Source organism: Diospyros lotus, chromosome 3, assembly GCF_014633365.1.
Source record: "Diospyros lotus cultivar Yz01 chromosome 3, ASM1463336v1, whole genome shotgun sequence".
NCBI classification, from domain to species: domain Eukaryota; kingdom Viridiplantae; phylum Streptophyta; class Magnoliopsida; order Ericales; family Ebenaceae; genus Diospyros; species Diospyros lotus.
This window is the reverse complement of record NC_068340.1, coordinates 30,701,996-30,820,131: the sequence shown is the minus strand read 5'-3', so window position 1 is coordinate 30,820,131 and position 118,136 is coordinate 30,701,996. Positions and strand designations below refer to the sequence as shown.

General features: G+C 35.1%; 8 protein-coding genes and 1 pseudogene across 13 annotated transcripts; 2 read left to right on the top strand and 7 right to left on the bottom strand.

The window, feature by feature from the left end:
• Positions 1–11,013: 11,013 nt before the first annotated feature.
• LOC127796932 (uncharacterized) lies at positions 11,014–11,664 on the bottom strand. Its single transcript, XM_052329332.1, has one exon. The coding sequence runs from the start codon at positions 11,662–11,664 to the stop codon at positions 11,014–11,016; it is 651 nt and encodes a 216-aa protein (XP_052185292.1).
• Positions 11,665–16,805: 5,141 nt separating this feature from the next.
• LOC127796931 (uncharacterized) lies at positions 16,806–17,441 on the bottom strand. Its single transcript, XM_052329331.1, has one exon. It carries the CDS (start codon positions 17,439–17,441, stop codon positions 16,806–16,808), a length of 636 nt encoding a protein of 211 aa, XP_052185291.1.
• A 5,928-nt stretch (positions 17,442–23,369) lies between these two features.
• LOC127798306 (inositol 3-kinase) lies at positions 23,370–27,152 on the bottom strand. 4 transcript variants are annotated; one of them, XM_052331777.1, is made up of 3 exons: positions 26,091–27,152; positions 25,453–25,524; positions 23,845–23,992 (listed from the first exon to the last, which is right to left on the bottom strand). In XM_052331777.1, exons 1-2 carry the CDS (start codon positions 26,946–26,948, stop codon positions 25,456–25,458), a joined length of 927 nt encoding a protein of 308 aa, XP_052187737.1. In that variant the 5' UTR covers positions 26,949–27,152; the 3' UTR covers positions 23,845–23,992; positions 25,453–25,455. The 4 variants fall into 4 exon arrangements, with proteins under 4 accessions (XP_052187736.1, XP_052187735.1, XP_052187737.1 ...); XM_052331778.1 differs by having other exon boundaries at positions 23,866–23,989; XM_052331776.1 differs by lacking the exon at positions 25,453–25,524 and having other exon boundaries at positions 23,370–23,989; positions 26,091–27,148.
• A 970-nt stretch (positions 27,153–28,122) lies between these two features.
• Positions 28,123–34,662, bottom strand: LOC127798355 (protein DAMAGED DNA-BINDING 2). The gene is made up of 11 exons (XM_052331871.1): positions 34,350–34,662; positions 34,149–34,239; positions 33,690–33,817; positions 33,038–33,160; positions 32,849–32,937; positions 32,600–32,720; positions 31,867–31,958; positions 31,170–31,299; positions 30,725–30,973; positions 30,431–30,627; positions 28,123–28,714 (listed from the first exon to the last, which is right to left on the bottom strand). Exons 1-11 carry the CDS (start codon positions 34,599–34,601, stop codon positions 28,492–28,494), a joined length of 1,695 nt encoding a protein of 564 aa, XP_052187831.1. The 5' UTR covers positions 34,602–34,662; the 3' UTR covers positions 28,123–28,491.
• Positions 34,663–37,389: 2,727 nt separating this feature from the next.
• On the bottom strand, positions 37,390–68,626 carry LOC127796179 (probable NAD(P)H dehydrogenase (quinone) FQR1-like 3). Of its 3 annotated transcripts, none has more exons than XM_052328192.1 (2): positions 68,304–68,600; positions 37,390–37,555 (listed from the first exon to the last, which is right to left on the bottom strand). In XM_052328192.1, the coding sequence occupies exons 1-2, from the start codon at positions 68,531–68,533 to the stop codon at positions 37,552–37,554; spliced, it is 234 nt and encodes a 77-aa protein (XP_052184152.1). In that variant the 5' UTR covers positions 68,534–68,600; the 3' UTR covers positions 37,390–37,551. The 3 variants fall into 3 exon arrangements, 1 of the variants encoding a protein (XP_052184152.1); XR_008021965.1 differs by lacking the exon at positions 37,390–37,555 and adding an exon at positions 49,596–49,932 and having other exon boundaries at positions 68,304–68,626; XR_008021964.1 differs by lacking the exon at positions 37,390–37,555 and adding an exon at positions 54,435–56,343 and having other exon boundaries at positions 68,304–68,626.
• Positions 51,307–54,412, top strand: LOC127796178 (E3 ubiquitin-protein ligase AIRP2-like). The gene is made up of 4 exons (XM_052328191.1): positions 51,307–51,435; positions 51,779–51,845; positions 51,967–52,171; positions 53,947–54,412. The coding sequence occupies exons 1-4, from the start codon at positions 51,322–51,324 to the stop codon at positions 54,221–54,223; spliced, it is 663 nt and encodes a 220-aa protein (XP_052184151.1). The 5' UTR covers positions 51,307–51,321; the 3' UTR covers positions 54,224–54,412.
• Positions 68,627–82,502: 13,876 nt separating the features above from the next.
• LOC127798219 (probable NAD(P)H dehydrogenase (quinone) FQR1-like 3) lies at positions 82,503–91,769 on the bottom strand. The gene is made up of 4 exons (XM_052331623.1): positions 91,521–91,769; positions 91,311–91,404; positions 90,902–91,167; positions 82,503–82,899 (listed from the first exon to the last, which is right to left on the bottom strand). Exons 1-4 carry the CDS (start codon positions 91,544–91,546, stop codon positions 82,605–82,607), a joined length of 681 nt encoding a protein of 226 aa, XP_052187583.1. The 5' UTR covers positions 91,547–91,769; the 3' UTR covers positions 82,503–82,604.
• Positions 91,770–93,706: 1,937 nt separating this feature from the next.
• Positions 93,707–97,249, top strand: LOC127798026 (60S acidic ribosomal protein P0-like). The gene is made up of 5 exons (XM_052331303.1): positions 93,707–94,054; positions 94,665–94,733; positions 96,312–96,410; positions 96,502–96,894; positions 96,983–97,249. Exons 1-5 carry the CDS (start codon positions 93,797–93,799, stop codon positions 97,124–97,126), a joined length of 963 nt encoding a protein of 320 aa, XP_052187263.1. The 5' UTR covers positions 93,707–93,796; the 3' UTR covers positions 97,127–97,249.
• A 1,523-nt stretch (positions 97,250–98,772) lies between these two features.
• LOC127796929 (exosome complex component RRP45A-like) lies at positions 98,773–101,069 on the bottom strand (annotated as a pseudogene).
• Between the last annotated feature and the right edge of the window lie 17,067 nt (positions 101,070–118,136).

Below are 118,136 nucleotides of genomic sequence, written 5' to 3'. Positions count from 1 at the left end.
ATTTAGCTACTCATTTTTATTTGAAAGTTAATTGACATAAATTTAAATGACGTAATTTAAATAACAGAATTTAAATGACAAGAAATTTAAAGGCATAAACTAACCGGCCATTTAGGCGGTGAATAATTAAATGACAAGAATTAAAATTGCAGAAATTTAAAAGCACAAATTAACCGGCCATTTAGGCGGTGAATAATTAAATGACAAGAATTAAAATTGCAGAAATTTAAAGGCACAAATTAACCGGCCATTTAGGCGGTGAATAATAAAGTAATAATAAATGACATAAGAATTTAAAAGAAGAAAGAAAAAAGTAAGATTATAAGAGAAAGTACTAAAGAAAATGAGAAAGAACAAGAACAATTCTCAAAGAGAGAATTATAAGGAAACAACTAAACTTTTATTCAAGAATAATAATCACACTTACAAATGCAATCAAGTGAGCTATTTATAGGCCACAAGATGCAATACAAACCACACAATTTCAATTATTCAATTAGACATAATTATATCTAATGGGCACTCACACACTTAAAGTTAAATGGATTTTAGCTATAATACACACCTAATATTAAATGGATTTTAGCTAAAATACATACCTAATAAAGCACTCATAAAGTTAAATGGATTTTAGCTATAACATCCACCTAATAGTTAAATGGATTTTAGCTAAAAAAACACACCTAATAAAGCTCTCACATAAAAAATAAAAATAGATTTCTATAAATTGGTTTTTAATCTTCATTAGGATTAAAAATAATCCTTGGGCCTTCTCAAAATAATATTTTCTATGGGTTGTTCAAATTGGGCCTTAATTCTTCATGGGCTTGAATTCTTCATGGACTTGATTTCTTCATGGATTTGAATTCTTCATGGACTTTAAGTCTTCATGGGCTTGAATTCTTCATGCCTAAAAAAATAATAATAATAATAATAATAATAATAATTTAATGTTATTAATAAATTATATATTATATATATGTATTACACATGGCACATATATATATTAGATTATATTATATATATATATTACATGCATGCATATAATGATGTATATGTATTATATATAATTTTATATATTATTATTATTATTATTAAATTTTACTTTAAAATTTCATTTCATTCATTTTTCAATTTAAACTTGCATATAACCATAAAATATATATTAATATCTAATTTAAACCATTTTTAAGATCAAAAGAAAGGTATAATTATAACAAAATTTTTACAAAATTAACCACTAATCATACCCCCCAACTTAAACATTGCTAGTCCCTTAGCAATCAGATTATACACATGCCAAGCTTTAATAACTGTATGAATGTAAAAATTTTAAATTCGAAACCGAAATGCATAAAATTGAATAAATAATTTAGCATTCTAAATCAGATTTTTTTGGTTAAAGGTCATATAATCTCAGGAATGGAAATTAGGATAACCAACACACAGACTTACTCCCTCGAAGTTTTGATTTCAAATCTTACTATGGATTTTCTCTCCAATAAAAAGGATTCCTCAGGTGTACACACAAGGGGGTGCACCGTTATAAGAGTAAATGCAGAACAAGTTCAAAACTCGGTGCCATCCCAAATACAAGGAACGTATTTTCATGAAAGAACAGGGAAATTGACATAGCTTCATGATTGGAATAATGCTCTAGACGAGTAACTTCTGAATTTAAACATGATTCCCTACTCCAAACTCGAATTCTGAGATCACATGATTTATAGCATCAACAGGGACCAGACTGGTTGTAATGGGGCTATAAGGTTAATACGAGTTGTCAAAGAAAATGTAGAGTGTGCAAAGGGTGTGTCGGGATTTTTTTTTTTTTTTTTTTTTTTTTTTAGCATTTATTTTGAAACAGTTATGCTGAATAGCTAAGAGAATTTGCCCTTTTTTTTTTTTTTTTTTTTTCTTCTTTTTTTTTTCTCTTTTTTTTTTTTTCTTTTTCTCTTTAAATATGAAAATAGAAAGACAGATTAATTCCCAAAATCACACCAGGTTAGATAAAATTCATATGGTTATGGGTTAACCGAGAGTAACGAAAGAAATTGTACTACAAATGGCTCAAATGGGATAGCAAGGGAGGTTAATTTAAAGAAAGAAAAAGGTTTAATAGGCTCAAACTGAAAGAAATTGATCCCCCTATCATGGTTCTCAGTCATCTAAGTCAAAGTTTGAAACCAGTCAAATTCATCCGCTATCATACTAGACATTCAAAGCGAATTGATATTTTGAAGCCATTGAAAAGATAAGATAAACAAGAGAGCATATTTAGAGTAAGTGTTATTTCACTCAGAATTAATGGTTATTAGGCTCAAACACTTACTTGGGTAATAGTCTCCACTTCTGTTGAGGGATCATACAATGTACTAATCAGCTAATTACTGTTACCTTTGACTTTATGACCGATAACCAATTTTTAAATTTTGAATCCCCGATGAATGCAAATTACTTATTCTCATGCATAAACGTTTTCAAATAAGAAATCAATGCATCCATGTTTCGTATTGCAAACTTAACCGGCTATCAGTGCATAACTTTAAAGCTTTAGGAATAGCATTATTTAAAACACAATTTTTTTTTTTTTTTTTATAAGAGCAGATAAAGATAATCAATTCCCACAAGACAACAAACTAGCAATAGCAAACTCACAGTTAAATATGAACCAAATAATTCATGACTAGACCTTACACCCCCCAACTTGAATTGCAGTAATAAATCAGGGTTGTTAGGAATACCTGTAACTCCACAAGTCCATAGATTTGCTGTGAACTGCTAAAACTTAAACAACAAATGAACACACCATATATATATATATATTTATATTTTCACACCAAAATAAAAATTTCATGCAAGTCATAAGATAAGCAAAATGCGTCTCAAGAGTACAAAATGTACTCCTTACTCAGCCACCTTATCATAGACTTTGCTAACAACATTCCACAGTTTTGTTTTTTTATTTATTTTTTTTTTTTTTTGTTTTTTTTTTTTTTTAAAGAACACAACCAAGAAAAATCCTGCAAGGTGTACAATAACTAGATGCGTCTCAAGAGTACAAAAAGTACTCCTTACTCAGCCATCTTAATAAAGAGCATTTCTCACAGTGATAAATCTAAATTAATCGGACCCCTTTGGCGCTTGTTACTAATTGCCTTAGACCAGTCTATCCGAGGCTCATGAGGATCGTACTGTGGAACATAAGCATGTAATTTCTCTAGCAGCTTATCAATGGTGGATGCAGAAATGAGAATCTTTCTTGCTGAACGAGAAATGAACTGTTGGTCCACAGCCTGATCAAGAAAAGAGAGTAACCCATCGAAAAAATGGTTAACATTTAAAAGTCCAATGGGTTTGGTATGGAGATTACTCTTGGCCCAGGAGATTATACAAAAGATTTCTTCAAGTGTTCCAAAACCTCCTGGTAAAGCAATGAAGGCATCTGACTGATAAATCTTACAAGCCATGCGCTCAGACATAGAAGTCGTTTCTATAAGTTGACCGCGTGTAATCCCGGAAATATGTGGTTCAGCTAAAGGGATTGGCATTACACCTACCACAGATGAATTTCCAAGATGTACAGCTTGTGAAACATAACCATTCAATCCACGACTCCCCCCCCCATATACCAAATTAATTTTTTTCTCTCCTAATTTTTTACCAAGTTCGCTCGCTGCAAGTGCGTAACAAATATCGCTCCCAAGTTGAGAGCCACAAAGTACACATATGGTATTGATTCGACGAACTAACTGGCCTTCCATGTTTGTTCCTTTTGTATGTCCTGAAAAGAAGTTTGGCTATCAAAAGTAGCTATACAACAATTCAACAAGAAATAAATACAAACAAAAATCATGCGTATGTATAAGTAGTTGTGATTGTGGCTCACATCTTCCTCTGGTTTTACGTCCAGAAACGGCTTAAACACTTTCTATGAAGCGGGGATAAGCTTCCCATCCAATTTTCTTATAGATTGGCAAACAGGGTCGTTTTTAGTCAGATTCCCAAGACTATAGCGTTGGTGGTCACTTCTGAACTGGGTCCATAAAGCAAGAAGTTCTCTTTGCACTATTCCACATGGATGCGTCTCAAGAGTCAATCGGATATCATCCAGAGACTCCTTACTCAGTCCATCCTTTATGAAACTAATTTTATCTTCTCGATTTATGGACGTAAACCCCACAGATTTGCATCGTGTGTTACAGGTCCATCGAGCACATTTGTAACAACCATTCACTCTTTTCGCTCTTCTTTTCTTCGCAAAACTACTCTTCCCTAAGCCTGGAAAATGCTTAAAACTAGGTGAAGTTTCACCAGCTAATCGAACTTTTGCTTCGATCAGCCAACGAATATCTTCAGGGATGTTATTAAGCATCAACAACCTAAGTCTTTCACACCTAGTAACATAAATTTTTTTCAAATCATTCTGCGGGAGAGATGGATAGTACTTGTGAATTTTTGAGAGATAAAGATCCATTTTTTTTTTTTTTAAAAAAAAAATTATACTAAGAAGAAAGTAAAGAACTATAAACTTTACAAAAGGGATGAGAGTACCTGATCGGAGAATAACACAAAGGAGAGAAGATTGAGCTCAAGAGGGGTGACTTGCCTCATACAGATATGGAGTCTCTTATAGAGCAATGGGCATCACTATTCTACACTTGACTCGAGGCATGCCATAATTGCACCGTCAGACTTGACGTCGTTTAGCGTCTCATTTTTCAACATTTGGCAGTGTGCCTTTTTTTTTTTTTCAACGCTCGGCGCCTCTGTTTTCAACATTTGGCAGTGTGCCTTCTTTCTTTATAGGGCAGTGTGATTGCACTGCCCAAGAAAAGATGGCTACCACCAGCGTCAATTCTGTCTCTCTCAATTCAATTTTTTTTTTTAATTAATTTTGTTTTATTTTTTTTTTTTTTTAGGTAAAATTTTGTAGACACCTTACCCCCCAACTTAAATTGCGTATTGTCCTCAATTGGCAATAAAAGGATAGAAGATAGGCATACCTGGCGGTCTTCAATACATAAACTCGTATGGAGAAATTTTATTTAGACTGCACATAGAGAAACACTAGTTAAGTAATGAAAAAAAAGAACAACTTATATGTATATATATATATATAAAATTATTTTATTATATTTTTATTTTTTTTTTTAGAATTTTTTTTTTTTCTTTTCTTCCAATTAAGGATCAAATGAGTGGTTGCCCACCTAATCGTATAATATCTCCCATTCACTACACCACTTTTAAAGTTATTTTCAAAATTATATAAATTGATTTTTCTCATGAATGCACATATATATTTTGAAAATATATCGTCCGGAGGTGTTGGTTTTATTATATCCGCGTATGGCACATTAATTTGCACAAACATCTCACACGTGTTTGGTTTAATTTGATCCTCAATAATATCGACTAACCTAAAAGATAGAAATTGAGGGGTAAATGTGGATAAACTTATGATTTTTTCACATTTTGACTCTCGAATTTTATCCTCTTCTTCCTCCCAGGTTTCTTCTTTTCTTACATCATTTTGGTCTTTTTCTTCCTCCAAGGTTTCATTGACATCTACCTCACTGTGATCAACCACTCTCTCTTCTTGCACCAAAGGGTGTACTGTCCTAGGGGCATCAAGTTTCTCAATTATTTCTCCATTCCTTAAGACAGTCACTCCTATGTCCTGCTCCTGACTTTCACTTTTGATGATGGGTTTTATTAATGGGATTTGGAGTGAGTTGGGATGGACAGGCTCTGACATGCTCAAAGTTTGTGTTAGCTGTGTCAATTGGTTCCTAATGTCCTCTGTAACTCTAATGGTATGTTCTTGACATTTGGACATTTGTGTAAAAATTTCCATTTGGCCTTGCATAAATAGATTGAAGGTATCTTCTAATGAACTCCCATGAGGGGGTTGATATGCATCGAATGTAGACCCTTCATTCGTTTGAAATGATTGAGGCTGGGAAAGGAAGTGCTCATGTGGTTGGGCTACAAAATCATTTTCCCATGAGAAATTTGGATGAAAGTGTGAATTAAGGTGATATGCATCAAAGTCCGAATGGTAGTTTTCCTCATGGTTCTGGTAATACATTCTCTCATAGTTGTGTGTGTGTGTGTAATTGGATTGACCATACAATACCTCCTTAAAAGCAGGTATTATAGGGCAGTCATCCGTTAAATGAGCTGAAGTCTCACACACAGCACACCAAACCTCAATTTCATGGTAAGTGGGTAACAAATGGGGAGTGTCTGATTGCAAATCAAAAGTGGTTTGCCTAAGAGGGTATAAATAATCCTTAAGAGGTCTAGACAAATCAGATTCAAAATGATAATTTTCATCATGATAAGTATCTTGTGCAGACAGATTGTAGTAATTTTGAGACATGAGTGTAAAGTTGACAATCCAATTGCAGGTAAAGACTCAGAATGATATGAAAATACTGTTTCAAAATTCTACCTGATCTCAGTCTCATATACAATGCACAAACAAAAATAAAGTAAAAGAGAAATAGAGTTACCGATTTTATCAAGAGATGCTTATTCTTTCTTTTTTTTTTTTATTTATTTTTTTCTTTTTGTTTTTGCCTTAATCTCCCCGGCAACGGCGCCAAAATGTGGCTGCACTCTCACCCTGCAATTAAAACACAATAAAAACAAATCATAATAAAACTTTTATATTTTTTTATTTTAGTGAGAGGTTTATACTCGCCAGTGTACGAGTGCAGTTGTAGTCCAAATTTATATTTATATTTTCTGGATGAATCCAGGTCGTCCACTGAGAGATTTATTTATGGCAAAAGAAAAAGAATGTCACACACACGCACACGCATTTGGACAAATTGACAACAAGATTTTTTATGGTTTTGTTTTTAGACAACAGATACTAGAAAATAAAGTAAGGCAAAAATTAAAATAAACATTAAACGTAAAAATATGAATTTGGATAGTGCTTGAGTTAAGACAATTTCAGTACCAACCCGTTGATTCCCAAATTTTAGCATAAAAGATTAGCAACATTAATTTAATTTCAGATATGAGGGTTTGTTATTAAATGCAATTAGAGATGATGATAGTTCTAGGTTAAGCAATCCCCATACATGATATGCGGGATTCTAATTTAAGCAACCACCATAAATCCAATTGCAATTAATACACAAAACAACTAAATTAATCATCTAGATTTGGGTATGATAGCGTTTCCAGTTCTAGTAACTCTCATACATGGCATAAAAGCTCTAAGTTAGGCTTACGCTCCAATCCAAACCTAGTGATTTTTTAATAATTAATACACACTCATACTGAAATTAATGTTACTTATTTAAAGCGCAGCTTTCTTTGGGAATCATTGGCGTTGGACACTGTCCTTGCCTTAACCCAAGATTAGATTTAGCTACTCATTTTTATTTGAAAGTTAATTGACATAAATTTAAATGACGTAATTTAAATAACAGAATTTAAATGACAAGAAATTTAAAGGCATAAACTAACCGGCCATTTAGGCGGTGAATAATTAAATGACAAGAATTAAAATTGCAGAAATTTAAAAGCACAAATTAACCGGCCATTTAGGCGGTGAATAATTAAATGACAAGAATTAAAATTGCAGAAATTTAAAGGCACAAATTAACCGGCCATTTAGGCGGTGAATAATAAAGTAATAATAAATGACATAAGAATTTAAAAGAAGAAAGAAAAAAGTAAGATTATAAGAGAAAGTACTAAAGAAAATGAGAAAGAACAAGAACAATTCTCAAAGAGAGAATTATAAGGAAACAACTAAACTTTTATTCAAGAATAATAATCACACTTACAAATGCAATCAAGTGAGCTATTTATAGGCCACAAGATGCAATACAAACCACACAATTTCAATTATTCAATTAGACATAATTATATCTAATGGGCACTCACACACTTAAAGTTAAATGGATTTTAGCTATAATACACACCTAATATTAAATGGATTTTAGCTAAAATACATACCTAATAAAGCACTCATAAAGTTAAATGGATTTTAGCTATAACATCCACCTAATAGTTAAATGGATTTTAGCTAAAAAAACACACCTAATAAAGCTCTCACATAAAAAATAAAAATAGATTTCTATAAATTGGTTTTTAATCTTCATTAGGATTAAAAATAATCCTTGGGCCTTCTCAAAATAATATTTTCTATGGGTTGTTCAAATTGGGCCTTAATTCTTCATGGGCTTGAATTCTTCATGGACTTGATTTCTTCATGGATTTGAATTCTTCATGGACTTTAAGTCTTCATGGGCTTGAATTCTTCATGCCTAAAAAAAAAAAAATAATAATAATAATAATAATAATTTAATGTTATTAATAAATTATATATTATATATATGTATTACACATGGCACATATATATATTAGATTATATTATATATATATATTACATGCATGCATATAATGATGTATATGTATTATATATAATTTTATATATTATTATTATTATTATTAAATTTTACTTTAAAATTTCATTTCATTCATTTTTCAATTTAAACTTGCATATAACCATAAAATATATATTAATATCTAATTTAAACCATTTTTAAGATCAAAAGAAAGGTATAATTATAACAAAATTTTTACAAAATTAACCACTAATCAAATGCATAATTTAATAATTGTACATGGCATTTAATACAAGTTAATACATAAAGCGTTTGATGATGGAACAATATACATAAATCTTAAACTAATCATATTATAACATGGTATATTTACTCGCATCTTGATGTCTGTGTCACTACACATCACCAATCTCTGAACCATCTCTGCAAGTCCCGGCTGGAACGTTGAATGTTCCAGGAGCGAACCCATGTTAGAATATCAAATGTAATGCTATGAGTGTATGCAATGTCTTTCATCGTAGATGTCAACTACACCCCTCATGCTGCCTATCATTTTAGCGGCCACCTCCTTCGAGGCCGGGGTGTATGGGTGCACCCTTGATAGGTCAGCAGTGCCAGTTCGTACTCCTTACGGCCTCATATGCGTGTGATCAACAATATCGTTATGCATGTGTGCATTTCATAGTCATGCCATTGATGCAGTCTACGTGATGATTTCATATCATAGCATGCCAATATGATAAGAGCAATTACATTTATAACTGTATTAAATTCGGGCAGCATACTTACAACTAATTTGTCTCGAACTACGTGCCAAGCGGCTATCCCTTAATCTCCTTGCTCACAAGGACCCCTACAGCATAGATTTATGTTTAGAATACCATTTGCTAATTTTTCATAATTTCTTCCTTTTTTTTTTTAAGCTTTATCTCTTCAAAATACATAATAATTATCTAAGATTCATAAAAATTTAATCTCTCTTTACCAATATTCCTTAAATAATATTCCTAGTATTCTGGGATTTTCTTAGAATTTTCTAACTTAAATTCCTACTCTTTCCCTTATTTCATAATAGCTAAATATGTAATTATTACATAATAATTACTAATCTTTCAATTTATTAAATTTCTCTTCACTAATATTTCTTAAATAATACTTATAACATTCTGAAATTTTCTTGGGATTTTCAGAATTAAAATCCTATTTTTCTTTATTTCTATAATAGAAAAATCTACTTAAATTACATAATAATTACCTAATATTTCATTTTATTCAATTTCTTTTCACTAATATTTCTTAAATAACACTTATAACATTCTGAAATTTTTCTTGGAATTTTCAAAATTAAAATCCTATTTTTCTTTATTTTCATAATAGAAAAATCTACTTAAATAATTAGTAATTTTGGCATTTTCAGAAAATTACTTTACCAATATACCATAAACAACATTTCAAATTTAATAAAAAAATTTCAAAATTTTACTCTTTTTTTTTTTGTTTTTTAAATTTCCTGACGGGCGCGTGAGCCGCACGCGCCTTCTTCCCACTCGCGGGCGCGTGCAGCTCACGCGCCCGACTGGTTCTTCTTCTCCGGCGAGAGTTTCGCCGTCGGCCGGCCATTTGACCTCTAAACTCGATTTTTCTACTCCTAATCTCTAGATCTCGACATTACGAACACATTGATACAAAAATTACAAAAAAATAGGATCGAACTTACCTCGAATCGGTCGAATATCCCTCGGCTCCGGCGAGTCGCGCGTTTTCCGGCGAAGCTTCGATTCGCCTTCTCCTTTGCTCCGTTGGCCTCCAAATTCTCCAGAAACGAAGCCCACGACTTGAAGATCAGAACCCCACTCTCCAATCTCACAAAATCACTCCCAATCGACTGATCTAGGCCTCGAAATTTTCGGATGGGTTGGACAGCACGAACTTGGCTATTTATAGCCCATTTTCGACGTGCTTTGCTTCCCCATCGACGGCCACGCGTCCCAGAGGCCATTCCCCGGTCATATCAGCATTTAAATCCCCTCATTTGCCCTCAAGAAACAATTTGCAGGCGCGGCCATGCTCTGGCCGCGCACTGCTCTGCAAAATTCAATTTTCGGATTTTTTTTAATATATATATATATGTATATATATTTACATATATTGTAATACCCCGAGAGCCCAGAGAAGTTAGTATATATCGAGGATAGTGTAAGGAAGGAAACAACACCCGCTGGATACCTTTTGGACTGAATGTTGGCAAAGAACTCCCAAGTTAAGCGTGCTTAACCTGGGTAATCCAGGGATGGGTGACCCCCCTAGGAAGTTCGTGTAGGCCCATCAGGGTAAGTTGTTCTGGATCTTCCTATCGCTCGAACGGGATGTTACATATATACACGACATACATACGAAAGAAAAATTATGATTTTCTTTAATTTTAAATCATATTATGATTTCATTTAATCCTTTTAATCTTAAATCATATTTATATATTTATTTATATTTTTCATAAGCACACTTTAGGTAAATTTAATTAACTAAATTAATTACATACACCTAATAAATCATTTAACATAACTTAATTAAATTTATTTATAAAACTTAGGGTATTACATTCTTCCCTCCTTACAAAAATTTCGTCCTCGAAATTTGATCATTCCTCACTCATACTAACTATAGGGTCTTCAAACAGGTATGGATAGTTGAGTTTCATATCTTCTTCTTGTTCCCAAGTTATTTCTTCGCTTATGGGGTTTCTCCACAAAACTTGTACCAGAGGAATTGATTTGTTCCTTAGGACTTGATCCCTGCGATCCAAAATACTGACCGGTTTTTCTACATACGAGAGATTTTCTTGAATCTCGATAGCTTCAGCTGGCATTATCTGGGAAGAATCTGGCTCATGCTTTCGCAGTTGCGATACGTGAAACACGTCATGGATGTTTGATAGAGCCAAGGGTAGAGTGAGTCGATAAGCGACTGGTCCAATTCTTTCCACTATATCATATGGCCCTGTATATCGAGGGTTTAACTTCTCCTTTTTCTTATTGCTTCTAGTCACCATCCTTAGTGGAGATATCTTCAGGTATACTTTGTCGCCTACTTGAAACTCTAATTTCCTTCTTCTTGTATCTGCGTAGGACTTCTGGCGATTCTGAGCTTCCTTAATTCTTTCTTGCATGATTTTTATCTTTTCTGTCGTTTTCTGAACTATCTCGGGTCCCAAGATTTGTCGTTCACCTACTTCAGTCCAGCATACCGGGGATCTACATTTTCGGCCATACAAGGCTTCATAGGGAGCCATTCCAATGCTGCTGTGGTAGCTGTTATTGTAAGCGAATTCTACTAATGGTAAATGCTCTTCCCAGCTACCTGGATAATCAATCGCACAAGCTCGCAGCATATCTTTTAGGGTTTGAATGGTCCTTTCTAACTGACCATTTGTCTGGGGATGATAAGTTGTACTTAGCCTAAGTTGAGTACCCAAACTCTCTTGTAGACTTCCCCAAAACCTAGAAGTGAATCTTGGGTCACGGTCTGATACAATGCTTACTGGCACTCCGTGTAATCTAACAATCTCATTCACATACTGTTGAGCTAATTTGCTGATTGGTTGACTTACCCTTATGGCCAAGAAATGAGCAGACTTAGATAGTCTGTTGACTATCACCCAAATAGCATTGTTTCCCTTAGGACTCCTTGGCAGTCCAGTCACGAAATCCATCGTGATGTGCTCTCATTTCCACTCTGGAACTTCCAATGGTTGCAAGCTCCCACCAGGCTTTTGGTGCTCAATCTTAATTCTCTGGCAGGTGTCACATTGACTAACGTACCTTGCCACGCTTTTCTTCATTCCTGGCCACCAATACACAGCCTTCAAGTCTTGGTACATCTTGGTGGCTCCGGGGTGGATCGAGTATCTGGATCAATGGGCTTCTCCCAAAATTGTTTGTCGCAATTTGATTAGTGGTTAATTTTGTAAAAATTTTGTTATAATTATACCCTTCTTTCGATCTTAAATATGGTTTAAATTAGATATTAATATATATTTTATGGTTATATGTAAATTTAAATTGAAAGATGAATAAAATGAAGTTCTAAAGTAAATAATAATAATATATAAAATTATATATAGTACATATATATCATTATATGCATGCATGTAATATATATATAATATAATCTAATATATATATGTGCCATGTGTAATACATATATATAATATATAATTTATTAATAACATTAAATTATTTTTATTTTTTTTTAGGCATGAAGAATTCAAGCCCATGAAGACTTAAAGTCCATGAAGAATTCAAGTCCATGAAGAAATCAAAGCCATGGAGAAATCAAGTCCATGAAGAAATCAAACCCATGAAAAATTAAAGTCCATGAAGAATTCAAGCCCATGAAGAATTAAGGCCCAATTTGAGCAACCCATGGAAAATATTATTTGGAGAAGGCCCAAGGATTATTTTTAATCCTAATGAAGATTAAAAACCAATTTATAGAAATCTATTTTTATTTTTTATGAGAGCTTTATTAGGTGTGTTTTTTAGCTAAAATCCATTTAACTATTAGGTGGATATTATAGCTAAAATCCATTTAACTTTATGAGTGCTTTATTAGGTATGTATTTTAGCTAAAATCCATTTAATATTAGGTGTGTATTATAGCTAAAATCCATTTAACTTTAAGTGTGTGAGTGCCCATTAGATATAATTATGTCTAATTGAATAATTGAAATTGTGTGGTTTGTATTGCATCTTGTGGCCTATAAATAGGTCACTTGATTGCATTTGTAAGTGTGATTATTATTCTTGAATCAAAGTTTAGTTATTTCCTTAGAATTCTCTCTTTGAGAATTGCTTTTGTTCTCTCTCATTTTCTTTAGTATTTTCTCTTGTGATCTTACTTTCTTCCTTTCTTCCTTTCTTCTTTTAAATTCTTATGTTATTTATTATTACTTTATTATTCACCGCCTAAATGGACGGTTAGTTTATGCCTTTAAATTCTTGCAATTTTAATTCTTGTCATTTAATTGTTCACCGCCTAAATGGACGGTTAGTTTATGCCTTTAAATTCTTGCAATTTTAATTCTTGTATCTACCGCCTAAATGGCCGGTTAGTTTCTTCTATTTTAATTCCTGTCATTTAAATTCTGTTATTTAAATTATGTCATTTAAATTGTTGTCAATTAATTTAATAGAGATGAGTAGCTAAATCTAATCTTGGGTTAAGGCAAGGACAGTGTCTAACGCCAATGATTCCCAAAGAAAGCTACGCTTTAAATGAGTAACATTGGTTTAAACTTCAATATGAGTGTGTTTTGATTATTGAAAAAATCACTAGGTTTGGATTGGAGCGTAAGCCTAACTTAGAGCTTTCATGTCACGCATGAGAGTTACTAGAACTGGAAACGCTATCATACCCAAACCCGGATGATTAATTTAGTTGTTTTGTGTATTAATTGTAATTGAATTTATGGTAGTTTCTTAAATTAGAATCCCGCATATCATGTATGGGGATTGCTTAAACTAGAGCTATCATTATCTTTAATTGCATTTAATAACAAATCCTCATATCTGAAATTAAATTAATGTTGCTAATCTTTTATGCTAATATTTGGGAATCAACGGGTTGGCACTGAAATTGTCTTAACTCAAGTACTTTCCAATTTCATATTCTCACGTTTAGTATTTATTTCAACTTCTGTCTTGCTTTATTTTCTAGTATTTGTTATCTAAAAAAATTATAAAAAAATCATGTTATCAATCCATCTAAATGCGTGTGCGTGTGTGTGACATTCTTTTTTTTCTTTTGCCATAAATAAATCTCTCAGTGGACGACCTGGACTTATCCAGAAAGTATAAATTTAAATTTGAACTACAACTGCACTCGTACACTGACGAGTATAAACCTCTCGCCTAAATAAATAAATAAAATATAAAATTTTTATTGTGTTTTGTTTTGTGTTTTAATTACAGGGTGAGAGTGCAGTCACAATTCCCTCACACGAGGCACATATATTCTTCCTTGAAACCGAAGGATGTTTTCTCTTACCTCAAATTCTGGTTTCTTTGCTTGCCCATACTCGTCAACCCACATTTTTATTCGGGAGTCTTCGGGGTAGGCTTGTCGTATTTGATCCATTAACTCTGGCTGTACTGTAAGACTAGCTACGTAGGCCGAGTTTCCTCGGGAAACTACTTCTACTGTCATCAGGCTAAATGCTTCCACTAGCTTCCATTCTGCCACCATCATTTCAGCCACACAAGCAGTTTCTTTCCTGCTTAGGGCATCTGCCACAACATTAGCTTTACCGGGATGGTATTGAATAGTACAATCGTAATCTTTTAACAGCTCCATCCACCTCTGTTGCCTTATGTTTAATTCTTTCTATGAGAAGACGTACTGTAGGCTCTTATGATCAGTAAAAATTTTGAACTTCTCATTGTACAAATAATGTCTCCAAATCTTTAGAGCAAATACCACTGCAGCCAATTCCAAATCATGGGTCGGGTAGTTTCTTTCATGGTTCTTTAGCTGTCGAGATCCATAAGCAATGACTCTCCCGTGCTGCATCAGCACACATCCTAACCCGTTTCTCGAGGCATCGGTGTAGACCATAAAACCTCCTGATCCGTTTGGCATAGCCAGGACTGGAGCGGTTGTCAGCTTAGCCTTAAGTTTCTGAAAACTTTCTTCGCACTGTTCGTTCTAGTCGAACTTTACCCCCTTCTAAGTTAACTTGGTAAGGGGTGTCGCAATTTTTGAAAACCCTTCCACAAACTTTCTACAGTACCCTGCCAATCCCAAGAAACTCTTAACCTCAGTAACTGACTGGGGTTGCTTCCAATTTGTCACAGCTGCTATCTTGACCGGGTCAACCGATATCCCTTCGGCCGATATAACATGTCCTAAAAATGACACCTGGTACAACCAAAATTCACATTTTGAGAACTTGACATACAACTTATGTTCTTGCAATGTTTGCAATATTATCCTTAAATGTGATTCGTGCTCTTCTTCCGAGGACGAATATATTAGTATGTCATTTATAAACACGATCACAAATTTGTCCAAAAACGGCCTGAAGATTCGATTCATGGTGTCCATAAAAGCTGCTGGGGCGTTGGTTAGTCCGAATGGCATCACCAAAAATTCATAGTGCCCATATCGAGAACGAAACGTTGTCTTAGGCACGTATTCGGCCTTGATTCCTAATTGATAATATCCTGATCTTAGGTCAATCTTCGAGAAAACCTTGGCCCCTTGCAATTGATCGAACAACTCCTCGATTCTGGGGAGTGGGTATTTATTCTTGACCGTTATCTTGTTGAGCTGTCGATAATCGATACACATCCTCAGACTCCCATCTTTTCTCTTGACAAAAAGTACTGGTGCTCCCCATGGCGACATACTAGGTCTGATAAATCCCTTGTCTAGCAATTCTTGAAGTTGGGTTTTTAATTCTCTCAATTCTGCAAGAGCCATTTTATACGGGGGTATCGAAACCGGACCTGCTCCTGGTACGATCTCTATCGAGAACTCGATCTCTCGCTGGGGTGGCAGTCCAGGCAATTCTTCGGGAAACACATCCCCGAATTCTTTAACGAGTCGCACTTCTTCGATCTTTAAGGGCTCCTTGCTTTTCTCTTGAACACAAGCCAAGTATCCCTGTGCCCCTTGACGCAACAGTCTTTCAGCCTTCAGAGCCGAGATCCACTTCTGTTCACTTACCCTCCTTTGCCCTCGAAACTTGACGTTCAAGTCGCTGCTCTTGAGGCAGACTGTCTTAACTTTACAGTCCAATGTGGCATTGTACTTAGTTAGGAAGTCCATTCCAAGAATCACATCAAAATCTTGAAATTCCAGAAGAATTAGATCCACTGGGAACTCAACTTCTCCTATTTGAATCTTTCTATCTTTGTACCCTGATGAAGTTTCTAGAGACTTCCCTATTGGGGTTGCGACAATCATTCGACAATTCAAAATTTCTGGTTTGTCCCCTACTATTTTAGCAAATGCATGCGAAATGAATGAGTGACTTGCACCTGAATCTATTAATGCATGCATGGGGGTACCAGATAGAAACATAGTACCTTCAATTACTGTTGGATCCTCTGCCGCATCCTGTCGTGTTAGATGAAACACTCTTCCTTGATGTGCTCTGGCATTCCCGGACGTCCCCTGGGGTTGACTTATCAGTCGCGGCTTGGGACAGTCCTTTGCGAAATGGCCCGTCTACTGGCAGTTGAAACAAGTAATTCCTTTCTTTGGGCAGTTTTGGTTGAGATACCCTATTTCTCCACAATTGTAACACCCCTTTGTCCCGAGCTGGTACGGCCTTCCTGGGTGCTGCTTCTGGCATTTTGCGCATGGGGTACCAGGCTTGAATTTCGGCTTCTGGGGTTCCAGCTTCTTGCCGGCTCTATGACTGCTCCCCTACTGAATTTCTCCTTGGATAGCGTCAATCCAGCTCAGGTTAGCCTTGGTGGTATAGGCTTGCAGCACCGCTTCTGCATAGGTCTGGGTACTTGCACTACTCAATGCCCTCTGAAGTTTTAGATTTAACCCTCCCAAAAACTTCTGAGCCTTGATCCTTTCGTCTCCTTCGTAAATCGCCATGTATCGGATCAATCGATTGAAAGCGTCCTCGTACTGGGCGACAGACATGTCTCCGGTCTGTCTTAACTCCATGAACTCTCTTTCTTTTTTCATCCTTAAATTTAGAGGGAAGTACTTCTCGTTGAAGAGTTCCTTGAATCTTTCCCAAGTGACGTAAGGTGCCCTGGCTCGAGGGGTCATTGTTCTCTTGACTCCTCTCCACCATCTGTCTACCTCTCCTTGCAACATAAAGGTGGCACAATTAACTTTCTCTTCTTCGCTGCAGTGAAGGTGATCCAGCAACTTCTCTGTTTGCTCGATCCAAAATTCCCCTTCACTGGGGTCGGCACCAATTTTCCCTTGAAAGACGGGAGGGTTCTGCCGTCGGTACAAGTCAAGCATGTTGGCCACGTGACCATCCCTGGAGTGAGTCTCGTGTATGAGAGCCACCACACCTCCCAAAATTCGCTCCATCTGATCCAGTCTACTACTCCCGGTTTCTTAGCTAGAGTTGCCTTCTGGGTGTCCACTTGTGTTTCCTTCGGTGTTGCCAACTTGTGGGTTGGACGTCCTAGGCCCAACTGCTAACCGTCTTTGAGTGTTCACCATCTGAAAGAAAAGTAGCATCCTAGATTAGAGAACATGATCTTGCCATCCGATTACCTCTATTGATATTATACATTCAGCTGCAAAATGTTATATGTACATGCTACATAGTCCCATAGATTACAGACAACACTGTATGTAAATAGTTAGGGGGGTTTCTGAGATGGGTCTATTTTAGTCCTGATGACCTCCAGACCCAAATGTTCTTTTCATCATCAGATTCATATGGGGGTGCCTCGGGGTCGTTCATCATCACTTTTGTCTCTTCCTCGTCTTCAGAGTCGGTGTCCTTGAACTCAAGAAGGTCATCCTCGGCCCAGAATATGGGTATGTTGTCTTCTTCTTCTTCTGCTTCTATTGGATCTGCCATTTCTTCTACTTCATCTGGCTCAATTGGGTTTTCCATACCTTCTCCTTCTTCCTCTAGCGGTTCCTCCATGTCTTCATCGTGTTCCTCCATTGGTACTGGCTCGTACATTTCTATGAGTAGCTTGCAAACACGTGCGCAATAAAGGCAGAATTCGGGGAACTGTTCGCCTTGATGCCGGACCCAATCTGCAAATTCCTGCAGCTCATCTTCCAGTACACCGACCATCATATTTATCTGAAACTGAGCGAGTTCAGGCTAAAGTCGGTAGCTTGGGGGCACATCGTCGATAATTTCTTCTATTTGAACGAGATACTCCATGATCCCCTTGTTTGGTAGCGGAACTCGATGTTCCAAACGGTGTGCCCAATGGTCGACTAAGATTTGCTCTGAAAAATTTCCATCCATCCTGTCACCACAACTTTCGTTAGTACCCCTAGTCGTTCTCATATTGGTACTCTCGTCCTGCTAGGCTTAATCCAAGTTTTCCCTTCCTAGGTATTCTGTTTGGGCTCTGATACCAACTGTAACAGCCCGCCTTCTTGGGCATGTTATGCCTTAGGAAATTTGGTTAAATTTTTTTTTTTTTAACATTATTTTAAAATTCCCTAAGACCGTATCTAATGCCAGATGAGATGTCTAGATTAGAAAAAAATATAAAGCGGAAGCTGAATCGAACATGCTCATGGTAATGCATAATTTAATAATTGTACATGGCATTTAATACAAGTTAATACATAAAGCGTTTGATGATGGAACAATATACATAAATCTTAAACTAATCATATTATAACATGATACATTTACTCGCATCTTGATGTCTCGTGTCACTACACATCACCAATCTCTGAACCATCTCTGTAAGTCCCGGCTGGAACGTTGAATGTTCCAGGGGCGAGCCCATGTTAGATGATGAACCATCTAAGTAAGAATACCAAATGCAATGCTATGAGTGTATGCAATGTCTTTCATTGTAGGTGTCAACTACACCTCTCATGCTGCTTATCATTTTAGCGGCCACCTCCTTCGAGGCCGGGGTGTATGGGTGCACCCTTGATAGGTCAGCGGTGCCAGTTCGTACTCCATACGGCCTCATATGCGTGTGATCAACAATATCGTTATGCATGTGTGCATTTCATAGTCATGCCATTGATGCAGTCTACGTGATGATTTCATATCATAGCATGCCAATATAATAAGAGCAATTACATTTATAACTGTATTAAATTCGGGCAGCATACTTACAACTAATTTGTCTCGAACTACGTGCCAAGTGGTTATCCCTTAATCTCCTTGCTCACAAAGACCCCTACAGCATAGATTTATGTTTAGAATACCATTTGCTAATTTTTCATAATTTCTTCTTCTTTTTTTTTTTAAGCTTTATCTCTTCAAAATACATAATAATTATCTAAGCTTCATAAAAATTTAATCTCTCTTTACCAATATTCCTTAAATAATATTCCTAGTATTCTGGGATTTTCTTAGAATTTTCTAACTTAAATTCCTATTCTTTCCCTTATTTCATAATAGCTAAATATGTAATTATTACATAATAATTACTAATCTTTCAATTTATTAAATTTCTCTTCACTAATATTTCTTAAATAATACTTATAACATTCTGAAATTTTCTTGGGATTTCCAGAATTAAAATCCTATTTTTCTTTATTTCTATAATAGAAAAATCTACTTAAATTACATAATAATTACCTAATATTTCATTTTATTCAATTTATTTTCACTAATATTTCTTAAATAACACTTATAACATTCTGAAATTTTTCTTGGAATTTTCAGAATTAAAATCCTATTTTTCTTTATTTTCATAATAGAAAAATCTACTTAAATAATTAGTAATTTTGGCATTTTCAGAAAATTACTTTACCAATATACCATAAACAACATTTCAAATTTAATAAAAAAATTTCAAAATTTTACTCTTTTTTTTTTGTTTTTTAAATTTCCTGACGGGCGCGTGAGCCGCACGCGCCTTCTTCCCACTCGCGGGCGCGTGCAGCTCACGCGCCCGACTGGTTCTTCTTCTCCGGCGAGAGCTTCGCCGCCGGCCGGCCATTTGACCTCTAAACTCGATTTTACTACTCATAATCTCTAGATCTCGACATTACGAACACATTGATACAAAAATTACAAAAAAATAGGATCGAACTTACCTCGAATCGGTCGAATATCCCTCGGCTCCGACGAGTCACCCGTTTTCCGGCGAAGCTTCGATTCGCCTTCTCCTTTACTACGTTGGCCTCCAAATTCTCCAGAAACGAAGCCCACGACTTGAAGATCAGAACCCCACTCTCCAATCTCACAAAATCACTCCCAATCGACTGATCTAGACCTCGAAATTTTCGGATGGGTTGGGCAGCGCGAACTTGGCTATTTATAGCCCATTTTCGACGTGCTTTGCTTCCCCATCAACGGACACGCGTCCTAGAGGCCATTCCCCGGTCATATCAGCATTTAAATCCCCTCCTTTGCCCTCAAGAAACAATCTGCAGGCGCAGCCATGCTCTGGCCGCGCACTGCTCTGCAAAATCTGATTTTCGGATTTTTTTTTAAATATATATATATATATGTATATATATTTACATATATACACGAAAAGAAAAATTATGATTTTCTTTAATTTTAAATCATATTATGATTTCATTTAATCCTTTTAATCTTAAATCATATTTATATATTTATTTATATTTTTCATAAGCACACTTTAGGTAAATTTAATTAACTAAATTAATTACATACACCTAATAAATCATTTAACATAACTTAATTAAATTTATTTATAAAACTTAGGGTATTACAAGTGGTGTATGGAGATAAATGTTCCTTGCTGGGATCCACTATCCTTCATTGGATTAGGGATGAACATCCAATGCATTCTAAGTCGATTAATGATTATGGGAGTCCTTGGCCAATGCACGTATGATCGAAAATGAGTTTTTTGATGTTAGAAACAGTTTTGATACGTTATCTTGATCATCTTAGACTAGATTTGACATAATTACCGAGTCCTATGAGTTTAATCAGTCACATTACGTGGACAAAATTCTTGAGAAATTCACCAAGAATGATTTTGATGTGGGTAGAATACCATTAGACATTAGTCTTCATCTATCCAATAATAGAGGTGAGAGTATTTCTCAAACTATAATACTCTAGTGTAATTGAAAGTCTAATGTATTTAATAAGCTGTACTAGACTAGATATTGCTTATTCTGTTAATAGACTGAGTCGATATACAAGTAATCCCAATGTTGATCATTGGAAAGCAATAATAAGAGTACTCAGGTACTTACAGTATATTCGTAACTATGAGTTGCACTACACCAGATACCCAGCTATCATAGAAGGATATAGTGATGTGAACTGGATATCTGATATAAAATATTTGAAATCTACATGTGGATATGTATTCATACTTGCAGGTGCATCCGTGGTTTGGAAATCCTCTAAACAAACTGTTACAGCCAGATCCACTATGGAATCTAATTTTATTGCCTTAGACAAATGTGACGAAGAGACAGAATGGCTACGCCATTTCCTATAGGATATTTCAATATGGTAGAACCCTATGCCTACAATATGTATAGTCAATCTACAATTGGAAGAGAACAAAATAACATATATAATGGTAAGTCTATACATATACGTTGTGGACATAATACCATTAGACAACTACTTTCAATTAGAATTATCTCCATTGACTATGTGAAGTCAAAAGATAATATAGCGGATTCGCTAACCAAAGGATTGAATAGAGAGTTCGTTGAAAAATTGTCAAGGGGAATGGGATTAAAGCCTTTGAAAGAATAAGTTTATATAATGGAAACCCAACTTAGTTGACTGGAGATCTCAAGATCTAGGTTCAAAGGGACAACTTAATTGTAAAAACTTTATTAGGTCACTGTGGAGGGTTTTATCCTCTAATCCATTCATATAACGAAACAGTGAAACCCATGGAAAAAAGAATAACAATGTTTGCTTTAATAATTCTTAAACTCAGAAGTTCTGAGTGGAGTAAGCGGGTTACTCTAAATTAAGAAATCACCTATGTGAGAGAAATGGGGCCGCTTCAAAGGAGAATTGTGTAGGGCTCAATTCTTTAAAAATCTCTCATAGAACCATGCTGATGTTCATGGACAAAACGAACATAATTATGAGAAGTGAACAATGATAGAAAGATTCCTATATGAGATATGTTATTATTTACATCGATAACAGGACAATTCAAGAACACCATGTCTACTGGACAGTTAATAAAGTAAATATATTTTTACAAGAGAAAGTTCAAGGGGTAACACCTACCTATCCTATGCAGATTTCGACCGATTAACACTATTTCTGAGTTAAAATATTTTTTCTATTAATTTTCATTCATGTGGAGGATTGTTGAAAATTTTGAATTATTTGTATGTCCAAATTAATATTTGAGTGAATGAAAATTGATTAAAAAATAGTTTTGAGGCATGCGTATTGTTTTAAATAATTTCTACTATTGTAAAAGTAGGATAAAGAAGAAAAATACAAAAAATATAATATGCGTTAAATTATGAGGATGCATTATGCGTGTACTGTGCAATGTGACTAATTGAAAGTAATAATGTTTGGGCACTATACAAATTACTATTACAATCTTTAATATATATATATATATATATATCTTTATATAATATTTTTCCTCCCACGACACTTAGCCACCTTCCTCCTTATTTTTCTTTTTCCTTTTCCCTTCTTATTTCTTATTTCTTTCTTCTTTCATTCCTACGTCTCTCTAAATAGAGGGCTCTTCCTTTGAAGAAAAATAGAATTTCCAGAAAATTCTAAAAGGAATTCTCATAGAGAATTTCCAAAGAAGAGAATTCTCAGATGGAGTCAGAAGAATTTTTCAAAGAAATAGAAATCTCAGGAAAAAATTTACCAAAGGAGAAAATTCTCAAAAGAATTTTTCAGAAGAATTATTCTACAAAATTATCAAGTTTTTTAATTATTTTAATTATGTTCAATTCGTGTTTAAATTCGTTATAAGACTTTGAAGTTTGTGTTAATTTCTCAGTCTATAAATTGTTGTATCTTAGAAAATAGATGCCAATAAACCTCTGGCACTTTCGGTGTGAGGCATCAAATCTATTTTAAGAAAAATGTGTACTACACAAGTCTCAATTTTATCATCTCTTTATATATATTGTAATGCTTTTAATTTCCTTACGCAATAATATATTATTTTAATATTTCAATTCTGCTAATTTAAATACAATATTACAGTAATTAAATTTTCAAGCTTTAAATACAGTATTTCAATAATTATATTTCTGAGCAATAATTTCAGTTCTAAAAATATAATTATTATTTAATATAATTATTTTTATTATAATTGGCTAACAATCTTGAATCAGGAAATGAAGGGCAGAGGGTGCGGGTAAGAGCACTATAAAGAAAAATGTTATTATATTTTTCTATCACAATTCATACAGGCAATGACAATTGGGTAGTAAGCCATTTGTCTATTTGGTCCTAATTCATTCAGACTGCTAACAAAAACACACAACCTGGTGATTGCAAGAGCAGAGATAGCATTAGTTAGAAAATTATGCGGCATATATAAAACACGCGCTGCTTTCATATGCCTCAGTAAAGGTTTCAGACTCTTGGGATTAACAGAAGCCTTCGTGCTTGGAAATACTTATTCATTGAATATAAACATACGTGGAAGGAGAGTCGTTAGGGATGGGAAAGTGGGAGGGTTCCCCATGTCTCAAGGTTTACCACAAACTGACTTAATCGGTTCTTCATAGACAGAATCAAGTAACGATTTCTGCTGACCGGTGAGCTGATGGTACATATCCTGCTCAACTGCTAGGGGAGAACTGGACAACTCATGTCCATGTTCCTGGATCCTGCAGGTTAATTTGGCTGCTCCAAGTGATGCATGGAACTGATCGTGACCTAATTGCTTCATGAACTTCAATCCTTCATCCCATCTCTCAGGGTAGGTGCTGCATTGCATCTTCCTCCTATAGATTTCATCCTTGACCTTCTAGAAAAAAATAAAAAAAATAAAGGCAATGAGAAAAAACTATGAACGTATTATACAGTTCCGAACTGTACCAGACAGTTTAAATATAGCAATATGGAAAAAAATACAGACAAATTATAATACAATCAGAGGAATGGTCACATAATCAGCGAATCTATTAAAAGCCCTCCCCCAGGGGACACCTCTTCCTTTTTGCCCCCTTTTTATTGGCCCCATAGTTGTTGAAGGCGCAAGGCATACCAAAGCGCAAATTAGTGCTTGGGGGCTCAGGCACAAGGCGCAAGCCTTAGGCACATGAGGCGCACATTTATTCTAAATGGTTATACACAATTCTTCAATATGTACCGATAAGGAGGAAGATGCAAACTCATAAAATCATAAATGACAACTAACCAACCCCATAATAACAACTAATATTATTGTAGAAAAACAATTAATTTCTTCTAACTACAAAAGAGATTAGGGGAAAGAACAAATTATAGTACAACACAATGCAAAAAAAAATTAGTTTCTTTTAAATTGCAAGAGAGATCAGAAGAGAGAAAAAAATCAGTAGATCACATAATGAAAACATTTGTTTCTTAGAAGTTAGTTTCTTCTAAATTGCAACAGAAATTAGAAAAAAGAAAAAAAAAATTAGAGTAGAACACACACTTAAAAAAATTACAGTATAGAATTAGTTTCTTTTATATTGCAAAAGAAATTAGAAGAAAGAAACAAAAATGAAGCAAAATGCAGACAAGTGGTTATCTAGTGAGTAAACAACACTGGCAGAGGATCCCAGCGAGTGGGAGATCTGCAGACCTTCGACTTACATTGTTAGGCTTGCCTCAAAAAATGCAATTAAATCAACAATAAATAAGTTATAAGATGACAAATGGACAAGAAATAGGTCTGCCTCATGGGCCTTGCGCCTTGCATAAGGTGCGCACCTAGGCAGCGCCTCAAGCATGGCACTGCACCTCAGTGGTGATGAGGTGCACAATGGTGCACCTCAAATGCACCTCAACTATGATTGGCCCTACATTTCTGTTTGCCTTTTTATTTCAGTAAATTGATAAAATTGCAGTGAAGTTAATGCTAGAACAGCATAATTTGCAATTGCTTGTTGACTGAAGCCATTGATAACCAAAAACTGCAGCTCTGCCACAGTCCAGAATAGTCAGGAACTCATTGTACATGCTAGAGTGCTATCACAGCCAAGTCAATCATGCCCGTCATAATGCAAAAGAACATTCATTTAGCATCAAAAGTATCTGAAGAAATGCTTGGTCAACATAATTCTTCCCAAGTTTTGCAGTTCTTTCCTTGGCATGTTACTACTTATCTTTTTCTTTTCCAAAGCATTGAATCTCAACCTCCAAAATAATTATGAATAAAGAAAAAATAGATAAAACAAAATTTTAATTGTAACGGACAAACACAAATGAACAAAAAAATTCCATGAGAAGAAGTTTCACCTATCAATCCAGCTGGGCCATCAAGGATCTTCTTAGTGGGCAAAACACAGACACAAGTTTATCGGCTGATGCCTGATTGTAAGTGGAAAATCAATCAAATTGGCAACAAGTTCCAGAAAGTGGGATGAAATTGGCACTACAAGAATGAGTGGGATGAAATTGTTCAGAAAATGTCTTTTTAAACTAAGTCAGGTGCAGAACCATATCCTTATTCAAAGCTTGAAAATTTTCCGTGATAGATTATGGTATAGACAGCCCCACTATGCACCAACTGAATTTTCAACGAGATAACATTTTATTTTTTCCGAACACCCTATCCAACAATGCTGAACCTACATGCAATAGAGCTATAACACCTCTCTCATGCACTCGCAAAAATCTCCAAGTAGGCTGAAGAACTTAGGTTCCTTCCATTGCGTGAATTTCACCCGTATTTAAAGGCGAACAAATCAAACATTCTCACAAAAATCTCCAAGCTGGTTAATAGAATTCAGTGTCTTGCATTTTCTGATTCTCAGCAATACTTAAAGCAGAACAAATCAACCATAAACCTGAAGATAAACAGCTTCCATTTAATTCTAAATTGGCATAAAACAACAAAACTAATTTAACAAAGAAATTGCATTTGCACAACAAACCTGCATCAACTTAGAGTCGAAGTTCGGAAGCCCAATACGGCCTACAGTCAGAGACCCAAAGAAGTTCCCCAACAAAGCAGCGTCCGGGACAGCCAATCCCTGAATAAGCCCCACCGCAAAGCCGCCGAGAAAACTGTCGCCGGCACCGGTCGGATCGACCTGGACAGCCGGAAAAGGCGCTATCTGAGCTTCGCCGTCTTTCCAATACACAGTACAACCATCTTTCCCGCTGGTCACAACCACGCAGCACCACTTCCTGGCCTCATCCAAGTCAATGAACGGGGCTTCCTCTGCCGACGCCTTGAGAAACCCTATCCGAGGCAACAAATGGAAGAAGCCGCTATCCTTCAATCCCACAAGCCTCACGGTCCCGTCGTCCGAATCGAAAACCCGAATGAGCGCCTGAATGTCGACGAACACCAGGTCGCACGAATCGAGCATTCTCTCTAGGGTTTCCGGAAGAATTTCGCCGGCAACGCCCACCGCCATGCCGAAATCGAATCGCGACCCAGGCAGATCCGAGGGCAATATCGGGTTGCAAGCTCGGACCCGCTTCAGGACCCGGTCCTGGCGCCTCGGCTGGGACGAGAAATGCGCGTGGAAGAGAGTGGTCTCCGATAAGGGGGAGACGATCGGGCTGTGGTCGACGGAGTAGGCGAAGTCGGGGCCGACCTTGGCGACGTACGTGGAGGGGATGGAGAGGGCGTCGAGGATGGCGGAGACAAAGGAGGCGGCGCCTCCGAGGGTCTCGGCGACTACGGTGCCATCCTTGATGAGGACGTCGTGACAGTAGTTGCCGGCGATTAGGCCACGGCGAGATTGCTGCGGCGGCAGAGGGTGTTGGTTTTGACTCACCATTGGCGGTGAGTTTTGGTGGGAATTGAGGGGGTTTTGGCGTTCGATATATATCTGTATTCAGAGGCGAGGAAGGTGCGCGCTGGATTCGGAAAAAGACGCCACCATGAGAGAGAGAGAGAGAGATGATGATGTTTGAAATGGGAATGACGAAGAGGACAATCCAAATCTCGTCTCCTTATGTAAGAAGAAGTATGAATTCGTGTCAAGAAGAGAGGGAGCCGTGGCGCGCGACAACGTGGAAGCTTTGTTTGGTTGCTTTCACTGTTATTTTGCTTCTTTTTTAAGATTATTATTTGATATATTATTTTTTCGATAACAATTAAAAAGACGCCGTCTTAAGTCATCCTACTTGTTTTGTCAAAAACAACGTTAGCCTTACCTCACACAGTAACACACGCAATGGACAACTAAACTCTTCATTGCTTATTCAAATTTAAGTTTATTATTATTATTATTACTTTTAACAAGAAGACAATATCAACTCTAATTATCATGTTTTATAATAAAACTCTCTTCCTTCACAACAATGTCAACAAAATACATAAAATGCGAATTTCATAATAATAGAGATATTTATGAAGGTACTACTAGTTTGCAGTCACAGATTTTTAACACTCGTGCCAAAAAAAAAAAAAAAAAGAGAAGGAAGGTGGGGGGGGCTAAAAAAGCTGCCAACTTCGAGGGGGGCCCGGGAAGCTGAATTGACGGTTGCTTTGAATTGCGTGGTGCGATTGGTTCCCCTCCATTTTTAACGGTGACCACGCGGTATTCCGTACTCGGATCGGAACCCCACCACCTAAATAAAACAAGCAAAGCTTTTATTTCTTTTCCTCTTCTACTTTTCTCTTCCCGTCCAAGTCCAAATCCAACTCCAGCTCAGGAATATATTCTTCTTTTTCTATTCAAACAAAAAAGATACACATTCTGCTCATTTTCAACTTCTAAAATGCCTTCACCAATATTGCTTCGAAGAAGAATCACACAGTATTCTTTTTTTGGGGTCTTCAGTTGCCTCCCTTAATTGTCATATTAAATCATTATTTTTACGTCTATTTAGGATATTTTTTGGACATATTGCATTTAATGAAATTTAACCCCATTGCTACAAGAGCAACCCAATAAATACATGCTACAAGATGGGGTGGGGGAGAAGGATAAATAAGGAAACAAAAAAAAAAAAAAACCCATAATTTCATAGTTAAAAGTATATGTACAAATCTGGATGCAACCTACTACATTTTATAATAATCCTATTATCAAATCTAAATCTAGAGGCTGGAATTAGTTCAGGCCAGGATGGTTGTGAAGCATAGTCGAGTCTTTCGTACATCTTCACAAAAGCACCAAAAAGAGGATGTCCATTGTTACAAAAACTACGTATTGCCTAATCATAAGCCACCAAACGTGGGCCTAATCCGTAGACAACAGTAACAAAAAAAGTTCAGTTCGGTAGCTGGGGACTTGCGGTTGCTGCCTCAAAAATTTTGCGAGTCTAGCTAGCTGTCCTGCTACTGTTTATCTTCCGGTAATCGCATTCATAAGTTTAATCCTTGATCTTAATACCGCGACGAAATGTTTTCGGTCCAGCTTTTCCAGATCTGGAGTTCTTGCCCTTGATTGTGGAAAATTCATTATCAGAATCATCACTTTCACCGGCAAGCCTCTTGTTCAGTTTCTTACCAGCCTTTCCACAAACAACAATCTTCTTTTCATCCTTCGGTTGCTCAGCTTCTGTCCTCTCCTTGGGCCTCCATATGAAAAGAGATCTGAAAGAGTAGTGTTAAACCATAGAAACCAAAAGCACATGGACAGCTAGAAGTAGTAATTTATTGAATGTAAAATAAGAAGCAATTTGAAATACTTTATTTATTTATTTAGTTCTTAAAAGATATATTAGATATATTTTTAGGATATTAGATATTTTATATGAATATTTATTAATTTTTTGTTGAGGAATATGATATTTATGCTTGAATTACACACACACACACACACTGAATCTTCTGATTCAATTCGATTCCAATTTCTCAATTAGCAAAATGAATAAATCAATTCATGATTTGAATCTCAATTTAACTGCTATGGGTTCAACTTAGGAAATAGCATCTTTATTAATCAAGGGTAAAGTTGCGTACAACTGACCTTTCCTAGAGGCCTACAATGCAGGAGCATCGTGCACTGGGTTCACATTTTGTGTATATTTATGCAGTACTCAAAATCTATTTGAATAAACCCTTTTCCATACCCTTATGGTATCTTAGTTGATAGGAAGAGAAGACGCAAATGAGATTTGATGACTATAGCTTCGTACATGCTGATGCATAACCCTAGATATGGACATAGTTGTTCACTTGCAAAGACATACATAGAATTGAAACATGTTATAAGACCATACGAATTGAAAATAATGACACAGGTTTTATTGCACTTCAAAATATTTTATTCCTGTTATGAGCATGATTCAAGCTTACCTACATATTCCATGAGAGAATAATAACATTGTAGCCAACAATATATATGTTACCATGGTGCACCTCGCCCACCCTATTTAGCAGGGGAGCTGCTAATTGCATGTGTTGGCCAACACACGTAACTTGATACAGTATAAGTTGAAAGATGCTGATACCTAGATACTGAGTCAGTTGAAAGACACTAACACCCTAATACAGTACAAGTGGGTTGGAAGATACTAACACCCAGGTTCTAAGTCAGTTGAAAGACACTAACACTGACACCTAGATAATTATATGTGCTTCTAGATCCACTCCCACCTGTTTCATATTGATTTCTTTTGTGTATTATTATTATTTTTTGCTAGAATGTGTATTATTATATGTGAAAACCCTATGTTTCAGTTATATTTATTTTTAAAACCACATTGCATCACCCCCTTTTTGTCATATGCATTTACTTGCCTCTCATCCATCTTAGTATGACTAATCTATGCTCAGTGTCCTATTCACACATTTTATTTAAATATTCTTCTCCTATAGAATTTTGAGCAATTATATTTTTCAGAAAAGGCGCATTAGCAAACAGTAAAGCAGTCAAGGTCAGTCTTTTATTTTTGTTTCATATTTTGTATTAGATGTCTACTCCTAGATACAGTATAGAAAAGTCCATCATTGTATTGATGATACAGTTATACAAATATAGAAAATTACACATAGATGCAGTGATATCAGACTCAGATTTATAGACACTATTGGTTTCAATTGCATTTGTCATCCAGATGGATTAGCAGGGTTGGCTTACAGACCAGATGTTTTATATTGTACATGAGATATATACAAGGGGATAGCTAGTATTCTTAGAGAATTGGATTATGTGGAGACTTGCAGGTCCCTAGGGGACCCTTCAACTTCCTAACTATACTCAAACAATGTGACAGAAGTAGGATCTGAAGTACACACAGGATACAAATAGCAGTATATCTATAATCACTCTGGAAAAATATATTAATGACCACTTGGGATTCAAACCTTGAACTACCAGAAGCCAATACATCATCCCGTGGATGTAACTTGTTGACAGGACTGATAGTAGTAATGTTGGGGTCAGTAACCTCAGCAACAAGTTGCCCAGTGCTAACATCTATAAAATCAATGGGATGCAAAGCGGCTCCATTATAATTTTCACTTATGTATCGCCCAATGACCACAAGGGACTCTGTAGGATCCTACATACAGAAAAACCAAAAGATATTTGTATCTTTTCCCCTCTTTAAATATTAAACTAGGGTAATGCATTTTCAGATACAACTAGCATAGCATCACCTTTGGATCCCATTCAGCCCGAAAAGGAGTCAAATGTCTATTGAAATCATGGCTATGAACAATTTCTCGACTTGGGGAGTCCAAATTGCCAAAGATATTATCCCATATTCGAAGACGGTTGTCCTGTGATGTAGTAAGTATCTTGCTTCCACTATGTGGAGAAAAATATGCAGAGTTAACTACACGTCTGTGGGGAAGACTGTAAAGAGAAGATCCACCTTCTAACCAACGCATGTCCCACAAACGAGCCTGAAATTAAAAAAAAAAAAAAAGTCATTTCAAAGAATGTCACAACATCAAACCTAAAGAACAAACATATGGGCTCACAAGCTACTAAAAATATTGAAACTAAAATTTCCAAAATATTTCTTTTTCAATTTGTAAAACCTATTCAACTATTAGAATGGTAAAGAAAAATAGCAAATTGCTAGTCAAAGAAGCTTACAAAATGATCATTCCCACAACTCAAAAAAAGATCTGGCTCAACTGGATTGCAATGTAGTCCCACAACTTTGCTTCCTTTCTTATGGATCAAAATAGCCTTCCCTACTTTGTTGCTGGAGCGAATATCCACCCTACATAAATCAAATAACATGAGCTAACGCTGAGTTATTATGTACTTTATTATTCAACAAAACAGTTACAAAAATGTGTTGAGCTTCCTTCGCACATGCACCTGCACTAATAACAAACTCAGGAACTTCATAAACCACAGAGAAGAAAACACACAGATATGTGACAAACAATAACTACATCATATAACCACAAATCTTTGGAAAGGTACAATAATTCCAGATAAATTCAATATTAACTAGCGAAAAAAACATAGTGTCAGGCACATCCAGCTTGAACTCTATATAGTTATCACTTACAAGGTCTAACTGTGCAGCTATCAGCAGCTTCTAAAAGTCCAACAACAATGAGAATATGATCTTAATATTTCTCTGCAATTAGACTAGTAAGTTTACCATGGAAAACAGCCTACCAAAGAGTAAACAGATACTAAGGGGTTGTTTAGTTGTGGAAAATCTCTAGTTTTTGTGAGAAATATAAAAAAAGAAAATTATAATGTTCAAGCACTGGTGCTCAATCCAATCAATTGCTGACATAACCATTAACCATTGCTTACAAAGAATACCTACATATATAGAAACCCGAAGTTATCTGCAACAAGCACAACACCTCTCTCAGCGTTGACATCCAACCCATAAAGCATTCTCCAAGAGCTCGGGCCCTACAGGTAAACAATCAATAAGTCAGACTAGGATATTAATTTCAAGGAACAAAGCATAATTCATAAGTGGACAACATGCTGAACAAGCAAACTAAAATCAAGCTTATGCAAATTCAATTCTCAGTTAAATGAAATTAAATAATATTTAAATGATTAATGAATGCAAATATGCAATCTGGACAGTTCAACAAGAGGACAAATTGCATTAAGAGAATCTATTTAAAACACAATATGTAAAATAGAGAAGGTTATCAAGTTCAATGATCATATAAAAGACTAAATAGAGAATCAATAATTAAGGAGTTAGCTAAAACTATAAGAGGCCAGGAAAAGAGCATGAATTTATAAATCAGAAACTTGAATAATAACATCTTATTAACTCATTAAGTTTGAGAACTGATCCAAGTTAAAAGATCAGACTAAGTTCCAGGGTAATACATAATAGCTCTAAGAATTCTCAACAATGTAAAGACACTTGAATAAATGGATTAAATGTAGTTGATAAAAAAATCTAAATAAAAATAAAAATTAAAAAAAAGTTTATATTTTCAGAGATTAAAACTTCATCATTTCATCCAAAACTTTATCAGGAGAACTAGAAGACTGAATCAAAAAGAACAACTGGATTTTGGATGACATACCTGCCATCCATTAGGGTTAAGGTCCATCAACGACAATGAAATTCCAGTCTCCAAATCAGTGCAACTGATGGTTCCATCAGAGGACGCAGCATATACTGTTCCATCTTTCATGGGGTTGAACCTGCAAATATTTAATTGCAATCAACTTAAACATGTTGAAGATGTGAATACGGGCAAGAGTACATTCACGGATCAATATCAAACCAGAACACAGATAAAGAAAATGGAGCCAAATAAAGAATGACTCACTTCATGTTGTTAAGTAAGCAATCATGTACGCTCCCATATACTGTCTTCTCATGTACTTTACCATAGTCCCAAACCCCAAGTTGTCCTTTCTTTTACAAAAGAAAGGGACACAACTCAGCTCATCAAAAATAACATTAATATTATATCTAAATTCAAGTAAATGTTACTACTAATGCAGGGGTCACTAACCTTATCTCCAGATAACAGAATGTTATTATTAGTTGGATGAAACTCCAAGCACGTAACTCTTCTACTATGGTATCTGATCACTGCACAGTTCACCTGATCTGGAATCAAAAAATCTGGCTTGATCTGAGCACAAAGACCAACGATAAGGAAAAGGATATTGTGGTTAAGAAAATAAATAAGTCGAGGGAACAAAAATTATAAATCAAATCATTAATTGGATGAGGTACCCCTTAAGTCAAAAAGAAAATAGATAGGCTATTAAAAAAATAAGTATACAAACAAGCGTACAGCTACAGATATCAGGTAAAACATAGAGCTTCTGAAACTAATATCTACAGATATAAATATTCCAGGCATTATCAACTTTCCATACTACCCTGTCACAGTTATAAGCACTGTAAAACAATAATTCATTCATAAACTTCTTTTCATTCCTACAAAACAGTTTTCATCAAGGAAATTTTGTAAAGGCTCAATACTGACAAAATAATGATTAATCAGCGTGAAGTTTCCCTAGACAATGAAGCTAAAGAGAATGATGGTGAGGAAAATAAAGTAGCCCAATCAATTAAAATATGGAATATCAAATGTGGCTGAAAATACAAATAAGCGAAATTATAATATAAAGACCAGAATATTGAGGTAGGCTTACTGTGGGGACTTTGGGCCTCAGCTGGCGTTCAAATACATAGTCCAACGCGCTACCCGAGTTTTTCCGAGGTGCTGGGACAACCCCATGCTCACTAGCAACTCGATGTGGGCAAGTCATTGTAGTGTGGCCTTCGATCCCCAACGCATAGGAAACAAATAGTTTGGTCAGAGTAAATAGCATACAAAATTAACGATGGGGTTTAGAACGAAAAAAAAAACACTAAAATTTCAATAAAAATTTCATTTTTATGAGAAACATGAATAGAAATAATCAAAACAGAACTAACAGGGAATAAATTCAATTCCTAAAGTTCAGATGTATTCCTTGACTTTTTATACTTTCCGAATGAAAAAAAAATCAAACCAACAAGCAAACGGACTCAATACTTTCAGAGAAAATAAATTCAAGGAAAACTAAAGCAAAGTAATAATGATGAGTCAAACAAATTCAAAACCCTACCAGGCATTTTGCAGAGAAAGCATGGTTTCATAGGGCAATCAATGTAAGTGGCCCCCTGGAATCCCGCTTGATGACCCGTTCGCTTGCACACCTAACAAAAAACGCCAATACCCTTCCATAATCTTCTTCTACAGAAGGAACAGAAAAAACAACTATCGTAAGAAAATGTAAGAATTCTGAAGAAAAAACAACAAAACCGACTTTGCAGACTTTCTTAAGGCTGATAGTGATCGGAGCTTTCCCTTTCTTCTTCGCCGCAGACACAGAGGCCTCTTCGACGCTGTTTCTTCCATTCTGAACCTCTTCGATTTCTTCTCCTTCTTCATCTTCATCTTCCACGCCGTCGCTATGGTCGTCGCTCGGTGCTTCTTCCTCCGAAGAACTTTCTTCCGATTCGTCGTCTCTCTCGATCACGACATTTGGGAATAACATCCTTCTGGTTTGGGGGGGCATCTCGGAAGAATCACAAAGAGGAATGAACAGAGCAAAGACGAAGAAGTGATTTGTTTGCGAGGGGCGGAGGGCAACCGACTTTTTCACACGAGGGCACCGAGGCAGTAGCGAAATTACTTGACTGTCCTTCGAACTGGTCGCTTATGGTCGTGCGTTTTAATGAACTGGCGGGGGCTGTTTCGAACATTGCACAGCTTCGGAATGGCGGGAGACGACGTGTCTCTTTGCCCAACAGTCGTGCACCTGGGAGTCCTGTTCAGTACGGTTCACTGGAAGCGACGTCGTTTACTTGTCTCCTAAACATCTTTATCCCTTGTCCGCAAAGGTGAAAACTCTCACCTTAAGGGCCCTCCACACGTTATCTCGCGCACATGAGAGGAGTTAATCATGGTACATGACGGCACACCAGATAGGAGGTATAGTATATAGTACCCACAAGAAGTCACCCCCACATGAGGATGAAACTCTCATATTATGGCTGCCATAACTCGAACCTGCATCCTTATTTGCAATCTGCTACCTGACTGTCATTCGTGTTACGCCTGTGAGGGCGTCTTTATCCCTATATATATAAAAGTATGATAGTCTTAAAAAAAGAGATTCCCCTCAAAACTTGCATTAATGATTTGTTGTTAATACTTATTGCATTAATAATTTGTATTTTGTAATTTACATTGATAATTTAAATCTTTCAATTGTTTTGAAATAATAAGTAGTAATAAATTTTTTCCTCAAAACTTGCATTAATGATTTGTAATTAATACTTATTGTATTAACAATTTATATTTTTTAATTTACATTAATAATTTAAATCTTTCAATTGTTTTGAAATAATAAGTAGTAATAAAATTTTCCCCCAAAACTTGCATTAATGATTTGCATTTAGTACTTATTGTATTAATAATTTATATTTTATAATTTACATTAATAATTTAAATCTTTCAATTGTTTTGAAATAATATATACTAATTATTGTAAAATTAATAATGAATTTTAAATACATGAGTTTTTCAATACTAATCATAGATTTTCGAATACATTATTATATGAATATTAAATATTTAATTAATCTGTCAATCAATAAAAAATAAATACTATTTATGAGAAATATGAATAGATACTTAAAATATTAACTAAGTCACGAAAAATTATCCATTAAATAAAATCTTATCTTTGTATAATATAATAATATATTATATTAAAGTAGAATAGTTTACAAATTTTTATTTCCTCCAAAAATTTGTTAAGCTATTTTTTGCCTCTAAAATTTGCATGGGTTTTATGAAAAATATTAATAGACAACTTAAACTATTAATTAAGTTATAGAAAATTATTCATTTATTTGAAATATTATATTTATATATTTATTCTATATATATTTATATAATATTAAAATATGATAGTCAAACAAAATATTTTGTCAAGTGTCAATCAATAGTGAATTTTTTCCCTCAAAAAACTTGTATTAAATTAAATATGGTGATTAATTAATTATTAATTACTTTAATAATTATATTATAGCCTTGAAAATGTGATATCTTAACAAATTCATAAAAAAATATTTAAGGTTGTCAAATGTTAGGATTTTTCAATACTAATTAATATTTAAGGTATCACATTTTTAAGACTATAGAAGAAATTTAAATTTATATTTTTAAAATTTTGTTATTATTGAAAAAACTTATTTTTACTCATATTTAAAAATTTTAATTTATATTTATAATTATAATATAATAAATAGAAAATAACAAACGTGTTTGAGTGGATATATTATAAATTTTATAATATTTATTTGTAAATAAATATAATATAATAAATAAAAAATTTATAAGTATTTTGTCTAATAACCTACTTAATGTATTAATTATTCTTTAACACATTGAATGACAGTACATTGAATTAAAAGTGTTCTTTGAATAGCGAATATTTAATTAAACTTAAATTTTGATAAATGATTAAAGATTAAAAAAATTATAATTTTCAATTCTGTTAAAATTATTTCAAATAACAAGTTTATTTTTTATTTTTAAATTAAACTCTTCTGTGTATCACACGGGTTCACCACTAGGGGTTATAAAAAACAAAAATAATAATTACTAAATTATTCTAAAGAGATAAAAAGAAAGAAAGAAAGAATACTTTAATTATTTTTTAATATTAAGATTAATTAATGATAGGAATTTTTTTTAAAAAAGACAGTCATTAAATTCTATCTGATGAAAACAATTAAATAAATTTATTTGCATTAATAAAGTTATAAATTTTATTGAATTTGTTTAAACTAAAACTTATCAGTAACAACAAAAAATGAAAGGAAATACATTAAATGAATTTACTTATATCAATAAAATTTAAGAAATTGTTTTAAATCTACAATTAAACGTGTAGTTAATAAATTCCTTTTTATTTATTTAAATTTATATCCATTAAATCTCATTGCTAGACTTAAACATTTTCTATTGATTGACTTTATTATAATAAAAGTATTTGTTTGAACACCAACTGATGAAAAATGTTTTGCATAGACATAAAATAGGGTAAAATAAAAACAACAAATCTGGAGTCCAGTGAAATTATAAAAAAGTCCTTTTGGTAATAATAAAAACTACCCTTTATTAGTCTTACATTATGTTAGGGTGCCAAATGATAAATTTTGCGAGGACTCTTTTTCGAAAGTCCCTTAACATAAGAGTTTTGAGAGAAAATCCTCATAAAAATGGTTACAGATTCAAACTTAAATAAAACATCTCAAAAGAGTTTTTCATTAATATATACAACAGAAGCAGAAGTCATATAATATACATGCCTAACATAGTAAGGCAACATTCTTCTTGAAGTCAAAACAAGACAAAACGCCCAAGAATTTTCCAATTAGAGTGTCTCTGTGCACGACATCTATCATAGGGAAAGCTGAACTTAGTTGAACCCACCATCGATTGCCTTTCCACGTTTACCTGGAATGATAAAAAGCAAGAGTGAGTCATAAAACTCGGTAAATATATAGAAAGAAAATGTTAACATGACTAATAACTAACTCACCCATAACCATCCCCACACATGGATATGTATCGCATATCAAGCCATGCCATGTATCGTAATGCCAAGTCATAATTGACAATGCATAAATGCACACATTTGGTCCTTGGGGCCCACATAAGACACACAATGACGCTCAAGTCCCGCATACAACCTGTTGTAGCCCAATATATAGACTACCATAGACTTCCGAGGTATACACTAAATCATTTCCCGAAGTCTCAAAATGCACTCGTGGAGTATACACCAAATCATTCCCCACTGGACCAAAACAACTTCCATATCCAAAGACCTCCGAGGTATACACTAGATCATTCCTCGGAGTCCCACATCCTCATCATGCAATACAACAAGTAAATAAATGCAATGGCTTATGCAGCATAAACGTAATGTTAAGGCCCCCATAAGCCAAGTATCAGGCCATGTTACGCCCACATAAGAATTCACACATATGCATGCTCCATGTGCCTATGCTCATTTACAATACACAGGTCGGTACTCACAAGCTAATCGTGTCATGCCAATGCTCACGCATTCACTGAATACAAAACATGATTCCAAATGTATTCAAACTCATAGCCCAATGTCCCAATGCATCACCATGCAATATGTAATAAAAAATAAATTGAAATACGACACCACCTCAGATAACAACTATTTGGAACCTACCTCAATAAGGTTCAACATCATTCCACAAGGAAATGTAGAGAGAATAAGCCCTACTTGGCTAGCGAATACAAAATGCATCAGCAATGCTCATGAAACCTCTTCTATTCTCATAAAGAATTACATCTAAAGGCATTACCATCTAGCCCATTAATGGATCTCATCATACTCTAATCATACCCCAAAATAAATTATTTATCTTTCGAAAATTGGGGCAAAGCAGATCGCTCAAAACAAAAAAACTCCATATTCCAAGCCAAGATTGGGTGGGTTGCTATGAACTCAAAATATAATCAAATGATCCAAAATATATTCCAAAACAAAGCTTAATAAGCCTAATTTATGAGACAAAAACATATTTCAATTTGGATAATACCAGTAGTTATGCCCCAAGCACCAAAACATTGTTGGATTGGAACCAAAGATGTAGATTTCTAGCTACTAATTCATAGGGCTCTAACCAGTCCAATTCTTGCCCAAATAACCCAAATCATATATCAAATCGAATTTTATCGAGTCTAGTTTACAACACTTCAAATGGTTCGTCAATCGAATATCTATACAAAAAGTTATGGCCAAAATAATATAAGGTGCGCAGTGCAAAGTTGACTTATGCATAGTCAACTAATGAGAGGATTAGTTAACTATTGAAAGCATTAGTCGACTAAGTCGAGACCTAATTTTTCGGGGGTCAGGTAACCCACTTATTAGTCGACTATTGGCCAAAATAATCGACTAATGAACTCAGAAATACACAAAAATGATCAGGAACACCTCAAAACCATCCCAAATCTTCCAATACTCCATCAAACTCAAATCACATCATTTCTTCTCATCTCATAGGGTGCAACAACCTCTATTTCAAAACTCAAATGAAATTAGTGGGATTAATTTGAGGAGATGAGAAATTTACAAAACTATTGACATAGATTTTTACACAACCATCATTTGAGAAAGATATGAGATTTTCATGATCAAAACCACCATACCTCAAGTCCCATGAGTTAAATGAAGAAAAGAAGAAGGAAATTTGCCTTAATAATTCATTTTCCCACGGTCTTACTTGGAGAATTCTATACAAAAGCCACCACACTTTTCCACACCTCAAAACAAGAGGAAATAAGCAAAAATGATGAAAATAAAGCCATTCACGTCTTGCATCTTACCTTTGATACACCAAGAATCAAGATTGATGAAGAAGAAGTTGGAAAATCAAAGCCCTAGCTCTATTTCTTCTTTTCTCGTTGGCTTCCCCCTTTGTCTCTTCTTGATTTTCTCTTCTCTCACATATATACATATATATATACTCCATATTTCCTTGATTACCCCTATTTTTTTTTATCCAAAATGACAAACATCTTCCCCACATTTATTAAATTCTCATTTCTAAGATTATATGATAAAAAATTCAAATCAAATATAATTTAATCCATAATAATTTTTTCATAAATTATTCACACACATACCTCGAATACTTGCGAGTCCCGTTACCACTCAAGTAATCTCTTTGATTTTTCAGTATTTCCACTACCTTTAACAACTACCTGTAATATCATAGTTAATTATCTAAGATTATTGTAATATCCTAAAATTTGAAAATAAATAATAATTATTCAAACCGGTGTTTGAGGGTATTATTGAATATTTAAGAATTTAAGTGAAAGTATTTATTTATATGATTTTGAGAAAAAAAAAAAGAAATTAAAGGTAATTAATTATATTATTTGGGAATGGTTAATCATTATTAATTATCGTATTTGTGGTGATTATTGAATATTTGTTAGATAAAGGAAATATTAATTTATTTGGGTATTTGGAGATTTAAGAAAATATTTATTTATTATTTTGAGAAAATAATTATTTATTTGGGAGTATTTATGGAAATAGAAAAATAAATTAATTTAGTGGAATTTCTGAAAAATTTGGGGGTGTTAGTGGAATAAGTGGAAATAGAAGTTTGGATGTATGTGATTATTTTCGGAAGTTATGGGGTTAAAATGTAAAATTCTGGAAGTTGCAGATGATGGCTTTAAATTTAATGGGAGGCATATTAATGTTGAAGAAGCGGCTAGATCAGGAGGTAGGCGCGCGAGGGAGGGAGCAAGCGATCGCGGGTTCGAGGCTGGGCGGAAGCAGGCGCGCGCGTGAAGAATTTTGGCGCCCGAAATGGCGTCGTTTCGGGCAGGGAATGTGTGCGGCTGTTGGTCGCGCCACGTGACGCACTCTCAGCCGCCCATTTCTTTGCTCGTGCAGTCTTTGTTTTTGCTTCATTTTAAGGCCAAATTCGGCCATTTCTGAAGCAGGAAGCAGAGAAGAAAATTGCAGGGAAGAAGAAGGTGCACGAAGAGGGAATTTTTGGGAGAAATTGAGGATTAAATCAGGTTTAATTGAAGATTTAATTAGTTAGGTAAGTAGAGAATTATGTATTAAACATTTTGTACGGTTGGAATTTAATTTTGAGTCCGATTTTATTAATTTTTGGAGTTTATACGAATTTGCAGCGTGTATTAATTTGGTGACGTTCAAGTATAAAAAACGTTGTAATCAGCTTAAACGAGGCAAGCTGTCTCTACCCTTGCGATCTCTTTCCATTTTGTGAATCTCTCGCATTCCCTTAATTAGCTTCAATTTCGCGTATTAATTATACGAAACAAGGATTTTATTAGCGTGATTTAATTTAAATTAAATATGAGACTCGTTGGGGTTTTATTTGCGATGTGCCTACATGGGTAAAAATTATTAGAAACGGTTTATGTTTAAGAATTTTATACAGGTAAATTATTTATATTACACGGTAGATTTATTTAATTAAAGCGATGATTTTATTAATTGTTAGGAAACGTTTTACTTCGCAGCGGGAGTGCAAGAAAAGCAAGAAACAGTTGTGTAAAGGCAAGCTCCTAACCCTCTCAGCATGTTCTTTAATTCCCATGAGAGACTCCGTGGTTTTTCATATTTTATCCCTTCCCTTACTCTAATTCGGCACCTAGAATTATGTATCATGTTATTATTAATTTGTTTTAATTTAAATTAAATCTGAGACTTCTAAAATTTTATGTATTGTGTGCCTACGGGGGTTTGTATCGCCCCCATTTCTTTCGGAATGATGCCAAACCCAATTTGAGGACTAGGTTTCTAGATGTACAGATTTATTTATGGATTTCTCGTATTTATTTATGGTTTGGCCAGGGCTATCGAGCAGTGGGGCAGTGGTCAGCTGTCCAGTGACATTGGAGTAGATTATTGTACGGCCCTGATGTGGACCATCGGGCGGACACTCCTAGTCACTGACCTTTGACCGATGTCGGGCACTACTGATTAGCTCTGTCAGTATGTGATTTATTGCATGATTTGATATGTTGTATTACCATTCATGGTTTGATATGCACATGGGTACGGGATGCATGTTGGGGTATTCATTTATTGAGTATGCTTGGACACAAGCATTCTAGCGTGGTTAGGTTGCATCCGGCACGAGCATATGCATCGCATGTGGTTTACTATGTGGGCGGAGCATGGCTTGATGCCTGGATGTATCGGCGCCAGTGTATCATGTTGATGCTCACTACGCCATTGCATTTTTGTGCATTGCATGGTTACCGACAATTCACAGTTCTCGGACGGGAGAACCGTTTCGAGGGAGCCTATGGCTCGGTTATTTAGAGGCTCGGGTGTCGGGAGGATCGATGCGATCACTGGGCTAACAGGAGCACCGACACGGGACAACGCACATAGGTTTGTTGGAGATGTATGTTGCCTTTCAGGGCAGCGACAGGTTGGTATAGGACTTGGGTGCCGTGTGTCTTGTGTGGGTCCCAAGGACCGATATGTGCTTTGTTTACGCTTTTATATTGTGTTGTGCATCTCATGGCTTGTGTGTGTTTGGGGGCTAGTGTTCTAGGGAAAGTTTATTGGATATGTTTAGCCTTCAGCCTTTCTTTTTTTATGCTTGCTGAGTTTCTCGACTCATTTTGTTTTCCATCATTTTAGGTAGTGGCAGCGTGGGTCAAGGGCAATGGAGTCAGATTCTAGCGACAGTGTTGGTATGGTGTACAGGCAGTCCCATCATTACCTGTCAACTCTGATGGTTGAGTAAGATTTACTTTATTATTTTTATTGTGCCAGGTCATTCCTCGAGTCTCATCTATATTGGCATTAGAGTCTGTATTCATTTATTTATCTTGTGACCGCTGTGCTAGCGGTGTTCTAGTAGTACATGCATGTATATAGCTTCGCTTTCGCTGTTTTCATTCTTGTGTATGCATGCCAGGGTGGTTTTTGTCTTAGGTTTCATTCTTTTTCCTTTCGTAGGCGCTTCCGTTCGGATAGTTCAGATGGTTCGAATATTCGAGCAGGAGTGCTTACAATTATTATCAAAATAAAGTAATTATTTTGAGTCCATACATTTCGTCGGTACCCGAAACGGGTCATTACAAATTTATCTTCGTATTTTTTTATTTTTGATATTTTAAGCATTGGATATGTTCCAATAGAATAAAAAATTAAGATAATGTTACATGTTGCAATTGACACCCTTATGGTGTTAAAAAATGTGCCACACGGTACTCTTGTAATTTTATAATAAAATGTGCCTAGGTACCCTGTGATTTTAGTATTTATGGATGAAGAGACATTTGCAAAACTTAATTATTTTTCACCATTTTTTTCTAGATTTCTTTTACTTTTTTTTCACTGATGTGAAAAATATGGTACATACAAAATGTGTAAAAAGGGGTAATGTTAACCATTGTCTTTCACTCAAAAACACTTATATTGATTGTTGATAAATACATTATGTTTTAAACATTTAAAAATCAATATTAATTGAAGATTAAAATCTCGTGCCACATCATCATAGAATAATTTAAAAATCAACATTAATTTTGTCCATAAATACATAATAAAATAAGGTAATTGTTAACGATTGTCCTATTGTACTTTAAAACAATTATTAAAGTGAAATAAATGCACTTTGTATTTAGATAATGTACATTTATTACATATTATTTTTAATTTAAAAAGATTTTTATTAGTTGATGATAAATGTATGATGTCTTTTTTAATATTTTATTATTAATAAAATTATTTTAAAATTCAAAATAAGATACAATAAATACACATTTTCTTAATACAAGAAATTTTTGATATTTTAATTATTGAACACGTGTCAATATAACACAAGATAAATATAATATTACATGTTGCAATTAACACCCCTATAATTTTATAAAATGTGCATGAGATACCCATGATACCACTATAGTTTCATAAAAATGTGCACGAGGTACCCACGTAATTTTAGTATTTACTTGAAAAAAGAGATATTTGCAAAACCTAGTTAATTTTTCACCATTTTGCTTTCAGATTTCTCTTACTATTTTTCAACCAATGGGGAAAAATATAAAAAATACAAATTATTTAAGAAAAGTAATGATATCCACTGTTTTCAACTCAAAAATAGTTATATTGGTTACCGATAAATATTTTATAACTTTTAATATTTTATTAATCAATAAAATTATTTTTAAACTAAAAATAAAATTTAATAAATGTACTAAAAAATAAGTGCATTTACTACATCTTACCGATGCCTTGGAGCAATGGTTGGCATTACCTCTGGAGGAGGTTTGGTAAAGAAGAAATTTTAAGATTTTTAAAAATATTAGGTTGAAAATCTGTATTCCCATATTTGGTATAATTTTTTTTATAAAAAGAATCTTGAAAAATAGGATTTTTGAAAATAATTTTTAAGTAACTTTTTCACAAAAAGATTTTTATAGGGGGTTGGGAATCCAAGTTTCCCATAAATTTAAGAATGTTTTTAACAAAGAAAAAAATTAAAACACCCCTTACCCTTTTATAACTTCATACAAACATATTATATATATATATATAATATATTTATATTAAATATAAAAATATATATTATAATATATTTATATTATTTATTATAAAATATTATATATATTAAAGTAGATATTCATACAAACATATATATTATATATATATATATACACATGCACACATATACATAAGGTGTAAAAAAGTGATATTTTTTTGACTTTCTAAAGATATTGTGAGTCCCAAAATTTTATATAGTAGAAGGGATTTATTATTTTTAAAAAAAATTAAATAAGAATAATTTGGGAAAAAGAATATAAATTTTCAAGAATGTTACATTTAAACCAAGTATAAGAATGTAAGATTCTCAAAAAATAATACTTAACATTTCTGAGAATGTTTAAAATTAATTAAACATAGAATTACATAAATCCTATGAATCAAAGAATTTCAAGAGCATTCCCAATAATCATGAATATCAAGAATTTAAAAATTTCTCTCGTACCAAACATCCCTTTAAGAAAAAAATGTATGAAATATTTTTTTATCTAGTTCCTATATATATATATATATATACTTACCAAAATATCTTTGTGAAATAATTATTCTTTTTGAAGGACAATCCTGGTGAATGTGATCTAAGCGAATGATCCGCCAAAATTGCCCATTATAGTGCATGACAGAGGGGTTCTATTTGCTATGTTTTATGTGCAAAATAAATGTGATTCTATCTTACAAAAACCACCATCAAGCACTGGAACTAGTTTTTTAGTTTATATATTTATGGCACTAACAATAAATTATCTGGCATTTGTTGGGAAATCTAATTCATGTGTTAGTTGATAGAGAGCTTGTACGTAATGTCTAAAATAAAATAGGCTCGCTAATAAGACATGAAAATCCTTCTGCCACATCATCCTAAAATAATTTAGAGATCAAAATTGTACATAAATGCCTAATAAAATAAGGCAATGTTAACTATCGTGCTTTAGAGCAATAATTAAGGTGAAATAAATTCACTTTGTGTTTAGACAAGGTGCATTTATTGCATATTATTTTCAATTAAAAAACATTTTTATTAGTTAATTAATGATAAGTGCACAATGTGTTTTAATATTTTATTACTAATAAAATTATTTTAGAACTAAAAATGAGATGCAAATGGTTGATATTACCTTTTAAAAAATAAATATATAAAATATTATCATTCGAATTCCTACATACAATTATCAAATATCCTTAAAATAAAAGAATATACCCTTAAAATAATGATTTCTTTACAAGACAAACATGCCAAACATGATTTGAGCCATATATTTGCCAAAAACACACGTCAAAGCACACGGCGAGAGGTGGTCTTTGACGTGCTTTATGGACAAAATACTCGCAATCCATCATACAAAAATCACGATCAAAGAATTTATCTAGTTTTTAGGTTTATATTTTTGTGACACTTACAATAAATTTTTTAGCGCTCATTGGCAATTCTAATAATAAATCTTATAGCGCTCATTAACAATTCCAAGTCATGTGATTGTTAAAAGTGTACTAAATGCATATTATTTTCTAGTAAGAAGGATTTACCAGACATTATTTTTGGTTAAAAGACTATTTTATTGCTTGATGATGAATACATCTTGCAACATTTTTTATGAACCAATTAAAATGTTTTAAAACTTACAACAAGATGCAATAAATGCTAGTTATTTGAAAATAAAGTATATTTACTGAACCTTAAGCATTTTCCTTTGGATTACCAATAAAATAATGATAAATTAAAAAAAAAAAAAAACAAGAATGCCAGCTACTATGCTCTCCCACATTGTCCTAGAAGACCCCCCCCCCCTTAGGGGTTAGTTTTCAATTTTTAGTTTTTGCAAAGATGAGAGAGAACCAATTTTTTTCCGGCAGTGTGTTTTGTTATATATCCATAGTACTCTGGATTAACTGGGTAAACCTGATTATACAGAAACTAAATTTATTTAATCTGTGCCAGCATAGGAGTGAATAACCAGATGATGTATGTAATGAACTCAACAGAGCGCGCAATAACCTCAACTGAGAAATTATCAAATTTTTTCTATGATTCCAGCGTTCTAAACAAGGCAATTTCCTTAATTTACACATGATAAATATCTATATATGCTGTATATATGTGAAGATCCAAGAACGCAGTGCCAGATTGTACTAATCATTGAGCCAATTAAACATGAATAACCAAGATGTATGAATACTCACTCATTGTACAAAGAGCTCCAAATCAAATATATGCGGACCCAACCCATGGGCAGGGTGGGCTGGAAACCCCCTAATTTTTTATTTTTATTTTTTAAAAAGTGGGCTTTTGGTCTAAAAAAATGAATCTTTTTTCAAGCCCACCCCAACTTACACAAGCCCGCGTCTAAATATATTATCAGTCCAAACCTAAAATAAATCTTTAATCTTTAATTCTCAAATTTTAAAATTAAACTTAAACTCAAATCTTTAGAATTGGCCCGGCCACGATCTTCTTCTTCTTGGCTCAACAGTCAACTCTTCGTGTTCGCTAATCACTATACAACAATATGAAATATAAAACTACAAGTTACATGTACAAACTAAATTTAATATCAAATAGTATTGTTGTAAATGTCATGAATGAAAGTTTTTTAATACAAAAATTTATCTTTAGGTAATTTGTTAATATTTTGAGTGTAGTTGAACTTGACGAACATGGTAAGTATAAAGTTGATTATATAATTATTTATGCTTTTATAACTGATAATTTTTTTATTTTTATTAAAGATATAATTGGAGAGATCATTGACAAAGACAATGTTAAGTGCTAAGAATCTTGTGAAATGACAAGTGAAAAAATGTGACAATCTATTTAATGTGTTAATTATTTTTTAGCACATTGAATATCGATATATTGATTTAAGAACGTTTTCTATTAGTACATTAAATAGCGAATAATTAATTAAACTTAAATTTTGATAAAAAGTTAAGTATTAAAATAAAAAAAACTATATTTATCGATTCTGTTATAATTATTTAAAATAATGAGTTTAATTTTTTATTTTTAAATTTATAAATCTATTTTCATTACATCTTCCATGCATCGTACGGGTTTAACACTAGTTTTAAAATTAAACTTAAACTCAAATCTTTAGAATTGGCTCGACCACGATCTTTTTTTTCTTGGCTCAACAGTTAACTCTTCGTGTTCGCTAATCACTATGCAACATAATACTTTTGTAGTTTCATAGAATGTGTTTTGAGGCATCACATGATTTTAGTATTTCCGTGTAAAAAGAGACATTCGCAAAACTTAGTTAATTTTTCACTATTTTTTTCAGATTTCTCTTATCACTTTTCAACTGATGTGGAAAAATATAACAAATACTAATTATTTAAGAAAGGTAATGATAACTACTGTCTTCAATTCAAAAATAGTTATATTGGTTATTAATAAATGTATTGTATTTTTTAATATTTTATTGACCTATAAATTTATTTTTAAATTAAAAATAAGTTTCAATAAATGCACTCTTATCTAAAAATATGTGCACTAATTGATTGTACCTTAACCATTGCCCTTAGTGTAATTGATAAGCGCTCCGATGCTTTGATGCCAACTTGTGATGGATCGAAACTAAAGGAACCCGTAAAAGATTAAAACGAAATTCCAAAAAGTCAAAATTGAATATAAAACGAAGAATTATCGATTCGTTGATTTACGAACCAAGAATCTAGATTATATTAAAATCTAGATCCATTCACATGAGGAAACAATAATTAAGAATTGTGTTGTTGAACATTACAAAAATTGCCTAGATCTTTGATAAGTTTAAGTCTTGAACGCCACAAAAAAATTAATTATTTGACAAGTTCGAAGTTTTGTTCATTGAAAAATAAGATAGAAAAAGAGAAATCTTTCAAATTCAATTCATAATCTTCTCCCCTTATCTGTTTACAATGGAAAAGCCTTTAAATAGATAAAAATAATTAAATTCTAATTTTACTTGAAAACTAATAAAAATCCTAAATCTAGTTATAAACTAAATCCTAAATCTAATGGATTTTAGTTAGCCCAATCCAAATAGAAGTGGAAATAACAAAAGTAACTCAATCCAACTACAAGTTGGAATAACAAAACCTACCTAATCCAACTACAAGTTGGAATAATAAAACTAATTCAATCCTAAATTACATAGGAAATAAGTAAATAACTTGATAAACAAGAATCCAAGTAAAAAAGAATTAGTATTCATCCAATTTCGACACAGCTAATTGAATTGACTAATACGATTGCGTCATTGTTAGTCAGTCTTCTATGATTCTCATTAGTAATAATTGACATTACCTTTTAAGAAAAAAATATATGAAATATTCCCTATTCAGTCCCTACATACAATTACTAAAATATCCTTATGAAATAATATTTTTTTTTTCAAGAACAAGCGTGTTGAACATGATCTAAGCGGAGGATCCGCCAAAAATGCCCATTGAAGTGCACGACAAGGAGTTTTGTTTGATATGCTTTATAGGCAAAATAAACGTGATTCGTTTTAGCAAAACCACCATCAAGTGGCGCAACTAGTTTTTGAGTTTATATATTTATGATGCTAACAATAAATCATTTGGTATCTGCTGGCAAACTTAATCCACGTGTTAGTCGTTAGAGGCCTTACGAACAATGTCTAAAATAAACTCGCTTATAGGAGATCAAAATCCTCTTGCCACATCATCCTAAAATAATTTAGAAATCAACATTAATTTTGTCCATAAATGCCAATAAAATAAGGTAATGTTAACAATTGCGTTTTAAAGTAGTGGTTAAAAATGGTTAAGATGAAATAAATCCACTTTGTGTCTAGGTAAGATGTATTTATTATATATTATTTTTAATTTAAAAATACTTCTATTGATTGATAAAAAATGCACGGTGTGTTTTGAAAACATTTTATCACTAATAATATTATTTTAGAACTAAAAAAAAGATGCAATAAATACAACTTTATCAAAAACAAGGTGTATTTACTAGGCAACGATTAATATTACATTTTAGGTAGCGTTTGTTAAAATGAATAAGATAAATTTGTATTAAGATAAAGTTGAAATATTTTTCACATCAAGATACAAAATGATTAAGATAAGACTAGAAAATATTTTAAGATTTTTATCAAATTATTTGTTAAATTTTTTGAAATGCATTGAAGGATACATGTGTCAATTTTTCTTATCTACAAGGTCCAAGATATACTTATCTGAAAGGGATGAGAGATAAATATATCTGAAAAATGACAAATAAGAAGTCACATAATTTCTCTTTTAAGGATGGTCAGTTTAATAAATATATTAGAAATAACAAAAATTTAGAATAATTTATATATTTTACCTTTTTCAACCCTATAACAAATACTAACTTAAAAAATAAATATATGAAATATTCTCATTCAAATTCCGACGTACAAAATATCCTTAAAATAATGATTCCTTTGTAGTGTAAGCATTTTTTACGTGATTTGAGCGGCGAATCTGCCAAAAAGTCACAACAGAGCACGTGACGAGGGGTGGCATTTGACACGTTTAATGAGCAAAATACTCGTGATTCATCTTACGAAAACCACGATCAAGGGAGGGACGCATCAGGTTTTTAGGTTTATATCCATGGGGCACACACAATAAACCTTCTAGCACCAGTTGGCAATTCCACGGCACGTGTCAATCATTAGAGGCGGCCTTACGCACAAAGTGTAAAAATAAGCTCACCAACTAGAGATTGAAATTCTCATGCCCCATCATCCTAAAATAATTTTAAAATAAACATTATTTTCCATAGATGCCTAATAAAATAGGATAATGCACAATTGTTAAAAGTGTAGTAAATGCACATTATTTTCTAGCAATGTGCATTTATTAGACATTTTTTTTAGTTCAAAAACTATGTTATTGCTTGATGTTACATTATATGAACCAATAAAATTATGTTAAATTTGCAACAAATGCATATTATTTGAAAATAAAATGTATTTACAGGACGTTCGGCAATTCCCTTTGCATTACCTAAAAGATAAAGATAAATTAAAAAATAAAAATTAAAACTCGAGAATCGAGAGTGCCAGCTACTCTCCTTTCGCTCATTCTGCTATAAAACTCCCTTATGAAGATTAGTTTTTAGTTTTGAGTTTCTGTGAAGACGATATAGAACCAGATCTCCGCGGCAGTGTTTTTTTGGTTTCTTCTGCTTATTTTCTAAGAAAATTAGTGCCATGAGATCGTTTAAGGATTCTCTCGCTGCTCTCGAGGCTGATATTCAGCTTGCCAACTCTCTGTAATTAGTTCTTTTTCTGAATTTTTTCCATAAACATTTTGGTGCCATGGAGTATGTTCATCTTTTATAGTGATTTTTTTGCCATGTTTTGGGGTAGAAAATCATGTATTTGGGATAGAGTTCTGTTTTACCTAGCTTGTCATCTTGTGTTTGATCTACGTAAAGGGATGCAGTGAATCCATCTATGTGCTAGCGTGGGCCTTAAAATTTGTTATGCATTGTATTTCTAGTACATTTACTCTTCAGGCCACTTTTGTGTTTTCTTAATTTTGATTTTTGCCGTAACTCATGATTTAATTTGAGCCACCACTTTTTTTTTTTTTTTCTCCTTAATTTTGGTTTCTTAAAATTCGTAGATTTTGTGTTACCAAGTTTCTTCAATTGAGCTGTAACTCATAATTTGGAGAACGCTCGGTTAATTTGATTTGAGATAATTACATCTTATTAATAGCATACTGATTGCATCAGTATCTCATTGGTTTATTGTTTTATTTCTTGATTTTCTGCCGAATTTAAATTTCTATATTATCCGTACGTGTGAATAAACCGATTATTTAATTAGTTAGTATCACTCGGTACTTAGTGATCCATTCTCATTCATTCATTCTAAAGATGATGTTCAACTACCTGCCTTGAATATTTTGACTCCGAACATGATGCTTTATCAATTTTATTGTTGATTGGTTGGTATTGAGCTGCTCCAATCTGTATATTCTTGAGGATACTGTGACCCCCCCTGTTCCCTCACCCCCATTCACTCTTATCTCTGGCTACTTACTTGCTGAACTTACCTTATTTCTTTCTCCTTGTTACTCCAGGGCTTTAGATTGCCCGAGAGAGATCGATGAAGTGTGCTTCCAAATGAGACTGTCACGCAATCCAGCTACTGACCCATTTTTATTTCTTGTTCTGTGGGCTGGTTGCCACCTTGCTGTTGCTAGTTCCCTTGGGTTGATAGGGGTTTTCATCAATATGGTACATTAATTCCTCTGCCTTATACACTTGTTTATTTTGGCTAATTTAAAGGGGCAACTCATACATCTAAGTGGATTATCCTGTTGTTATTGTTGTGAGACTGTGGATGTACGTAGCTAGACATTGAGTGTTAAATTTATGCGTTCTGCTTCTCTTTATTGATGTGCACGATCTGATCTTAACAGCTTTTTTTGCCAAGATATGACTTAGGTTAATTGGTTTTTATAAAGATACCAGGATGACCTATACAGGCTATAATAATTACTTAAGATTTCCTTTATCTTCATTCTTCAACTAGAAAGTGAAAGTAATTATTTGAATGCTACTTCTTGCTTCTTACCAGACTGCTGCGGATGGAAGGACTCCTATGTCCATGTGTGAAAGAAAAGCTAGCATAAAAGAATTTTATAGTAAGATCTTTGCATTAATATTGAAGATGTTTCTGTTTGTTTGTTCTTTCTCTTGATCTAAAAATAAAAGATCAGATATTTAGACGTACACACTCTCAATTATTTTCTCTCTTTTTGACAGCTTTTATATTACCTTCTTTAAAGCAACTTGAAGCTGGCAAAAAATGTCTGGAGGATGAAAAGCAGAAAGCAGAGATAAAGGGCAAAAAATGCAGAAAATCTGATTTTGGGAGGGAAGAGGAATGTGCAATTTGCATGCAAATGAGTAACAAGATCGTGTTGCCTAACTGCTGCCATTCCTTGTGTCTCAAGTGCTACAGGGCTTGGTAAGTTGCTTATCTTGTCTGTCAAACTTCTTAACAATTACTTCCTGCATATATATGCTTATTTTCTTCTCAATGGAGATGTTTGGCACGGTTTTTAGAAATGAGCTTTCTGGAGCTTATTTTCTTAGAAATAGAAATATTTTTAAGACTTCATTATTTCCTCTGTTAACATCAGGCTTAACTCTCTCAAGATACTTTTTGAGTTCAACTCCTTAATTATATTGTACACTTTTCTTTATCTTTTAAATTCATTTTTTGTGTATGTAGGTGTTTGTCACCTCTACAATTCTCTCTATAAATAGCTTTGTGTAGGATTGAGCGGAGAAGGGATGAGGAAGATAGGAGACGTACGGAAGCGATTGAGTAATTTGTGGAGAGAGCAAGCAAAAGAGAGCTTCTCTCCTTGCGACGGAGTCTAGAGGGTGGGTAATAACCTAACTAGTTAGGGAGGGCAGTAGAGAATCTTGAATTGGAACCCTAGTAGAGTAATGCACCGTGCTCAAAGCATTAGTGAAACCACCCTACTAGCTCATAACATGGTATCAAGGAAGGTTGGGCTAGTTTGAAGTTGAATAATTTTCTTTGATTTCTAGATCAACTTTTTGATTATTGATTCTCTATACTTCAAAAATCATAGAGCTCCTTCTTCGCAACTGCTGGGCTAGTGGCAGGCCTTCTATATATATCTCAAAACTAGTCGATTGTAGCAAAAACTCCTCTTCTTGATCTATCCTCTTTAGCACTTCTCTTTGGTTATTGCATGTCGGTCATTCTTCAAGTGACAAGACTCCTACCTTGTTTCTTCCCCCTGCCTTGTGAGGGTTAGCGAACAATAGAGCTCACGACATCTAGTTCACATCTGCTCCAACAATCTTTCCCCAACAATGGCCGTTAATCGAGTCTCGTTCATTGTTCTCTTCTCTTGTCTATAAGGCTTTTATGGGAGGTTGTCCTCGGGTCTTCAATCTTTGGCTAGTGCAACTTCACTCCCTGACAAGTTATCCTTGCAAAGATACCTTCGTCAATTTGTTTCTAGAGATGTCAAACCCAACTTCCATATTTAGGCAAAAATAATATTTATGCACCAGTGTCCTCCATAACTATTGTATATAAGTAGCAAATATTAAACAAAATTAAGGCTGAGTGGGATTGTTTGTGTCAGTTTGGCTCCTCGGGAGTTGGCACAAGGTCATATGGGTTTTTTTGCTTGTTCAAGTCTTGATTATATTATAGGCTTGCTTTTAGATTTAATGTTTAATTTTTATCTCTCGTATAGGTTTATCACCTATACGACTCTCTTTGTAAAAAGCACTATAGACAACTGCATAACTATTCGAAGTAATACAAGACAAATTGTTTTGTGCGGTATATATATTTCTTCTAACATCTTTACGTTTGTTCCCCTGACAGCAAAGCAAAAACTTAAAGCAAACAAAATTATTTTAGTTCTTGAAAATTAACTCAAATTTTTGGGTTTAGCAAACCTCTTGTTTCCTGCACATGGCTATCAGCTTACTACAGAAACAAGAAAATTGTGTTATTTGAGCCATTTATCACAGTTTCTAGATCCCCTTAGAAATGTAAAGGTTTTTGAGAACGTCGTATTTCCAGTGATTTTGTATCTCTAATTCTATAATAACAATGATGTGTGGGCGCAAGCCTGTGTTTTTGCCTCCTTGTTAATAATCTATGTCAATATTTGTTTAGAAATGCTTACTATATTTCCATTTATAATTATCAACTTGGAATTCATGTTCTGTTGGTGTTTGCTTCAGGAATAAGCAATCTCGGTCGTGTCCCTTTTGTCGGGATGAGCTCAAACAAGTGAAATCGAGTGACCTTTGGATTTGTGTTGGCAACAATGACATTGTTGATCCATCCATTATCTTGAGGGACAATCTGAGAAGGCTATTTTGCTACATTGAAAAATTGCCTCTTTCCATTCTTGATCCTATTATGCTTCAACCCTATAATTTTCACCCGCAATGTTTGGGCCCTCTAATTTCCATGGGACAGGGATCACCCGACAAAGGATCATTGGAACTACAATAACCAGTCCACCGATGGAAGTTGGTTGTGTAAAGCATCATAGCATAAACTTACCGCCCAAAGTTAGAATTACATATTCCTCCATCGTTTTTCTTGGTAGGAATCAATGTGTTTTGAATGTTGTAATTTTCTTGGCAAATGTTAAGTGTCCCTTATGTTGAATGTCCAAATCGTTTTTGATACTCTGATGGAGTATCACAATTTGCTTCAGTATATAGACCCTAATTGACCGAAAGATGATATGGGTTGACTTGATCGACAATCTAACAAACGAGGGTTGAAAGCCATTTTATGCTCATTAAAATCCAACAAGAACGATGAAAAAGAACTTCCTAGGACAGTGCCCAAAAAGTTTACCAACAGAGATGATATTTTATGAAATTATATTGACGTGAATGAATGAACTAGGACTTTCTTTCTTATCCTCAAATTGTTGTTTTTACAATAGCTAGTTATATTTAACTTGTAGAAGTGGAGACTGGGATACTTGGAATTGAGATGGCATTTGCCTTATCAATAATGATTTTGGTGCTGCCTTGTTTGGTGTTATGGATTTTCTACCTTATCTAGCATTATTAATAACCTGAGGTGATTATCTCAATCTTAAAATATATTATGCTTAATTCAACCACTGATTAATACTTATGGATTGGCGTCACTTTCTTGGACCAATTTGACTGGTTTTGTGTAGCTAACATGCGTCTCTAGCTTATGTGGCTTTATCCTCCACATATAAATAGGGTCCTATGTGTAGAAATGTTTAGGTGTGCTATGTCGACCCACGACCTATCAATGCTCTGTAATAAAGTTGCATCGAAATTGTGAAATGTTTTGATGAGATTCATGAAATCCAATTTCATTAGAACTTGGAATAATTTTACAAATTGGACAAGAAAAGTAGGGTGTTCATACTTTCATATGGGAATTTCAAAAAGTAATTAAAATACAAAGTAAACTGCATCTAATACCCTTGCGGTTTCATTAAATCATAGTGTGTACTGTCAAGTCTTGAAAATTATTTTAACTTCTTCTCTCTCATATGAAAGTGGATGAATTTGTTAATCAAATATTGAATTTCCCTTCTCTCCATTATCATCAATCATGCCTTCTTGTAACCAAGTTTGGGTTGATGACACAACATACCAGCTATAATGTTAATTAATATCTAAAAATCATATTAATAATATAAATTTACGTAAAAGAATAATGTGGTAAAAAATTTACATCGAATGTCCTTGATGCAACCCTTTACCAAGGCAACTCTCTCTCTCTCTCTCTATATATATATATGTATATATATTACACTTATTCCTCCTTTCCCCTTTCCACAACTTTCTCTCTAAGGACTAAGATACATCATGAAAAAATAAGAAAATGAAGATGAAGGAGAAAAGGAACAAGATACAGAGGAAGCACAAGAAAAATGTAAGACATTTGAAAATCAAGTGATTTTAGTTATTCTGGATGAAAAGGAAAATAGAAAATGGTAAGACTTTTGAACAAATTGTAAAAGGTCTTATTTTTTTCATGAATTTGAGAAAGTTGGGTTGGGTGAGGTCAGGCCGTGCCCCAATGCATGTTCTATGTATATAACGCATTAGTGCATAGTGTAATGCAAATCCCCAATCTCTAAAACCAAAGTTTGAAACCCTAAGGTCCGTTTTCTTTATTATTTTTAGATCATTTTCAATTTTCTAAAATAGTAAAAACGTGTTTATTTTGTTGTTTTCAAAAACGGATTTTCAAAAATAAAAAAATAAATTGTAAAGGAAAGCCAAAATAACAAAAAGTTTTTATCCAAAACAAAGCCAAAAATTGAAAACGCGAAAAACAAATGGTGAATTGGAGGCTAGGGTTTCTTCTTCTCTAAGCCACCGCGATCGTCACCATTGCTCCTTCACTCCTCTCCTCCTCCATCGGTTGCTATCACTGCCATCACTAGCAGCAGACATCGTCGCTGGTGGTTGAGCTCACGGCAATTGCCATCGGCAACCATGGCTGTTGTCTGCAACCACCCGTAGCCACCATTATCGCCGCCACCGCTATTACTGCCACTGACTTCATTGACAACCACCTACAATTGTCGTCGCCACCCCCAATCGCCGTCTTCCACCTTGCTATTGCTGTTGCCATAAAAGAAAGAAGAAAAAGAATAGTGAAACACCTAGAAACAACCCAAAAAACGATCAAGGTTGCATAGGAATCGGAGATGACAAGCAAGCAATCGGCAACGAGGCGAGGCCGTGGTTGTCAAAGCTTTCGCAGGAGACCTTCGACGCTGGCAGCCATGGCTTCCAGTTGTGTTGTCTAGAATATATGTGTGTATATGTTGTGTGTGAGTGTATATGTGCATGTGTGTGTGTGCGCGCGCTGTCCCATATCGGTGGTGTAAGAAAGATGTTAAGAGTATGTATACTCCTCCCTTGTACTTGGGGTTGGGGTGCAAGAGGCACCTAGATTTTGCGAGCGAGCGAGCTCTTATGTCTCCGCACATGTCGTTGTCGTTTGTTCGGTATGGTACAAAGATATATATATATATATATATTTTGCTACCCGATGGATTTAATTTTTGAGAGTTTCAGATTTATTTAATTATTTTTGGGATTCGATCAATCTGTGTTTAATTTATAGCGCACGCTTTGTTTTCCCAATTTTGCTTTGTTTTCTCGATTTTTCTCCAATAGTATGATGGTTTGTAGCGAGGTTTATTCCTGGGTTTTATGGCGCGACCTTTCAGTGTCCTAGGTATCAGTATATATAGCAAGGCCTCTGTCTGGTCTAGAGAGAGCCTCTAATTTTTGAGTTTTCTCTTCCTCTGTTCCGAGTTCTTGAGTCCATTAGAGCAAATATCAGCCTAAGTTCTACTAGCTCCGGCCGATCGTGGCTGTCGTTCGGCTGGACGAGATCGTTTTATCATGCTAAGATAGTCGTCAAAGTCTGCTTGTCGCTGATGCATGGCACTTATTGTCTCCAGGACAATGCTGGGCGCGACTCGATCTGCTCCTGTCCCTTGGTCTTCCTATCGTTCTAGTTACAGCGGTGACCATAGATATTTCCTGGGTGTTCGCCGTTTGCGTCTCTGAGGTCCCTAGTTTGTTGTTCTCATCGTTTCGATTTACTGTTGCTGTCAATATATCTATGTTCATTCAAGTAATTTAAGATTACGGTTGCTAATTTCTTGTTGTAATATCCATAAACATACTGTAATATTTTATTGCTGTAATTTGCATACATTTATTGCAATTGTATATATCCAACAATCTTAAGACAGTAATCTACGGATGCCCCCAACCCCAACGTTGCTGTTGCGGCTACTTCGACCTCTACTACTACCATTGCTCCGACCATTACCCCTATTACCATCATTGTCGTTGCTATCGGACTGACGGTCAATATGACTCCTCATGTGAAAAAACCACAACAGTTTAACGGTAAGGACTTTAAGAGATGACAACAAAAAATGGTATTCTATCTCACTATGTTGAACCTAGCTCATATTCTCAAGGAAGAGTGTTTGATCACTCCTGAGGAATACATCACTACGGAAACTGTAGTTGCTTAGGAAACGTGGATGCATTCAGACTTCCTTTGTCAGAACTACATACTAAGTGGACTGGCGGACCCACTGAACAACATCTACTGCATTACTTATCAAACGTCCAAGCAACTATGGAAAGCTTTTGATAAGAAATACAAACTAGAGGATGCTGGCACTAAGAAGTTTCTCAGGGGAAATTTCTAGATTACAAGATGGTTGATACCAAGTTGGTTGTTAACCAAATGGAAGAATTGCAAATCATCAGTAGTGATTTGCACTGTGAGAGAATGGTCATTAATGAACCATTCCAAGTCGCGACTATGATTGAGAAATTGCCCACTTCATGGAAGGACTTCAAGAACTATCTCAAACATAAGCGAAATGAGTTGTCCATGAAAGATCTATCTTTAAGACTTCGCATTGAAGAGGACAATAGGAAAGGTTATAAAGTCTCACGCAAGTTTGAAGCTAGGGCCAATATAGTTGAAGCTCCAAGCCCCAAACCCAAAAAGCAACAAACTAAGAAGAAGAGTGGGCACCTGGGTCCTAGGAATAATGCCATCAATAAGCGCATCCAATGCAGTTGTTGGGTGTGTGAAAAGATGGGTCATAGAGTTGCGGACTGCAGGCACAAGAAGGGACAAAGCTTTGACAACTACCAGCACAAAGCAAGGCCCAATCAGGCTAATATGATCGAAGATGACAACCTTGTTGCAATTGTCACTGATGTCTGCATGGTTTCAGACAACAAAGGCTAGTAGGTCGACACTGGGGCTACGCGACACATTTGTAGGGACAAGACTTTGTTCACCACGTATGAGAAGTCGGACAACACTGACAAGCTGTATATGGGCGATGTTTCAACTTCTACTGTGGAAGGAAAATGAAATGTCTTGTTGAAGTGGACCTCTGGGAAAATACTTACTCTTACTGATATGTGCCATGTGCCGGAGATTTAAAAAAATCTAATTTCTGGAACCTTGTTGAACAAAAATAGGTTTAGCCTTATATTTGAGTTAGATAAATTTACTCTAAATTGGGGGGGGGGGGGTATGTATGTGGGAAGGGGCTATCTACACGATGGGATGTTTAAACTGAATGTACTAGCTCAAATTCCCAAGAATAATAAAAAAGACAATCCTTTAACTTATACTGTTGAGTTATGTGATGTTTGGCATTTTAGGTTAGAGCATGTCAATTATCGTTCTTTATAACGAATGGTAAATTTAGGGTTATTGCCCAACTTTAGCATTGATAAGAGACAAATGTGAAATTTGGGTTGAATCAAAGTTTGTTAAAAAGCTATTTCTATCTGTGGAAAAAGATAGTGAGTTACTTGATTTAATTCACAATGACGTGACATGAAAAGTACTCCCACAAGAGGCAGGAAAAAAAATACTTTATCACATTTATTGATGACTGTAATAAATATTGCTATGTATATTTGCTACATATTAAAGATGAGACCTTAAATGTATTTAAAACATATAAGGCAGAAATTACAAATCAACTTGGAAAGAAAGTAATGGTGCTAATATTATTTAGATGTGGTAAATATGAATCATTGTCTCTTTTTGAGTTTTGCGAAATTCATGGTATAATCCATCAAACCACAACACCTTATACACCACAACAAAATGATATAGCTGAAAGAAAAATTGAACATTGAAGGACATGGTTAATTGCATGCTAAATAATTTGGGGTTACTATATAACTTGTGGGGGGAAGCTTTGCTTACTACAAATGATATATTGAATAGAATTCCACATAAGAAAATTGACAAGTCTCCTTATGAAGTGCAGAATGGGAAGCAACCCTCTTACAAAATTCTAAAAGTATGGGGTGTTTAACAAATGTGCAAGTTCCTTTACAAAAAGGACTAAACTTAGACTTAAGACTATTGATTGTGTCTTTATTAACTATGTCTTGCATAATGCCTCTTATAAGTTCCTTATGGTAAAATCAGAAATTCCTAATATTAACAACATCATTATGGAATCTATTGAAGTTGAATTATTTGAGAATATATTTCCTTTTAGCGAAGTGAGACACAATGATGGTCGTTCAAAAATGAATTATGAAGCGAGTTCTTCGAAAGGTCAAGATGATCAGGAAACTGAGATTGAACTTAGAAGAAACAAAAAAGCTAAGAAAGTTAATTCATTTGGACCAGATTTTATAACTTATATGTTAGAGGATGAGCCTCAAACATTTAATGAAGTTATGTTGTCTTCTGATGCTCCATATTGGAAAAAAGCTATCAATTGTGAGATAAAATCTATTATGCAAAACAATTGTTGGGTTTTGGTTCACTTATCTTTTGGAAGTAAGCCAATTGGATGCAAATTGATATTTAAAAGAAAATTGAAGGCTGATGGCATTATTGATAAATATAAAACCTATTTAGTAGGAAAAGACTATCGTCATAAAGAAGGACAAGATTTATTCAATACCTATTCCCCGATGATGAGAATTACACCTATAAGGATGTTGATTGCTATTGCATAGTTATATACTTTGTAAATTCACCAAATAGATGTAAATTATGTATTCTTGAATGGATATTTAGAGGAAGAAATCTATATAGAACAACCTAAAGGGTTTGTTGTAAAGGAACATAAAAAGAAAGTTCGTAAGTTAATAAAGTCTCTTTATGAGTTGAAACAAGCATCCAAGCAATGACATGAGAAATTTGATCATATTATATTATCAAATGGGTTTAAGATAAATGAGTGTAATAAATGTGTTTAAGTTAAAACCATAAATCATGAATGTGTCATTGTGTGCTTGTATATGAATGATATATTAATATTAGACACTAACAGAAGTGCCATAGAATCCATCAAGAGGATGTTGAATTTTAATTTTGACATGAAAAACCTTGGTCTAGCTGATGTTATTCTTGAAATTCGAATAATAAGAAATTTAGAAGGATATGTACTTCCTCAGTCATACTATATAGCGAAAGTGTTGAAAAAATATGGTCATTATGAGAGTAAACCGAAAGTTACTTCGTTTGACTCAAATTCTAAATTGAAAAAAGACAATGGTGAAAGTGTATTTTCTCTAGAATATTCTAGGGTAATTGGGAGTAATTAGATGTACCTAATGAATTGTACAAAACCTGATATTGCCTATTCAATAAGTAGGTTAGCAAGATATACGAGCAATCTTGAACATGAACATTGGGGTGCACTAGTTAGGGTACTTGAAGTACACGCTTGACCATGAATTGCACTATACTAGATATCCACATGTATTGGAAGGGTTTAGTGATGCTAATTGAATTTTTGATAGCTTAGAGACTAAATCAACCACTGGGTATGTGTTTACCTTAGATGGTGTTATTGTGTCATAGAAATCTTCAAAACAGACGTGCATAGCACGATCAACCATGAAATCAGAGTTTATAACTCTTGATAAAGCAGGTAAAGAAGTAGAGTGACTTCGACATTTTCTTGAAGACGTTCTACTGTGGCCAAAGCCTGTAAGCGCCATATGTATATATTGTGACAACTTAGCTGTCTCTATGAAAACTAAAAACAATGTCTACAATGAGAAGCCAAGACATATAAGGCACATACATAATACGATAAGGTCAGAGCCGACCCATGGGAGTTGGGGGCCCTAGGCCATTTAAAATTTGGAGGCACTTTAAAAAATAATAAGAAATATGAAAATTTTATTTTTTTATTTTTAAAATATAAAATTACTAATTAAAATTTTATATTTTAACTTAAAAAGTAAATTTTTTTTAATCGACAATATAGTCAAATTACTTAATTTTTCTTGTGACATAGTTGAACTTAAATAAAATTTTATTAATTTTAATTTTAAATTTTTTTTCATCGAAATTACAATAATATGAATGGTTAATAATATTTTATAAGTTATCCATGTATTTGAATTTTTTTTTACATATTTTATAAAATTTAGTACTGTAGGTAGTTTTTTTATTTAAAATATGATCTTGTAAAAGTTTTCATCTTTTTGTAGAAGAAGAAAAGAATGTGTATATGCATTGTGTGATTCCAAAAAATGTTATAACATCAACACATGAATTTTTCATATCACAAAGAATTAAATTAAGATTATACCAATCAATGGTATATAAAATACTCTTGAATTTATATCTAATAATCATTTTTACATACTTTGATATTTACCTTTTATATTAGATCCATTATCATATTATTGCCCTCTCACATTATTTATATCAAGTTCAAATTTTTTTATATTACTTGTAAGTACATTAAAAATATCTTGACCAAAGGTATTATTAACTTTTAAAAAATTTATAAAATACATTTTTATTTTTATCGGACTTATTAAAATATCTACACATCTTAATATAAAAAATATTTGTTCTTTTATGACTTGTATCTATGATACAATCAAGTATAATTAAAAATATTTGATTCTTTAATTTTTTTTAACAATAATATTTTTTATTTTTAATACTAAAATATTTATCATTAGAAATTTATTGGGGTCTTTTTGGATAAAAAATATTTTCAATGCTAAAATATTTAAATACTTTTACTATTGAACTTGGCAAAAAAAATTTATCGAGCCCTCCTTTTTAGGGGGCCCTAGGCATAGGTCTCATTGGACTATGTGTAATACCTAAGAAATTGAGATTATTGGAGAATAAACATTTTATTAAGAAAATGAAATTTCGGGGAAGATTGATATCTAAATAGTTTAAAAAATTGACCGAATCAACTGAAGGGAGTACCCTGAAGCCGATATGCCAAAGGAAAATGAGGAGGCATTAATGAGCATCTCGAGAAATGATTTTTAGCATTGAGAGAAGTTGAATCAGGAATAGTTTTCGGTACAGCGAAAATGCAGCTGCCAATTAGACTGCAATACCGAATTGTTATAGACGATTTTCGGGAAATCAACAGAAGCTTGAGGGGGCTTCGATTTTTCATAGGGAACAACCTTTCAATGGTTTCAAGAAGAAACAAAAGGATTTACGACCAAAATAAAGATTCGGGCCTAAGTGCAATTTCTTAATTTTACCGGAGGGAGATCGAAATGACATTTTTTCGGAATGTTCGGGGATGGAATGGAAAGTTTAGGACTTGAGGGTCGTAATGGAACTATTGGGAAGCTCAGGGGCTTTAAGAAAATGATCAAAGTACAAAATGAGAAAATGTAGGGGTCAAAGTGCAATTTTCAAAAGTTGGAGATGGAGCAATCTTCCATGGCCGACCAAGCTTCCTCCACCACCTCTCATCACCGAATTTGGTGATGAAAAACTTGAGGAAAGTAGCCTAGGATGCTCTTGGGTTGAGCTTAGGCTGACATTGGCCAAGAGGATAACCAATTTTGCATGATTTTCAGCCATTTCGTGGCCGAAATTTTGATGCGTTGAATCCGTGTTTGGTGGCATTTTTGGACTAATCTGGGGCAGGTAGAAGTCTCAGGGAGGCTGGATTGACCAACCATGGGCATTTGGAAGCTCGGGATTGCCTATAAATAGAGATTTTTGAATTGGCTGAATGAAGTGAAAAATTAAACTCTCAGATCCGAGAGTTTGAGCAAAAATTGAGAGCAGCAGATAAGGGGCTTTTGTTGCCCATGTCCTAAGCTTAATTTCTGTGCAATTTGAGCCATTTTGGTTGGGAGATGAATGAGATCCGAAGGCTCGTTGAAAAAATGAGCTTCACCGGAAAACGAGCTCGAGCAGTCTGAAAATGGCTCGGTTTGAGGGGTTTTATGCTATTATCCGGTAGAGGGCGAAAAGACGAAGCCATAGGTTCAAACTAGGGGTCAATCGGAGGTCAGATGAAGGAGATATGGGCCATAAACCAGAGACGTCGTGAGCTAACCAAAATCTGAAGGTTAAAGACGACCGACGTGTGTGGGACATGCGCCAGCTGGGCCCTGCGAGCGGCGCACATGAGCCAACTTGTTAGGGCGCGTTCGGGCTCCAAAAATTATGAAAAAAATTTGCTAAATTTATCTAAAATCAAGCTCTAGAGGACTATGCAAAAAGATTTGGATTTGGACTTCCCGATGTCTCGATTTTAGCATAAAAAAGTCTCGTTTTGCGTGAAAACGCAACATCCGGGTAAGTTCAGTATTTTTGCGTTGAAGTTCATGGTCTATTATGAATTATTGTGGAATTAGATTTGAAAAAATATTCTCGGTGGTATTTATTGAGATTTTTAGAAAGAAAAATAGAAAAAAATAAAGGAAAAATGAAATAAATTGGATTATGGAGATATTTAATGATTTAATATGCTTTTATGGTTGTTGTGCTCGAGGAATGGAGATTGGTGCAACTTTTGAGAGTTGACACGAAAATCGAGGTGGGGCACGCATATCGAGGCGATGCATGCTTTTTGAGGCATCTTGATTTTTGGGCAAAGGTGAGTGGTTTTCTCACAAGAACTTATATTCATGATATGTTTGTTATATATGCATGTTGTTATGAATGTAATATTCATTTTGACATATTGCATGGAAAGTCGTGATAATTGCATGATATTGTTATATTGATATTTGTGCATGAGAATGAGATGTCGCCCCCAGAGTGTAGCCGTAATTCCCCTAGGGCAATAATGGAATATCGTTGGGTTTATCTTGCAGAGGTTCAAGATTTGTTTAGGATTCCGTGCCGGGCTAATGGGCCTAGGAAGTTACATTAAGGGTATATGTTGATCATGTTATGCATCATGCATTCGTATATATATATTTTGGACTCTCACTAGAAGTTCCATATTCTAATAGGTTATGCCCCTGGAACATTCAACGTTCCAGTTTAGACTTGCAGCTTAAGCAAGGAGCAAGTTGAGGTGAGACGGCACGTGATGGCGTGACTGATGGATTCAGGAAGCTGATTCAGATATGTTTTAGCTTATGCTTTATTGATGATTAGTCTTGTTAGAATGTTTATGGAATCTCCATGTATTTTATATTCAAGAATATGATATAATATATGGTACGGATTCTTTATGATATAATATAAGGTGAATTCAGGTATGTACCATATCAGGTTTCGATTATTGCTTCTGCATATTGTGAATGATTTGTGGGGGTTTTGTTTGGAATTTGGTACTTAAGGTTTAAGTTATGTATCGAGAAAAAAAAAAAAATAATTTATGTATATTTTGGGCCCTAGCATAGTGACATGCTCTGTAAGAGAAAAGCGGGGTGTTACACTATGCCTTAACCCGACCCTAGATAAGGTAGTTGCTCACAAATGGAATAATTTTCATTAATTATGTAAAGTCTAAAGAAAATTTAGCAGATCTTTTGACAAAAGGAGTAACCAGAGAGCATGTCACATATACGTCCAAGGGAAAAAGGCTAAAGCCTATGAAATGAATTATCCGGTGGTAACCTAACCTAGTTGACTGGAGATCCCAAGATCTAGGTTAAATAGGCTAACTAGCCAGAATAATTCATAATTGACACACTAAGGAGCTTCTAGTTTATTCCCCATTTCTGTGGTGTAAATAGATTGTGTGTTATGTCGATGTTAGAGGTAATATTGATATTTTGCTTCAAAAGGAGTAGCGATAGAGTACTCTTAATTAATATTTATCTATATGAGAGTAGAAATGGGTCACTTCCATGAGAATTGTTCAAATGGCTTGGGTTCTCTAAAATTCTCATGAATTCGGGATGCTGTCCAGGACCAAAATGGACACAATTGTATAGAACTCAATGGTATAAGATGAGTTGTGTGTGAAATCTGTTGTTTCGATTTACCACGAGAATGATAGTTCAAGAGCCGACTTCACTATTTCTTCGGTAAGTTTGATTGATACTCACTAAGGAAGGTTCAAGTCCAAAAGAAACCTTATCTGATGCATAACTTGTCTGTTTGCTCTCTGTGGCATTGTGTCAGTTTGTTTTGTTTTGTCTCAACACACTTACACTCATGTGGGGGATTGTTGTGTGTGTGTGTTGTCGCATATCGGTGGTGCAAGGAGATGTAAAGAGTATGTATCCTCCTCCCTTGTACTTGGGGTTGGGCCCCAAGGGACACCTAGATTTTGTGAGGGGGTGAGCTCCTATGCTAAGAACTATCTCCAAGGCTGAACAATTATTGGTTTAGGTGGTTTGGAAGGTGTTTTTTAAACCAAACCACCATAGGCGTTTTACCTATCTTTCAAACTAAAAACAAACCCACCGTGTGCTTTTTGATTCAACCTCTTTTTGCTCCTTTTCTGCCTCCACGACTCCCTTTCTTTCTCTCTCACTGCTTTCCTCCTCTATTGAACCCCATTAATGGGGTTCTATTACAGTAGAACACCAACAATGGCACTGTAGAGATTGGATCTCCACGGTTCTAAACCTATCTCCAAGGCTGTACAATTATTGGTTTAGGTGGTTTGAAACATGTTTTTTAACCAAACCACCATTAGGCGTTTTACCTATCTTTCAAACCAAAAACAAACCCACCATGTGCTTAAAATCACACAAACCATAGATTAGTATATGGGCAGTTTGAGCTATAGCTCAAGAGTGTAGCTGAAAATGTATTGCCATATGCCAAATAAAAAAGGATACATTGCATGAAAAGCCATCAAAATTTATCTCATAGTGGTTTGGGTATTTGGTTGGCCGGTAGTTCTCCTAATTAATTCCTCATTCCTTGAGCTTTTCCTACATTCTTATGTACCATCAACCAAAAGCTATAGCACTTATATTCTCTTCATGACCAAATATATAGATCATGATGGTTTGTGTCAAGTGTTTTCCTTCATTAGTTACCATCCATTTATGATGCTGCTTCTCCCATACTGTTCAAAACGAGGAAAACAAACCCCTTCCTGTTCACTCTAAAGGCATCTGAAACAACTAGAGAATGTTCTTCACTAAAATCAGAGGGTATATGAAATGCATTGCCCCCTTATGTACTTGCTTCAAACCTCATGCCTCAAACCAAGCCTAAGTGAATCCATTTTCCTTTGATATTGAAGGGGTCTTTAAAGAAATAGTAATTGCAATAGGAGAATGTAGATCTGTACATGATTCATGCACTATATACATTTATGTCTGTGTGTGGCTGCGCATAGTTGTGTATTATTTTCAGTAATATACTCTGAAGTATATATCATATAATTCAAAATTGCTAGACTTACATTCCTTTTTAATAAGATGTGATCATAAATACAGATGATTCATGTGTTAAAATCCAATTAGTTGACACCACCTAATGGGATTTATCACTTGGTACTATTTTTGTTGTAAATTCTTTTTCAAATAGGATCTTATGAACCTTGATCCAACCCTATGATCTGATCCACTAGAGCCTCTATCAATCCTATGGAAGATCCCAATTTGATAAAGATGTAATGAACTAGAGGAGAGCTACCTTCAGCTTTGCATAATGGACTCCCTTGTAGCTGATGTTATGGCACCTTCAGCCACAGCTGATAGCAGCATTCTTCCAACGAAATACCTATATAGAAATTTGACCCTTCTAAAATGACCTCTGGCTCCCTTTGAAAGAAGATTTGCATTAGCATAGACCAAGAAATTTGACCTTCTTCTACAAGTGTGTTTGTTGTCCCGCATCGGATTTGGTATCAGAGCATAAGTCCAGTCCATTGCCATCAAACTATTTCCCATCATTCCTTTTATATAGCCACGTGCATACATGGTTGCTCTTGCTATTCATACACACTGATACTGTTTGACCGTTGCTTTTACTGTTCATTAAAGACTTCTAAAATTGGTGTTACTGCCAACTAATTACAGTGAAGATGATGCGTGAAAATGTAGTGCAAAAGATCCTATATCAAGAGCCTCTTCAATGGTGAAAATTGACAAAAACTTGAGATGGAGTCCATAAACTCAAGAAAATATCTTCTTCAACAAGGGAAGAATGATGAGAAATTTGTCTTTCGGACGTTTTATGCCACTTTGAAGTTGCTATATAGAAGGTAATATATAAACATAAATAATTATCTGATGCAACCTTTTCTTTCACACAAGGACATAGCGGTCCTTCCATCTGCATTAGTCACGTTGATGAACACTCGGACCAACCCAATGGCACCAGCAAGGTGACAATCAGAAACTTGAAGTAGTAAAATTGATTTTTTGTTATTAGGATTTAGATTTTAGACTTGATGTTTGACGAGATTTGTTTAGATTTTATGTTATATCAATAGTACTCTGGATTGATTGGGTAAACCTGATTGTACAGAAACTTTATTTATTTAATCTACGCCAGCACTGGAGTAAATAACCAGATGATATATGTAATGAACTCAACAGAGCAATAACCTGAACTAAGAAATCATCAAAAATTTTCTATGATTCCGGCGTCCTAAACAAAGCAATTTCCCTAATTTACACATGATAAATATCTATATATGCTCTATATATGTGAAGATCCAAGAACGCAGTGCCAGATTGTACTAATCATTGAGCCAATTAAACATGAATAACCAAGATGTATGAATACTCATTGTACAAAGAGCTCCAAATCAAATACATATATGTATATGTATATATATATATATATCTCAAGTAGCTCTCTATGTGAGAAAAGTGGGGGCAGAAAAACTCACGCAGTAAGTTCCGGGCGTCCCCCATGGAAGCCAGTACTCCAAAAGATTCCGGCAGGCTTGCCGGCCAGTGCTTGCGCAGCCCAGAGCTCTTGCTTGGCATAAAAAAAGGCTTTGAATTGGGCTTCCATCACCCCAAAACGAGGAGGGAAACCAAAGATAGAGTCATCAGCCTCCGAAAGCTGTTCCGGCCTGATCTCTGGCACGTCACCCGCTTTCGAAGGTACCTTCATCTTCTCCAGAACCCTACAATTGTGTTGAATTTATTTAAATCTTACAATTTTCATTCAATAGAAAAAAAATAAAAAACAAAAGAATGAAATGATACTCAATTTTTGGAGACAACAACTCATTGATATAAAAGCCTCATGAATTCCATCCAAATTATTTAAACCTTACAAATTCCTCCAAATAAGGAAAATGATAAAATAAATAATACTATTAATTGAATTTATTTACGTTGATTATCACCAAAAAATTAAAAAAAACAAACAAACCATATATTTATAATAATTCTATCTAATCTGACTTATGACCTTGAAAATCACCACGAAAGTGTACATTCGACGTCATTATCATTTTTGTTTTGTTTGACTCAAAGTCTATTATTATTATTAATCAGTTAAATATGTAAAAATATGATATATTTATTTATTTTTATCATTTTTAGGATTATCGTTTTTGTGCGTTTCTCATGCCCTCGATTTCTTTGTCGAGATGGTGATAGGGAATGTATATCTTCTAGGATCCCACAATTATATTTTTAGTTAATAAATTTTTTTTTTTTGGTGAAAGAGGACTTTAATGGTTTGCAAGAGCCCTACACCCCCCTTATTGTGGTAGAAATTCCCTTTTATTATTCTTGAAGATAATTTGAATGACTAATTTCATTTTTCTTAACTTTTTTTGCTAATGGATTATATATTGTACCTTTAAAAATGAGGTGTGTTTAATATTTTTTAACCACTGTCCCATATTCAAATATTTTATATGGTATTTTTTTAAATTCATTACTGTTTCAGACAATTTATATCTATTAAATCTCTTTTTAGGCCTAAATATTTTTTTATTTGTTATATTTATTATAATAAACGAATTAGTTCCACCACCAACTAAACAAAAAAAATTTAAGCACAAACATAATTAAATAAGGTAAAATGCAAATTTAGTGAAATTAATAAAAATATCCTAATGTTTTAGAAATAGAAAAAAACTATCCCTACTTAAATTTCACGTTACATTGGAGTGCCAAATGATAAATTGATAAATTTATTCCCATATTTTAAAAAGGTGTTTTTGATATTTTGGTCATTAGTCACTTGTCGATATAGGGACGGGACTAGGAGTAGATCTGGGGCAGGACTGGCCCCAGATCCATGAGTATTTCACCATTTCTCCCCTCAAATAGGCCAGATGTAGATCTGGAGAGAGCTGAATCTGGAGGCTGCAGCCCATGCCTGCCCTTCTAAATTCGTACCTGTGTCAATATAACACAAGATTAAGGTAAAATCATATATTACAATTAACATCCCTCTAATTTTATAAAATATACACATAATACCCTTATAACTTCATAAAAATGCACACGAGCTATCCACATGATTTTAATATTTTCATGAAAACAGAGACATTCGCAAAACCTAGTTAATTTTTGATAATTTTTTTTTTCAGATTTCTCCTACTATTTTTCAAAAAATATAATAAATATTAATTATATTTTTTATAATTTTTTTTCAGATTTCTCCTACTATTTTTCAACTGCTGTGGAAAAATATAATAAATATTAATTATTTAGGAAAGATAATTATAACCACTGTCTTCAATTCAAAAATAATTATATTGGTTATTAATAAATGTATTGTGTTTTTTAATATTTTATTAATTAATAAAATTATTTTTAAATTAAAAATATGGTTCAATAAATGCACTCTTATTTGAAAATAAGTGCATTTAATGCACTCTAAGTCCTTAACCATTGCCCTTAGAGCAATGGTTGGCATTACCTTTTAAGGAAAAAAAAGTATGAAATATTCTCCATCTAGTTTCTACATACACTTGCCAAAAGATTCTTATGAAATAATGATTATTTTTAAGAACAAGCGTGTTGAATGTGATCTAAGCGAAGGATTCGTAAAAAATGCCATTGAAATGCACGACAAGGGGTTTGTTTGATATGTTTTATGGACAAAATAAAGATGATTCATTTTAGAAAAACAACTATCAAGTGGCACAACTAATTTTAAAGTTTATTATATATTTATGGTACTGACAATAAATTATTTAACATCTACTAGCAAACCTAATCCATATGTTAATCGTTAAAGACTTTTACGCGCAAAGTCTAAAATAGGCTCACTGACAGAAGATCAAAATCCTCCCGCCACTTCACATCTTAAAATAATTTAGAAATCAACATTAATTTTATCCATAAATGCCTATAAAATAAGGTAATATTAACCATTGCACTTTGGAGAAATGATTAAGGTTAAATAAATGCACTTTGTGTTTAGGCAAAGTGCACTTTTGTATATCATTTTTAATTTAAAAATAATTTTATTGATTGATGATAAATGTATTGTGTCTTTTGCAACCTTTTATGTCTAATAATATTATTTTAGAACTAAAATAAGATACAATAAATACACATTTCTTAAAAATAAGGTGTATTTATTAGACAATGATTAATATTACCTTTTAAAAAATAAATATATAAAATATTCTCATTTGGATTCCTACATAGAGTTACCAAATATCCTTAAAATAATTATTTCTCTATAGGACAAGCATGCTAACACATGATTTGAGCCGTGAATCTGCTAAAAAGGCACATCAAAGCACATGATGAGGGGGTGGCGTTTGATGTACTTTATGAGCAAAATGTTCGTGATTCATCCTACAAAAACAAACCATGGTCAAGGGATGTATTTGGTTGGTTTTCGGGTTCAAATCTCCCGGCACTGAAAATAAACCTTCTAGCACCCTTTGGCAATTCCAAGCCATGTGTCAGTCATTAAGCACAAAGTGAAAAATAAGCTCCTTAACTGGAGATTAAAATCCTCGTGCCATATCACCCTAAAATAATTTAAAAATCAACATTTGGTCCATAAATGCCTAATAAAATAGGATAATGCACAATTGTTAAAGTGTAGTAAAAGCCCATTATTTTCTAGTAAAGTGCATTTATTAGACATTATTTTTAGTTCAAAAACTATTTTATTGTTCGATGATGAGTATATTATGTTTTGCAATATTTTATGAACTAATAAAATTATTTCAACATTTCTTATAGTATTACTCATAAAATAATGATAAATTAAAAGAATAAAATAAAGCTCGAGAATCGAGAGCGTCAGTTGCTCTCCACTCCCCCATTCTTCTTTAAAACTCTTTTGTGGAGGCTAATTTTTAGTTTTTGCAAAGATGAGAGAGAACCAGATCTCCCTTGACAATATTTTTCTAATTTCCCCTAACAATATTTTTCTAATTTCTTTTACTTCTTTCTACTCGTTAACTAGAATTATTTTTTGAGAAAATCAATGTTATGAGGTCGTTTAAGAATTCTCTCGTTGTCTCGAGGTTGATATCCAACTCGCCAACTCTCTATAATTAGTTATTTCTTTATTTTTTTCCCCGAAACACTTTAGAGACATGGAATATCTTCACTTTTATAATGTTTTCTTGCTATGTTTTGGGGGTAGAAAATCGTGTATATGGCACAGAGTTCTATTTTACCTAACTTGTGGTCTTGTGCCTGATCTCTATAAAGGGGTGAAGTGAATCCATCTATGTGCTAGCCTAGGCCTTAAATTTTGTTTTGCATTGTATTTCTAGTACATTTACTCTTCAGGCCACTTTTTTTTTTTTCTTAATTTTGATTTTTGCCCTAAAATTAATCCAGCCTGGAGTAGATTTCATGTTTCAATTTTGGGCTTTGTCTGAACTCTTGAATGTGTTAACTATTTTCACAATAGCTGATAGATGTTTCAGGGAACCAAGTTTCTTCAATTGAGCTGGAACTCATAATTTGGAGAGCGCTCGATTGATTTGATTTGATTTGAGATAATTACGCTTTATTAACGGTATATTGATTGCATTTGTATCTCATTGGTTTATTGTTTTATTTCTTAATTTTCTGCCTAATTTAAATTTCTACATTATCCGTGTGAATAAACCGATTTGGAAACAATGTGAAGTTAAACTCGGTAGAATCAATGATTATTTTAAGTTAGTATCACTCGCTACTTAGTGATCCATCAGCTTAGCAGAGTCTTTCATGTAGAGTGAAGACTGTGCTGAAAGAGAAAATTAAACTTGGTAGATTTTATTGTTGATTGGTTGGTGTTGAGCTGCTCCAATATGTATATTTTTGAGGATACTGTGGCCCCTGTTCCCTCACCCCCATTCCCCCTTATCTCTACTTACCTGCTTGCTGAACTTACCTTATTTCTTTTTCCTTGTTACTCCAGGGCTTTAGATTGCCCGTGAGAGAACGATGGCGCGTGTTTCCAGATGAGACTGTCACGAAGTCCAGCTGCGGACCTATTTTCATTTTTTGTTATGTGGGCTGGTTCCCTTGGGTTGTTCGGGTGTTCATCAATATGGTACATTCCTATGCCTTATACACTTGTTTAAATATGAGGCTTTTCATTTGCTCCAAGAGTCACAATTTTAATGGATTTAATGATATTATTTAAGTGTTGTATTGAATTTGTGGCTGTTGGGAGCCTCCGATGCAGCTATAAAATCCTGCCAGAGTTTCATTTTTCATCATCTAAGTATTCCAGCATCCTCTAGTTTCATCTTGTATCTACTTTTATGTCAGACAGCAAGTTCCGTTATTGAGTTTTGCTAGCTCTAACTGTTCGAGGCTGTCGTTCTGTTAAAAATACTGTTTTATCCTGCTGAAGTTTTTGCCATAATCTGTTGTCTGCCAGTTGCAGAGCGATCTTGCTTGTCTCTCAGATCCAGCTATTTTAGTTGCCGTCAACCTTGTTTTAGTCATCGGTTTGCAATCTCTTGGTCTTAAAGTAACTGCTAATATTTATAATATTGAGGGAGTACTTATGCAGTTTAAATAATTGCATTAAATATTGTTGCAATCTTAGGTTGGTTAGTTATTGTTGTAATTGCAATATATATAGATATATATTCTGTAATTGTTACTTACCTAGCCATAATTCAACAACCTTTACTTTCACACAAGGACATGGCGGTCCTTCCATCCGCATTAGTCACATTGATGAACACCTGAATCAACCCAATGGCACCAGCAAGGTGACAATCAGCCCACACAACAAAAAATGGAAATAAGTTCGCAGCTGGACTATGAGACAGTTTCATCTGAAAGCACGCTCCGTCATTCTCTCTCGGACAATCTAAAGCCAGGGTGCTGGCCATGATTTTTACCAGAAAATAATTCTTGTTACCGATTAGAAACTTGAAGTAGTAAATTTGATTTTTTGTTATTAGGATTTAGATTTTAGATTTGATGTTTGACAAGATTTGTTTAGATTTTATGTTATATCCATAGTAGTCTGGATTGATTGGGTAAACCTGATTATACAGAAACATAATTTATTTAATCTATGCCAGCACTGGAGTAAATAACCAGATGATGTATGTAACGAACTCAACAGAGCAATAATTAACCTCAACTGAGAAATCATCAAAAATTTTCTACGATTCCAGCGTTCTAAACAAGGCAATTTCCTTAATTTACATATGATAAATATCTATATATGCTCTATATATGTGAAGATCCAAGAACGCAATGCCAGATTGTACTAATCATTGACCCAATTAAACGTGAATAACCAAGATGTATGAATACTCATTGTACAAAGAGCTCCAGATCAAATACATACATACATACGTATATGTATATGTATATATATATATATATCAAGCAGTTCTCCATGAGAGAAAAATGGGGAAGAAAAACTCTTGCAATAATACAGGAAAAAATAATAAAATAAAAATTGAGGAAAGACAATAAATTCAGAATAAAAAAAGAATTCTGTTAGATAAGTCATTTTTAAAAAACTATCTTTAGGATATTAATTTTGGTTCATGCAAATTCTAACCCCATGATATAATGCTTGACTAAAAAATTAAAATTGCACTTTTTGATTTATTCTATCTCCAAGAATTCAAATTCACCAATTGAAATCAATAAAAGCGTAAATAAAAGAAATGACAATTATCAAAAGAAGAAAGAAAATTGTTTACACATTTTTCTACACCTCATTTATCCAAATATATTTATAGACTATGGAAGGGTATTAGTCAATAGACACGAAACTAAAGAACACAACCTTTTGAAAAATCACGTCCTTTTAAAAAATGACTTATTTTCTAAAAATGTCACAATTCTTTAATATAAAAAGACATAATTTTTAAAATTTGAAAGTATATATCTTTTTAAATTTAAACTAAAAGACATTTTTTACTATCAATGTTATTATTATTAAATAAGGTAAAACAAAGAATATACATCATAAAATTATCAATGTTATTATTATTAAATAATATTAATATATATTTATATATAACAACAGTTAGTTCCCGGCGTCCCCCATGGAAGCCAATACTCCAAAAGATTCCGGCAGGCTTGCCAGCTAGTGCTTGCGTAGCCCAGAGCTCTTGCGTGGCATAAAAAAAGGCTTTGAATTGGGCTTCCATTGTTGGAAAATTGGCACAAATGAGCATTGTGGCATGGTTAAGGCTAAATTTTTAAGTAGGGTCGTCAACTATTTTAACCGGATCGAAATGGATTCTTATTCTCCATCATGGGAAGATCGAGTTGGTATACTTATATGCCTAAAACGATAAATTGATACTCAAAATATACTCGTTGAGTTAAGAAAATATTAAGAGAAGGCTCTTGTCCCAGATGAACTTACACATGGAATGATGAGTAAACTAGTTAGACAAGAGGCTCTCTTTTGCGCGGGCGTGTGTAGGGGGGTGCAAATCCCCGGCTTGACGAACCGAAGTTGTGTGCGTACACGAATGCAGAGCCGAAATGTCCACCAGGGGCTGGTTTCTCCTCGAGGCTGATATCCAGCTCTTCTAACTAGTGTTTTTTCCTTAAAACATTTTGGAGGATGTTCAGGTTTTATGGTGTTTTCTTGCTGTGTTTTGGGGTAGAAAATCGTATAGCTGACACAGAGTTTTGTTTTACCTACCTTGTGATCTTGTGCTTGATCTTCATGAAGGGATGAAGTGAATCCTTCTATGTGCTAGCCTGTGCTTTAAAACTTGTTCTGCATTGTATTTCTAGTACATTTACTCTTCAGGCCACATTTTTTTTTTCTTAATTTTGATTTTGCCCTAGAATCAATCCAGCCGGGAGTAGATTTTGTGTTTCCATTTTGTGCTTTGTCTCAACTCTTGAACGTGTAAACTATTTTCACAATAGCTGATGGATGTTCCATGGAAGCAAGTTTCTTCAATTGAGCTGCAACTCATAATTTGGAGAACGCTCAATTTATTTGATTTGAGATAATTACGCCCTATTAATGGTATGCTGATTGCATCAGTATCTCATTGGTTTATTGTTTTATTTCTTGATTTTCTGCCGAATTTAAATTTCTATATTATCCGTACGTGTGAATAAACTGGTTTGGAAATAATGTGCAATTAAACTCAGTAGAATCAATGATTATTTAAGTTAGTATAACTCGGTACTTGGTGATCCATTCTCATTCATTCTAAAGATGATGTTCAACTACCTGCCTTGAATATTTTGACTCTAAACATCATGCTTTATCAATTTTAGAAGACTGCTGAAAGAGAAAATTAGACTTGTAGATTTTATTGTTGATTGGTTGGTGTTGAGCTGCTCCAATCTGTATATTCTTAGCATACTGCGACCCCTGTTCCCTCACCCCCATTCACTCTTATCTCTACTGACTTGCTGAGCTTACCTTATTTCTTTTTCCTTGTTACTCCAGGGCTTTAGATTGCCCGAGAGAGAACGATGGAGCGTGCTTCCAAATGAGACTGTCACGCAGTCCAGCCGCGGACCTATTTTTATTTTTTGTTATGTGGGCTGGTTGCCACCTTGCTGTTGCTGGTTCCCTTGGGTTGATTCGGTTGTTCATCACTATGGTACATTCCTATGCCTTATGTACTTGTTTATTTTGGCTAATTTAAAGAGGCAACTCATATATCTAAGTGGATTATCCTATTATTATTGTTGTGAGATTGTGGATATAGACATTGATTGTTAACTTTATATGTTTTGCTTCTCTTTATTGATGTGCGCAGAGATACAGGCACCTGGATGCACAAGAAAGCGTCCCCAAAGAAAATTCAGAAAATCTGATTTTGGGGAGGGAAGATGAATGTGCAATTTGCATGCGCAAATCAGTAACAAGATTTGCCTAATTGCTGTCATTCCTTGTGTCTCAAGTGCTACAGGGCTTGGTATGTGGCTTATCTTGTCTGTCAAACTTCTTAACAATTACTTCCTGCATATATATGCTTATTTTCTTCTCAATGGAGATGTTTGGAACAGTTTTTAGATATGAGCTTTGAGTTCAACTCCTTAATATATTGTACATTTTTTTTTTTTATCTTTTAAGTTCATTTTTTGTCTACGTAGGTGTTTATCACCTCTACAATTCTCTCTATAAATAGCTTTGTGTAGGATTGAGTGGAGAAGGGATGAGGAAGATGGGAGACGTAGCACAGAAGCGATTGAGTCTACAGTGGGTAACCTAACTAGTTAGGGAGGGCAGCAGAGCATCTTGAATTGGAACCCTAGTAGACTCTCGGGATCTCTTGTATAGGTTTATCATTGCCGGCCTAACAGTGAAGTCATATATGAGAAGGCATAAGACCTCCAAAATTAGGTCTTTAATTTTAAAAATTTGTAATATATATTTTTTATTTTTTTAATAATACATATTTTATTAAAAAATTAAATACAAAATATAATAAACCTTTTTATCTTCTAATTTTTATTTCTCAATTTTTTACTATCGTTGCTATTCCCAAATCCCATAAAACTTACTTTTTCTTTTCAATTTTTCCCTCTCCCTCCCCCCTCCCCCTCTCTCTCTCGTTCGTGCTTCGACAGTCACACAAGACACTTATTGCTTGCTTCAGCCTTTAGGCTTCACTTCAACATTTGTCATCTGTGATCCATGTTATTGTATTGTGACTGTTGGCCAGCTCTGTTTGCCTTGGTAGCGAAACAACCTCGCCCGTTGATGAGCCCACAGCCGTAGACGCATCCCGAGGCCTCGACAGAAACACTAGACAACGACGTCGCTGTTTTGAAGGTCACATCCATCATTTTTACGGCAACAAGTTTCTTCTTCAGCTTTGACTTCTCGATTTGTTGTTTTTGAGGCTTTCTAGGTGTTTTGTATGGGTGTTTTTTTTGGCATTAATTTGTTGTGAACTTGTGAAATTGTGATTTGTTGTCTTTTATTTTAGTTATTTGATTCATTGATTTTAGTATGTTAGTGTATGCCTATGTTGTGATTGTGAAAATTATTTTGAGAAAGAAAAGAAATGTTTGTGTAAAAAGGCTTATTATTTATTTTTTTATAATAAAAAATTAATACTCTTGAAAAGATCTTGACAAATTTTTTTTTTCTAAAACTCTCAAATTCGTTCGGCCGGCTCTGCCTGTACGAGTTTCTTTACAAATAGCACTATAAACAACCGCATAACTAGTCAAAGTAATACAAGACAGATTGTTTTGTACGCCATATTTCTTCTAACATCTGTTCCCCTTATAACAAAGCAAAAACTTATGGCAAACAAAAATATTTTAGTTCTTGAAAGTTAACTCAAACTTTTGGGTTTAGTAAACCTGTTGTTTTCTGCACATGGCTATCAGCTTACTGCAGAAACAAGAAAATTGTGTTATTTGAGCCATTTATCACAAGCGCAAGCGCGTGCTATGCATCCTTGTTAATAAGCTCTATCCATGTTTAGAAACGCTTACTATGTTTCCATTTATATTTATCAAGTTGGAATTCATGTGTTATGTTGGTATTTGCTTCAGGGATAGGCAATCTCAGTTGTGTCCCTTTTGTTGGGGCGACCCCAAACAAGTGAAATCCAGTGAGTGACCTTTGGATTTGTGTTGACAACAATGATATTGTTGATCCATCCATTATCTTGAAGGACAGAAGGCTATTTTGCTACATTGAAAAATGGCCTCTTTCCATTCTTGATTCTGTTATGCTTGCCCCCTATAATTTTCACAAGATATGAGGGATCATCTGACAAAGGATCTTTGGAACTCCAATAACCAGTCCACCGATAGAAGCTGGTTGTGTAAAGCATCATAGCATAAACTTACCGCCTAAAGTTAGAATTATATATTCCTCCATCGTTTGTCTTGGTAGGAATCGACGTACGTGTTGTTGATTGTTGTAATTTTCATGGCAAATGGCAAATGTAAGCGTCCCTTATGTTGAATGTCCACATCGTTTTTGATTGATACTCTGATGGAGTCAATCACAATTTGCTTCAGTATATATATAGACCCTAATTGACCCAAATATAATATAAGTTGACTTGGATCGACAATCCAACGAACGAGAGTTGAAAGCTATTGTATGCTCATAAAAATCCTATAAGAATGGTGAAAAAGACTTCCTAGGGGAGTGCCTAAAAAAGTTCTCCAACAGATATGATATTTTATGGAATTATATTGAAGGGAACAAAGGAACTAGAGCTTTCTTTCTTGTCCTCAAATTGTTGTGTTTACAATAGTGAGTTATATGTAACTTGTAAAAGTTTTTTTTTAAATAACTTGTAAAAGTTGAGTCCAAGATAGTTGGAATTGAGATGATATTTGCCTTATTTGGTGGTGTTTCCTTGTTTGGTGTTATGGATTTTCTAGCTAAGGTGATTATCTCAATCTCGAAACTATTATGCTTAATTTAACTGTTGGTTAATATTTATAGGTTAGTGTAACTATTTTTAATTAATTTTGACTCATTTTGCGTGACTAACATGTGACTCTCGCTTTATGTGCCTTTATCCTACACATATAAGTAGGCCTATATGTAGAAATGTTGAGGTGGTCTATGTCCACCCATAACCTAATAATAGCACACTAAATACATCCATATCAATGCTCTATAATAAAATTGCATCAAATTGTGAAAAGTTTTAAGATGGATGAAATCCAATTTAATTAGAATTGCAATCACTTCACAAATATGACAAAAAAAAAAGTAAGATGTCCATATTTACCTATGCAAATTTTAAAAGTAACAAAAATATAGAGTAAATTATTTCTAACACTATCAACTGTTAAGGAATTTGTTATAATTATAATTTTGTTTATTAAATATTAAATTCCCTCTCTCTTCATAATCATCAATTGTGCTTTGTCTTAACTAAATTAGGGTCGGTGGCACATCATATCAACCATAATATCAATTAACATCTAAAAATCGTATTGAATCATTGATAATATAAATCCATGTAAAAGAAAATATTGTGATAAAATTTTACCCTTAATGCAATCGTCTAGCAAGGCAACTTCCCCCTCCCTCCCTATACACACACATATATATTACAACTATCTCTTTAAAGGAGCAAGATGAAAAAAAAATAAGAAAATGAAGATGTAGGAGAAAAGAAACAAGATACATAGTGGAAAAATGAGCAAGCATGAGAAAAATGTAAGAAATTTGAAAAAATCAAGTGATTTTAGTTATGGTGGATAAAAAGGAAAATAGAAAATAGTAAGACACTTTTGAAAATATGTTTACAATTTTACTAGTTATATTTCGAAGTCCTTTTTCATGAATTCAAGAAAAGTCGATTGGGCGGTTAAGGAAAAAAGGTGCGCCATGCATGTTCTATAAAACTTAGGACGCGCCTAGTCATGTAATGCAAATTCTCAAATTCTAAAATTAAAACTTGAAATCCTAATTTTTTAATTGAAAAATCTCATTCAAAATCATTTTCCACTTTTTGAAAACATCTAATTATGAACGAGATTAAAAATAATTTAAGGTTTTAAAAGTTAAGATTTAAAATTTGGGGTTTATATTATATACTTACATGAGGCACTCATTTGATTTCTCAAATATGTTATGACTATTCCCTAATTTCTCAAATATGTAAAGAAACAAACATGGTTAAAAAATTAGAATATTTTTCACATTCTAGAAAGTTTTCCTATGATTTTTAGCTTCCTTCCCCATCCACAATGACAAAAATTACTATATTTTCAATTTCTTCACATTGAATAGATGCATTTTTTCCCAATATTTATGTGGTTTTTCTATTGCTTTGTCTGCAACAAAGACATGTTTATATTAATAGAACACTCCCAAATTGTGGAGGCAAAGAAATAGAGACCCAAATCTTCCAGCCCTTATCCTATTTCTCTCATCATCTCTAGTGTCTGTGTGCGCGTGTAACTATCACTCTCTATTGGTTTCTCTATATATGCACTTTTATTTCAACTCCTTCCTCAATTTGTATTACCATCTAGAGGAGCATATATATATATATATGTATATATAGAGAGAGAGAGAGGGTGGGGGTGGGGTGTGGTGGGGGAGAGACTGTGCAAGCACCCAAACTAAACCCAGAAGGTGCATTTTAGACGAAATATAAATATATGAAGGATAGAACAATCACATTGCAAAATATATATATATATATATATATTTTAAATATAATAATCCAAAAGCATATAAAATTAAAGAAAAATACTACTAATCTAATATGAATATTAAGACATGTTAGTAATCAATACAAAAATATGATTATATGTATCATATAGCCTATAACAAAATCAATTAGTTTTGGTTAGAGTCAAAACTAAGTTCAATTTTACACTTTCATTTTGTATGTTTAGCTCAAAGTTACTCATGCCTAGTGGCACGTCTAACTTATGGGCACAATGATAACAATAATATACTGTCTTAGGGTAAAATACATTTAATATTCTGAGGTTTTAAAAATAGTAGTAATCTTTATTACCTTTATAAAACTTTATTAGCACTTAGCCCCTTGTCATTTAATAATGGCTTCTAAATTTTTAAAATTCTCAAAGTCTCCTTATCGACTCTCTCTCTCTCCCCCTCTCTCCCTCTCTTTAGACATTACTTGTATCCCATTCTGCTCCTGCAATAGTGTGGCAATAACTTTCCTACCTCTCTTTTTTCTCTCTCCAACCCGATCAAGTTCTAATGAACATGATAAACTCTCCAAGTTCATAAAAACCAAGCTCGTGCTGGGTTCAATCAAAACCCCACTAGGGTTCTTCCCCCCTCCCTTCTCACTCTCACACACAATTTGGGATAGGTTCAATAGTCACTGAACACAATAGTTGGGTTTCATTCAACCTCTTTTTACTCCCTTTCTCCTTCCATGACTTCTCCCCCTCTCTCTCACACAATTTGGGATGGGTTTAATAATCGTTGAACACAATAGTTGGGTTTGATTCAATCTCCTTTTACTCCCTTTCTCCCTCTGTGACTCCCTCTCTTTTTCTCTCGTTGCTTGCCTCCTCTGTTGAACCCCATTAATGGTGTTTTATTTCAGCAGTAGAACACCAGCAGTGGGGCTGTAAAGATTGGATCTCTAAGGTTCTAGACCCTATCTCCAGGGTTGTACAATTAGTGGTTTGGGTGGTTTGAAACGTGTTTCTTAAACCAAAGCACCGTAGTCGTTTTACCCAACTTCCAGACCAAAACAATCCCACCATGTGCTTGAAACCACTCAAACCATAGCTTAGCATTTGGGTGGTTTCAGCTACAGCCTGAGAGTGTAGTCTGAAAATGTATTGCCATATACTGAATAAAAATGGATGTATTGCTTTAAAGTCATCAAAATGTATCTCATAGTGGATTGGGTATTTGGTTCCCGGTAGTTCTTCTAATTAATTCCCCATTTCTTGAGCTTTTCATATGTATCATCAACCAAAAGCTATAGCTCTGATATTCTCTTCATGACCAAATATATAGATCATGACGGTTTGCGCCAAGTATTTTCCTCATTAGTTTCCATCCATTTATGCTGCTGCTTCTCCCATACTGTTCAAATTGAGGAAAGCAAACCCCTCACTCTCAAGGAATCTCAAACAACTAAAGAATGTTCTTCACTAAAAACAGAGGGTATATGAAATGCATTGCCCCCTTATGTACTTGCTTCAAACCTCAAACCAAGCCTATGTGAATCCATTTTCCACTAACTTCATCCAGGATCTGATTTTGTTAAATGCAGTCATTATTTTTTTTTTTCATTGATATTGAAGGGGTCTTTGCAGACATATTTACTGCAATTGGAAAATGTAGATCTGTACATGATTCATGCACTGTGTGTGTGTGTGTCTGCATGTGCGCGGGTCTCATTTCCAGTAATTGAAGCTCCAATGTCCCGGCTTTTGAGCTTCTTTGCTACTTCAGCTACATACTTACCCTGATGGAAGGCCTGTTGGAGTTCAAGCTCTGTAGGTTGACGAGATCCATCTCCTGCATAAGTTCCAGCACCGTAAGGAGATCCACCCTTCACCTCATTCATCTCAAACATGCCACTCCCAAAGGTGTAACCAAGCGGGACAAACACCATACCATGATGTGCCAACTGGGTTACGGCTGTCAATCTGAAAGTGCAAAAATGGAAGAATCACATACCTTAAATTGTCTGTTTAAAGCAAAAACACAATGGTAAGACAAAAACAAAAATATGCCACTTTGCAATCTTAATGAAGCGAAATTATCAAAATCTCAATCTGCATCATGGAATCTATTTTCGTGGAACAATCCAGATCTCACACAAGATTGTTTTAGTATGATTCAGAATCATGATCCTACACAATCCTACTTAATCCAAAAATGTGGCTTCTTTAATATCTATGTTTGGTTATGGGCATTGTGGTATAAGAGAGAGTTGTCCAAATTAAGAAAAATAGAAAAGATTAGAGATTTCTTGGATCATTCTGAGGCAAAATTCAGAAACCTTGTGTCACGACCTCGCTCTTGTGGTGGGAATTAATCCTTCTCCGATAAGAATTTGAGAAGGGTTTAGAGATTAGAGTAGAGAGTAGAGAGAAAAGAGGTTAGAGAGAGAGAGAGAAATAGGAAGGAAATAGATTTTGATATTCTCATTCATAATTCCTCATGATGGAGGGGTGCAGAAATACAGGCCGTTTGGAGGGATATTCCCCCGTTAGAGGTGGGCCCGCACCTGGTACAAATTCTAACAAACTATATTCCTTTTTGTCTTCTTTCTACCTGGCCAATCACCATCTTAATTCGGCTAATGCCTAAATATCAAAATGACAATGTTTAACCTACAAGCTAGTACTGAAAGGATTAATGCCGAAATTTAAAATGCAAGGGAAATAGATGCTGGAATGACAGGTCATTTCGTGACAACTCCCCCTCCGTTAGCCATTTCTTGTCCTCGAGAAATGCTAAGGAGGTTGGCCGCTTGTGGGAACTGCTTGAGGAATTCCGGAAGGTATTCCTATGTGCTGTCTTCCGAAGTGTGGCCTCGCCATTTTACCAATACCTGGATGAGTGGCACTCCGTGTTTATATATTACCCGCCCATCGATAACAGTCTCTGGCTCGATTCTTGCATTGACCTCCTTGGGAAGGGCTGGTAGCACCAAACTCGTGGGTTGAGCTCCCACCGATTTTTAAGAGTGAAACATGGAAAACAGGGTGAATTTGTGACCCTGGGGGAAGCTTCAATCGATAGGCTACCTTCCCTATTCTGGCCTCAATAGGGAACGGTCCATAATACTTGGGGCTAAGTTTAGTGACTTTACCTCGAGAAATTGACTTCAGGTGACTATACCTCAATCAGAGATACACTTGATCCCCCTGTTTCGAACTCCCTCTCGCTCCTCTTTCGGTTTGCGTTCTGCTTCATGCGATTTTGGACTGAGGCTAGCTCTTGCTTCAACTGCTGTGTCATCTCCCTCCTTTGTTGTAAATACTCCTCCACTGACGCCACATTAGAGCCTCCTCCCACTGCTGGCAGAAGAGGTGGTTTGTACCCGAATAAGGCCTCAAAAGGGGACATCTTAATCGACGAATGGTGGCTGGTGTTATATCACCACTGCGCTAGGGACAACCACTTATGCCACTCCTTAGGTTGCAGCAAACAGACACACCTCAGGTATGTTTCAAGGCTCTGGTTCACCCTCTCGGTTTGCCCGTCGGATTGAGGGTGATATGCAGTGGACACATTTAGTTTTGTTCCGAGAGACTTCATTAGCTCCTGCCACATCAAGCTGGTAAAAATCTTGTCCCTATCAGAGATTATAGTCTTAGGAGCCTCGTGCAATTTGATCACCCTGTCCAAGAAGATCCTAGCTACATCTTGAGCCATGTAAGGATGGGTCAACCCGATGAAATGGGCAAATTTAGTTAACCGGTCAACTACGACCAAGATGCTGTCATTTCCCTCCGATCCAGGAAGCCCCTCCACAAAGTCCATCGAGACACTAGTCCAAGCCTGGTCTGGGATGGGTAGGGGCTGTAGTAACCCAGGGTAGGCCACTGTCTCTGACTTACATCTCCTACATGTATCGCACCTTCGGACTAGCTCTTTAATCTCTTCCTTCATTCTCGGCCACTGGAACGCTTGCTTAACCCGGAGATAAATATTTTGTTCCCCTAAATGCCCTCCCAATGGAGACTCGTGCAGGGGTTGAAAAATCCTTTCCTTAATCCTTGGATCCTCCCCAATCACAATCCTTCCGTGAAACCTCAGTAGCCCTTGATTCAGCGTGTAGCCTCTGGTCTCCTGAGCTCCCATCATCAGCTTTTCTATCATTGCCTTAATTTTGTTGTCTCCTTCATAACTGTCAATAACTTCTTGATACCACTCGGGTACCATGGTGGTTATAGCCGTTACGTCTCCTTCCTCATGACATCGGGACAGTGCATCGGCCGCCTTGTTTTCCTTTCCCTTTCGGTATTGAATTTTGTAATCCAGCCCTATCAACTTGGTCATCCCTTTCCTCTGCACCTGTGTTTGGAGTTTCTGTTATAATAGGAATTTTAAGCTCTCGTGGTCCGTTTTTATAATGAACCTACTTCCCTCGAAGTAATGCCTCCAACGATCTACCACCATAAGTACGGTCTTCCCTCTTGAACTAGCACTTCCCCTATCCCGATTCCACTAGCATCAGTTTCTAGAGTGAAAGGCTTATCAAAATCGGGGAGCCCCAACACGAGTACCCTATTCATAGCCCCCTTGAGATTTTCGAAGGCTTCCTCAGCTTCTGATCCCCAGTTGAATCCTCCTTTCTTCAGCAAGTTGGTCAGTGGTTTGCTGATAATTCCATAGTTTTGCACAAACCGGCGATAATATCCTGTTAGTCTTAGGAATTCCCTCAAGGCCTTCAAGGTAGTGGGTCTTGACCAGGACACCATTGCCTCTACCTTTCTCGGATCAGTACTGACCTTACCATCTGCGATGATGTGTCCGAGGTACTCCACCTGCCTTTGGGCAAAAGCACACTTGGACTCCTTAATAAAAAGATGGTGGTTTCTTAGGATCTCAAGGGTAAGTTTGAGGTGGACTAGGTGTTGATCGAATGTAGGGCTGTAAACAAGTATATCATCAAAGAATACTAATATGAATTTACGAAGATAGGGCTCAAAAATTCTGTTCATGAGGAATTGGAAGGTTGCCGGTGCGTTGGTGAGCCCGAAGGGCATCACTAGGAATTCAAAATGTCCATGGTGGGTTTTGAAGGCGGTTTTTGGTATGTCTTCAGCTTTCAGCCTAATTTGATGGTATCCCGCCCTTAAATCCAACTTGGAAAAGAATTTGGCATGGTTAAGTTCATCTAATAGGTCCTTTACCAAAGGTATGGGAAATTTGTCTTTGATAGTCATGGCATTTAGTTGTCGGTAATCAACACAAAATCGCCATGTTCCATCATTCTTTTTGACTAAAAGGACAGGAGAAGCGAATGGGCTTTGGCTAGGTCTAATGAGGGATTGTTCAAGCATGGTTCTGACCATTCTCTCAATTTCATTCTTTTTATTGGGAGGGTATCAGTATGCTCTAATATTGACCGGCTTTGCTTTTGGTTTGAGGTTGATGTTATGGTTGAACATTCGGGTAGGGGGTAAGGCTTGGGGTTCCCTAAAGAGATCCTTGTAATCCACCAACAGTTTATTAAGAGAATCCGAATGGCATACCTGGTTTTGCATCCCTTGGGGTGTGCTCACTGTCAATCCCATTTCCCCCGGCAGTGCTGGCTCTTCTTAATCTCCTTCTGCTGCCACCACCGAGAAGAGGTGAGCTATCTGACTCCACTTGCCCCTCAACACTCTTTGCAGCCTCTTTCCTGATATCATTTTACAGGTTCCCATCTCATTTCCCCCAGATAGGTTCACCCTCTTACCATCTTTCTCAAAGGACACCTCCATCCTATTGAAATCGAAGCTGATAGGGCTCACCCCTTTCATCCAGTCCACCCCTAAGACCACATGGCATCCTCCCAGCTGAAGCAATCTCAGGTCAGTTTCAAACTTCTCCCCTTGCATCTCCCAACAGAACCCGTTACAGGTGAAATTGCTTAACACCCTTTGGCTATTGGCTACTGTCACGCTCAAGGGAGGGGTTCCTGTGAGCGGGCACTTCAATTTCTTAGCCATGCCTTCATCAAGGAAGCTATGGGTGCTCCCACTATCTATCAAAATCATGAGGTTGCAGTCCTTAGCTTGGCCCCCTACCTTGATGATCTTGTTGTCGGCCACTCCGGCATGTATGGATATCTCCCCATTGTCTTCTTCTCCATCCTCTTCCACACCTTCTTCTCTGACCTCATCCTACCCTTCCTCTTCCTCTCCTTCTAGCAGCAAGATCTGCCTCTTGCACTGATGACCCGGGTGGTATCTATCTCCACACCTAAAGCATAGGCCCGCTATTCTCCTTTGTTCTCGTAACTTTCCCCATAGGGGATGGAGCTCGTTCCTGTTAATGGCTTCCCTACCGTGTTCCCTTTGGTAGCGTCACGGGTGTGACCCCTCGCCCCCATACTAGACGTTCCGGTGTTTGCTCCCCTTGGCAGCTGCCTTTGCTTTTTGATTAAGGCCTCCACCATCATTTCTTGCAAGCGAGAACTCTCAGAAGCTTGCTTGACTTTCTGAGGCTTCATCATTTTTACCATTGGTCTGAGTTCTTCGCTCAGCCTACTCATGAAGCTTGATACGAAATAAGCTTCCGAAAGGTGATGGTTATGATTGACCATATACGATCTAGGCTCTTCAAACCTTCTGAGATAGGATCCCACACTCCCGGTTTGCCTTAGCTTATTGAATTCTTCGATGGTGTCCGCCATACTCCTCTCCCCAAACCGTTCACATAACTTCTCAGAGAATTCCTCCCAGGTGTATTCTCTCCTTAATCTCAAGCATCCCTGAAACCACGCATCTACCACCTCATTGAAGTATGCAGTGGCTAAGCTTACCCTCTGCATTCTTGGTACATTGTACCATTCGAACAGCCTCTCACACTTCCTCAACCACCAACGAGGATGAATCCCTTCAAATACTGGGATTTCCATTCGGGGCATAGGATATCTTGAAGGGGGGTTGTTCTGCACTTCTTCCCTCATTCCTTCTATCCCTTCTAATTCTTCCTATCCTCCTCCTTCTCAGTTAACCATAACTCTTTGTAGAAGGGGTTCATTCTCCTCTCTATGTGGAAAATCTGGAGCTAACCTGATCTGGTTTTGCTAGACAAACATTACCATGAACTCTTGAATTTGAGCTCCCAGTTCTTCTCGCACCCACGCAATCGATCCTTCCAGCCTCCTTTCGAGTCCCTCCATGGAGTCCTCCACCTTTCGGTCCATAGCGATCAATGCTTCGTGGTTTCGGTTAGCCTCCAGCTCTGTCCTATCCATTATGTTCTGGAATTCTATCACCGCCGATCCCAACTGCTGAAATCGCGTCTCCATGTCCTTCATACGAGTCCCCTCCGCCATTGTTTCTTAGTCATTGAGCCTCTGGCCGAGAATCTCTGCTCTAATACCAAGTTGTCACGACCTCGCTCTTGTGGTAGGAATTAATCCTTTTCCGATAAGAATTTGAGAAGGGTTTAGAGATTAGAGTAGAGAGTAGAGAGAAAAGAGGTTAGAGAGAGAGAGAGAGAGAGAAATAGGAATGAAACATATTCTGATATTCTCATTCATAATTCCTCACGATGGAGGGGTGCAGAAATATAGGCCGTTTGGAGGGATATTCCCCTATCAGAGGTGGGCCCGCACCTGGTACAAATTCTAACAAACTATATTCCTTTTTGTCTTCTTTCTACTTGGCCGATCACCACCTTAATTCGGCTAATGCCTAAATATCAAAATGGCAGTGTTTAACCTACCAGCTACTACTGAAAGGATTAATGCCAAAATTTAAAATGCAACGGAAATAGATGCTGGAATGACAGGTCATTTCGTGACACCTTGTAATACTGCCTCTTGGACCAAGAGCAGAACAGGTACTAGCTTAGCATTTCTTCTTTGTTGCAGTTGTTATTGCAATTACTCTCCTCATTTTCTTTTTTGTTGCTGCCCAGGCAAGCCTTGGTAGCAACAGTGGCATTGGGCATTTCTCACTGGCAGGTCATGAGTTTGAGTAGTGAAAACCTCTTCACAAAGCAAGGGTAAGGCTACATATTAAAAATGACCCTCTCTTGACCCTTCTAATCAGGAAGCCTCAGTGCATTGGGGGCACCATTTTTTGCTACAGCTGCTGCTACAGTTGAAACAATAGCATTTATTCTCCTTCCCGCTCCAGTTGCAGCAAACAATGTTTTCTTTCCTTTTCTTCTTTGCTACAGCAACAACAATTTTTCATCTGACTGTTGGTAGTGGTGTGCTGTTTTGCTTTTTCATGCATTATGATTATTACTATTTCCTTTTTGACTTTCATTTCAAGGATATATTTTTAATATTTTTTTACATAATTTAGGCTTACTCTCAATATATTCTGAACTCTGAAGTATCTATCACATCATACAAAATTGCTAGACTTACATTCCTTTTTAATAAGATGTGATTATAAATAGAGATGATTCATGTGTTAAAATCCAACTAATTGACAAAACCTTATGCGATTTATCACTTGGTACAATTTTTGTTTTAAATTCTTTATCAAATAGGATCATATGAATCTTGATCCAACCCTATGATCTGATCCAATAGACCCTCCATCAATCCTATGTAAGATCCCAATTTGATAAAGATGTTAACGAAGTAGAGGAGAGCTACCTTCAGCTTGCACAATGGACTCCCTTGCAGCTGATTGTGTGGCACCTTCAGCCACAGCTGATACTAGTATTCTTCCAACGAAATACCTATATAGAAATTTGACCTTCTAAAATGACCTCCGGCTCCTTTTGAAAGAAGATTTGCATTAGCATAGCCCAAGAAACTTGACCTTCTTCTACATGTTTCTTTGTTGTCCTCACTCTTGCCATCATTCTTGCTATATAGCTACGTGCATACATGGTTGCTCTTGCTATTCATGTACTCTGATACTGTTTAACCGCTGCTGTTACTGTTCATTAAAGACTTCTAAAATTGGTGCTTCTGCCAACTAATTACAGGGAAGATGATGCCAGACAAGGTAGAGCGAAAGATCCTATATCAAGGGTCTTCTCAATGGTGAAAATTGACAAAAACTTGAGATAGAGTCCAGCAACTCAAGAAAATGTCGTCTTCAACAAGGGAAGAATTGTGAGAAATTTGGCTTCCAGACATTTTATGCCACTTTGAAGTTGCTATATAGAAGGCAATATATAAGCACAAAATTCTCTGATGCTACCGTTTCTTTCACAGAAGGACATGGTGGTCCTTCCATCCGCATTAGTCACATTGATGAACACTCGGAGGAACCCAATGGCACCAGCAAGGTGATAATCAGCCCACACAACAAAAAATGGAAATAAGTTCGCAGCTAGACTATGAGACAGTTTCATCTGAAAGCATGCTCCGTCATTCTCTCTCGGACAGTCTAAAGCCAGGGTGCTGGCGAGCTGGATATCAGCTTCAAGAGCTTCAAGAGAATCCTTAAAGACCTCATGGCCGTAATTTTCACGGAAAAATAATTCTTGTTACCGACTAGAAACTTGGAAGTAGTAAATTTGATTTTTTGTTATTAGGATTTAGATTTTAGATTTGATGTTTGACAAAATTTCTTTAGATTTTATGTTATATCCATAGTACTCTGGATTGATTGGGTAAACCTGATGATACAGAAACTCAGTTTATTTCATATATGCCAGCACTAGAGTGAATAACCAGATGATGTACGTAACGAACTCAACAGAGCAATAACCTAAATTGAGAAATCATCAAAATTTTTCTATACTTCACCGGCGTTCTAAACAAAGTAATTTCCTTAACTTACACATGATAAATATCTACGCTGCGTCATCGAATCCTTCTTACCTATGTCAAGATCCAAGACGCAATGCCAGATTGTACTAATCATTGAGCCAATTAAACATGAATAACCAAGATGTATGAATACTCAATGTACAAAGAGCTCCAACTCACACACACACACATATATATATATATATATATCTCGAGTAGTTCTCTATGAGAGAAAATGGGGCAGAAAAACTCACGCAGTGAGTTCCTGGCCTCCCCCATGGAAACCAGTACTCCAAAAGATTCCGGCAGGCTTGCCAGCCAGTGCTTGCGTAGCCCAGAGCTCTTGCGTGGCATCAAAAAAGGCTTTGAATTGGGCTGCCATCACCCCAAAACGAGAAGGGAAACCAAAGATAAAGCCATCAGCCTCCGCAAGCTGTTCCGGCCTGATCACTGGCACGTCACCCGTTTTCGATGGTGCCTTCATCTTCTCCAGGACCCTGCCGGGCAGCGTCTCGGCCACCTAAATCATATCATTATATATATATGAATAATGGAGGCAGAGAGTGCTCAGTTCTCTTCTCTTCGTTTTTGTTCAATTCAAAGTTGAAAGCTTGAAAGCCGCCATTTCGACCGAGCGGCCATTCGTAAGATAGTGAAAAGTACCTGCCAAAGTGTTGCTTCTACGCCTTCAATCGCATTGGCTCCTTGCTGTATTTGCCGCGCCATGGTCTCCACATGGCCGTATAAAGAGTAATATCTGCAACAAGAACGGGACTCATCAACCCGCATGCACTACCTATCTATTTTCACATTAGAGAGAGAGAGAGAGAGAGAGAGAGAGAGAGAGAGAGAGAGAGAGATGGATTGGCTTACATTACATAGATCTTAGTAGTAGACATGCTTCGCTCTGGAAACAGCAATTTCAGAAGAATTGCTGGCCAAAAGGTTACGTAGAACTCAGTGAGGCATTTGATCGAACAGAAAGAGGGCGCAGGTTTTCCTTAGGCACCGACAACGTTGCGCTTAGGAGATAAGTCTTAGAGAGGAGATAAGAGCATCTTCCTCCACGTCGAAGGCCTTATCGGGATGGGCTATGTATTTGGATTTGTTCGCCCACTTTTTGCTACTGAACACCTACAACTTTCAATTGACATTGACTTTTGCGGCTTCGAATCTTATGATTTTTATATGAATGAATGGAAAATGAACCTCCACCCACCCTATATTTTACAAACGTCGACACGTGTCCTTTGATAATATAAATGTTTTCAATTATTATTATTATTAGGTAAGATAAATTAAGTAAATATTAATTTTTTTATTTAAAATTTTGACTTATCCATTCATTTTAAAATATTTTCACTTATATATTAAATGAAAAACTAACAACTAGATGTTTTAAGTATGAATAATCTGATAAAATTAATCTTATATTTAGATTCTAGTAGTGGATGTATTAAGATATATATACTACAATGTGTAAAAATGTCTAAAAAAAAGATAATATTAATAAAATAATATTATTCTATACGTTATAACTTAAAGAAATAATTAATAGTTGTTGTTATACTAAAATATAATATTAAAATTTTAGTTGTGAATTATATTTAGTTTTCAGAAGTTTGTAAGACAAAAAATAATTAAAGCATGTGGGATGTCTTTCATGTCAATCCTTTAAAATTTAAGTCAATTCAATCAGAAACTAAAAGAGTATATAATAAATTTTTGTATAATTTTTAACATAATTGAAAAAGAGAGGTTGCTTCTAACTTATAGAAATGAGAACTGATATATAGCAAAATCTCTTTTTTTTAGAAATTTGATTACCGTCATCTCTTCTGACATTTAAAATGAACAATTTAGAGATGAATTGGCACATTCATAATAAATATATAATTGTGAGAAATTTTTGAGAGACTTTCGTGTCTCTCAAAAAGTCCTGTTTTTTAGTCTTAAAAATAAATTTATCAAAATATTTGGAGCGAATCTAATAATAGATCTGGAGGAGGACTAACCCAGATTTAAAAATCATTTCAGCCACCAATAATCCAAATTCTAGAGCGGACACGAACTACCCCCTGGACCCACCCCTGCTCGTAAGGATTTACTCCGTGAAGAAAGTCACTCAAGCTTTTTTTGGATTTTTCCTTTTTGGCTTTTCGTACAATCTCTTTAAGCGTTTAGCCTCAGCTCTTCGGGTTCGGGGTGCATTCCGTCAAGAATAACTATTATTTATTTAATTGTTTATCATTTTGTTGCCTTGTATCTCTCTCGCGCACGACTTATAAGGTAAGAGCGTTCCTAAAGGAAATATAAATTCTGTTTTAATTTATAAATTTCATGTTGATTTACAAATGTTATCCCCACAAGTAAGTATAATAAATAATTTTTATAAATTAATATGATATATATAATTCATAATAATTATACTTAAAATTCATAATAATTTATTATTAATTTTAAATAAAATTATTATGTGTCAAATTAATTTGTGAACCTCGTTTATCAAAATTGTTTATAAATGGGTCATACTAAGATGGTAAATGCTTCTTATTTTAAATAATGTGGATTTATTAAATTTTATTTTTAATATTTAAATAAAATTAATTAATTATTAAAATAAAATTTAATAAAAACACATGAGATTGAGAGGCATAGCTTTATTACCTATAAATAAATTGTATTGTATAGCTCTTGGGCGCAAGTGATAAAAGTTCTAATTTTTTTTTAAGAAAGGTGGGGTTCGACTTTTGACATAGGTAAAAATATCTCATTTGATGAAATAATCGTGTGTCTATTTAAGAGTGTATAAACTTACGACTATATCCTATTTACTCAAAAACAAAATTAGGAAGAAGTCTAGATCATTAAAAAAAAAAAAAAAATTGTATGGGATAACATTATCCTGGGCTGTCCCATCCAAATTATGGGCTGGCAAACTGGAGCATCGAGTCCAGTGGGCCGGGTCCACCCGTCAAACTCTCGTCTGTCCTCATTATCCCCATATATACATTCATTCATGCATTCACCACGCTTTCTCCCTGCAGATCAAACTTTGCCATATTAGGGTTTCTCACTGAAGTGCCCCGTTTTCTCTCTAATTTTCTCGACTTTTTCCCCTGAAACCAAAACAGCTATAGACTGTAAACATGGTGACCAAACCCTCAAAGTCAGAGAGGAAGAGCATGTACGACGGGAAGCTGTGCAAGCTTCTCGACAGCTACACTCAGATCCTGATCGTCGCGGCCGATAACGTCGGATCCAATCAGCTTCAGAACATTCGCAAGGGACTGCGCGGGGACTCGATCGTTCTGATGGGTAAGAACACTATGATGAAGCGTTCCATTAGGGCTCACGCTGAGAAGACAGGCAACAAAGATTTCCTCAGTCTCGTTCCCCATCTCGTGGTACGTTTCACGCGCTGAATGGTCTGAGAGAATGTTCAGGAGAAGAATGCTGTTGGTCTTTTTTGTTTTTTAGCTATAATCGCCAGTTCGATTCACAGGTTATAAAATGAGTATCTGAACCGTCCTCTTTCCTGAATATGTTTTCGATTTTTGTTTTCAGGATGAAACATAACAAAAGTTTCGAAAACGTAAGAATGCTATTCGGTTTCCGCGAAAATATATATATTTTTTTATCTTAAACTAGGGTTTACGAAATCTCTTCTCATAGAAGTAGCCCATTTCCGTGTCTCATTCTGGAAAACAATGTCAGAAAACTATTTATCTAAAATTTCCCCGAAGCACATTCTTAAAACACACCAACTGAAACTTATTATTGGTTATATCATATATGGATGTTTCTTTATTCATAAATTTTATGCAGGATGGTAAAGCAATTGTTCTCCATGGGTTTCGGAGAAGATACTTTCTATGCCATGTCACTACCACATTATATATAATGATTGAAATCTGACTTGAATGTTTGCAACTTCGAATTGCATTTAGTTTTCAAGCATTCGATCGGTATGTTTATTCTGGTGTTTATTGATTTTTTTCTACTTTATTAAATCAGGATAATGTGGGTTTGATTTTTACCAAGGGAGATCTGAAGGAAGTGAGTGATGAGGTTGGCAAGCATAAGGTATATTTTTTGTGGCTCCATCTTGTCGTGCTGTTTGCCCAACGCCTAACCAAGATTAGAAAATGAATTCCTTTTTTCTTTGCTCCATCTTGTCGTGCTGTTTGACTTTGTTACTACTCTGTGCATAATTTACATATTGCCTGAATTACTCCCTTGATTTGCTGAATTTTTAATTTTATTTCTTGAAAACTTCCTTTTTGATTGTTACTTGATTATGCTGGGTCCTTTTCTTGGTCATTCTCATTGACTTTGTATATCTATACATACACTTCCCCTGAGTTCCTTGTCATAAAATTCCTTCATTTATTAGATGTTTGTAATTAGCGTCTTGGAGCTTTCATGCTAGAATGTTGTAATTATGTCACTTGAATTTTTTTTATTTTTTTTTTTTGGGGGGGGGTGAATTATCTTGGTTTTTGGATATTAAAGGTGTTTACTAATTATTTTACTGGTTTTACTATTGGATAATTAACTTTGATGTTAGCACAACTCCAATATTGAGCAAGTTAGAAATTTGAGTTAATTTCGTTTGATTTTTCCATATTTTAGAAAAAATGACATTTCTATATTTGGTACAAAATTATCATCAAAATAATGATATAATGAAATTTCTGAAATTATAATTTTCTTTGCTTTCAATTATATTTTTTTTGTTAGGTAAAGAAAGTTATAATTTATTTGAATTTTCTCTTCACTATACATGTGTGTGTGCGTGTGCATAAATAACATCACCTTGTTTAAGAATTATGTACAAAGATTTTGTTTATATATATATATATATATTTTACATGGAGTGTCTTAAAAATTTAGTTAAATGTATATACATATGTAAAAATATTAATTATATGATGGAATATGACTATTTTAATTATTTTCATTCACTATGATCTCTTAAAACTTTTCAATACGAAGGTGGTATTGAAATTTCATTTTAATTATTCCTTTCCTAAAGGGTTGTGTTAAGAAAAGCATCGAATATAAATCATTATTTTGCTTAGATTTGTATTATCAATATAATTTTTAAAAGTAAATTAACTTTATGAGTACCATGGCATTAGTCTTTATCTTTGTTTAAGGTAAAGTGTGGTTGATGATGATGATACTATCTAAGAATTATATTAATTGTAATAGATGAAAAAGTTACTAAAACTCTCGTAATATGACCATTTTTTCCAAACTCTTGTGGTTCATCTCTTTCGTAAGCAAAAAAAGGATTGTTCATAAATCTCACATTGCTTGAGTTGATGGATCCCATGTTGTAAATAAGCGGCCAAAAGACTCATTTTCAATTAGTAAGTGCCTTAGAGATGTAATGGTCTTGTGAGTTCTACTTTTTTTTACATGTGTAATTCGTGCTTCATATTGTTACTCTTGGACCCTTCTTGTTCATCTTTCGGAAGAATAATAATAATAATAATACAATAAATATAGAAGTACGAGCCTATTTGGAAAGTTGATATTTTAAGGATATATTTTGATCGTGTAGTCGGTGAACGTGTCTTTCGCTTGGTACCTCATAAACTAAAAACAAAGAAAGAAAGGAAGCAATCATACAGTTTGCAATATTTACGTGAGCAGGTAGGAGCTCCTGCACGTGTTGGGCTTATTGCTCCAATTGATGTGGTTGTGCCCCCTGGAAACACTGGGCTGGATCCTTCTCAGACCTCCTTCTTTCAGGTAATAATATTGCATCTCTCAAACTTGTGACTTCATCATCACTGATTTTTTGTTTGTAATAATTCTCACCTCGATCTCCTCAAGTTTTCAGGTGCTTAACATTCCAACCAAGATTAACAAAGGCACGGTTGAAATCATAACTCCCGTGGAGCTCATAAAGAAAGGTGAGAAGGTGGGCTCTTCTGAGTCTGCCCTTCTCTCCAAGCTGGGGATAAAGCCATTTTCGTACGGTCTGGTAGTCCTCTCCGTGTATGACAATGGCTCAGTCTTCAGCCCAGAGGTGCTTTATCTGACAGACGACGATCTGGTTGCGAAATTTGCTGCTGGATTATCCATGGTTTCGTCCCTATCACTGGCTCTTTCTTACCCATCACTTGCAGCTGCGCCGCACATGTTCATCAATGGCTACAAGAACGTTCTGGCTGTTTCTGTAGAAACAGACTATTCCTACCCTCAGGCTGAGGAAGTGAAGGAGTACTTAAAGGTTGGACGCTGCTTGTGGATTCAAAATATATATTTGACTCTTTTCTTTTGGAATACCATTGAATTCTCATGCAACAACAAAATTGCAGGATCCAAGCAAATTTGCTGTTGCTGCTGTTCCAGCGGATGCTGCTAGTTCTGCTGCTGCCCCAGCTGCTGCTGCTGCCGAGGAGAAGGAAGAACCGGCTGAGGAGTCGGATGATGAACCAATCTTCAGCTTGTTTGATGAATGAGTTCTCCATGATTAGGGTAGTCAGTTGAGCAAGGAGAGAACCGTCACGGTGAACTTTATTAGTCTATAATTTTGGTCTTTCGTTCAGTACCCTTGCAATTGAATCTGCTTTTCAAGTGTCCGGAAGACTTTGAATTGGTTGGAACTAATTTTAGTTATTTCCTATCCCATTCTGTTGCTTTTCCTTCCTTCTGTGACATTCTTCTCTCCCGTGCAAAAGGATACTCACTATTTATTGCCCTAGACCAGTATTTGCACTTCGCCCATCTAATTATGGGATCGAATTTTTCCCTAATTCAATTTCTGGATAGATCGAATGCGGTCGCAAATTCATTCACTTCCAATTGAATACGTGATTAGTTCCTACTAAATGAGATATTTTTATTTTTGCTAAAAATTAATTTTTTGCCACTCCTAAAAAAAATTTAAAAATTTTACCATTTGTACCTGGGAGCTAGATTTTTCTTTTGTTCCTTATCTTGTGAAAAGTTGACAGTCGAATAAGTTATAGTAAATTATCTACTGCATAAGTAAGGGAAGATAGACGAGTAGTCAATTCATGCATTTGAATCTTTCTCCATCATTTTGCGAATTGAAGGTTGAAGGTTAAAATTAATTAATATTTGGTCATTCTTGTTAGTAGCAAACTTTACCATATCAGTATCCTATAAATTACTTGCTCTATTGGTTTTCAATTTGGACTGCAGCTTTAGCTTTATTTTTCTCATATCCTAGTCATGCATTCTTTTTTGTTTTTTTTTTTTTTCCTTTTAGCTTTTTTTGCTTTAACCACATTATAACTGTATTCCTTGGTTCAATTATTAATTATAATATGATGTATCTATAAGGATATGCCTTATAAGGGATATCTATGTAACCAACCCTAGACTTGGGAGGGTTAATTTCACATTGAATACAAACTTATGGAAAGTTGTAGACACAAGGGAACAGACTACAACGAGCTTTCTCAAAACGAAAAATTCTTTAGAGTTAGACATATTGACAGACAGACTTACAGAATGGGAACTAAAAGACTAAAATATCATCACTCACGTTGTATTGTACTTTTTCCAATATAATGTGGGTGATAACATTTTAATGTTGAGACGGCTCTTCCTTCCATTATTGTTCGGTGGTTTAATGTTGAGATGGCTCTTCTCGCAGCCTTTTCTGTTGAGCTTATGCCATGGATCTTGCTTAAGTTAGTCAACAGAATAGTCTTACATTGTATTTTGATTCCCATGCAGTGGAAATTAGGCATTCATTGGAACAATAAATTACTCTTCCTTCCAACCTAAGTCATCGCTCTTGCTGGGATAAATGACCTTTGCCAGATTAAATTTATTGATTGGTGTTACGAGAAATACATTTATTATAATAAAAAATAATACCTAAACAAGAAATATGTCTGGCAAAAATGGTATTTATGCGAGATTCAACATTATGAGCACCTGCTTTAGCATTATTTTTTGTTACTTACAACCCGGGAAACTAGCCTTGTGTACTGGGACAACTCTTTTAGAAGTTCACGTCTAGTAGGAATGAATGACCCCTCATGTAAATAAGTTTTTGCTTTTGCTGTATCCTGTAAATTAGATAATTGCATGTACAACTGAAAATGAAACAATACTGAATCACAAACCAAAATCATGAATCCATATCCTTGTTGATCAGCCTGCAGACAATCTCGAAAGACGCAAATTCCCTGCCAAGAAGACAACTACGATGATTAACGAAGAGAAATGAGGTTCACATTGAACAACCAGATTGAGGCCATGTCAGAGTAATTTTACAAAAATCAAACCCACAACCAGAAAGAAAGGGAGTCTTAACCTTGTTTTCCAGTACCTGCAATGCAATTGCAATATCTGCTTCATCTACTTTTAGTGCTACTCTTCTTAGTTTATCTCTCGAGATTGACCAAGCTTGAGAAGATATCCTGCAATTTCAATAATGTATCGCGAGCTTATTGTGTTATTTTCTTTCCAGAAAATAATGACATTCTACTGCACTAATAAACTCAAAACTAAATTAAGTATGGAGTTCTGTCAAGATCTGGATCAATCAGAAAAATCATCAAAGTTAGCTCACCTCGTCACATGGCATTTTGCACATATTTGAAAGTTCCAGAGTTCCGAGTGGTGGGATTAATATCGATTTGCAAATATCCAAGTAGGAATTACTAAGCTGCAAACATATAACAAGCTTAAAAATCAATCACTTGACTGTCTATTCCCTACCATCTTATAGTAAATATCACGGCAGAAAAAATTACCTCGCCTATGGTTGTATCCTTCTTACTCCCACGGAAAAGCTTCACAGCAGAACAATGTATATAATCTGAAGCGAATGAGAAGGTTAAAAGTATTACACAAGTAATGTGCCTTGTAGAGATGCAAAGGCACTAATCCATCAGCAAAGAATGCAAACATATTAGCGATGAGTCTCCAATTTTTAAAGGTGTTTTGACGGTGAATAATACTGGCTCCTAGGAGCAGAAATGTCTGAAGTCTGCCTCAGCCTCACATGGATCGGTTGGCTGTAACAAGCATTAATTGAATTACCACAAAACTAAGTTTTGATGCTTCTCGATGTGACCATCGAATAAACACACCACAAGGCATGCTAAACCAAAGACTTCCAACTTTCATGAAGTTGATCACGAAGTACACACCACTAGATTACTATGAAGTTAGGAATCAGAATAAGCATATTTTCCAGCTATTAATGCTGTTTAGCAGTTTAATCATCCTGTATCCCATAACTGAAGAAACTGTTCTGACAGGTTGACTAGTGGAAGATTGAATAATTGAAGAACGCAAAGCCATACAGATGCAGAACCCAAGAAGAACAAAAACAAACTCAAAGCTCAACTCAATATCAATTCAACAATCAAGGTTGCCTAATACATCTCTAAAAGGTTTTAATTAGATTATAAATCCTACCTAATTAGAACCATATTCTTTCCAAAACAACATTGGAAAAAATAAATAAAATATACTCAAACAAGTAACCAAAATATGCTAATTATATCTTCCAAAAGTATTTATTTCCCTATCCTACTAACATCAAAGGCGGTAAAAGATGAGTAGCGCTTGATCTTTCGTATTTAACAGCATTCTTAATCTTGTTTGTTATGTCAGCAGCCTTCACACAAGCAATTCTCAAACACTGCATAATGACACTGCAATGGAACACCAACTCCTCCAGGTTTTTGAATAAGACAAACATCCCCACTTGTATTAACTGTGGCAGTCATTCCCCTCCCCCTCCCCCCCCCCCCCCCCCCCCATAACAGTCTCTTTATTCTGGGATGGATCTCCTACCAGAATGTTCCCATCACTGAAGAAACCAAAGGTTACAGCAACAGGAAAATGGTATATTATCAAAGGAAGTGGCTCCCTCACCTCAGGTGGGTGTATTATAACTTCCTGACCATCTTCTCTACCTAATGGTACATTCAGGCCGCTGGAATGTCGACAGAGCAGCAATATTGGCAGCATCGATAAAATTTCCCCCACTGTCTAGGATGTGAAGATCAATGCGAATGGCCCAAACCAACTTCCCCGCCAACACAGAAAGTGATTCCATGTCTACTGCCTGGCTTCCCCTTAAACCACGGTCTATTATTATGCGTCCCAACTCCACAGCATATTCTCCAGGACATGAAGGATCGGCCATTGGACAGAACTCAGCGTAGATTGAAAGTGTCCCTTCATTTGGCCTATCTCGATAAGGTTGAGCTACGGCACGTAACAAACCCCATTACATGAGTTTGGCCAATCTGCACTTCTGATGAACCATCTTCTCTGCTGAACTTAATAGTCAACCTCCTATAATCAAATGGGCGTTGACCATCAATACTAAGGTCTGATGGTAAGGATGTTTCAATGAATTTCTTCCTTAACAGTCATCCGCCAAGTATTCGCCAATTTCTTCTCCATTTTTGCCTTGATGGTTCCCCTCGGACTCTGCAATGGTATCGGAGAGTAAAATGCGGCTTTTGAAGCCGAAGACGAGATGTGAGATGCTTTCTAAAGCCCTGCTGGCAGTTTTGAATACTCGAGCCACCCCGGAGACCTTTGACGAACTCACAATCCGAATGCAAAAATGGCGTGAAGACAACAATATGTCGAGAGATCGCAACAAATATATCGAGGGTTTTTTTGGATGAACAAAAATATCTCGAGTTGAGAGAAATGATAGCAGGAACTGGACGGGAGAGACCAAGAAATGCCTATGCTAAGGTCGAATGAGGAGTGCGATTTTGTTCACCCCTTTTAACGGGGTGACCATCACCCTCATAACAGCTGTGAGGGTGAAAAATAATTAAACGACAATTTTGTTTACCCCTATGCCGTTCTATTATTTTTCACCCTCACAAAAATTATTTTTCACCCTCACAGTTTTTGTGAGGGTTCTGTTGGTGACGGTGGATTTGGGCACTCAAGTAGAGGCTTCTAAAAATTTGTGCGTTTGATTGTGGTGAACTGATAGATAAACGATGCTGGTGGTAGTGAAGTGCAATTTTGTTCACCCCCTTCACGGGGTGACCATCACCCTTACTGATTTTATGAGGGTGAAAAATAACGGGACAGTCACAAAATCAGTGAGGGTGATGGTCACCCCCGTTAAAGGAGTACGATTTTGTTCACCCCTTTTAACGGGGTGAACGTAACCCCCGTCAGTGGAGGTTAATTTTAATATTTATAATATAAAAAAAATAAATAATGAATAGATATTAAATTTTTAATGAACATAACCCCTTTTGACATGTATAGATATTGAATTTTTTAATAAAAAAATAAATAATGAAAAGAAATAAAGTTATATATGTATATTTATCTTTTAAAGTTAAAAAGAAAATTAATTTTAAGGATATATTTGGTATTTTTGTTGTAATATGTTGTATTATGTTGTGTTGTAAAAGTAATATTAACAAAAATTGTATTTGATAAGAAGTATATTATTGTATTTGTCAATGTTACTAGTATTGATACACAACTGCTATTTAAAAAAGTAAATTAAGTTTTTTTAAACTAAAATAAATAAATCTCTCCATTACTTAATTTTAATATTTATAATACAAAAAAAATATTAATTAAACACTCATTACGTGATTCCAAGTAACATTGACAAATACAATAATACACTTCTTATCAAATACAATTTTTGTTAATATTACTCTTACAACACAATATAATACAACATACTACAACAAAAACACCAAACATACCCTTAAAATCAATTTTTTTTTTAACTTTATTTCTCATCATTATTTATTTTTTATTAAAAAATTCAATATCTATACATGTCAATAGGGGGTTACGTTAATTAAAAAATTCAATATCTATTAATTATTTATTTTTTATTATTTATTTTTTTTATTATAAATATTAAAATTAACCCCCACTGACGGGGTTACATTCACCCCCCGTTAAAAGGGGTGAACAAAATCTCACTCCACCATAAGGCCCCCTACAGCTCAACTCCAAAATTTCTGCAGGAGAGATAAATCACAGAATCCAGCAGTGAAATTTAAACACGGGACCTGTGACTGGTTATATAGCAGCTAGAATCAAAGGCTCTTTCGGACCAACACATGTATGGTCTCAACTACTGGACTATACCCGTGGGGGCGCTATTTAGTCCTACTTGTTAGACGAATGGAGAGAGCAAAAATTCCATTATATCCCTGCGTTATATCCCTGCGTTAACACAATAAACCTAAGTTCAAGCTAAACCTTCTAAGAGAGCAAAAATTCCATTCTATCCCTAAGTTAACACAATAAACCTTAGGGCTCGTTTGATAGCCCAAATTTTTCAAGAAAAATGTAATTTTTTCACTCATTTTTCAACTTTTGCATTGTTTGATAGCATTTTTTTTTCAAGGAACTCATTTTCCTACTAATGGTCACATGAGACCATTTTCCTTCAAATCAAGGAAATCAAATTCCTTGGAGGGGAGGAAATGAAATTTTTCAGGCAATTGGAAAATGAAGCTGGGCGGCCGCTGGGACAAGCAGGCAGGCTGGGGGTTTGGTTTTTGGGGGTGATTATTTAATAAATATAAATATATAAATATATGTATAAAAAGTGAATATGTCAAAAATTTAATAATTAATAAATATAAATATAGGGGGTGGTTATTTAATAAATATAAATATATAAATATATGTATAAAAAGTGAATATGTCAAAAATTATATATAAATTATTTCTTTAGAAAACAAAAAAAATTAATTTGGTAGTTTCATTTTTTGAGAAAATAATTTAATTAATTTAAAATACGTTATTATTTTAATTTTTCTATACAAGATTTAATATTTTTTAATACATTTTCACCATTGAATTCCATGAAAAATGTGTTATTTTTCATGAAAAATAATACCTATCAAACACGAAATGCTAAGAAAATTATCCAATTCTGTGGAAAATATTATCAATCAAACATCAAAAGATGGAAAATAACATCATTTTCTAGATAAAAAATTATACCAATCAAACAGCTTAAATTTTCAATTTTCAGGAATTCATTTTCCCTAAAATTCAATTCCCTAGAATTCATTTTCTTTCCACTCAAATTTTACCCTTACAATCAAACGCACCCTTAGTTCAAGCTAAACCTTCTAAGAGGGAGCAAAAGTTCCAATCTATCTCTACAGCACACTAAACCTTACTTCAAGCAAATGCTTCTAAACATTTTCCTCAATAACATCCCAAACTTAAAAAGAGTAGAAGACTTTCTCAAGCTTCAGAACAGGTTCCTCAGTGGCCCAATTTCAACTGATTGCCATACCAATTCTTTGATCCAAAACCAGGGAAACCAGGTAGAGGTTCAGCATTTTCCTAGCGACAAATTTCATTCAATTGTCACAAGTCAATGGCATATGCTTCCAGTAAACAACAGTCCTGTCACGTCCAGTTGTTCAATTCGTAGCAGGCTTAGTTCTTCCTAAGGTTAACAAGAATCTTAAACCAGTTTGGAGAACATACATCTAGAAAGAGGTAGTGCCGGAAACGTCACACTATCCAACCATGATGCCTTCCTTGGACACCACGTGGCACAAGAATATCACACTACCTAATTAGAAGAGAACTTAACATATAGCTTATGTTTTCGCAAGGCCTGTAGCACCACCCTAAGGTGTTGCATGTCCTCTTCACGACTTCTCGAGTAGATTAATATGTTGTTGATAAATACAATGACAAAGCAATCGAGATATGATTTAAATACTCTACTCATGAGATTCATAAATGTTATCAGGGACCATAAAGCTAAAGGACATCACTAAAAACTCTTAATGCCCGTAACGAGTCCTAAATGCAGTCTTAGGGATGTTATCCTCCCTAATACATAGTTAGTGATAACCCGACCCTAGGTCGATCTTTGAAAAACATTGACCCCTTTGCAACTGATCGAATAGGTAATCTATGTGAGATAATGGGTATTTGTTTCGTATAGTGGCTTTGTTTAATTGCATATAGTTGATACAAAGCTTCATGGATCTATCCTTCTTCTTCACAAAGAGTACAGGTGCTCTCCATGATGAGGTACTTGGGCATATGAAGCCCTTGTTTAGAAGGTCTTGAATTTGCACCTTGAGTTCCTTTAGCTTGGCTCGAGCCATGCGATATAGAGGTATTGAAATTGGTCGTGTCTACGGAACCAAATTGATACAGAACTTTATATCATGTTTCGATGGTAGTCCCAACAAATCATCGAAAAATACATTCGGATACTCTCTCACTATAAGCACCTACCCTAACTTACCCTTTGTTTCTTGGGCTTTTTGTACCACGATTAGGAATGCCTAACACCCCTCACTCATTAGCTATCTCACCTCTAAAATAGATACAATGCTCATAGTTATCGAGGGTTTATCCCATTAAAGGCAAAATTGATCTCTATTAAGAGAGTCAAAACACATATTCTTTTGCCTACAATCTAAGCTAACATGACAAGAACCTAACCAATCCATTCCCAATATATTATCAAACTCCATATCGCCTAATAAGATCAAATCAACTATCATGTCTCGCCTAGCCATGGTGACTATGCAATCTCAATATACCATGTCCACTACTAAAGGTTTCCCTACAATGGTGGCTACCATCATAGGTCACTCTAGAGAGGAAGGTCCTTTACCTAGTCGTGGGGGTGGGGTAAATTCTTGTGATACATATGAGTATATGGACCTTAGGTTAAACAAGACCAAGGCATTAGTGTGAGAAAGGAAATTGTACCATTGAAGGCCTCAGCATCCTATGGCATCATGGCAAATACCATCGTGTACCTTCTATTGCTGCGAAAAAAAAAGTCGACTAATGCCATAGAAGGTATAAATCTGCAAAAAATGGTCGTTGCTACCATGGAAAGAAGCTCACGAGACTATCAATAGTGATTGGAGGATGAGAAGGGAAAGTTCCAGACAATCATTGTAGAGAGAAGAAGAAGTTTGGAGCCCTAATGTAACATCTTGATATTTAAAAAAAATATTAAAAAAATTCTTAAATTTGAGATGATTTATGATTTATTGGTGATTTATGGATTTGAGGAATTTACTGAAAGAAATTAAAAATTTTGTGTTTTGAATAGGGAGATGAATGAGAGTTTTTAAAATTTTTTGAGATTTAAGTATAATTTCAAAAACTAAGAAGTTGGATTGGGATAAATTTAAGGAAAATGTTACTTGTACAAATAAATGGGTTATCAAGAGAATGATCGAAGGTCCCAAATCATAAAAATGCCCTCACCCAATTTACAGATTCACCACCCTTATCCTTGGTTCTCTTCTCTTCTCAGTCATGGTCATCTCCAGCAAGTTTCGTCTCACCTCATCGTCACCCCATGTCGCCTCACTTCCTTTACATCGCTTTTCGACGTGCCTCGTCACCTTCATCTCACCCTGCGTTGCCTCGCGACGCACCTCGCCAATCGTCAATGCATCTTGTCATCACCTTGTTGCAGCGTCTCATGCGATCACCGCTACATCTTGTTGTCGCCTCGTCATAGCACCTCGCCCCAACTGCCACTACACCATCTCGTCGCTGCCGCCTCTGGATGAAGCTTCATCTTGGTTATGCTTTATGAATTAAGTCCGATCAAACTTAATTCACTAATTAAGCCCAATTAGGCTTTATAAATTAAGCCCGATTAGACCTTATCAATTAAGCCTAATCGGGCTTAATTGGCGAATTAAACTCGAACGGGATTCATCTAGGATGAAGTCCAAGCAAAGAAGTCCGAACTTTATCATTGGATAAGTCTGAATCGGACTTCATACGATGATGAAGTCTTAATATCGGATAAAGTCTGATTCAGTCATCGAATTTATACATATTCTCGATACATGTAGCACGGTCCTAAATTTAATGGTTACATATACATAAGTGAGGAGCCTCGCAGCTTGGTGGTTCATGCGCGCATATAAGGTGCCTAGCAGCAACAGATCATGGGTTTGATTCGCAGGAGTAGGTGGCGGCCGATTGTTCTGAAAATAACAATCCTTGGGCAAAAATGGCATCGTTTGGGGCACCATAGGGACGACCACGTTGCTTCCTGCCACGCCACGTGTCAGCCGTTGAGATGTTGCTAGCTGTTGGTGATTTGATTGCGGCATTAACAAGATGGAATTTGAGTAATTAGAATAGCACATGAGATAGTATTTTGAATTAAGTAAGATGAGATTGCATAGTAATCTTGTGGTGAATTAGAGCACACATGGAACCTGTAAACAGAATAAGCTGAACATGGGGGTGGGATTAGAGAGTAATTTGATTAGATAGCTCATGCAAAGTAATTATGGCAGCACTTGAATCTACCTGATATTTTGAAATAAGAAATCTAGAAGTCTTGGACAGCAAAGGAGAAGTATCCTGCATATATGGCACTTCCGTAAAGGGGAAGTGTGTAAGAAACAGAGAGTTAAGAAGCTTGAGCAAGCCAGAAAGTTGGAAGCGTGTAAGAAACAAAAAGTTAAGAAGCTTGAGCAAGCCAGAAGGTTGTGCTTATAATCCAAGAGAAATTGACATCGGTGTTTACCACATTTTGGAGGAATCTGTCCAAAAAGGGTCTACCAAGGTACCAAAAACAATGCAACAGTCAATGTATATTTAATATGATCATAACTTATATGTTATAACAAAGAAGTGCCTAATCATGAAATTATAAATTTTGTGGACTGAACAGAGTTCGTGTTGGGGTCCAGAAAAAAAATTATATGAGGCCACCAAGAGTTCAAAAAGGGATGAAGTGGACAGTCTACATGCATAACTTATTTCATGCTTCTCTTTTTATATTTATTATAAATTATGATTTACTATTTTATATATATTGTCTTAATTGACTCTTAAGACTCACTCTCCCAAACTAACCATATTGATAGCTCCAATCCTAGCAAAAGGAAGACAGTGTTTGAGGAAAAATTGTCGATGGACGCGATCGGTAAGCTTTGAGGAGGTTTTTGTTATTTGGTAGTCATTTTAATTACCTCCTCTTGAGAATAAGGCCCAGAAATCAAGCCTTACAGTTTACCTCCCCCGCCCAATTGACAGCAGACTCTTTAACCTTTTGCATGGACAAAGATTGTCCAGTCCCTGGACATCCACACACATACAAGCTCCCACCCTTCTCTTGTTCAACACAACTTTTTGAGAAGTCCAACACCCTTTTCTGTTCATCTTCCAGGCACAAGGCCACAGGTGGTGCCCTGGATAGGTGCAATGCCTCCTTCACAGCACCTAGTTGCTCCTTATCCATATGTGACGTGGGGGGGGGGGGGGGGGGGGGGGGGAGGATTGTGGGGATTGTGTGTTTTTTCACGGATAAGATATAAGTTAGAAAAAAGTAAAATGTCTAAAATAAAAATATTTTTTATTATATTTATTAATCTTTAAAAAAATTACGTGATTTTTTATATTAGATTGTCTAGATAAATTTATCTCTCTCGTCTGAATAAATTTATCTTAAACTTTACAGATAAGAAAAAAATAACACATATCTCTCAATGCATTTTAAAAAATTTAATAAAATTTTTAAAATATTTCTTAATGCTATATATTAGCCCCAAAAATATTTCAATTGTATCTTTATTATTTTAACAAATATTACCTTAGTTGTATAGAAGATGAATAGATTTAATCATTGTCATGAATTTTTTTGGTGGATCAAATAAAAATTCTTTAGTTTTTCCACATTATGATCACTTTTTTGTCTTTGCCTTCTAATCCAACCACCAAATACATTAAACTAACTTTAATTGCTTCATTTTCTTTTCCTATGACTAATTAAATATAACGATTAAGATTTAACTTGCCTCTTGGATTCCATTTTGGTTTGTCAATAAAGCGATCAGACAAATTTTTCACCACCAACTTGTGTGATTTGGTAAGCTTAACACAGGATTCCTTGCCAATTCCCTGAAACATATATATACCAATGCAACATAACCATTAATTGTCAAGTGTTTTATCAGCAGATAACAAACAAAGACAAGAAAAAAAAGAACACAAATTATAGTACTACCTTCTTTTCCGTGGGGCTGTTAGGTCCATCACTGGTGTAACAGCGAGGTGATTTCCACTTCACCGGAGTGCACGGCTTCGAAGCGATCAATCCATCTTGTGCCGCGGAACATGATCTGAATCTTCGTTTCATGGGAGCAGAGTCGCTGTTGGATGTCATATCGCCGGAAATATCAACAGTCATGCCTTCGGCAGTCTTCATTCCGTCGCCTCCAGCGAACGGAAATGATCTATTCCGACGTCGAGGCTGCTAAGTGCTAACGTCTTCCGGATCTGCGACTCTGAGAAAGCAGAGATTCAGAGCATTTGTCAGTGGATGGAATACCACAAATCCACAGTGTATGTTCAGCTCTCGGCGTTGCTTTTCGCGGGAAAATCTCATGACCGGCTCGATTGATTTTCGCGCCATATCTAGTGTAGTTTTGTGAACTCGTTGTCTCGAATCACTGTGGATGGCTTGGTTGGGATTAGCCGAGTGCGATTTTCCCCCTTTAACGGGGTGAACGTAACACCGTCGAGTTAAAAAAATAACCCTTTTTAAAAAAAATAAGATTTTATTTTTATATTAGAAATTGTAAAAATTAACTATATTTCAAAATAAAAATTTATTTTTAATTAATTTTCTGAAAAACTTATTTTTAATCATTCAAACAAATTAATTACTGAAAACAGTTACTTTTCAGTTTTGACTCAATTTTAATCCTGTCAATTATTTTTGTAAGTCTGTTAATTTTTTATAAGTTCTAATCTATTCAGTTTTGATCTTGTCACATTTTTAGTTGAGTTCTAAAAATAATTTTTTTTAAAATATGATTAATTTTAATAATTTCTAATATGAAAATAAAATATTATTTTTTCAAAAGATATTATTCTTTTAACCCCCACTGACCCGGGGGGGGGGGGGGGAGGGGTTACGTTCACCCCCGTTAAAGGGAGTGAACAAAATCGCACTCGGGTTAGCCGGTAAGGCAGTGCCCATTTCGTGGGACTGAATGGACTAGGCGGCGGTGCAGAGGCGCACCCAAGCTCCCATTATTGCAGGGCCCACCCAACCCCAGAAGTGACCCATTGCATGCTGAAAAGGACCTGGTCCTGGACCGGGCTGGGCTGGCTGGAAGCGCTGGATATTTTCATTCAGTAAATTACCGGAATATCCTCAACCTTCACGAAATTGGTTTTCATCTGATGGGGGTATTTGGGTCGCTAGAAAATTTTATATCACACCCTTTATATTTTGGGAAATTCTATTGGCAGCCCGTGTTTTTACTCTTCACAGCCCGCAGTAAATCAAATTTCACACCAATTTTAAAATCTCTATTTTACCCCTCCCACATCCCACAGTCACTTTCTTCTCCGACCATCAGCCTCTGTCTCGCCTCTTTCTTTCTCTATCCCACACACACAAACACATACATATATAATTTTATATACACACATATGTTGCTGGGTTGGCGATGGCGGTCGACCCCCTCCCTCCACACACACTCTCTCTCTTTCTTTCACACACAGACACACACAAACACATACATATATATATATATACACACACACATATGTGGCCACCATGACTGACCCCTCTTCGCCCATACACACACACTCTCTCTCCCTCCTCATACACACGAAAACCATGGTCGCGGCCATGGCAACAGTCGGGGAACCCAGCGTTCCCCGACTGGTTCGAGCAGGGGAACGATGGCTTCCCCGACTACTGGCAGTTGGGGAAAAGAGCTTTCCCCGATTGCCAGCAATCGGGGGTATTTTTTTATTTTTTATTTTTTATTTTTATTAAATTTTTTATTATAATAAAATAAAATTAAAAAATAATACAAATAAATAAATTTTAAATATCTACATTTTAAGTAATTATAATTTAGGTAATTTTAAATTTTAAATCATCCTATTGAATTTTTAATACTTAAAAAAATTTAAAATTAGTTCATTTATCTTATTAAATTACTTAAAGATACATATATCTAAAAATCCTACCACCATTTAAAATAATTTTTTTTAAATATATGTATCTTTACCTAATTCAATAAGATAAATTAATTAATTTTAATTTTTTTAAGTATAAAAAATTCAACACCTAAGATGAATTTTAGAGAGGTTAAATTTTTTATTAAAAACATTAAAATTAATTAATTTATCTTATTGAATTAGGTAAAGATACATATATTTAAAAAAAATTATTTTAAATGATGATAAGATTTTTAGATATGTGTATCTAAGTAATTCAATAAGATAAATGTCTTAATTTTAATTTTTTTTAAGTATTAAAAATTCAACACTTAATTACAATAATTTAAAATTTAAAATTAGTTAAATTATAATTACTTAAAATACAGATATTTAAAATTTATTTATTTGTATTATTTTTTAATTTAATTTTATTATAATAAAAAAATTTAATAAGAATAAAAAATAAAAAAAGCCCCCGACGGCTGGTAGTCGGGGAAAGCTCCTTTCCCCAACTGCTAACAGTCGGGGAACCCATCGTTCCCCGGCTCGGGCCAATCGGGGAACGATGGGTTCCTCGACTGTTGCCATGGCCGCGGTCATGGTTTTTTTGTGTATGGGGGTGAAGAGAGAGTGTGTGTGTGTATGTATGTATGAGGGGAAGGGGGGTCGGCCCAGCAACTGGGTCGGTCATGGTGGCCGCATGTGTGTATGTGTATATATATATGTATGTATGTGTGTGGGGGAGGGGGGGAGGGAGGGAGGGAGGGGGAGGCCGCCATGGCCGACCCAACAACATGTGTGTGTGTATATATAAGTATGTATGTGTGTGTGTTTGTGTACCCAGCAACATGTGTGTATATAAAATTATGTATGTATGTGTTTGTGTGTGGGATAGAGAAAAAAAGAGGCGAGGCGGAGACTGGTGGTCGGAGAAGAAAGTGATTGTGGGATGTGGGAAGGGTAAAATAGAGATTTTAAAATTGGTGTGAAATTTGATGCACTACAGGCTGTGAAGAGTAAAAACACGGGCTGTCAATAGAATTTTTCTTATATTTTATATAGTATAAAGGGCGTGATATATTATATAAATGATTCGTTTTTTCTGCTATTTATTTATTACACACTTTTTATTTATAATATATACTTTCTATTATACGTTATATCTTTTATGTTGTACAAAATAATTGTATTATAAAATGTGAGTTGTAACAGGAAACAAACGAGGCGCAAAGAAGTGGAAGTTTCTATGAAACGAATTATAGGATATTGGGTGGGAGAGGAAGGGATGGAAGTGGAAGGAATAGATAAGAAGAGAGGATAAGGGTTTGATTGGCGTGGCATGGGCGCCCGCACGTCCCTCTCCGGCGTTTCCCCCTTTTGTTGTGGATGGATCCCTTCTCTCTGACAATCAAAGCCTATCTACCGGTCCCAAATATCACTGGAGGGATAATGCTACACGTACACGGTCAATAAGTTTGACAATTTAGTTAAAATTTTTAAATAAAATTATACATATATATTTCTAATACAATTATAAATTTATCCTTGTTAATATTTTTGCTTAGTTTGGCTACGTGACGGTTTATAAGTTATTCATTTAACTTAAAAGCTATCAAACATTTTGCAACTACATATTTAGTAAACTACATATATATTTAGTAAACTCGAAAGTTTAAAAGCTATAACAATAGCTTCTTGAGAAGCTACTCTCCCTCAACTTTTGCAAAAAATTACTAAAATAAAAGCTAAATTGATTATAGAAATTACCTATTTACCCTTAACCAAAATATCAATTTTCAACCCATATTCTTTTTCTTCAACCCTTTACAACCATGGTCACCATCTGCCTCGCCGTCGCCCCAGCCATCGCCCCCTCCGTCGTTGTCGGCTGTTGTCTCTAGCTCCATCGTTACTAGTAGCCGTCGCCTCAAACCCATCCCTGTCCCCATCAGCTGTCGCCTCCAGCCTCAATCGCCGTCGACCGTAGCCTCAATCACCGCACGTGCCTCCATCATCGGCTCCATCCTTGGCGGCTACCCCAATCGCTACCCGCTCCAATCGTTGCCTATTCTCGCTTTGTATACATATATATTGTATATATAGTGATATTAATCTAATGATAATATATTATAAAGAAAAAAATAAAAAGTGTATATATAGTGTATTAATATATTTTTTAATAATTATGTATAATTTGTTAATATTTAATAATAAAATTTTATATCATTCAACAACATGTCTATTTTTGTTTTTTTATCAAGTTATTATAATTTATCAGTTCTTTCAAACCAAACACATAATTATTAATTAATAGCTTAAAAGTATATTTATCTAAACACATTATTAGCTTAAAGGTTATGCAATTTAAATGCTATAACTAACTTAAATACTACTCAATTTAAACGCTTTAAGAAAGAAACGCATAGCCAAACTAGCCCTTTGAAAGCCGGCTCGTGCTTTCTTCCTCATTCATTTATTCATCCATTCATTTTCTCTCTCTCTCTCCACCATTGTCCACTTCTTCTTCAAGTGAAATTACACATATATAGTCTCTCCGGCTAGATTCTGTTTGCACTTGATCTGGATCTGACGTCTCTCACATACTCTCTCTAGTTCTTGCTAGTGGTCGTTTGCTCTTCTGTCGCGCGTGCGTGAAATGTCGAAAGTGCGTGACTGGCAGTCGAATATATTTACATATATATATTTACATCATCTCTTCGATCACAAACTAAGTATATATATTACATAAAAGATTTATATATATATAAATATACATAAATATATTTTATAAATATAACTATACACTAAAAATATATTATACAAAATTATAATATACGCCTTTCCCCAGATTTTGGTCATCTGAGTATGCACATGTAGATATCCCTTTCAATAGATTAATCTTGACAAGGCCAATTATCTACTCTAGGCTGGAAGAAAAATATGGTAATATTGAACTTGGACCACCTATTACATGATTACACCGAGATTGAAGTATGAAAAGATAACTTGGCGTTTATCTAGGAAAAGAAAGTTGCTTGAGAGACATAAATTAGGCAAGATTTTGATTTCATTACTGCCATTCAGTTTGATGTTACAAGAGTGAATATTGCAACTCAACCCTTCCTTATTTGGGGATGTTTGTCCTTGTGCGACTCTCAACGCTTGTGTTTTCAATTACGTTATAAGAGGTAAATTACAGATGTGAGATTTTATCTCATTACGTAGGGTGAGAATTGAACTCACGACCCATCAGATTAACACTGTCATATCATTTGCTTGATCGTTCAACTTATACTCTAAAACTTATTTGGCAACACTTGTTTGAGAAACTGGGAGGCTTTAGACTCCTTTTTGAGCTATTAAAAACCTTCAGCCATGAATAGCAACCTATTTTGTGTATGATGATTATTTTTGTACAGAGCTTTACTCTTATTTTGCAAAAATACTATTTTCATAACTTGAACTTCTTATCAAAAGATCACAAATAAAACTCTTGTTTTGCAAAAGACTATTTTCATAACTTGAACTTGTTACCAAAAGATCACAAATAATTATATTTTTCTCTTTATCAATCATACAAAACATAAAATTTTATATATTTTATAATTATCTTATGTATAAATAATTATATATATTTTTATATTATTATTTATTTATATTGTTAGAATTAAAAGGTTAAAATTTGTATGTAAAATTGTCTAAAATCATAATATCACATTTTACAAAAGTCAAAAATTATATGTAAAGTTTTATAAAATCATAGTATTATATTTTATGTTATGCAAATCATAAAAATAAATAATAACATAAAAATATTTTTAATCCAAAATATATTATTTATTTGTATCTTTGTTTAGTTTATATTTTTATTTAAAAAATATGTATATTTAACCAAAGTTATTTTTAAATATATTTTCAATAAATATATTATATATTTATACATGTGTTAGTGACCCGAGAGAGAGAAAGAGAGAGGGGAGATGGAGGTGTCGGCGGCGAATGATAGAGGTGGATAGCAAACCATGGAGGTGTTAGTGGAGATGGAGATGTAGATGGTGAAGGCGGATGACGGTAAGAGAGAAGCGACAGGTGAGAACAGAAAACCCATAGAGAAAAAGAGGGAGATGGTGGCGGCTAGAATGACGAAGGCAAAGACGTCGATGTTGATGGCAGCTGGAATGATGGAGGCTGACAATGGTTGAAACAGAGGTGTTCACGACGGCTTTAACAACAGTGGACGACAGATGCATTGACGAAAGACGGGAAATGAGAGAAAGAGAGAGATGGGGAAAAGGAGAAGACAGAGAGAGAGGAGAGAAAAAAATAATAAAAAGAGCGAGAAAAAAGACATGATTTTAGATGGGTATTCAAAGATTTTGTAACATTCCGTTCGAGCGATAGGAAGATCCGGAACAACTTACCCTGATGGGCTTACGCGAACTTCCCAGAAGGGTCACCCATCCCTGGATTACCCCAGGTCAAGCACGCTTAACTTGGGAGGAGTTCTTTGCCAACATTCAGCCCAAAAGGTATCCAGCTGGTATTGTTTCCTTTCTTACACTATCCTCGATATATACTAACATCTCTGGGCTCTCGGGGTATTACATTATTCCCCCCTTAAGCGCATGACGTCCTCGTCATGCGACCTTACAACTGGTCCCAGATCTTCTCTCCTTGGGGGCTGCCATCCTTGAAGCCTGCCAGAAGCCGCTCCTTGTACAGGCCCTCGAGCCCCGGCGCCACTCCCCGCCCTCATCGGACCGCTTTCGCCAAGGGTTGGCTCTGATACCACCTGTAACATCCCGTTCGAGCGATAGGAAGATCCGGATCAACTTACCCTGATGGGCCTACGCGAACTTTTCAGGGGGGATCACCCATCCCTGGATTACCCCAGGTCAAGCACGCTTAACTTGGGAGTTCTTTGCCAACATTTAGCCCAAAAGGTATTCAGCTGGTGTTGTTTCATTTCTTACACTATCCTCGATATATACTAACCTCTCTGGGCTCTCGGGGTATTACAGATTTAAATATAAAATATCACAATATTTTATATTTTAAATTATTGCAAGAAAATTATCCATTTAGCATTGTGCCAATGGGAGTGGGAGCAACAAATACAAGCACATTCAAACACCATACTCCAATTAAAACATATCTTACGGTCACTTTTGTAACATGTTCGAATAGTAGAGTTGTCGCGTCACCTGTTAATTTTCTCACATGAATACTATCCAAAATAATATTATTGTAATTAGAGTATGAATTTTAAACACTATATATATATATATATAAACTTTGAAAGGGGTTTAATATATAATTTTGGGTGCGCGAGTTCTGGATGTTTCTCAACTTCTCCATTCCAAGCTACGTAAAAGTCAGTATGCGCTGGCGGGTTCACCGCCATTGTTAGTTGTTAAAGTCATATCTTTGGACTCGTTCCTCTTGTTTCCCTTGCACCTCCTCCTCCTTCTCTTTGGCTTTTTCTTTAATTATTGTGCTTTAACCCTCCACGCCATGTGATGCGTTTGATATTTACTTTAATTAAAGGCTTGGGAGGAGTGTCAAATCACATATATAATATATATACACACACATACATACATACAAGCACAAAATGTTAGTCATACTCTCTTTTTAATATTTTTTATAAAAGTTTAAATCATTAAAACTTCCAATGAAATAAATACCCTAGCTAGTTGAAAATGACATGTGAAGCATTAATATAATCACCAAAGATTTATGTTAATTTTATTATTAAGTAATTTTAGAATCTATATTTATATATAACGCATCAATTTTTGTCTTAATAATATAATTAAAAAAATTAATTTAATACTTATAACGATAAAAAATAAAATATAATAAGACAGACTAATATTTCTCACTGTGTGTATATATTTTTTACATTATCTGCGTTGTTAATTAGAATTAACGTTAACATGCTGTGCCAAGGCTTTATGGCTGGATGGACAGGTGTCGATCAGGCAACAACTACGCAGGTGGTGTCACGTCACGGTTTTTGCATGCAGCACTTGTAAAGGTGGAAAATACTAGAAAGATCGATGGACTTATCGACGAGTTTATCGAAAAATAATAAAAAGACGATTTTACCCCTATACCCTACTCTCTTTCTCCCCCTCCTATGGATTCCCCTTATTTTGCGTGTCTCCCCTGCCATGACTTTCACCTCGCCTCTTCGCCGCACCTCGCTGTTGTCTCCTGGCCTTGCATCCGTCGCCTCTTTGCTATTGTCGTCTCGTCTCGCTGACAATCAACCGATAATTGCATTGATTGTCGGTGAGGCAAGGCAACGATGGCAGCGAGACGCAACGAAAAAGCGAGGCAACGACCATGGCAAGGGGAGACGTATAGAGCAGGGATGGACAGTGGACCGCTTTACAAATTTGTAAAGTGAGTGGGGGACAAAATCGTTTTTTTACTTTTTTTTTTTTTTTTTTTTTTTATAAGTTGCTCCGTAAACCCATCTAATCCTGTAGAACGACTCTGGAAAGGCACCAATAGGAGAACGAACACTCGTGGCATTCATGGACTGCCTTAGAGCTCATAGATGATAGATCTGCCCGTGAATTCAGTCACGTTGACAACAAACACATGCAGAGACGTGAACTAATTTTCGCCTCTGTATAGCTGGCCGCTGGCGGCTGGCTCCAGCATTTCCCATCTTATCCATAGCATTATTTTCTATAATTATTAAATTTTATTTTCCCATAAATAAATAAGCAAGTTGAATTTTGACCTAAATTTAAAAGGAAAAATAAGTTTATAAACCAACTGAAATTGCATAAATATATATATATATGAAAAAGCAATCCTGCTGGTTTAAAAACCCTACAGAGAAGCCTAATTAATATACTAAAACTATAAAGAATATAATTTTAGTATAGTTGGGCCGCCACAAGTAGCCTCGTGTTGATAAGTTGCATCATTGCTGTATCTAGCTCCAAATCTGTCGTCACAAGTCATTTTTGTTATTCCATTACTGCCACAAGCCACCGTCACCCCTTTTCCATAGTCGCTGTCACATTGTTGGCCGTCCATCGTCTTATCGGCGACTGCCCATCATCATCCCCACTTTTATCTTCTCTACCCTCATCACCCACTGCGTGTATGTATATATATATATATATAAAACAACAATTATATCTATATATAATACACAATAATATATATTATTGTTATATATAATAATATTATATTAATATATATTTAATAATTATATATAATTTATTAATATTAATGATAAAATTTTACATCATTTAACATCATATTTATTTTAGTCTTTTCGTTAAGTTTTGATAACTTATCAGCTCTTTCAAACTAAACACATAACTATTAATTGATAATTTAAGAGTATGTTTATCCAAACACATTATCAATTTAAACACTATTTAACTTTTAACTTAAAAGTTATGAAAAAAAATGTTAAGCCAAACAACCTCATAATGTTAAGAGTAGTGCTACTTTACCCAAATGATCAATAGTTACTAAAGGGTGTCAAAAAAATCG

Coding starts and splice junctions, on each gene's coding strand:
- LOC127796932 (XM_052329332.1), bottom strand. CDS start 11,664: ATGGCTCCCTATGAAGCCTTGTATGGCCGAAAATGTAGATCCCCGGTA.
- LOC127796931 (XM_052329331.1), bottom strand. CDS start 17,441: ATGGAGCGAATTTTGGGAGGTGTGGTGGCTCTCATACACGAGACTCAC.
- LOC127798306 (XM_052331775.1), bottom strand. CDS start 26,948: ATGGTGAGTCAAAACCAACACCCTCTGCCGCCGCAGCAATCTCGCCGT. Junction 23,993..26,090: donor TCGACTCTAAGTTGATGCAG/GTTTGTTGTGCA, acceptor ATTTTTTTCTAG/AAGGTCAAGGATGAAATCTA.
- LOC127798355 (XM_052331871.1), bottom strand. CDS start 34,601: ATGCCCCCCCAAACCAGAAGGATGTTATTCCCAAATGTCGTGATCGAG. Junction 33,818..34,148: donor CTTTCTCTGCAAAATGCCTG/GTAGGGTTTTGA, acceptor TGGGGATCGAAG/GCCACACTACAATGACTTGC. Junction 30,628..30,724: donor GGGCTGAATGGGATCCAAAG/GTGATGCTATGC, acceptor TTCTGTATGTAG/GATCCTACAGAGTCCCTTGT.
- LOC127796178 (XM_052328191.1), top strand. CDS start 51,322: ATGAGACTGTCACGCAATCCAGCTACTGACCCATTTTTATTTCTTGTT. Junction 51,436..51,778: donor TAGGGGTTTTCATCAATATG/GTACATTAATTC, acceptor GCTTCTTACCAG/ACTGCTGCGGATGGAAGGAC. Junction 52,172..53,946: donor CTCAAGTGCTACAGGGCTTG/GTAAGTTGCTTA, acceptor TGTTTGCTTCAG/GAATAAGCAATCTCGGTCGT.
- LOC127796179 (XM_052328192.1), bottom strand. CDS start 68,533: ATGAAGGTACCTTCGAAAGCGGGTGACGTGCCAGAGATCAGGCCGGAA.
- LOC127798219 (XM_052331623.1), bottom strand. CDS start 91,546: ATGTCTACTACTAAGATCTATGTAAT. Junction 91,168..91,310: donor TAGAAGCAACACTTTGGCAG/GTACTTTTCACT, acceptor GATATGATTTAG/GTGGCCGAGACGCTGCCCGG. Junction 82,900..90,901: donor GGAGGCCAGGAACTCACTGC/GTGAGTTTTTCT, acceptor TTGCACTTTCAG/ATTGACAGCCGTAACCCAGT.
- LOC127798026 (XM_052331303.1), top strand. CDS start 93,797: ATGGTGACCAAACCCTCAAAGTCAGAGAGGAAGAGCATGTACGACGGG. Junction 94,055..94,664: donor GTCTCGTTCCCCATCTCGTG/GTACGTTTCACG, acceptor TTATTAAATCAG/GATAATGTGGGTTTGATTTT. Junction 94,734..96,311: donor ATGAGGTTGGCAAGCATAAG/GTATATTTTTTG, acceptor TTACGTGAGCAG/GTAGGAGCTCCTGCACGTGT.